At 31.6% G+C, this 111141-nt stretch overlaps 2 protein-coding genes across 2 annotated transcripts; both read right to left on the bottom strand.

The window, feature by feature from the left end:
* Positions 1–475: 475 nt before the first annotated feature.
* LOC136984848 (phosphatidylinositol 3-kinase regulatory subunit alpha-like) lies at positions 476–68932 on the bottom strand. The gene is made up of 23 exons (XM_067281989.1): positions 68850–68932; positions 54004–54651; positions 26748–26825; positions 26486–26533; positions 25356–25456; positions 24672–24806; positions 20493–20573; positions 20366–20408; positions 18714–18830; positions 17379–17471; positions 17190–17300; positions 14772–14849; positions 14434–14562; positions 14149–14356; positions 10302–10402; positions 10035–10233; positions 7365–7463; positions 6306–6486; positions 3885–4135; positions 3609–3785; positions 3048–3131; positions 1541–1708; positions 476–1463 (listed from the first exon to the last, which is right to left on the bottom strand). Exons 2-23 carry the CDS (start codon positions 54335–54337, stop codon positions 1247–1249), a joined length of 3033 nt encoding a protein of 1010 aa, XP_067138090.1. The 5' UTR covers positions 54338–54651; positions 68850–68932; the 3' UTR covers positions 476–1246.
* A 12922-nt stretch (positions 68933–81854) lies between these two features.
* LOC136984851 (protein patched homolog 1-like) lies at positions 81855–98985 on the bottom strand. Its single transcript, XM_067281992.1, is given in 27 exon segments — positions 81855–82398; positions 82484–82588; positions 83444–83606; positions 84061–84333; positions 84421–84520; positions 84604–84746; positions 86092–86229; positions 87759–88211; positions 88484–88629; positions 89000–89312; positions 89399–89589; positions 89657–89797; positions 89800–89831; positions 89931–90175; positions 90256–90351; positions 90435–90593; positions 90665–90805; positions 91200–91347; positions 91460–91581; positions 91664–91756; positions 91842–91965; positions 94129–94226; positions 94344–94413; positions 94492–94588; positions 94591–94680; positions 97394–97586; positions 98577–98985. Coding segments are annotated over 26 exon segments (3981 nt in total). The 5' UTR covers positions 98703–98985; the 3' UTR covers positions 81855–82398; positions 82484–82502.
* Between the last annotated feature and the right edge of the window lie 12156 nt (positions 98986–111141).

The raw sequence follows: 111141 nt of genomic DNA, 5'->3' as shown, positions 1-111141 counted from the left end.
ACCTTAAATGCTCAACCATCAATTCATGGGGTAAGCACGTACACAATGCTGGTTTCTTGTCTGGCCAACATGACTTGTTTCCAATGCTTGCATTGAACAGGTAAAAAGCTGGAAACCAGCACAAGTTCATTGAAAACTTTCACAGCAGATGTCCATTCTTTGCACTTGTTGACACTTGTCAGAGCTGGAAACCAGGGTTCTACTTGAGTACCTATATATTAACCTGTAATTGCTGAAATCCACACAAAATGGAATCTTGGCATTAATCGTGACCTGGCATCAATTCATAACTCTTACTACATAATAATTCATAGTACTTGAACTCTTATGAATGCAATCTGATTATACTTTCATTTCATAAATATTTTAAAAAATAAACATTTTATACATTGTGTTTCAAAATACTTAAAAATTTTCAATTTAAATATTGGTATTTAGAACTACACTTAATGTTAGAATAAAGTATGAGACTAACTTTATCATTTAAATTCAATTATTTATTAAAGTGTCTTTTAAAGACAAACATTCGTATTTATCCCAACACACACTACATTTATGAAAATACTAATTCAACATAAATTTGCTGTTGAACTTTCAATCACAAATCTCAAGTTACCTTTAAAGAAGTGTATAAAAACGACTGCAAAATTGGTGGGATTATTTATTCGTACAATGCTCGAATATAAATATACAGCATTACATGTAACACTCAACACAAATGTAAAACATACAAACTTATAATTATTTACAATTGTCATTTTGAGACTTCATAATAAAATACTTCGGTGAAATATTAGAGGTATCAGAAATCTTGATTTGCTATCTCTATAAATAGATTGCATGATAAATTTAAATTTATCTTGTACTTGAATATTCTTGTCTATTTCCAAATAAACAAAAATCTCAATCTCGTGTCCAAGAAAACAAAGTTTGGAATTAAAAAATCTACAACACACTTATCCCAATGATAAAAATAATGAAATGATTGCATATCATTTGGAAACTTAAAAATTATGATGAAAATCACTAATCACAGTTTTGGCAATGAATATTTCTTCTTTATACCTCTTGGAGGTTTATAAAGTTGCTTGTTACTAGGAACTTTCTTTGTGCAAGTTTTCAACTCTTTGAAAGATCAAAAACATCCACGATGCACTGCACTGTACTAATGAGAGAAATCCGAGATGAAATGAAAAATAATGGTAGCCGAATTTGATCACGTTTGTCGACCCGTCGACGATGATATTCAGTTGTTCGGAAAACATTTCACGTACTGGTCTGGCTGTGGTCCAAATATGGGATATGCTAGTGTGGTCTTCAAAGACTCGTTGTGTTCTTCGAGAGATGTTTGAGCATAGTGAAGTACTAGACTCTTTAGGCTGGAATGGATGAAGTATGGCTCGGCAAAACCGTAACCTCGTTCTGTCTTGTGAATCAGGCAGTGCTTGACAGTTCCGTCTAAGCTAAAGTTGTCAAAACTAATTAATTATCTACTTTGGCATATTCTTATTATTTTTCAACTTTAAAATAATTTACTTACACTATAGATAAAGCATACTGGCCACTCCTACTATGACGTATAAGGAATGTACCATTGGCTTTACCAGCTAAAAGCATTTCTGCCTGTTCTCTGGAAATTTCCTTTAAAAACCACGTACTATCATTCTGATGTGGCAAATTTTCATCATCGTGGACAAATGACGAATCTCTATGATTAGAAATTATTTGTTTATTAAAATATTTTTTAAAATTAGACATTTTTACACTAAAATGTTATAATTACGAAAATTACACAGATTGACAAATTTATCTCATAAACTAAATTATCTCACAAACAAATAAAGAATTTCATCAGCCAAAATTTATGGAACAAATCTGCTCCAGGAAGAAATTAAGGATAAAATAAAAACAAAGATTTATTGTAAAAACCACAAATTACATGTAACTTATAACAGCTGTTATAGTAAATTGTTATTAAAATTAAAATCACTGTGCAGAAAAAACTGTGATAAGTAATTTAACTTTATTATTTTTACTCCCATTAAAATATATATCATATAAAAAATAAATATTAGCACAAATACTTATGTAAAATATAAGAAATACAAAATTTATTTATAGTTCAACATAAGAATCAATTCATACTTTGAAAATAAAGAAGAGACTATATCAATGCACTTTTGTTATTCTCTTCTCACATGCATCCATACTTTAAAATAATGTTGTAGTAACAAAGTACATTACATGTGCTTGCAATATACACACACTGTTTAAAATATACTAGATCTTAGCTACTCTAGAGTGCACATAAAAAGTCATATCTTATTTGTAAAGACCAAAAATGTTTGCTTTCAATAAATTTGAAGAGGAGGAATGAAGAATTCAAACAGTGATAAAAGAAATTAGAAAAAATAACTCTGTAGTATATATTCAAAATTTTATGTAAATTTTAAATGAATAGTTATTAAAAGTTTAAATCTTTTTAAGGGTAATTTATGATCACACATACATGCACATTTTAAAAGTTTTCACAAACATTTATATTTTATTGGTCTCCTTAATTAACAGTGCAAAGAATTGAGAGCTATAACCCACACACAAATAGAAGGAAAAGAAGAAGAAATGTCTAACTAACAGAAAAATGGAATTATGCCATGAATAATATACCAAGTGTTGCACAACAAATCATTTTAACAATCCTTCCTTATCTCCCCTCTGCTCTTGTAAAGTAAAAATTAGCCCAAGGCTGAGTTTCATAGAGAATAGCAAATCTAAAAATAACAAAGTTAAAAAAAACACTGCCAACAAACTGTATCCAATTTTTCTCTTTTCTTTACAGTAAATTTTGATATATAAATTAACATTCTAAATGATAGAGAAGAGTTTTGTTATTTGAACTTAATAAAAGATAATTTTACTATAATGATAATCTTATAAATACCAAAGATATATAGTAAAGTGACAGAAAAAAAATTTTACGGCATAATTTTTAATGAATGCCGAAATGACATTTCACTGTATATAATTTTTTTAATTTTTATGTTTACCTGGTAATATCTTTTGCTTCTGCTGATGAATCTTGTAGTAATTTATTAATCTTTTCTTTCTTCACTCCTTTCCCTAAAAGCCAGCTATAATAAAAAAAAATTCATTCAGAATAACTATATTTTTATTCAAAATAAATACAATGCTGTTTAAAGGGTGGCAAGTTAAATTATTTAGTAGCTATTAAACATACTTTCCATGTATTTACAAGATAAAATTTTAAAACACTGTTTTAGCTAAAGTCAATAATTACAAATCAGATTATATACTGTATAACTAATGTACATAATTTTTTCACATTAAAAAAATCTTTTAAACAAAGTTTAAATATTATGATAGTATTAAAATAAATTAAACAAAAAAATAAAAATAAAAAACATTAAAACAATTTGAATGTTCATTTAACAAAAATGAATTCATTTTACAAAAATAACTTATTACTTGAACTTTTTAATTATTAAATGCTGTAACTTATATAATGTAAATGATATTTAAATTTTATTATATAACTTTACTATAAATTTAATATTTTACAGAAAATGATTTTTGTTATATATTTTTACCTCTGATACTGTTCTCGTTGTTTATATAATTGCAAAATCTCTGGTTTCAAAGAATTCATTTCTCTGTCAAGTGAGCGATTGTATGCAGTCTGATACTTCAACTCATTTTCTAACTGGGTCTTGTTTTCTTGAACAGTACTCAGACGACTTTTTAACAATTCAAAGTTTTCCATTAATCTGAAATTTATAAATTATATTTATGTTTTACTTAAAATATTAAATGAATTTTTACTTCTCATCAATATTTTTATAAGATATAATTTTGAATAAGCTTACGGCTTAATTTCATGAGGTAGAGCATCCTTTTGGAATTGAAGATGGAGTTCAATCTGTCCTTCAAATAACAGAACTGTTTCATTAAAGGCATCTAATGCCTGACGTTTTAATTGAATCTCTTGAAGGGTTTTATTGAAATCTTCATAGAATTGATCATATTGCTTGGTCATCTGGAGATATTCTCTATTAATATCCATTAATTTTTGGCCAACTATTTCTACATCGGCAGTGCTTTCTTCCTCATCTTCAGCCTAAAAATAAAAATTCATATTTCAGCAAACTAAGGAAAATAATTTAAAAATACAATATTTTTCAAAATTTTACTTTAAAATAACCAACATTTGCTTTATGTTGTTAAAACTCCACATTCAAATAAGAAATTAGTATAAGCTCAACTTATATATTAAGACTACTGTTGATTACTCATAAAATTTACTCATGAGAAAAGGATACATTTATCCAATTCATAATTACTAGTTCATTTTTCTATTAATAATTATAAAATTACAAATTCATTCTCTTTTACATTAAATTCAGTAAAGCAACCAGGTTTCCAAAATACACAAGACTTCACTTATTGTAATCAGATTTCATTTTATCAGCATCACTATTTTTGGATTCATGGGCATTTTTATACTGTCTTCTCATGCCTACCAACTTCAGTATGTGGTTAATAACAAACAAATCATCAGTTATTCTTATCAGTCTTAACCAGTGCTTTAAATATTAAATGTTTATTGTTTTAATCATTATTTTTTCACAATACAGTAATTTAGATTGCTGGCCCTAAACCCTAACAAGTAAATACAATAGATGAATTACATATTAACAACATTCAAAGATATGCATTTTTTTTTTTTTTAATTGCTTTAATATGCCTTTTTAATGTCAGAATAAATAAAAACAAAACTTCACTAATTCTAATTTTATTCACTTATCTTGCTTAATGTTATCAGTTGGTCATTGTCATCAATTTAGACATTCCCAAAGTGATCGCAATAAATTCTGTTATAAGTAATTTTTACTATATTTTTTATTTAATTTTTAAAAATTAATCTAATAAGTCAATGTTAATGTTAAATAACTGGAAACTTTAGCAATTGGTATTTATTATTGTGGATTCAGCCAAGCCACAATGTGGGTAATTGGATAGTGAAGAATGAGGTCAAGCATATTCAAGACACTGCCCATGATAAATTCCTGAAGTTTTTTGACACCCAGGTCCTCAGAGTGATAGGCTGATGCCTTAACTGCCACAGCCATCAATATTCCATACTTATAATATTCCCTTGAACCTCTTTTAACATCTATTTAAGAAATAATATATGCAAGTAACAAATATGCAGTTGAATAGATGGTACTTTGTACCATACACGATCAATTCCAATTCACACATTAGAACTTATTCACCTTTCACATTTTGTTTGAAATAAAATTCATGCAAACTGATATCACAGAATCAATTAAGAATACAAATATTTTAAACATGTTACGTTTTTAACTTAAAAGAATGAACTTGCAACAAGTAACTAATTAACAATTTGCAAAAGTCTACATAGCTGTTTAATTTCCTGATAAATTTTGAATTTCAATCTTTATTACTTTTTTTGATATAATTTAAATTAAAAATGCTTATATTAGAAAATTACTCGAAAATACAACTATAATATATACATAATATACATATTTAATTTATTGTTTATGTTATAATATGGTATAAGAAACTGATTAATATTAATTAACAGTCATATCTATATCACTGGCTAAAGATACATACAAGATTACAGTACTATTTTTTTAAACACATTCATGAATTGGATTTCTCCTGTAATTTTATTGATAATTCTAAACTTGTTGAAATAATCTGAAAATTTTTTATTCATTGGTTTTTATTATTATTAATATTTATTTCAGTTACTTTAGAGTTCATTTAATAGATTGAGTAATCCAAGAATAAACAATCCTTTTTTTCGTTTTCAAATCAGATAAGACATAGGTCTGACAAGGAAAGCTCAAAGACAGTAATGTTATTGTTATCACAATTAAAATTTTTGCATTATAACCAAAGCATTGAAAGTGGCTTGGCCATTCAGCAAAGTTGGCTGGCCAAAGTGTTAGTTTACCACTATGAAAGCTGGGATTGAATTCAGCTATTCAAACAAATTAGTCTATTGGTGGACCACCCATTTGAATCCTGAAGAACCAACAATTAATTTAAAACATTAGATAATTCCTACTAAGATCAAATCTAAGATTATTTAAACTGCAAAACAAACAGAACAACTTTTCTTTTTGCTATTAAAGTTATAATTTATCAAAAATATCCTGAAACATTTTGTTTTCAAGAGCAATTAAATGTCTAACAATCTTTTTTTCACAAAGATATTCTGTTTTGAATAGAGCAATATAAATTTCTCTTACCTGACTTAATCTTGATATTGGATACAACAATTTGACATCAAGTGTCCTGTTGTATTGAGCTAGTGATACATTTCTATAATAATTTATTAGTTCTACAACAGAATTGAATTTTAATGGTTCAGAAAAACCATATTTTCCATTTCGGTGGCAAATTTTTATTAATTTATTGCTGCCTCCTTTCCTACAAAAATTAAAACAATTATCAGCTTTTATGTTTATTTACTAAAAGCACTAAAAGAACTAAAACAATTAGAGATGGGCAAATGCTACCTGCAAAATACTGAAATCCTTGAATACTAGAAAATATTCAAGAGTCGAGATCTTGAATATAACATCAATAAAGAATAAATTTGAATACTATTAATACTTCCAATATTACACCATACGTACAGCTAGTAGTCTTTGGTGCATTGAATAACTACAATCCTTGAGTTTGTTTACTGTTTACAGTCTTGTCTTGACTTCTTGTTAATGCATTGAAACTTACATTGTTTGTCATAATTTTCACTAAGTTTTATCTGTTTTATTTCATATCTATTAGTTTACAGTTAAACTAAATCAAAACTCACAGTAAAAGTATATTAGTGCTATTACTGAGTAAGTTATACTTATAACTCAATGTCAGACATCAACCACAAACAACTACAGGAGCCTGACAGCTGGTTTTTGAATTAATTTATTTAATATATTAAATATATTATTTAACTTAATATATTTAATACATTAAAATAAAGAAGTTAAATAATAAAATTTAATTAATAACTTGAAACCGTGTCGCGCTTGATTCTTGTTGACTACAAACACAATATAGTGCTTTCGACGATCACTTGGCTTTTCCTGTTATTTAGTTGACTAAATAACAGGAAAAGCCAAGTGATCGTCGAAAGCACTATATTGTGTTTGTAGTCAACAAAAATTTAATTAATAATTTATAAAAGTTATATTTAAGATAATTAAGTTGCTAAGTATTCAAGGTATTTGAATAGTCGAGATCAAGCTTAATATTCAAATTTGAAAAAAACATTTTGCCCATCTTTTTTATTAAAGATTTACACATACCTAAGAGTCAGAGTGTATTCACCAGAACCTTTATTTGAAGCATCTCTTACTAAGAAAGTTCCATCTAGAGTATCTTTTAATTTTTCATTCACTTCTTCCCTAAAATTTAAAATTTCTATTATGAAAATTCATTTATTTATTAGATATTTTTATTAGATATATTTATTTATTAGATAAATATTTTTAAACAACCAAAAATATTTAAAAATTTCAGTAATTACTTAATAAAAGCATTTGCATACAAAATAATGAATTTTTATAAATAGTAAAAATACAGATTACAATCAGAAATTTTATTCTGTATCTTTACTTATTTATAAACAATTTTCCTCCTCATAAATTGAAAATATTACATTGCATCCATTACTAACTTCTTCAATTTGTTTTTCTCCCCCCATTTGTTTACTGAAGAGGTTGATGATTTTATCTCAATAAAATTTATTTAAAAAAAAAAATCAAATAAAAATATAAAATAAGTCTAATATGCATGATATGCAGCTACATTTAATGCCTACAGTGTAACATTGTACAGTACAGAATGAGGAAGCCTATCACACTGAACATAAGTTGAAAGAGGCAACAACAAACTGCAATTTATATCATAATAGTTAACATAGACCTTGGTTTAGCACAATCAGAAAAATATAACATGAAATTTTGTCACACTTTTCTCACTGTACCATGTAAATCAAGGGTTATACATGTGTATATATAAAGATGCAAAGATACTAACTTAACAGTTTTTAGTTACGCAATAAGAAATTCAGTAAACAAAGCAATATTTAACAATTACTCTTTTTTATTTATTTTTTGATACACTAAAATTAACTTCTTAAAAGTCCAGCAACAAATGAAAAAACACAAATAATAAAATTTCCTTTAATAAATTAACAAAAATTTTGAGGTTAAGTGCATTACAATATATCAAAGTAATGCATGATAAAAAAAAACAGAATTTTTGCAGTATTTAATGAGATAAATAAAGCAATTTATATTCAAAATTAGCATAAATCCTATTAGAGCTCACTTTAACAGTTTGTGATTATCCTGGCTAACAATACAGAAAATTGATAAAAATTTTGCATGCTGCAAACAAGATCATCAATGAGGATTTGAAGGATTAACATTCATTCCTACAAAAGAGCAGCTTTTGATTTCAACATGATGTAGGAAGATGTACCAAGACAAGCAGTTTATGATGTTCCTAGAATATCACAGATATTCAATGAGATTCAGAACAAGTCATTTCATTTTTTAGGGCTTAAACCAGTAGAAAAAGTCTATAGATACAAATATGATACGAGGACGTATTTCTGCAAGAATAAACAAAAATAGGTTCCAGAGAACATAGTGCTTACTTTTGTTACTGTATTTCTTAGTAAGTTTGAAGATGTGTATGGCAATTGGTAGTGTTACCAACCATCAATATCATGTCACTATTTCCAAAAATATTTTTCTTAACCTATCCAATGTTCAATTTTTCCTCCGTTGCATGTCGTGACATATTGAATTTTTGTCAATGTTAAGCCTAACGAACATTACACATTTTTGAAAAAATAATCGCGGCTATTGTATCGTCCAAAATCATTTTTATTATTTTGCACAAACAAAATAAATATATTAATAAATGTAAAAACAAAAAAAATTATATTTCAGAAGTTAGTTTTAATATAAAAACTAGCGACATCTAGTTTCAAAAATGTTCCAATGCTGAAACAAGATATCTCCAGTCAACTTTTCGAGGTCAGCATGTCACAACCTCAGATATGTCTGGAATAACATGGGACAGGTTAAATATTTATGAAATGATTTTAGTTCCATGTTGTGTCCATACCAATGTGTGTTGGGGATCTCAGGACACTCATTGATAAAGACTGTGGCAGTTGATTGACTAAGTGTAGTTTCAATGTTTTCAAAACCAATTCAACTGAGCCCTTTTCTGAAAAACATCAAAGAGAAACAAAGGCATCTTAAAAGCTATTCTGAATAAAAGTAATCTTTATGATGCCTTCTAAACATTGCTTTCCAGATCTGTGGTTGCATCAAGACCTGAATTAACCACTATATCACACAAGTTCAATAGTTTTTATATTTAGGAGCAGGTAATGTTCAATGTAATATAACCCTTGAATATCTAGGAACAAGTCTTCTAGAAAAGTTTTGGTTTGTTTAAAAATAATTCCAAAACAGCTTATAATACTATGATTAACATTTAGCCATCTTTGACTACTACTTCTTATCGCTATCCACCTAATTTCTTCACACCATGTCTAAAGATCTGTTATCTCAAATTTTGCATTACAAAACTCTAAGCTGTTTTTATGCTCAACCAGTTTCATGCAGATCAAGTGTTTCATACAATTTTGTTAGCTGATTTAAACTCAACATGCATTTATTATTAAATATTTTAGTTTCGTATATTTGTTTCACTTAGATAAACAGATAGTTAATAAATGCAAACAATCAGTATAATTTTTGAAATAACCAATATAATAATTATTAGTTACTGTATACTTTTTACTGATAAAATCGGAACAATAAATGAACAGATTCATTCAACCTTTTCATGTATTTAATAAATTTTATATATATAGAGTGAAAAACAAATATAGGTGATAATTTATACTTGTAAAATTAATAAAAAAATTAGTTTTATACAAAAATTCATACCTTGTAATATCTCCCCAATACCATTCAGCATCTTGCAATGATCTAGGATTATCCGTTACCCTATTTATTATATTATTACCCGTATCAACACTATCGATATTATTAACACTTCCACTATGAAAATTATTTCCTGCACTTGGACTGCTCAGGGTATCAAGTTGGGGATTTGTTATACGAGATGGTCGACGAGGTGGAAGAGCTTTAATAAAATTGTTATTGTCAATTTAAATCATTTTAGTAATAATTGATTTCAAATTTATTATTTACCTGGTGCTGTATCAAATTCTGGAATGCTTTCTCCCCAATCAACTTTCAATAATAAAAGCTCTATAACTCTGATATGGGCTTCAGTATTATGTACAATTTGACTGTAAAATATTTAAATTTTTGTTGTTTTTTATTATTAATTTTTTTTATTGACAAGTTGGATTAAAAAAAATAACTATGATTTTGTTTTACTTTGTTTTCTGCATAGTTATAAAATATTTATAAACAAATTTTTTATTATATATTACTACTAAAATCTAGATTAAAACACACAGAAAAATCAAAGTAAAATTCATATATTACTTGCATTCTTATATTTTGATTTTTCTTAAATAAATTACATATTAGGGACTGTCCATAAATGGCATTCACACTCGAAGGGAGGGAGGGGATTATGATAACTCAAACAAGGGAGAGAGGAAGGTCAAACTTCAGTTTATTTCATTAAATTTTATACAGTTTTTGCATTTTATTATATTTATTTCAAAATTTCTTGTATGTTTTGTTTCTAGTTATGGTATCTATCATTCATAAGGTGAAAAAGGTTTTAAAAGAGGCAGTTTTGTTGGACCTCCAAAGAAGGGAGGGGGTTTCAGAAACTTGGATAAACTTAGACAAGAGAGGGAGGGAAAATAAAAGTTTCAATAAAAATTCAGACATAATTTATGGACAGTCCCTATATATATGAAGTTTCAAAATTGAATAAAGCAAATAAAACTTATTTCATAATGATGCTTTTCTCATATTTACAATAAAATGAAACAGATCAAAAAAGACCTTAATCAAATTCATCTAAGTGTGTTTTTTTTATTTATATAGACACTACAACATATATGCATGTTGTCATTTCTAAGAAAGTAAAAGAATGACCTAAATATTTGTATATCTTTCATTTTTCAAAACTATTGTTTGCTTCATGCAAGCAAATTTTTATTTTTTATTTTTGTTGTATCAATTTATTGCCAAAATTATATTTTGTTAAAGGCTATGAGACATTGAAAATGGTCACATAGTCTTTAACAGAATTTACTTTAATTATGCTATCTAAATTAAATTATAAAATTAAAATCCAAAAATTTCATTTCTTCAAATTTCTTAATTACTTTACATTTTCATATCATATTTATTTGAAAAATTCTAATTATGATTCATAAATGTTATATTTTGGCAATGCAGTATCTAAAAACTTTTAGTCACTGGAAATCTTTGAATTCATCTATGCATAAAATTCAGATATAAAAATATAACATGGAAAGATATTGTTCATACAATACAAAAATTAATTACAATAACAAAATGATTATATACACTATATATATTAATATAAGGTAAAATGAATATCTATTAAGTTTTCAATCTTAAATTATTATTATATGCAGTATATTAAACAATGCAAATGAATATATATTTTAAAATAAGAATAAATTTTTAAGTTTAAAATTACTCATATTTAAGTTTTCATAATATAGGAAATCTTCATTAATTTAAACTCATAGTTTGAAGTCCCATTAGTTCATAACTGTACTTTTGTCCCAGCCAGGTATATAGAGATTTACATGTTCAGAAATTTGGTAAGTTTGAAATATGGCTACTTCAAAATTCAAAGTGAAAATTCTGCCCAAACTGTAATATACGTACATTAATTTAATTCATTTAGATCAAAGTGATTCCATGCTATAAGAGAACAATAGACCAAGGACAACTCTAATCTGGTCAACATGACTTTGCTTTTCCAGTAACACATTTTCGGCTGTCACCTTACATATGGACTACCTTTTTTTTCCTCTTTTTTCATAAAATACACCTGGGTTTCAACATTGCAAGATTGGGTACAAGTAGCAGATTGAGGTATTTGTAGGACTAAGCTTTTGGGACTCTCTAAAAATAATTTAGGCTACATATCGAGGAATTCTGCTTTAATTTTATAAAAACCTATCCAGCAATCTGTGAAATTCTCGCTGGACATGTGCTGTTTACTTGCAGTTTATTTACATTATTATTATTATTTTGTTTGGTTATGTGAGATATACTTGGTTATCAGTGTGTATCAGTGTTTGTCTTGGTACTGATTTGTCTATAGAAGAGTTTTTCATTGTTTGTGAATAATTTATTTTGTTGTTTTCGTAGTGAACATCTTTTGTATCATTTGAGTCTACTTGCTTTAGCTGTGAATTTTTGTTTTTAGTGTATCAATGTATGTCTGTAATGTGGGTGTTGTGATGTTCATGTTTATTGTGTGTTTTGGTTTTTCTTGAAAATGTTTTTGAGTTGTTTCTTTAAGTTGAGTGTTATGTTGTTTTTAGTGTATTGTGTCAGCCTGCCTATTTGCTGTCTAATGTCATTTATTTGTGTTTCTATTCTTCTCTGCCATGCAGGCTTGTGATAGAATTGTTTTGTGTGTATCTGTCTGCAATTGTATTTTCAGTCCATGGTGTGTCACTACTGTGACTGCCCGAGCATAAACTAATGTATGAATGTCTGAGAGTATATAAATTGAATGAACGTAGTGTGCTAGTAAGTGAATGTTTACATAATTTAGTGTGTTTCCTACTACCTTTGATGTGTTGATTTTTGGTATTCATGGTGTTTGTGTTGGATCTGTACCTGTATATTTAGTGAGTGTTTCCCGAACAAAAAGTGAGAGAGTATTAACTAAATTTGTGTCTATGTTATCAGTGGTGAATGAGGAAGTGTCTGTAGTATCATTAGTGGTAGTTGTTGTGTGTGTGCTATAATCAGTGCTTGTTGCTGGATTATCCTGACAGGTTACATGATCTTCATTAATGTTAAACGTTTCTGTCTGTTGATGTATTTGATCAGCAACCTGTTGTTTGATAAGTTCAAGTGTTCTTTGTGGGATAAGGTTGTTGTGTATAATTGTTCGTTTTTGAACAACAACCCTTTGTTTGGTGGCAGTGAGATGAGGATACTGTTGTGTGAATCTATGGTGTAGTTGTTGTCTGTATGCTGTCATGTTTGTTTTGAGTTTTGTGATGGTGTAGTAAGTACAGATAATAAACTTGTTCATTTCTATTATCCATTTCATCCATTGGCATGGTTTTCCTGCCTTTGTGGTCTGTGGATGCATTGCCACAAAAACACCAAGGCTGGGTTGGTTCCTCACATCTGTTGAGGGCATTGCAGTAGCCATGCTTGGGCTGGTGCTGCTTTCACTACCGGTAACCAAGGAAGGCTGTGGCCTATTTTTTGAATGTGAGCCTCTGACTAACCCATGAATGCAGACTTTGTCAACCTGGGCAATGTCTGAGCTGGTATCATACTTAGATCTAGTTACTACCATGATAAATATCTCCACAGAATGTGAGTGTGGTCACTCTTAGTTTCATTTCTCCCCATAGACCTTACTGGCATGGGTTTCCCTACCAGGAGCTTGTACTCCAACCTGCATTGCCACAAGGATCAATAAAATTACTGGGCTCTCCCACCACAACCAGATGGTGACCACCAGGAAAGTTATTATTATTATTAATTGAAACTAGCATACTGTATAAGTAGCTGTATTCTGTTTGCTTAAAAAATTACTTTAGTTACGTGTCATTTGGTATATTAAACAGAAATCTGTAAATTTCGGATAATTTGAAATTTGAAGTTGTGAATAGTTTGTCCCCTGAATTTTGAACTTATGAGAATTTCCTGTACTTATTATATAAAAAATTTTGTTATTAATATAATGTGAGGTTTCAATAAGGTTAAAACCATTTTTTTTTAAATACTAGTTATATTTAAAATAATAAAATTAAAATAAAAGCAATAAGATAACCTATGCCATCTTATGACAAACTAAATTGAACTCTACAGAATTAAATCATCAAATATATAATCTTACATTATTCTTTCCCAAGGAGGTCTCAGAAGAATATGGCAAAGTACACGTATTAGAACAGTTGGAGGTTCACGGAAATCATGTCTGTGTTGTATCTGACAAACATGACAAAAATGAACCATTAATGTTTGTAATGTGAGTTTATGATGATTTGGTAATTGTTGGACTAGTTGTTGAAGGCATGAGGAACAATGTTCATCATTTGTTATTTCTGAAAATAATCATTTTATAAATTTTCTTTCTAAGTAAGAAATCCTTTTTGTAAAACATTTTTTAATTAATACTCACTTGATGCTTCAATAAATTTATCATAATGCTGTACAGGAATCACAGGATTTGGTAATTCTCTCAAAAATTTCTTTAAGGCACTTGCAATACAGTTTAATTCATATTTCTCAAGATCAACATTTACAAAATCTAATTATAAAATATATTGTTTTAAAACATATTTATATAAGACAGTGTAAATAGTTAATCAAATTTTGAATCATTTTAAATTTCCATTAACTAAAATAAATTAATAATCTGATAAATACATTGCTTCATTTATTCAATTACTTAAAAATTTTCAATTTTAATTTATTTGAATAACCACATTTCCTAAATATATGTTTAATTGGATTTACCTTCACTGAATTTCTGTCTCAACTCATTAACACTTTCAGTAGATGCTGAAGTACCATACACTGTGTATATATTAATATCTGTCAAACAAATGAAAATTTGCATTAAAAATTTATAATAATTTTAAATTATTTAATTAAAAATTAATTCATATTTCTAATTAATGAAAAAAATCCTTATTAATATACAAAGATTTTAAAATTTTTAGTTATAAATACACATTGATAAATAATAAAATTAAAAGCACAGTATCATTTTGTTAATTGCTTGATAACTGATATAACATGTTTCATATTTAATATTTGAATAATAAAACCATAATCAAAATCTGACAAACAGATTCTGTTAATTATAATACAATTTTTTTAATTCCATATAAACTCATAATGATATCCCAAATATTACAGAAAGCTTTATAAGATGAAACATTTGCTGAGGTTAAGTTCAAATCATTACATCTCAGAAATTTTAACATCAATCAAATAAAAAGCAACAATATTTTGAACATCTGAAATTGAGGAATTCAAACTTTTAAAATATAGTGAGAACACGAAAATTTAAAAACTTTTAAAACATTAAAAGAGCTGGAAAATGTGAAAGAGTTGTGAAACTTAAAAAAGAATTTAGTCTAGCTATTTAGAAATTTTGTTAAAAACAAAGTTAGTCTAGGTAAAATCAAAATCATATTAAAAAAACATACAAAAAATATATAAAAGTTACATTTAAATTTTTCATGTCTTTCTGTATGTGGTATTGAGAGAGGAGTCCAGATCCGAGTCAGAATAGAAGTCTTGTGTTTTTTGTTTAAGTTACTATTAGCAGCAATAATAAGTTCTTCCACAGTTCTCAAAAGAATATTATCTTAGATTCCCATTTGGCTTTTGTGTCATTATTTAAAATTATTTCTTCCATCAAAGTTATACCTATTTTTTTCTGACAGTTTCCTGATATTTTTTCTCAACCTGTCATTGGAAATTAAAACCATACTTCCTTTACATAACAGTGTTATTAGTTCCATTCAAATATATTGGAATACACAACTCTACACTTTTGAGCATTTCTTTTTCATTTTTAACTAGATCATAAAAAGTAGAGCATAATAGTAACTAGTGTCATCTGATTTCTTTAGTGTATAATCTTAGCAGCTTTACAACATCGAGACCTGTATGTCAGCCTGGCAAACCTATTTTAACAGAATTTCCTGTTAATGTTTAGAATTGTCCTAAATCCTCCTTGTAGAATTATTTGAAAAGTCTTACAGGAAAGTTGAAAACAGTTGTTATTTCTCTTAAATGACTAATCTTTATTACAATTGTCCTTTAAAGAGAAATATATAAAAACTATGCATAAAGAATGTTAAGGCTGAAATTTTCTATTTAAACAGATAACTGGACAAAAAATGAATTCATGATGATACAGAAGCCAATTTCCTTTATAGTTACAAGATAATCTTAATTCTAACCAAATAAAGGCATTTTTTAAAAATTATTTAAGGGCATTATTTAAAAAAAAAAATGAACAATCTGTTTTTCTACTTCAATTTTTAATATGAAGCTTGCTGTATTATTTTACTATATTACAAAATACAATCAACATGTCCCAATCTCATGTCCTTTATATCTTCTGTTCATTCAATGTTATTGGAATATAATTTATAATTAACGACAATGATGTAATTTTGTAAAAAAAATTAAGACAACCTTAAATAATAAAATAATGTTTTAAAGTAAAAATATACTATAATGTTAAACACCCATCTATTCCAAGAACACATCTCCAAGTTTATATTCATTCTATAAAAATAGTAGTCTTAAATCATTCAAGGTCTTCAGGGATACATCTCCACATTCTGTGAAAGATGCATTCCTGAAAATATCGAGTTTATGTAACTAACTACACAAGCTTTGTGTGGCTATAAATAATTTTATTAATAATAAATAATTGTTATATCATGTAGTCATCATAAAATGTAACTACATGGTATAGAAATCATTTGTTATAAAGATTAATTTGAGTTAAGTGATATAAAAATATGAGAAAAAAAATAAAGGTAACTTAGAAACAATCCAAATCATGACAAATATTTCATCATTTTTGGAGAAAGTCGTACTCCAGATTTTCCAGTACCTCTTTCCTATACACTAATCAATTTTTATTTATTTCTTTTTTAAACTGATAGATTAGTTTGGAAACATTTTTCTATTTCCATAATTTTAAAACAATATTAAAGATGTAACATTAAAATTTAATGTTATGTCTTTAAATAATTAAAATTATATTTTTCTAAAGTCATTTATAAATTTTAAGTGATTTTAAATTTACAATGTATTTATGTAATCATAACTTAACTCTAATTATGTTTATCAACAATATAAAAATACATTAACAATATATTTCATTAATTCTTAAAAAATATTTACTAGGTATAAAAGTACTTCTTCTTTCTATTTCTTCAATACATTTCAATACAAGTGGTGGTGCAGATTGCTGACTCTGATTAAACTGACCAGACAACTCTTTTCCAAATATACCTAAAGAAGATTTAAGATCTCAATAAAACATTCACCTTCAGTTTATTCAAGAGAAAAAAAATAATTCTTATAACTTACTTGATATAAGTCCTAGCCTATTATTAATTTTATCTGTACAACAAGGTGGCAGACCTGTGGCAGCACAAGTACGATGACATATTAAACCACAATCTGAAAATGCATATGAACAGCATGATTTCAAAGTGTTAACATAAAAATAAAATGTATGCAATGTATCCAATAAAAAAAAATGTTTTAGAAAATAATACTTTGCATGCATCTATTAACATGCAGAGAAGATTATATATTTGCTGAAAGTCTGAAACATTGCTATCACTGTAAAAACTGATGTCTTTCATTCAGTTAACAAAGATTCCTTCCAGTTTTACAACTATAAAATTCTTTATCTTGTATCTGAAAACTTAATCTTAACTGATTTATATTATTCCTACATAAGTCTCTATGAAATTTATTATTTTTACAAATATATTTTTAAATACTTGTAAAAATAAAATTGTAAAATATTTGCTGTATTCATTTATATCTGTCTTTACAAATAGTAGTCTTTTCTTGAATATCTTTTTCCAATATGAATATTGAATATCTTTAATAATAATAAATTTGTACTTATTCTAGAACTTAGATGCATCCTAGTAATATCCTACCAATTTTTCGATTGTTTACTGACTTTTCTTAGAATAATATATTAAGCACTGAGTAATTGAAGGGAGGCATAATTAATATTATGTCTCCCTTCAATTACTCAATGCCAAAGATAGCTAAGATATCACTCTGATGATCTAGGAAGCCAGGGATCAAATCTGGATGAGCAAACCAAAGATATTTTTCTTAGCAGTCTATCTTGAATATGTCAGGCCTCAACCCTCACCAGCTGGCTGTCCCCATTGTGGCCTAGCTAAATCTGTGATAAGCATGGGAAAAAAACCCTTTTACTTAAAAAAACTGCTGTTTATCAATAGTCAAACCTATAAAAATTTAATTCAAAGTAATCTAAAATTCTATTTTTCCAACATTATTAAAACAAAATCATTGATCATTATAAATTCAAGAAGTATAATATTGATTATTCATAACTGTAACACAGTTGATTTTAAGAAATATTTCTACTCAACTATTTATTTCTTGACATTAATATTCATTGCATTTATTACATTTCAAACAAATTTTTCAATTTTAAATTTGTTTCTAAAAATTTCCAATAATACAGTATATGAGAATCATGCAAATGAATATGTAATATTTTCCAATCTCTCCAAATCATTCATTGATATTCATAGTATTAGTTTGATATTCATGTCTTAGGTATAAGATTGTATTTAAATAACTATCTTGGCATGAATTAGAAGATTTTAAATTACATTTCATTTAAACCCATTAAAACTGATGTATTACCTTGACAAAGTAAGCCTTGATGAACTAAACCTCTCAGAAATAAATGGCACTTATCACATTGTAAGAGAGAAGAAAAACTATGTTCAAGCAACCTGTGCTGGTTTCCAGTAGAAAATACTAAAAATGAAACATTTTATTAAAAATTAAATATTAATTTTAACAGAGATGTTTACTTATTAACTTTAAAATTATATTTAAAATATTCAATAATAATTAGCATAAAATATTCTAGTTTCTTTTCTATTAAAATAAGTTCTTAAAATAAAAATATTTATCTCAATAAAAACTGCCTTTTAAAAATACAGCAAATTTTAAATTGTTCTAAAAACTTATAATTATTATTTGAAACCAAATTATTTTAAGTTTTATTATGTAAAAATATGTAGTTAAAATATTTATTTATTCATTTTATTTCTAAATACATAAAATTGTCATAAACTAAAAAATAAGTTTCATAAAATTCTTGCAACTCTGCCAGATATCTGATATTTCTGCATTTTAATAATGCAGACTTATAAATGTTTAAACTTTCTTTCAATAACACCTTAAGAACATACATATTATTTATCATAACATACTACAAATATATATATACACTAACAGATGAGCCTGGCATTGCTCAGGCAAAAAGTAACAACAGCAAAGATTAAGATTATTAGATTATAGCCAATCTCACCAATTTTCACTGGGTGCAAGAATTAGGTCCCCCCGTTCTGAAACTAATTAGAGAATTTTTAGATGGGTCTAAATCTAAAAATATGTTTGATTCCTACAAAAATGCAAAAAAAAAAACCACATAGTACAATAGAGGCCGAGTTCTTCAAGGTAATCCTTAACCCTCTCCCCTGCAGAAGGGAGGGAATTCCGAAAAATCCCTTCTTAGTGTACATTCTCACGACTTATCCTGTGTACCAAATTTCAACATACAACACTTAACTATTTGGGTTTGCACTTATTATCAACCCATGTCAATTATATTATACAATATATATATATAATTTCATAAAATAATTAGTGATTAACTGAAAATCAAAGTTGTTTAAAAATATTCATATAATTATTAATGCTAAAAAGTTTGCTTATTTTATTTATATTTAAATAAAGAATATTTTCTACGCTATACCGATGAATTTTTTATATCTTAATTAAATCACTAATCTTGTTAAATAAAGAACAAAAAAAGAAAAGGAAATTTGTTATAATTTTATATACTAGTCATGACAGACAGTCTGAATAATATCTTACACAGGCATAACACAAAAGATGATTCAATCTTTTATGTTGAAAATTATTATGTTAAAGAGAAAAAACAATTATAAAAGAAATTAAACTAACTACAGAAAAAACAAAACCTATTAAAGCTATCCCCATATTCTTATCTATTACACAACATTACTAAATTATTATTTACAAATTGTGATTTAATGTTGATACAGTAATGTTTTTTTTTGTTTGTTTTACAGGAAATTTAATGTTAGAAGTAAACAATAAATACATTAAAAGTATTAACTACATTACTATATTTATCAATAAGTTATAATTTAACTTTAAATTAATGTAAATCCAGCTAAACTAACATGAAAATTAAAAACCTTAAAATAAACTTATGTCAAAAAGTAAACAATGTATTTATATACTGTACACAATTTTACCTTCTTCTCCTCCACCATTTATATTCTTTCCTTCTAATGATATCTATATGCAAAATAAATTTCTTTAATATTAAAATAAGATATTTAGTAAATTGCAAATGTAAACTTATAATGTGCAATTACTTACAATATTACTACTCCTCTGACACAATTCATCTATACATACTAGAATAGCTTTCTGAGAAAAGTCATCTTTAATGCCCATACTCTGGATTAAAAAAAAAAAAAGACCATATAAGAAATTATATATATTAATATTTACTATGTTAATACTTCAGTATATTTTGATATAAATTTATTCAATTGCAAAATGGTGAAATAAAACTAAAAAAATTTTTAACAGTAGTATTTTTACTGTTTTTTTTTTGTTTGTTTGTTTTTCACATCGTTGGATTGTTACAATTTTAAAAAGATTAATAATATTATTTCCATAAAGAACTGCAATTCATTATTTCTCAGAACAGATTGGAAAAAAACTAATTTCATTTAGAAATATACAAATATTGTACACTCCACTAGGGAAAACAACAAACAAAAAGCCAAAATCTTTCTTATAAAACAAATTTCAATTTTGTTACAAATATCAATGCTTCAAGTAATGCTATTACATTAACAAAAATATTTTAAACAGCAATATAATTATTGTTATATACAATATTATATGTTTATATTATTCAATCATCAAAACTTGTAAAACTATGATAATGATTCAAATATAATATTACAGTAATCATATTTTTGCATCAATTGTGTGCATAATAATTTTTCAACACAGCAAATGCTGAAGCTTTTATTCTATTGCAAATTATACTAGGTTAAACTATTATACATGTAAATTAGTAAGCTTTTATTTTTTATTTCATAAATGTTTCTGTATTTATGCTTAATATTTAACATAAGCATAAGCAGTTAAGCAACCATCTCAAGATAAATTTAATAATTTTAAAATATTCTTGCAGCATCTCTCTCAGTCATGTTTATTCTCATTGTAGGAAAGCATTACCAACTTTCATTTCTTAGTTTATTATTAAACTCTGAGATCATCATCAGTCTTTGACCAGCAGCGATGCCACAAGACAAGAAATTTTCCCAATTGCAGATAATTTAACTGCTGTGAAGGAAAATGTGGATATTGAGGAATTGGCAGTTATTTGCAGATATGTAGTTATAAAATAAATGAAAAATATTTTGAAACTTTTACTACAAATATACAATAGAGGTATATTCATTACCATTGAACTAAGTATTGTGGAGGTCTACTGGTAGCACTGTTGTCTGGAGTTCTCACTTGTAACCCATGTCCACATGCTTCTCTTTGTCTCATTTATACTAATTACTTTGCAAACATGAGAGAGAGAATCAAAATTTTTTATGTTGTTTTTATGATTTATGGTCTCATGCTATTTATTGTTAATATAATGTTTATTTTCCTTATTTATAAGAAAAATATGTGATAAATATGTTAGTGTAGAAAATACTTAATAATTAGTGGAGTTTACTATTTTATGCAAATTTTCGCTTACGAGGGATTTTGGAACATTTTGATTGCATATGGTTGTGACCTACTGTATATGAATTTTAACTTTACTTTAAACCAACTTAAATTTCATATGGCTTAACATTCTATGTTTAGTTCTAACTATGTAATTAGTTAAGCCCAATAATCCTATAAGAAAAACAAGATTCAAAAGAAAATTTTTAGATATGAATAGTATGATTGAAAATAATCTATTAAGTAAATTATTTTCAATTATATTATCCACATCTGATTTTTTATATGATGATTTTTGTTTTGAAAGGGACAAACTTGAATTATTTTGTTCTGTATGTTAAATTCTAATTTTAAGCTACATTTCATAATACTTATATGAAAAGTATGGAGATGATAAGCTAAATATTTTTCATACTGAGGTTCAAAATTATTTAATTATCAAAACAAGTTTTCCAAAACCTTTTAAGTTATTTAACAATTCGAGCTTACATTTTTCTATTAAGTTACTTTAATAAGTATCAAATGCTTTGTTTTTCTTTCGATAGTTTCTATCTAGTTCTTTGAGTAATGTGCCTACGTAACCATACAATTATTTTGGTAATGTTGCAATCTTTTAAACATGTATTTTTAAATAGGAATAAATTTATTATTTACCTTAAATCTGTTTATGTATTGTATTTTTGTGCAATAATTATTTATTAGTACATATATAAAATAGCATATGTTAGCATGATTTACAAATGATTTCATACAGCCAGAAAAAGAATTAGAAATACAGTTTATGTTGTCTACACAATAGGGTAATCCAACTAGCAGTCCATGGATCTTGTCTGGCCTGATCTTGACTAATAATTGACTTGCATCATTGTTATTTGATAGCTGCAGGATTTTCATCAGCATTCTTAAACATGTGATTTGCTTTGCTTCTCTTTCATACACTTAATAGCAGTAATAAAAATGAATATGTACATAATTTAGCACTTTTTAAAGCATTTTAATCAAATGTTCTGAAACTCTCGTTGTTGGTAAAATACTTTAAACTAGTATTTATATTCAGTTCATCAATAATTTACTTCATTAAAAATGTTGAGTGATGTAATGAATCATTGCTAGTTTGTATAGATATATTATTGGAGGATACAATTATGTTGAAAATTTATAATAATTTCCTTCACATCTAACTATAATATTTTTTAATTAATTAAAAATCAAAAATTATCTTTTTTTCCACCAACTCATAAAAAATTACTTTTCAGCTCATTGATTTAAGCTAAAAACTACATTCATATTTTAAATATAATCCATTTAAATTGCTTTAATTTAATAATAATTCCTGAATACAGACACACACTGACACATTTAATTTTTGTTTTGTTTTGGTTTTGGTTGACACTGGTTGCCAGACCAGAGTCAAAGTATATTGACTCTGATCTGGCATAGTACACGGGAATCAATGTCAACCGAGTACAACTCACTAAACCCAACATAATAATAATAATAATAATAATAATTTAGCATTATTGTAAATATATTATAAATACATTTATCGTAAATCATATGCAAAGGATAAATACATCCTTTTCTTAGTAATCAATGACTCAATCTTATCAACAAGATCATTTAAAAATACTGAAGTTTCAAGGAGACTGGAAATTTATTCATGATTAAATGTTTTTCAAGACCTCATTTTCAATTATATTAATGATGATCTAAAGATGATATGTCTCAAAAAACAACCATGGATAAATTTCTAGACTCCTTAAATTTAAATTTTGTTCATATTCAAAGGAAATTCAATATGCTATAAATAAAATTTTTAAAAATCACAAGGAAAAAACAATCTGTTCCAACTTTAGAGCTGATTAACACATTCAAACAACACAACACAAAAGGAATTATCTATTCTCACTTTCATTATACAACTGTAAGTTATCTATCATATGCATTTTGCCAAAGTAATGACACTTTGGCCAATATTGGTGATATGCATGTGACAGGTAACTTACAGTTGCATAATGAAAGTGAGAATAAATAATTCCTTTCTTGCTGTAAGTGTTGTTCAAACGTGTTAATCAGCTATAAAGTCGGAACAAATTGATTGATTTTCCTTGTTTTTTTTTAATTTTTTAATTTAAATTTCTGGCCCATTGGATATTTTAAATTTTAATTAATTTTATTAAAAATTTTACTTAAATAATTTTCAAAAATATTTAAAACAAAACTGATTGCTTTAAAATGAATCAAAGCACCAGTATATTAAGACTATACAGCCAGCAACGATTTCACCCATTATAGGTATGCCTGATTGCAATGGTGTGGGCTACTGCAAATAAGGAATATGAAGCAATTTCTAATTCATACTACCCATGATAATATCTGGATCAGATATAAGTTCTGGTCAACCATAAAAGTTAAATGACACCTTACTGTGCAAGATCTTTCCAGCTTTTAAAACAAATAAGGCAACAATTACAAAGCATACTTAATTTCTGATTAGTTAGCAGTTAAGTATTTAATATTTTCTCCTTTAATAAACAAAACATTTTTATACCTATTTATATTTTTAAAATGGCAAACAAATAAATGTATAAAACTTTTAAAAATTTCAAATTCTATAAATATTGAAGTTTATATTTTTCAAATTTGCAACAGGCATACAATAATCATAACATAAACGACAACGTATTTTATACGGAATATTTTTTTTCTTATTAATGTAGTCGTTTTGTTGTCGTTCACGTTTGTCCTAATCTTATCAGTCAAAAGGAAAATTACTAGTAAATTCAGCTTTAAAACAAAATTTTTTTTATTTACCATCAGTTTATCCCTATCTAGAGTCATCAATTCAGAACCTTTAATATCTGTACATTTGAAGAGATCAGCATAACGATAGAAATTCAGTGCAGCCATCCATTCCACAACATTTACAGAAGACCACTGTGAAATTGGCTATAGAAAGAAAAAATAACTAGTTATTTACAAAAAAATATACTTAAAAAATTTATTAAAACTATTAATTACTTAATAATAAACCAGTATAATCATTTATAATATTTTATGATTAACATCAAACTTCAAAACAATAAAAAAAAATTACATATAAATCTTGAAATTAAAACTTGTTTAAATTTAATGTAAACTAAATTTTAAGAATTTTCAATTTAAATATAATTTTATTTGAAACCACTGAAATTACACACTTATTAAATTCAGTAATAAAAAAAATATCAATAAATATTCATTAAATTATTATTATATATTTAAAATTTAGATCTATCGGCATATTAATTGATACAAGGGTATTATTATAAAATTTCCGCAACAGAAAAAGTCAATAACTGTCAACCTGTATCTAGTAATACTAAATTCAATTAACCATATCAGTCAATATAAGACAAGGGCATTCGATAATATACATCTAAAATTATTCGACGATATGTTTGTTTATATTTGTATATATCTAAACAGTTTAAAATATTGGTTATCGCAATTACTCACCACATCTCTGTCCACAGTAACAGGTGGAAGATTAGATACCGGCTGACATAGTTGAGTTGGAGCAAAGGGAATGCAAACTCTATGGAAGCAATTGTGGCACTCTGAATTAAAAAAATGGAAAAAAACTGATGATGAAAAGGGAATTACATAGGAGGAAATATTACTAAAACATCGGTGATGTAAGTGATCGGCAGTGAAAGCGTCTCTCGTAACATTTAACACAGCAGCGCTAACTCCACAAGCGGGGCAGCATCCGTCAACTGCCTTTTCGTTATATAGTCCTTGAAAGTGCATTACAGTCTCTCATATTACAATTTAAAATAACGGCAATAAACATTTGCATTTAGACAGTTTTCGATCGAGAGTTGTAACGAGAGCGACGCCGAGCCACCGAACTAACAAGGCTTCACCCTGCCATCGCAGATGATGAGCGATTACTCGGCATGTCACGCTTCCACTCAGTATGAAGCTATACCTATTTTACGACTCACCATTGGGTAGACTACGGAGAGAGTCGTCCAATCACCGACGGCAACACAGTTGCTAGGAGGAAACAGCTACTTAGACATTACCACTTACACGCATCACGAAACGCTAAAACATCTGAGACGTCAAATTCGAACGTATTAAAATTCTATATACATCGCAAACGCGTTTCTCAACATAAAAAGCAAAAAATAACATACGACTACAAACGATAAATACTAAAACAGCAGTCTTTTTAACCTCGAGGGAAAGAGATCTTTCCGTATTTTATTTTTTATTTTTTAATCTACTGTGTGAACCGAATATTAAAAAACACTTTTATTTTTTTAAAATCGAAATGAGATATAAAAATAAATTAAATTGATTAATGATAATAGTAAACTAAACCGAAAATTACTAAAAAGAATATCCGTAGTTAGAAGAGAGAGAAATTGTAGTCGTTATTTATTTATTTTTACTGTAAGGAGTACAAGCATAGCTGAGTCGTCCCTCCTTTTACAGTTCTTTCCGTATAAATGTCATTTTTATTTTTATTTTTTTCGATATAACGCGATTACGGCGATTTTTCGCCATTAGAAGTATTGATCTTTAGTAACCGAATGCGTTAAAATAAATACAAAAATCGCTTCGAAAATATCACTCACCTTCACATTTAGCACCAACTTGACCTCTTCCCCATATATAATCTTTACCTAAATATCGAAAGAAGAAAAATAATAATAATTTAAGATTATTATTCGAACATTTTTTATGTGGCGACGAATATAATCTTGCATTCGAAGCAGAGACAATAAACTGATAAAATATTGTAATACGAATATATTAGATGTTTAAGCGAATTTTACAATTCTAAATACATTAAAGTAGAAATTTGCTAAAGTTTAACAGCTACTTAAACATACTTACAATTCCTACAAAAGATGGGTGTGAGGAAGTACGTGTTCACCAACTGATGCTGATGATAAGGATGGTTCATGCCAGAAGCTGAGAAAGAAATAATCGATTTAAGACCATTGTCGATCTATTATAAGAATACAGTTGTAAACTAAAACGTTGATTTAAGCAGAAATTCATTTTGAAAATAAGATTATGTTTGAGAAGTTTACAGGTGATAATTGCCTCCTTCAAGTCAAACATCTCTAGAAGAAAAAAGAACACCTGTCACTCGTCAATGTAGTATCAATAGTGGTAGAGAGCACTGCCCTTTTAACAAAGTATATCTTATCGAAAGTGAATGCACCGTATAAAAAGCGAAACAAACCAACAGTTTTAGTTCAGAAAATGTAAAGAATGAAACTGTGAAATCTTTCTTCTATTCTTATTCCTAACCTTGAAAAATACGCTTAAAATTTATAAGTTTTCCCCATTAGTGAACTTCCTTAATAACTGAGGTCGTCGTTAATGAAATGCAGGCTATCATATATACATTTGAAAATAAAGAAACTAGTTATATTTCGACCTTGTTCGGCAATTTATATATTACATACATTTTACTTTCGTAATATATGATAAGGATAATTTGATTCATTCAACTTGCCGGTAAAGATAAAATATTTAAACATTACTTATCACTATACTCAATATATAGAAGAAAAATTTTATAAGGGTCGAGGGCAAGCATACCTTTAAAACTTAGCCAAATAAATCCGTATCTAAAATATTTTATTTCAGATTAAAAAATTTAAATAGCGCTTCAAATCACTGTCCCGAAATTTTATTAACACAATTAATTTAATAGTTATTTTGAACGTATTTTCCAGATTTATTCATCGAATAATAAATAAATATGGAAAACATTTTTAAAGCATTTAAAATAATAATGTATGTTGATATTTTATAAAAATTCTCTTGAGAAATGTTTTTATAGAAATTCACCGTCTGTTATGTATGAAACGTTTAAATTTAAATTCTTATATACAGTAATATATATAAGAATATAAAAAATACGTATATATTTTTTCCCAAACACTATTATTTCCTAATAATTATAACTAAATATTTTAATGGAATAACATTGATCAGTAATTTCTACCATTTTAATTCACTATAACGGGAAATTCCGCCACATTTTTGCCTTTCGTTTCTTTACCATATTTAAAAAGGAAAAAAAAAACGAAATTTTCGTATCAACAGATCATCTTTTTATTATACTACTGATTAATAAAATGCTTATAAATCATTTATTTTTCATATAACCGATACTTTCAACTAATATTTATCACTCATTCTCATTTGCCACTAGACAAAAACAATAGTTACACACGTATTCAAACCAGAAGTTTTAAATGAGAGATCGCAAAATTTATAAATTAAACAACAAACAAATTATTTTAACACTATAGGCAAATAATTTATTTATTATCAGTGGCGTGCCGTGACATTTGATGACAGGGAAGTTGTTTCTGTAAGAAGCCGACTTCCAGGGGCAATCAGTTAATTGCGCGTCAGTGGTGGTTTAGGGCAGGGATGGGCAACCTGCGGCCCGCGACGCATAAAATGTGAATAAATATATCAATTTTCCAGCTTAAGGAAGTATGCAGCAAAAATTCAAACGTTATTTTTACAACTTATGTATGTGAATACTTTTTCCCGCAATGAATTTAGTAAAAATTAAAACAAGAAACTGGCTAACAGCCACATCGAAACTAATTTAAAACTAGCAGTGACTAATATTTAACCAAATATTTCCAATATATTACGTTTACATCAGTTCCAGAAGCTAAATTAAGTATACCTATGCTAATTTATAATTATATATGATGAAATAATTCTGATTTACCAACATTTTTTTCTCTTTCTCTTGTATGCGGCCCGCATCAGTTCAAAAGTCTTAAAATGCGGCCCTTACATAGAAAAAGGTTGCCCATCCCTGGTGTAGGGTCAATTCGTATTCATTTGTTCGATAAGCCAGTAAAAACTGTAGACTTCTCTAAATGTATTTTTAATATCACAATTACATTCTGAATCGCTAGCCACGATATAAAGGCTAAAATTACAAATAGATTATAAAAACTTACTCGGCGAAATAAAATGTGCGGTGGATATACATACCTGGTACAATATATTGTTCAATTGTATTAATATACTTTTAAAGAAAAATTATAATTAAATGTAGCTTTATAAAGAAACGTACATAAAATTAACGTAAAATATTCTTTACTTTTTAAATTTTAAAACAATCCACTTAGTCAAATAGCTCGATACGAATGGCTAATAATGGAATCAGAGACGGTCCAGGTAGGTATGCAGTGAGTGCATGCCAAAAACCGAGGGTGCCGGTACCGGTCAATGTCAAATGCCTCTTGTCGCATCACTAGTGTACCTCAAAGAACGCGACATGGTTGTTGTAAATTTTAAACATTTCTCACCATAGTTGTAAAAATCTAGATATGTTAAACTTAATATTGAGTAGATTGTCCGTCATTTGTTTTCTAACTAATTCGTTTTAGGACCAGTGTCCACGAAAATTTACAACTTTTTAGTCATTCTCATTGAACTGGAAAAATTTCTGTCTTTACTATCTAATATTACGAAGAAATCAGTCCCCACTGTACTCGGCTAGAGATTGGTTCGGTTAAGCTCTTGTTTAAGTAAAATTCCGGCTCTTTCGGCAGGGTTTTATTTATGTCCCCAATTCCTTAATCTCTTAATTATTTAATTACTTCTTAAGTAGAAATAAGCTGAAACCGGTTACTTTGTACCTGAATATTTGTAGTCTTGGGAAAAAAATGGAAAAACAAATTTTTATGACAACGGATATATAAATCGTAAATTTAAGGAAAATAAATTCTGGAGCTTTTTTGTACCTTGTGCGTCTCATTCATTAAATTTGGTTGTAAATGATGCTGCCAAAGTAACAGTTAATTTTTTTAACATTATACAAGAATTGTACACGTTTTTTCTGCATCCCCTTACAGATGAGACATACTAAATCATAATATCACTGGTTTAACATTGAAATCCGTAAGTAATATAAGATGGGAGAGCGGAATAAAAATATCAAATATTTTAATGGATTTTAACTTTTGTCAACTATACAGAACTATCATAAAAACATAACCCAACCGATAGGAATTTACTGGTAAGTTATAAATGTACAGTACTTATGATTCACATAATCGGGCGTGGGCAGCTAACAGCCCAGAACCGGTCCGGGATAAAATCATTGGAAGCGTTATACGTGTGTAGCTTCCACCACCTAAACCGTGTGACGTTGGTGCTCTGTAAAGCGCATGCGCCAATGCCTATAATCTGGCTGCTTGGAAGCTGACCCGGTTTCGACAATACAGCGTTCCATTTCGCCAGTGATATTCGAATACACGATAGAAATCTTATCGTTTATTTCACATGTAGTATAGAAATTTGTAATAAGATACATAATGCAATTATAATAAAATATTAATTTTAATTAATTCAAACTACGTTAAAATACGAAAATTTATATTTTAGAAAATACAAGGGAACCGGCGCTTCTACCGCTTCCAATGACGGCACGCCACTGTTTATTACATTCTATGAATTGAAAGTCGAAATGCCGAATCTCAATTCCCATCGATATCCACGTATGAATGAAATTACCTCGCGCCATCTAGTAACTACTGTAGTAATTATTCAATAAAAATTTTAAATTCGTTTATTATTTGTTAATTATTAATCATCGACATTGTTCTCTAAATACACAAAAACATTGTAAACATTTTAACACTTCTCGATCTTTTCAAATTAATTCGATATTATTATTTATTACTATTAGCAAATACCGACAGACAAACTCGCAGGAAATCCGGCTGGCAAAAACATTTCATACGGTCCATAAATGCAATTTGTTAAAAGTTACATATAACAAATGAACGGAAATAAAAACAATATTATGACGAAAAGTGGAGATATTTTAGTTTCTTCTGTGTACTTTTAACCGCGTAAATATTGTCAGCCATTTTTAATTAAAAAACATCCTTTAATATGCCCATCTTAATTACTGAACTGTTTTCATTAAAATAAATAAATGTATAAAAATTCATTGTAAATGTAAAATACGGTATTTATTCTTTACTTAAAAAGTTCAATATTTTTATTTAAACGCAGACACTTTTGGAGACAGCGGAGTAGTCTCAAAGAAAGTCCATCAATTTTTAAAAATTTTTTTGTTTGTTTTTTAAGTACATTTCCGGTGTTTACCGTGTCTTTTGACTTGTCTTATCACTTTTAAATTTCTTAAAAAAATTACCCATTTGGAATTTCGATTTTTTTACCTTCAATTGTGTTAAAATAATCTATGGACAATGTAATTTTACACAAGTAATCTACTTGGTCTAAATTAGTTTTTGAGCTGTTAAAAGAAGTAAATAAAATAATTAAACAAAAAATATTCATCAAGAAAACATAAATAATCTCTATTAAATTTGCATTTAAGTTTATATATATATATATTCGGACGGTATCTTACGATTAAACGATTTCTTCAAATGATGTAGTTAGAAGGATGATCACACATTTACGTATTTTAAATAATTTATATTTAAAAAAAATAATCTACATTTCATATATGTAGATACCTAATCGCTTACTGTTTATTTATTTATCAAAATATCAAAAGAATTTATATTTGTTGTTCGCGATCTCGGGTTGCCGACCTACACACATCTAGTAAATATTGATAATCGACAATACTACAATTTTTACAATAAATGGATGTGTAAATAAGATTACGAAATTAGACGAGTAAAATATTTTGACAGCTGTAAGAACTTTCCTTTACCAAATACAATACGAATTATTAAATTCGTATATATCCTCGATATAAATAATAAAAAAAATCTTATAATTATATCGGCCACGCTGCCTGGTAACGTGGCTCTAACACAACTGGACAGGCAAGCCAATGATACAGTTCATTTTAATGAAACGGAGTATGTCATTGGCTCTCTTGTCCAGCTGTATTAAAAAGCCGTTTTACTAGACGACGCACCCATTATTAATTAAAAAAGGAAAAATGTTTAGAGTTAGATGAGATTAACCCAGCGAATAGAGATATTCGAGAAGAACGAGTAAATATAAGAATAGAGTAGGGAAAGTCAATAGTCATTACATAATTTCTATTTAAATAAATTCTGGCATGAAGGATCTTAAGACAACGTTTCTAATTGCTTATTGTACTTACGTAACCTTCAAACATTCTTTCTCTCAGAGTTTTCCTAATTTAGCTCAAATGTACTTGTATATTGTATTGTAATATTTTATATAATATCGCATATATTAATTATATGTATATTTTTAAAATTAAAAAGTATTTTTAAGAGTAGAGTAATTAATAATAACAACAATAAAATATATAATTTATATGCTAGTATTTTCTTTTATAAAATATAATATTTAAAATGAAAAAAAAAATTACCACCATGTTTTCAATAGGAACCATAAATAATTCAATATTAGGCTTAAAACAATTAAATTTTATGTACGAGTATTACATGTTTTCAGATGATATTGTAATCTGCGTATTGTATACCTGAAAGATAGAATGCATACTTCCTGCAGTTATACAGCATAATTAAACTGTCATTAGAAAAAAAAAAATCATCGTTACATTTGTATTTAATTAGATCATTTTCAACTTAAACTATTTTTACCCAAAATTATTAATAACCTGCTCCTCCTTATAAAGAATTAATTATATATAGGCCTATGAGTCAATAATACCTTAGCGAGTTGAATTTCCTAAAGCGTTTGAATAAAATATTATTATTTATAGAATGAAAATCAACTAGACCAGAGAATCTTGTAAACTAGCTGATTATTATTATTTATGGCTGCATTTGTTAAGCTTATTTATTCAAAGTCTTTTCACTTTGCTTTAAACATTTATAACATAAGTGCAGCTACATAGCTATTGGCACATTATGTACAGTATAATACTCGCTCCTTTGTATTCCAAAGCCATGACTGTAACAATGGTTTTATCAGTAAATAAAACAGCTAGATACACGGATGATGATTTGAATAGAGAATGAAAGCCAGAGTTAACCATTTATTACATAGCGAATATCATATCATTTTCGAGTTCAACCATTATAAAAAAAGAAAAACAAACTGACAAGCGAGTTGAAAGATGGCGTGTATGTTCGAGCAAGTTATTAACACACATCTAAAACGAATTTAGATAAAGTTTATCTAGTTTTCTTTTTTTCTTGGCAACTCAAACTTTCCACAAATGTCAGATCTATTGACTATTTTGAAATGACCACATGTGCGCATACATATGTACAGAAATATAAACACAATTAAAGCAATTTTATTTTTTTTAAAAAAATAACAATGGTTTTTTCCTATATTGAATTTCGTAAAGTTGAATTATCATCGATTACCGTTTTCTTTGTCATGCTTATCTGATTTTCGTCAATAAAAACTTACGATTCACGATCTGCCGTTTCATTATTATACGGACTTCCTTTTTATAAACATTTTTTATACAACTTTATTTTATATTTATTTTTCATACGTTAATTCCTTCTGTTTAAAAACTTTTCAAATTAATTCTTCACTGTGTAAAAAGTATATCTTATATTTCAACTGTTACAAAGAATTATATTTATTCCAAATATAGAATATCATTCACATTTTTATTTATATAGAATTACCCTTTTAAAGTACAAGGATTTCATTCATATGTTAAATTTAGACCTACATCAAGACACAGTACTTACTTTTCAGTATTCTTCAATTATAATTGAATTATTCTTTACTCTCAATCACAAAAAAGCAGTATATTTAATTAAGAAAACGAGATAATATTTATCATCTTAAACCTTACTGACTTTTTAACATCGATCCAAACTTCGATCCTAATTCAAATAAACTTATCGAAATCAGCGAAAAAAATTTTGCAAAAAAACTTTCGACATCAATGAATCTTTCTTCAAATATTAAATATTTTCCGTATTTCATAATAATTCAGTTACGTAAAATAGAAAATCTGTATTGATATACTCTGATAAATAAAGACAATTTAAAAAGTCGGGTGCATTTTTATTTGCGCTATTAAAAAAAATCCAGCAACGAGTTGCTTAACTTTCCCGGCAACATTTAAAACTGGCGCCATCTGTTATAACATTTTATTATTAAAAACTTTTTATATTTTAATTATTATAAAATGACGAATAGCTTAATTTTGAGGGTAGGGATGGGTTTTTGTAAAAAAAAAATTGTAAATGCTAATAACGAGTAAAATCGTCATTAAGTCCGACCCTACTTGAGATACGACACACGACCACCCTTTATCCCCTTTCCTCGTCGACCTTTAACCACCAAAATTTAATGGCATCAATCCCCCTAATACATAAACCACAAACCTACAAAATTTCAGACATTTTTGACAAAAAGCATAGGAGTTATTAAGTTTCAAACAGGATGAACAAAATCGTGCCCTACACATACACATCCATACATTTCTCAACGTTTCGAAGTCCCGAGTCCAGAAATGTAAAAATCTTGGAAGTCATGTTTTGACCGATCGCCATACTTTCCCTCTGTTACAAATAATAGAGCCAAAAAAGTAAAATAGTTCTAAATGTTTATAAGTTAAAATAAACCGACAACAATGATTATTTTCAAAAATATTGATAAATTTTCGAGTATTTCTGATTCGTGTGTTTTAAACAAATCCAGTAACGTTAATGTACAGTCTCTCTCTCAAACGTCCCTAGTTTTATGAATTAATTTCGGGAAAAGACACTCGATTATAGTACTGTAGATAACGGTAATAGAAAGTGCATCAGTACATTTCCACATAGTTCCAAACACATGCTAACACCACTCAATGATCAATAACATGGTTTAATCAGAATTGTGGTGACTTCATAGAGAAAGAAGCGAAATTTGATGTCTCGAAAACACGGAAGTTTGTATGAAGATTGAAAAAACACTTAATTTTCGCCAAAAGATCGTTTGGCGTTATCAGGCTACTATTGAGTTACATTAATAATTAATTAGTAACTACCAGATGAGCAAAAAATTGCTCGGGCAAAAAAAAAACAACAGCAGCGAAGATTAAGATTATTAGATTACTTCGTACTTCTAACCCTTCTATTATATTATAGTATTTCATTTATATTTACAAAGGTTATCGTATGTAAGAGTATTATGATACCAAGTGCCCAATCTAACACATCTTAAAAATTCTTTAAATTTGTACAATAGAAAAATAAAGAATTTTTAAAATGTGTCAGGTTGGTCACTCCGTGAGATAAACCCTTACGTAAGATAATCTTTTAGTTATATAAATCAAATACTATAATATAACAAACATTAAAACAAAAATCATATAAAGAGTTTGGTTATTTCAGCCTACCATTGTCACCTTTATCGCGATACTCAGATGGTACGAATGGCACAATTTCATTTGTCAAGTCGACACCAATTGAAAATACGATATTTTAATTTTTTTAAGATATCGTATTTTTTCCTATTGTTAACTCAAAGAAATTGTACCATTCACAACCGAATATCAAACGGTAATCTGCCAACGAATGAAATTTCGCAAAAAAAGAACCAAATATTTAAACTCGGCACCCTCGAGAACCACTTAAATCATATGTTGTGCTCGCCGGTAATCTTGTACTACGCAATTTTCCTATTCGAATGCCACCATATCGCTGGTCCGATAGAAAAAAGGGAGAGTTGCAGAAGGAAGTTAAAGTACTTCGACCAAAAGTAGTCGTTGATCATACTCTCTTCGGGAGAATGATCAACGACTACTAATTAATACTGGTCTACTATAAATATTTGAAAAGCAATCCGTGTTGGATAGGTTGTGATGGTCCCGCATGTGAACGAAGTTGCTAATCTTAATGTCCGAAATACTTCATATATAACTTGTTTAAATAAAAAAAAATCTTGTAAAAATGCTAGAATAATTCCTTTTGTGTGATAATAGTGTTTAAATTTTGGCAACAGCTTGTATAAACTACGTGAAAAGTATGTTCCCGTAAATATTGCGTTTATAGAAAAATTATTGGGCTGCAATTTGAAAAACTTGTAGACCTATAAATTCCTTCCTTAATCTTAGAACAAAGGTTAGACAGGGGAAAGTTGAGATAGATGCGGAAAGCTTACGGACAGGAAGCCCAGATTAACTATATACGAACTTTCGGTTTGGAACAGAAGTCACGTTACTTCGATTGAAAATTTTCTCCTGAAAGGTGTTAGATGAACGGCATGACTCTCTTGCTAACAGGAAAAGTATGATGTACAGAGCAAGACCACCCAAAGAATTGAGAAAATTGTGAAGTAAAATTGCAGCCAGGCATTGTGACGATGTCACAATAAATAATCGCTCGTTAAAATTAGTTTGGTTTATTGGTTACGCGAGCGATCTGCATCCAGGGAAGACTTTTATGGAAAGCTGGACCCTATTTAGGTGTTACTAATGTGAAGAAAACCCGGAAAAAGCCATGCCAGAACCCACGACTGACTACCAGTGTTCGATGGTTTTATCCACTCGGGTACTGGAGGGCACTTATTAGAATTAAGAAAGTACCGTTCGGAAATTAAAAAAAAAAACCCCGAGTCGTTAGACGTGAAAAATTAAATATTTATATAGTTACTATAGACTTTTCACAAAGTAACACTTTCGATTTCACGCATGCAAGTGATATATGCTCCCTGTTTCACAATGACACAGCGCGTCTATTTCGCGCTATATCATTGTTGCAGTAATTAAGTGAATGTATTCTTTTTAAAATTATATCGTTTTTTATACGAATTATATTTAGTTTATTATTTTGTTAATTTTTTCCAATAGATGGCGCTACGTCTAAATCAGTAAATCCAAGGTCTGTCAGGACACGATACCGTGATGCATCGCGGCAGTCGCCATGTTGAGTCTTTTTCGGTGTGTAAGGTGTTTCTACAGCAAAGCTGATTGTTTGTTTCTTTCGATCGCAATTAGTTAAATATGTTTATAGACCTTGAACAAATCGAATGTAGACAGAAATTAATTGATTTACAAAAATCCAATGGATATTTTGGGGTGGAATGTACGCAGCGTCCGCTCAAGCATTTATGTCGCCCCGGACAAAAAGACGAATTGCCGCCCTTTAAATATATACTTTTTAAAAATATATATACCGTATATCTCGGCAAATAAGACGATAGTTGAATTTTAAAAAGGCCCCTAAAATCCCAGAATCATAAAAAGGCCCCCCAAAGGATTTTAACAAATGATATTTTTACGTTTAAGGACAAATAAATTAAAAAGGAAAGCCGATGTTTGGAGTTGTAGTTTAAATTATTTTTTATAATCGTAAAGGTTTTTCACAATGCAATTCATTAAAATCTCAATTTACATGGAAACTTTTTTTTATAAACATCCCCAGAAAAATTTGTATAAAAAAAAGAACTACACAAAATCAAATGAAATTATTTAAAAACAAAAAATAGCAACAACATAACATCAAATTAATTTTTATCTTAATAACTCTGGATAATTCGAAAAACGATAAAGAATAGCAATCTAATATAAAAATATGAATAATATTTTTCTTAATATATTATAAAATAAAATTAAGTGTCGTTTATCATTAAAAAAAATAAAACCAAATACTTAAAAATACCGTAATACCAAAAATGAAATAAATAGTTTATTTTTGTAATCGTAAAAAAAAAAATTTAAACCTGCGATCCTCGTTTAAAGTTTGCAGTTCTTGGAGATTTATCAAATTAGAATAATGCCAAACACAAGATTTACTAAAAGCGCACAATAAAAATTCAAAAATGAAACATTAGATAGCAATGTTATCTATTGATTATTTCTAAAAATTCTTCTTCTGTGTACGCCATATCAGATTCCTGACGTCGGCGACATCTGGCGTAGATTAGTAAGTAGTTAGTAAATATGCCGAGGTGTTTCTAGGGAAAGTTACAGCCAGAGTGGTTTTCCGATGCCTTCTCTGGGGAGCGATGTTACGCGAGGGAAAGTGCCTTTCGGGAAGTATTATAAGGGAAACTGACCCCTATTCAGGTGGAGAAAACACGGAAAACTCCACGTGGCCAGCCTGTCCGAGCGCGGCGCGGCCGAACCCGCGACCAAACTCCCAGTGTTTAGCGACAGAACCGCTTGGCCACTGGTGGGTTTCTAAAAATTAAGAAATGAAATTCTTATTAAATTTCAAAAAATCATTCGCTTCACTAACTTAAAACTTTAGTATGCTACTTCTATCTAATCTTCAAGGCATAAATATATGATAAAGAAAATAAATATTAATTATAATGATAAATGTCGATAAGAATATCGAAAATCTGAAAAATTATATATAGTTATCTGACGTAAATATTAGAATTAGACTAAACTTCATTCATTTCTACATAAATATATTTATAACCTAAAATTTCAAAGTTAAAAAATATGAATTCTTCATTAAAATTATAATTATCTTGCTATAATCCCAATGAATGAATGCTTTTTCCTACGATATATAAACCTAATTTCTTTCACTTTATTCATGGAACATTAAATTACGGGAAATCGACTTTTCTTCAATTTTTTAATATATAAATATGAATTTCTTTGTTCCAGTAAATTGTCGTCACACATCTAAGTTAAGGCCGGATGGCCGAGCGGTCTAGGTGGCAGCCTACCGCTCTGGGGTCCGGGGATCGAATCCAGAGGGGTCGATAAATCCCCAGGAACGTTTCGGGGGTGGTCCGTCCGGATATGTCGGGCCCCGTCCCTCACCATCCGGCCGCCCCATTGTGGGCCTGGCAGAACCCATAATGGGATTGCGAAAAGAGGCCCTCTTAGTGTCCACAGGGCGAAAAGTTATAAAAAAAAACACATCTAAGTTTACAATCTTACGATCAGATAGGACAGTTATTCACTTTTTAAATTAAGAAAAACTATTGAGTATTACAATAGTTACTATTTTTAAACATTATCTACTGTTCAGAATAATAAAAATATTTCATTAATTCAATATACGCTTTCTGCAGACCATGTCACAGAAGTTACTCATGCCTGTAAGTATCTGAAAAATAAATATGTGGAGAATAAGACTGCCTCGCTAAAGTCAACAAGTAGATTTGCGAAGTCCGATTTATTAAATTCTTGAAAATATTTTAACAATATACTATTGACTTTGTCTATACACGAACTAACTTAGCTCAATAACCTTCGTAGTAAATCCATTTCCCGCCCCCCGATGAATTTATTAAGTTCAGCATAATGGAAGTTCGATTTGTTAATAGTGTGGTAGTAATAATGAACAGTTGAATTCGGCACCAATACTCAAGAAAACGTAAAATGACAACAGTCCAAATTACATTATTTTTCTCTAAACTAGTATGAAATAACACTTATTTCTTATTACTGTACTTATTTCAGTTGCCAGAAAGCAGTTTTTCAGTTGTATAAGCAATAAGTAAAATAAAGCATCTAAAGCTAAAACTTTTTCCGCTGCTCACAACCCTTGAATTATTTAAAACGCACACATCTTCATAAAAAATTCCCTTTCCTTTCTTTTTTATTTTAAAAGATATTGTCGTTTTCCTCAAGTATTTTAGTCTGATTTAGGCCAGGAACACACATGCGTAAAATTCAGCGTAAAATCTAGTATAAAACAGAAAACGTAAAAATTTTTCTGAAATTTTGGCTGAAACAGAACTGAAAATAGAGTAGAGCGTGTCTCTACTTTTTACGCCGTAAAATTTTTACGCCAAAATTCCTCCAATAAAGAGAAGTATTTTCTGTGACGTCAAAGTAGACACTTGCTTTTTATTCTAATAATGGCGGCAACGAGGGTTAACCCTACAATTGTGACGGTCTCGAAAAAACAAAAAATAAATGAAATACAGGGGTTTATCGAATTTGTTCGACCACATCAGTGTCATGCATAAAGACACTGTATTTAAACAATGTTTATGGATGGTTGTAAGTGCAAAATTTCAAACAACAGGTAGGTCTTGTAAAATCGATATATAGGCCTAGTATTTAGATCACACGTTCTTTACTTGAATTCGGAATATAAGTCTATTAATTTAAATTTTCTATATTATAGCAGAGGAAGTGGAGAAAAAAATGGAAGGTACAAAGGGATAGATAGCCTATATGATAGGAAAAAGTTAATGAAAATTAGCACTGTTGGTGGCAGTGGTGTTTCTTATTCGGCCAGAATTTTTACGTATGTGTGTTCTGGCATAAAAGCGTAAAACAGAAATTAAACTGAAAGCTGATTTCTGATTCAGTTTTCTGCCACACAATTTTACGCGTATATGTTCTTGGCCTTAGACACAGCTTAAGCGATTAAATCAAAGAAAAATGTGCATCATATTACGATAAAGGGTGAATGAACACGTCAAAGCAATTAACATTCTCACAGCTGGGATTGTAATTCTCAAGAAGGATCTTTATTTTCCTGTCTCGTCATTATGACTTTTTCCTCCTCTTATTTTTTCCACTAATGTATGCAGTCATTTGCGACGCTGCTTCCAACTGCACTAAGTAATACAGAACAAAGTTCGAAATTTCATATGAATATGGTTTTTTGGGTCGTAAAATCTTTCCGTTTAATATTGATCAAACTGAAAAATCTATCTTCAACATATTTCCACATATGAATGTAATCATCTAAAACAGTGAAGAACAATGACTAAGTTCCGTTGACTCATTGTTTTCTGCCAACTAATGTTTTCGAAACTTGTCGACTTTCTAGGTTTGAGTCGCAAGTTTTTCGTCTTAGGAAGCGCATTTTCGGATTTGCTATGAATTTTAAGTTGTATATAGTGTTTCCGTACTTCATTCATGCGTATCGAATTACGAATTCGGCCGGTTCGAAATCTAGCATAGTCTTATTTGATTTTACAAAAATTTCTACAATTATTCTGTTTTTTTTCACATAGAAATAGATTTATTTAATTTCATTTCTAACTCGAGTTACTACTCAACCCAAGATTAGATGACCCGTTTCAATTTCTCAAGCAAATCAAGTCCGTAATATCCGCTGCAAACACACTTGATCGCAACGGATCATACGAACGATGGATATTCCAAATAGCATCCAGGAAAATTACTGAAATCCAAACTGAATTCAGACCTGAAAGAATATCTCACAGTAGAGCTAGATCACATTTCAAGACATGAAGTAAAAGATTAAAATAAAACCCTCCTCCCCTGAATTAAAAAAAAAAAAATTCTACATTAACAACATACAAGCAATTGTACACTTGTTATAAGTAGAAGTTTTATTCTTCACAAATATATTTAAGTTTAATGATAATAAAATTGAAATAATGCTCACATTCATAATAAGCATACATATTTATAATCATTATATTTTGTCTTTGATCATCCGGGGAAAAAAATGTAAATAGATAAAATGGAAGTCTTTTAAAAGTGTAGCTTGAAGCGGCTGTTTCATCTAGATCCGCCCTGCTCACAGCGATAGACAGATAGCTTACCCCAAGGCTATCCAGTTGATAGAATAAGTTTATTTTTTCCGCTACGAAAAAAGTTGGCAAACCCTGATCGACGATGTCGTTTGAATGTACTGACCGAGTCCAACTCTACAAGGTAGTTATGTGTTAAATGAGACGACTCACAAACTTGAAAACATGATAAAGTTTATTCAACACTTAACACTGAAGACAAGTCACATACAGTACATGTCCGCGCAATTAAAATCACAAATCATCACTTGCGACTCTTAAGGAATGCGCCCTCAACTCTGAGGGTGGAGGAATGCCAGGATGGGTCTAACAACAAACCAGATCACTCTTTTCTACACTTAACTGGATAAGCTTGGTTTCTAATTCCGAATCACTAATTCTAAAATCCCGTTCTATTTCAAGAACTTTTCTGTCCACAATAAAAGGAATTATTCGAATCGAGTGTGTCTTCCGTTCTCCATTTGAAACCTTCATTTTGACGACTTAAAAATTATTTTCTTTCAGCACAGGATTGCGTTACCAACATCCGATCCTGACAAATAACAAACCACTTTAAAAAAATGAATTCAATATACAATATGACAATTCAAATACAACGTAACTATACTAAGATGGAGAAAACGTTATATTCCATTAAATTTTGCGATGATGAACACTATTGTACAAAACCGTTTACAAATGTGCTACTTCTACACGAGAAACTAGTTTTTTTTATCGAGTTAAACAAAAATTATATAGTGTTGCACTTTAAAGGTGTTGAGTAATAAAGAAACAAAACGGAAAATTTTGCAATTTGTCATAAGCTTATCAAAATTAAAACAGCAGGAAAATCCGAGATCGTCTTATCAGCCAAGGAAATTAACATCCGTATTAGTAATAGTGGCTCGAAGCAGATGGTTTCTTCGAAAGATGACACAGGAATAATAAGCATATTTCAAATTAGTTACAGAATGTTACTTGTAAAATCTAATTTGAATAATACATATAAAAATAAATTACCAATTGAGTGTAAAATAAAACCATAAAACTTATTATTTTCTCCCAGGACAAACGAATAGAGTTCTGAGCGCAACTGATTCGGTTATAGGCTATTGTCCCATCTCTCAAAGAAATTATTTCTTGATGATATGCCATTACTTAAAGAAAACTTAATTTTTCTACATTATCGAATATTTAAAATATCCCACGAGTTTTCGGAGTTTCTCCTCCTTAAAGAACTAATCTCACTTTCTCGTCTCACACTTTTCCAGCTCGCTATTCTATCTGGAATCTGCTTCATCTGCCTGTATTATCCTGCTCTTCTGCAGTCTTTTTTTTATAATTCTATGACTCATTCAATAACTAGAAGCTACTACATTCCGAATCTTAGTATTTTATAACCATGCAAAATAAATGTAGACTAAAAAAAACTTCGAAACGTGATGCAGTTTTAATCGCAATTATTCAAATAATTTTCATTTAAAAACATCTTGCTTTCAAACAAACCAAAGTGATTGAAACTATGAAAACTGGCATGCAATAACTGAAATCAGTTGCAATTATAATAATCAGTTTCTAGCCCGATAATTCGGCATTGGTTGGTGTCTTTAATTATAATAATCATTAACAACTAATTTGCCATTCGTCCATTCGATCGAAAAACTTTTTATTCGTTTCTGATGACATTTAACATCTTTCTGAAGATTTGCATTTTTTTCCCTTTAAATCTCGTCTTTTTTTGTATTCGTTTCTCAAAATCCAAAAACTGAAGTTTAACATTTTATAAGCATTGAGGAAGCTAAAATACCTTCACAATTCTCTGCCAAAGTACAACGATAACTCGGATCTCGATTACGATGAAACGATCTTTTTCCTCGGTTGCAGCCGCATTAAAATTTAATTAAAACAAATACAGTAACGGAGCTATTTATCAGGCTTTCAGAAATCCAGAATTACCAGAAAACCGACTATTTTTGAATTTAACGGGTTGTAGCACATTTATAATTCGCCGCGCAGCCACTTTGTTTTGGTTTCAGTAAGGTACGCGTAGCATGCCGCTAGTACTATCCTGTTCTTTACTTTTCTTCGTATAATTTTCTTCCTATATTACACTATACATGGCATTCTTTATTTTAAGAGGTTTAGTAACGGTTAAATAAACCCGGTTTAGAAGTGTATTAATTTATATCAGGTAAATACAATTTCGTCCTTTACTTTCCATTTATAGTTTAAGTGTATATTTATAAATCCAGAGTGCCTCCAGAAAATCGGCTTGATAAATGAATCTTCTAGCTTCGGAGAGAAATTTGAATAGATTAATGGAATAAGACCGTGGTTCTCAATGTTTTTGAAGTCGGGAACACTAAACTTTCACATTATTTTTCCGCGGAACATTTAAAATACATCAGCTTTAAAGCAGGGGTGGCAAACCTTTTTGAAATCGAGCGCACTCAATCTAGTATTGACGTCATTAGCGTTTGCTGATTACATTCCCATATAAAAATTATTTTACATTGTATTGATTTTTAACTGTATATTTGATTCGCGGAACACTTGAAGTGTCTTCACGGAGCACCCGTGTTCCGCGGACCATGGATTTAAAAATCACGGGAATAAGGCAATGCAATATATGGGCAATCTGCCAAAGGGAATGCTTCCGGAAAGACTTTCTATAGAACCAACCCTTTTTAGGTGTTACACATGTAAAAACCTAAAAAACTATGCGGCCAGCCCGTTCGTGAGGCACGAACTCGCGATCAACCACCAGTGTTCAGTGGTTTTTATCCACTTGGCCACTGGTGGACTCCATCTGTGAGGGAAAGAAAATGAAATCCTACTTTGAAATGTCCAGTTTATGAAAATCAAAGTTGAATTAAAATAATTACAGCGCAGACACTAATTCTTTCTGGTTCAGAAATTACTTTTACCTATAATAGATAGGTAAATAGGGTAAATAATTAAAAATGTAGCCTACGGTATTTTAATATTTATCTTCACAACTAAATACGTATATACAGGGTGGACCAAAAAGAATATACGTATTTCAAACTGATATATTTAATAAACTGTAAGACATACAACTATGGAACTTGGGACACACATTTATGAAACTCTCTAGTTTAGATTACAGGTGTTCAATATGTCCTCCACCAGCGACACGAACAATATCACACCGATACTCAAATTCCTGCCATACTCGACTAAGCATGTCCGGTGTCACTGATGTAATGGCAGTACGGATCCGGTTCTTCAACTCATCGAGGTTCTGTGGTAGTAGAGGAACATAGACGGTGTCCTTGATGAAACCCCACAGGAAGAAATCACACGGCGTCAAATCCGGTGACCGTGGAGGCCAGCTGAAAAGTGCTAAATCATCAGCTCCTTGACGTCCAATCCAACGGTTCGGAAGAGTTTCATTCAGAAACTGACGAACTTGACGATTCCAGTGAGGGGGTGCCCAGTCTTGTTGAAAAATGAGGTTGTCCTTGTTCAGCCTCGGAAACAACCAGTTTTGCAACATATGAAGATACTGTGGACCGTTAACCGTGTTTCCATCAAAGAATTACAACAACTGTGAATACGTCATTGTAACCAAGCACAACTGACATCTGGGGGACATGGACACAAACTAGACAATGCACTCGTTCCTCCGATACCCGCAGCACACCGCTACTATCGATAGTTTACTAAATATATCAGTTTGAAATACGTATATTCTTTTTGGTCCACCCTGTATATAAAAATTTTGCAGTACTACATCCATAAAAATTAATCATACACGTGAAATTATTAGCTGCTTTTTTGATACTATTAATACTATCTCGCAGTCTAGTTCATTAACAACAACTTTCTTTTCAATAATTACATCACATTTTAAATAATCATAATCTCTCTCTTCCTTTTCAAAAGAAACAGATCAGGTTCAAATTTTACCCTATTTTATTAGTTATCTCACAGTAAGAAATATGTATAATACGTTATTATTATTTGGATTAGCTTTAATGTTTTTTTCTTAGTGTTAAGATCTTTATTATTAGATCAACAAAATTTTTCTTCTATTCAATTATCTAGTCACGACAATACTGATTGAAAAAGTAATTGCAAGACACGCATTTTGCATTAGCAAAGAGAATTATATCATCATTTTATCGTCATCTTGGATTATCTTTTGAGATTTTTTTTAAAGATAAACTATATTCACGTGTCAGAAAGTTTAATAATTTCTTGATATTTTCCCTTTGTTATCAACTTATTTCATTTTTTGAAACTTACTTTGGTGCCACTTTCAATTCTTTTCAAATTAGCAAGTTTTCTGCTTTTAAATGAACAATTACATTATTTTCTACGTGAGTCAACATGCAGCAATTAATTTTCGATTTATATTTGGTAACAAATATTGTAAAATATAAATCAAAACCTAAAATTTAAAATGTTGTATTAAAAACTATACGCAAATAAAATGAACTAAACTATTAGACCAAACTATTAGCGATTAAATCAATCAGGAAAAATGCTTGAAACTTAATAGTGAAGTATGATATTGTCAACGACATTATTCCATATCATAGCGTGCTTTGTCATTCACTTTTTATTAAAGTCTAATCAAACTATTTGGCTAGTCTATAATTTAACCGAACCCATTTAAAAAATGTGATGATACTTGTTGAAAATGAAACTGCTAATACGGAACAAGTGCGACTGGTTACCACATAAAAAGCTGTCAAGCAATCACAGTTTGTATAATTATTACATCATTTAATTTCCTTTATGTATATTTTTAGCGTTCAACTATCTTCATTTTTGATTTGGATTAATCTCGGAATCAAGCTGTATTAATACATTGGCCTGACATTAATCAAAAAAGAAGTTTGATCAACAAAACCGGACGATTATTTTAAAAATGATTAGTTAATGTTAAAAAAACTCTAAAAGGACATTTATTGATAATTATCAGACATCTTCAACGTATTCGATTTGATATCGATCTGAAGCACATTTTAAACTAATTTCATTTTTACTTTCCTGGCTATTACAGAATAGGGAAAAGAATAGTGATCGGTCAAGTTTTTGCATTTCTCGACGTTTTGATAGTCAAGGACCCCAAAAAATATGAGTTGGGTGTGGGGAGGTCGGCGTCTACTTTGCATTATATCTCAGGAATAGATGAACCAAAAATTGTGAAACTTGGCAGGATTATTTCTATACACGGGGAATTGGTACTATTAAATTTTGGCGGTTAAAAGCCAAGAGTAGGGAGATAGGGGGGATCGTGCTATATCTAGAACGGGGTCAGAGATTTAATGAAAATTTTACTCATTGGCATTTACATTTTTTTTAAAACTCGTCTCTACTTTTAAATACAGACATTTATCAAAATTCAACAAAATACCGATATACTAAGCATAAATTGCTATAAGATGAATGAACCTCGCTAGTAATTTATGCTAGGTATGTCGACGATATTTTTATTTTGTGGCTCAAGAAACCGGACCTCAATCTTTTTCTAGACAAATTCAACGCCAATCCATATGGTCTCCTCCTAAAATTAGAAGAGGAGAGTGACAATTTAGTACATTTATATAAGGATAAAATGGGAAGAGGCCAGAATTATTAGACCTACTAGGAACCCTATTATTATTAAGTTCTTAGAACTGTTAGAAAATTTTAAAGCCAACCAAAAACTATTTTGTATCAATCGTAGAGATGTTGACACATTGCCTACGGTGTGGAAATCCACTCATGAAATGTAATTTCGGATTTGGTCATCTTATAAAAATTAAAACAAAAACAACTAACACTTTTATACCATTTCCTTTAATTGTATGTTTAATTAATTTGTTAATTTTAATTTCTATGCGAGCGCTCTCTTTACAACTCTTTAATTTTTAAATTATTTCCGTTGCATTCGATATGTTTATGTTCGTTCGTTTTATTTTAAATTTATGTACTTCACTGAGGACGGCCTATGAGGAAGGTCGAAAACATTTTGATTCACTCAATTTACTGCTGGAGTTACCAAGGTGCTCTATTTATTCTGTTACTTATTCTCCGGTTAGATCTTATTTACGGTCTACTTGCATATTCTAATTTTTCTATAATTGTATCTTCCTGATTACGTGAAAAGATTCTAGCATTCGTATTCGTTTAATCACGAAAAAATTGACGTTATATAAATTAAAAATCTAGATACTAATAGACAAATTATGTGATTTTATATGTTTATATTTTGAAGTTGATTTATTGCCAATTGGTCAATTTATATTTAGATAGAACAGCTTCCGTTTAAAACGCGATTTGCTTATAAAAAGAATAATGTTTCAAGTATCTGCCTGTCAAAAGTGATGAAGAAGGTCATCATTCTAGCGTTAGAACACATTAACCCGCTTTTTTTAAATATCAACGTTTACATTTAAATCGGGGAATACTATCACTTCATTTAGATGATTAATTAAATTATTATATGTTACGGTAAATTAAACCATACCTTACACATTTAATACTTTCTTTATATAATTTTAACAGCTTTAAAGAAAATATTACAAAGATAAAATTTATAATAAAATTATAACAATTGTTTTTGATACTTCTGAAGAACTAAAAAAAGCAATCTTTTCTGGATTTCAGTAAAAAATATCTTGATTTTCCTAGAAACAAATGTAAATTTTTTTTATGAAAACTATTTTGCTGTCTTTTTAATCTAAGATACCCTACTTTAGATTTTAATACAAACTGATTTTTATATCATACATTTAAAATTTGTCTTTAAATGTTAAATACTGTTAATTATTAACTGTTGCATGCATTCTTTCTAAATATATATCTGATTTTGAAATGAAAACCAATTGCAGAAACACAGTATTTAGCAATATAGATATATTTTAATGGTGAAGTAATTTGAACAACTTCAGTCTAATTTCATACATACTAGTAGGTACTGTTAATTGTAAACACTTTGTGATTAGCCTGATAACAATAACTCAGTGAACATTATGTGGTGAAGTGTAATCAAATCAGAATTAGTGGAAATTCTAGCTTTATTGAATCAGATAATTTAAAAACATGTTAAACAATAAAAAATGTTTTAAAAACTTAATCAGTGTTTAATTTAGTTACTAATTATAATTACTTAAATTCATCCCCAGCATTATTGCTAGTTATTTTTAGTATTTCATTAATAAAATGCTCATTCATAATGTTTTCAAAACACATCTATACTGTATGCCACAATGAAGTATTTGCAGAGTTCCATCTGAGCATTTGTTGGAAAATTCAGATTGTCTTCATGTTTGATTTTCTTTAATTTCATCAAATATTTCCCCCAGTACCTTCTTCAATAACAATTTTACATATTCCTGGTAATAAAATTGTAGCACACTGGAATTTCCTTGTCAACTGACAATTAGTGTTTAAATTTTTCTTTTGACACATCATCTGTGGGATTCTCTTCAACAGAGAGTTCACTTTCAGATATGTCTGTGCTTATTTTAAAAAAAATTTCAAGTTTGTATTCCATTTAACTAACCAGTTGTTAAAAATATCAAGTCACCCAGGCATTTGTATTTGAACAGTAATTCAGTAGTAAATGTTTCATCCCTTAACATATAGTAATATTTGAAAAAGTAAAAATTCTACATAAGTCTGTTTATAGCCTTTCATATTAGCAAAGCAAAGAATTGTGACACACTCCTTCAATGATTTAAATCCTCTAACAGTTTTCTGTTTAGACATAAATATAATCAGAAATTGTACAAAAATAAAATGCTATTTCTTCTGCATTATAGACATTATTATGTAATTATTCAACAATAATGAATAATTTTGGCAATTCTAGCTTTATCTTCAATTCAGCTGATGCAAAATCAGACTTTTTCTCATCATCTGTACAAATATTCTCCACTAGTTTTCTCAACCAGTTTAACCTATTGGTTGTAGTAAAATCTCTCTTTCCCATATTTAATTATCCTGCTTTATGATGCATTAATAGCCTATTAACAGGTATATTTTTTTCACAAATATGACTAAACCAAAGCTTCAAAGCCAACTCAATTTCACTACCTTTTTTGGTTCAAAATCTTTTATTAAATACATTCCAATTTCAATATGATTTTCAAAATCTTTCACAAAATGTAAGTTTTTAACTGTGTAAAGCATTGCATTGATTTGTATTTGGTAACTTAGCAAAAGTTTCAAGTTTATCTTTGAGGGACAACTCTGTTTCTTGTTTGATTCTTCATTATGCTAAGAGTAGCAGAGTACTATACTTGAACAATATTGAAGACCTGAGTCTTCAACAACAATAAACAGGTAGTCTATAAATAAAGTAATAAGTACCAAGAAAAGAAATATAAACTACAGTATTATATCTGTACACAAGTCTTGTCTTTCATATATCTAACTCTGTTCTCGAGATTAAGGCCAGACAATAGACGGACAGATAATAGTGGGAATTTATGGGTCTATAATTTTTTCAAATTGCAGCCCAATACATTTTATTTTATCGGCTGTTATTAATCATCTAAGTGAATTCAAACTTGTAATTAGTAACATAATGACAATTATAAATGAGTTTCTAATAAATATTACAAAATTAACATTTGTTGTTAATTTATATGTTTTAGGAGAAATTATCGAGGCGACATTCAGTTTCCTATTATTCCAGTTTATCCCTGTTCATTAGTGTATCATATGTTGATTCAGATAATATTAGATATACAGTAAGTGCTACTTATTGTACATGACTTGTAGTTAATCACCATTACTGAAAATGCCAAATCATCCGTAAATTAAAAATATTCACAAATTTCAAAAATGATATATATATGACTTAAAATATACTAAAAGTTATAACAGAGAAATGGTAGTTATATGCATAGTTTGAGTATTTACTATTATTTTAAAACTACTGATAAAATACTTGTCTAAATGAGATAATTAATTACATCAATAAGAAAAACAAATATCCAAAAATTGTTCAGAATATTTTTAACTTTCCACACAATTTTTGGAAAATTAGGAATAAATTATGTTTTATATTTCTTGATACTAGAAAATTTTAAACATCTGGAATACAAAATTTGTATTCTTATTTGTATTAAAATAAGCTATATTGCCAATCTTTCAAATGTTATCTAGTTCACAAAATATTAACCGTTGTAAAATATTAATTTGATAGAGAAGAGTAAATCAAAGCAATCTTGTGGTTTGTTAAATTTGACCCAGGTGCAAATGGTCATAAAACCATTTACAGCAGCATGAAAACAGCTACAATTAAACAAGTAAATATGCAGAATAATGATCACCCACATTTGGGCAGTGCAAATGTAAAAGAAAGCCTTGCACATCTTTCTGATTGGTCAGAAGTTGGCTCCCAAAAAACATTTAAATTTGAGGAGAGATTGGAGAAAGTGTGGAGAGTAAGGCTTGAAGCTGATAGCACTTAATCTCAGATATTCAGCAAGCCAAGTGAGGACAGGAAGAGAAGTTACACTCCTCAGGTGCATTCTTTTATTTCTCTGCGTAATTATGCAGAGAAATGAAAGAATGTGCGAGCAGCATGTTTAAAAATTCCTGCAGAACCTGTTCCTATATTCTGGCCAGAATGTGCACTGTCGGACAGCAAAAACAACCACTTGTAGTAGTAGTTTATGATGGAAAGCAACATGGCATCCTCCATGGTTTAGACGGTTTCGTTTCAGGGTCCAGTATGTGATTTTATGAAGAAAAATTTAGAAGTTGTAAAAGTGAAAGTTAGTGCACACAGTGATGTAAATGTCTTCTTGAATTTTTTCAAATGATAGCCAGCATTCTAATTTTTTCATGCTACTTTGAATGCTCTGTCAGCAAGATAATCCATTTTATGGTTAAATTTTACAATTGGGACACTTCTTTTGTCTCCAAAAAAATGCATATTTTAAAATTGTACATCTCTCCATGATACTATCAATAGTATGGGTGCCACCATCTTTTTTTTCACTGCCATTCCTAAATGCTTACAAACAGCACACTCCAGCAGCAGTGGAGATGCAGAGCAACTGCTATTATCAAATGCACCCTTCCAGAAAGAATACTGAGGTACAGATGAGGTCTGAGATCAGATGAAAAGTGTAGACAGAGCCTATCCATAGTCCAGAAATTACTGAGGAGACATTCGATCTCCTATTATTCCAGTTTATCCTTATTCATTAGTGTATCATTCAGTACAGTATGGTGCTGTGATAAACTGAACATTTTCTGTAAATAAACTGTATATACTGAATTGAGTGTGGGAGTGTATTTCCTATGAATCTATAGTATATTTTGAACATCTCAGACCCTGCTTATTCAAGAAATCTGATTAAGAAGACAGAGAACAGAGAGAAACTTTCACTACTCTATTTTGCAAAGTTGAAAACAAACATAGTCTTTAACATTTATATTTTTCTATCTTTGATAATTTAACAACTGGTCATAATACATATTAGATTTATACAAACTGTTGTATAAAGGAATTTGGTACAATTTGCTTCACTTGATAATTCATAAACAGAACTGAACAGAAATAAAAATTTTTACATTCATATTTTCTGCTACAAAATTGTGGCATTAAAAATTTTTTTGAATGGAGTAAAAACTATTAGATCTGATAGAATAAGACAATGCAATTCTAGGGCAATCTGGAGAGCATTATTATACTTCTCAGGATGACTTTCTATGAGAAACTAATCCCACTTTTTCTATTAGACATGTGAAGAAAACCTAAAAAACCTCCACAAGACCAGCTTGTTGGTGAGGCACAAACCCATGTGACAACTACCAGCATTTAATGGTTTTTATTCATTCGGTCACCTGTAGTGATGTGTGATTAATCAATCAATTAACACTTGATTAACATTAATTCTTTTTGATCAGTTAACAATAGATTAAATTTCACTCTTTGAAAATTGATTGATTATAGTTTGACAATCAGTCGATCTGTTGAAATCAAATTTTACAATTTTCAAATCATAAATTTAAACAGATCATTTTAAAAATTCTTTCAATGCAAATTTTTTACTTTCAATGCACTTCACAGCATGGCTGCAGTGTTTTATGTTGCAGGTTGTAGCTTAACATTACAATGAGGCAGATAAAAATATTTGTTTTTCTTCCGTACTGTTGAGAATGGAATGTAAGCACTCATAAATTTTTTTCTACTCCAGAGTTATTACTTTGTGAATTGTTTTAATGTTTTTCACCTTATCTTGAACTTTTTAAATTTACATTGTAACAATAGTGCAACCTGTACTTATGTCGTTGGCATCAAATTAAAGTTTAAAAAGTATTTCTTAACAAACAATAATGTACAGGGTGTCCAGAAAGGGTGAGTGCAGTTTAAAAGTAAAATAAATTAAAAATAAAAAATGTTCAAAGAAAGTTTTATTTTTAATCTATGGTTATTGGAAAATTATTTACTAAAAATTGTTATCTAAATGGCGTCCATTATGCTCCTGGCACTCTTCTAATCTTGAGTGAAGATTTCTCAGTACACGTTGACACAAAGCCTGCAATACCAATGCCATTTCTGCTGTGATATTCTGCTTTGAATTAATGTCCTCGGCTTATTTTCATACAGCCTCTTTTTAAGAAACTCACATAAGAAATAGTCCAGAGGACTAAGGTCTGGACTGCGTGGTGGCCAGTTAACATCACCTCTTTGCAAAAATCAGCTTATTGGGGAATAACTCCTTTATGGCTTCAACTGAATCATTTGATGTGTGACAAGTGGCACCATCTTGTTGAAACCATGTTCTTGTATTGAAGCCATGAAACTATTGTAAGGATGGAGCTAAAAAATTTGAAATCATCTCATGGTATCTCTCTGATTTCACAAAGAGGTGATGTTAACTGGCCACCATGCAGTCCAGACCTTAGTCCTCTGGACTATTTCTTGTGGGTTTCTTAAAGAGAGGGTGTACGAAAATAAGCAAAGGACATTAACTCAATTAAAGCAGAATATCACAGCAGAAATGGCATCGGTATCTCAGACTGTGTGTCAGTGTGTATTGAGAAATCTTCACTCAAGATTAGAAGAGTGCCAGGAGCGTAACAGACGCCATTTAGATAACAATTTTTAGTAAATAATTTTCCAATAACCGATAACCATAGATTGAAAATAAAAACAAAAAACTTTCTTTGAACATTTTTTATTTTTAATTTATTTTACTTTTAAATTGCACTCACCCTTTCTGGACACCCTGTAGTAAACATCTTCAAAAAGTAACAATACATGTGTTTAATGGACAGAAATCACAACAAATAAGTCAATTAATAAAAAATAATTGATTACTTTTACATATTCAATTAAATCGATATTAATAAAAAAACTTATCACACATCACTACCGATAGACATTTTTAAATATTTTATAATTTCTCAACAAGAGATAAATAAAGTAAAAGATCAAATAAAATTTAATGCTAATCTTTTATTTAATATTAAATGAAATAATACTAAATGAAATAATTAATTTTTTATTTAATTATCTGATAAAGTTGTTACTACTGTTCAAGAAATACAGTAATTTAATAAAATACTTCAACATAAAACAATAATATTTACTGTACAAAATTACTGATCTACTTTAAATTCAGAAGACAAATATTTCACAACAGATTTGAAATTATAATGATATTCTGAAATTTTATAAGAATTTACAACTTTGTGCTAAAAATTTATTATTATATTCATTGTGATATTAATTAAATTAATTTAAACATTTAAATGTACTTACCAGGTGATCCATCATATCCTGAATCATTGCACTCTTCAATGGCTTTTCTTAATGCTAATGGACCAGGCCTTGGTACAGGCCGTTGAGGAACTGGTGTAGTAGGGAGAACTGATTCTCTCTTCCAAAATCTTACAAATGTTCCTGGAAAATAACCAATTTCTCCTGTTCTTTGATTTCTTCCAAGAACCCATCCTTGAGGATTTTCCTCAGTGCCTTCAAGGATAAACTGGAATGGTTTTCTAACTTCTAGAACATCTCCATGTTCTAAAGACAATTCCGTATCACCAGTCTTATCATATTTATATTGAGACCAATAATAAACAATTTCTGCCATACTATATTACAGAAGTACATTAATAATTGGCAAGGTAATAAACAATGATGATAACTTTAAAATATTTTATCCTACATCCTTCAACTAATTTTTAATTTTTGCACAAGCATAATCCAATACTGGTAAGATTTGATGTAAAAATATGGAATGTATTTTCAAATTACAAAAACTGGCTGAAAATTTCTCTTATCATTGTCATTTAAATAGTCTTCATTCATAATGTATTTTAAACAAAACCATTAAAGCTCTTTAAATGAAGATATACATTTTCCTTTTCTGATATTTTTGAATTCTTGAGTCATAAACCAATTCATCTGAAAAAAAAAATTATATTATTATGTTTATTATTCAGAGAAAATTTCTAATAATTAATAACAAATCATAATAATTTACTTCAAACTTTCAAATATTAATATAAATATAAAAATATTACTTCTAATTTTATTCATAAATTTTACTGAAAAATTTTTAATGCATATGATGTGTGTCAATTTTTGTAGATCTGCAATAAAGGCTATAATAACAGAAGCATTAACTAAGTTGAAAACTGCAAGCCGTAGAAGAGATAAATGGTTCCAAACCCATCTTCTGTGGACCACAAGGTGTTCCACAGAACACAAATGGAGAACAAGTGTTCTGCCAAAACATTTTCTAAAGTTTCTGTTGCAAATTTTTTCTAATATACTACAGCATATTACTTTATTCATAGACAATTCATGTTTACTATTTTATTCAATACAATAAAGTTTATTAGCTTATTGCTTTATTGTTTCATGAGAACAATAAACATGAAATTGCTTACTGATTTTTGAATGTATTGATGGTAATGCTCTGCATAACAAAAAGTATATGAATTGTGTTCCATGACCTGAAAGGTTGAGAACCACTGGAGTAGGCAATATAGTGTATACCAAAATTGCTTTTGTGAAACTGAATTTTGAGACTAGTCTGAGGAAGGGAAATTTTAAGAAATATTTCTTACATTACATATAGAACAAATATTTTGAACAGAGTCAACATCGGCTATATATCAGAACAATCAGAAAATTGTCATCGCAAAAAAGTAATAAAACTGTATTCTGAGTTTGTGTAAACCTCAAAAAAATTGCAAAACTGTCAATTGAAATAAATGAAGAAAAATAAACCATCTCTCTGAGTTTCAACTCAGATCATTCATGAAGTAGACTTTAAAGCACAGCAAAAATTTACAGTGACAATGAACCATCTGAGTGCACTGTTTAGATTGCTCAGGATGCCCACCCAGATCACACAGAAAGAGAGTGTCTAAACTGAGCTTCATTCAGTTAATGGTTTGCATGGTACTGAAGCAATTAGGCATCAGTACATGAGTGGAAAATGGGTGCTACAAATCCTGAATGAACATATCCTGAAATTTGGTTTTACAAGCTCTGTGTAACCAAATTTCCAAATGCACATCACAACTAAATTAGTACCAAAACTGCCCCTCTTTTTCAATTGATTTGTGATCTGGGATGAGAAGTACCGTATTTTACAGACTATAAGATGCTAGGGACTATAAGACGCACCTGAATTTTGGAGGCAATTTTTCGAAGACAAAAAGTGTGTCTTATAGTCCGTAAAATATGGTATATTTACTATGACAATTCAATTATTCAACAAGCCTATATGATGCATTACAAATGATCCCCCCACAAAAGAGCTTTGACAGCAAGCTGATGCTGCTGTGTATATGGTCTGGAATTGTCAAGATATTATTTACCATCATTACATGCTGTTGGGCAAAGCAATTGACAGTGATAACTACAGAGATATGCTCAATAACCTGACTGCAAGGATTGTCAAAACTCACCCATTGTGAGCCAACCAGAAGGGAATTTTGTTCCATCAAGATAATGTTACACCTCATACCAGTAAAACAATGAATACCATCTGTATCAGTTGGGTTGGGAACTCAATCACCACTATATTTGCCAGACCTTGTCCCATCAAATACTGCTTGGACTAAAAAAGAAAGAAACAAAAGGTGGACAACAACTCTGCTTCCAAGAAACAATCTTTCTTCGAAGTCCAAAAACCTGATCAAACACTTATCCTGGTGATAACTAACAATGGAGAATACTATCAAAATTGAGCTGCAATTTGAAAAAATTGTAGACTTATAAATTCCTATCACTGTCCATCTGTCTTTCCCTAATTTCAAAAATGGAGTTAGATAGATGAAAGCAGAGACCAGATATGAAAAGATTAGGGCAGGCACCCTGATTAACTATATACAAACTTCCAATGTAAACTGGAAGTCACATTACTTCAATTCAAAAATTTTCCCCTAAAAGGAGTTAGATAGATGACCTGCACAATTCGATTGTTAATGGAAAAGTTTGTAGTACAGGGGCAAGGCACTACTAATTTGAGATGGGAAGTGTATATTTTAAATTAAAAAATTATTAAAAATTGCAGCCTGGCATTGTGACAATGTCACAATAAAAAATTGATCATTAATTTTTCTATTAGCTTTAAATAAAAATCACCTTTTTTCACCCTAATTTTCAGCAAAGACTTTCTGATTTTCCTGATATTTACATATACAATATCGTATTTCACATTTCTAAGACTGCTTTTTTTTTTAATCTATTTTTGCTTGTCTGAAATAGACATTGGAAAAAATCATTGGGGCTTTACATTTCCAGTCCAAAATAATCAAAAGTCATTGCAAATGTACTATATAATATATTATGCACAAATGTTTATTTTTGATTATACCACTCCGTGGTCACACTAATTCAAATAAGTTTTTCTGGTAACAGGTATTTTTTTATTTCAGTGTTTCTTAACACTTAATATACACATTTCAAGATGACACTATGGTACAGCATTAAAAGAAAGTTTTTATTGTTTATGCAGATCATAGAAATAGAATTGCTAGATGTTATCTGTTTCACAGCATTTTTATTGTTTAGTAACTTGTTACTTAACAAATAAAATTGATTCCTTAAAATATAGTTTTAAATAAATCAATTTTATTTTATTTTCCAGCTGTTTCACTAAATAATTGCTCAATCTCAATAATGGTCAAGTACTAATCAATTCAACAAGCAAGATCATTGTGTAATATTACAAAAGTGAAAAATGAGTTTAAAAATGAGAAAAATGATCTACATATTACAATTATTATTATTATTATTATTAATTATAACTCTTCCGTGGTCACCACCTGGTCATGGTGGGAGAGCCCAGTAATTTTACTGATCCATAGGGCAATGCAGGCTGGAGCATAAGTTCCTGGTAGGGACACCCATGCCAGTAAGATCTATCAAGAGAAATGAAGCTAAGAGTGACCACACCCACATTTTGTGGAGATATTTATTATGGTAATAACCAGATCAAAGTGTGATACCGGCTTGGACGTCGCCCAGGTTAACAAGGTCTGTGTTTGTGGGTTAGGCAGAGGCTCACGTTCAAAAAATAGGCCACAGTCTCCCTTGGTTACCGGTGGCAAAAGCAGCACCGGCCCAAGCATGGCTACTGCAATGCCCTCAACAGATGTGAGGAACCAACCCAGCCTTGGTGTTTCTGTGGCAATGCATCCACAGACCACAAAGACTGGAAAACCACGCCAATGGATGAAATGGACAGTAGAAATGAACGAGTTTATCATCCGTACTTACTACACCATCACAAAACTCGAAACAAACATGACAGCATACAGACAACAACTACACCATAGATTCACACAACAATATCCTCACTTTACTGTCACCAAACAAAGGGTTGTTGATCAAAAAAGAACAATTATGTAATATTACAAATTTTAATAATACAATAATTAAACTAAAAAGTAAGGCGATCACAAGAACAGATGACTTCAACGTCCGTTACACACATGTCCGGTCTAAAAAGTGGTGACCTTTCTCTCCTCTCTCCCCTTTCCAAGCTTTTCCTTCCCCTTTGTGACCCCTCAGTTCTCCGAATTCTTGACCATTGCAGATGTGGAGTTAATGGGGAGGGGTGCTAATAAATAGCAGATTTTAAACTCTGCTTACAAATTATACACAACAACCTTATCCCACAAACAACACTTGAACTTATCAAACAACAGGTTGCTGATCAAATACATCAACAGACAGAAACATCTAACATTAATGAAGATCATGTAACCTGTCAGGATAATCCAGCAACAAGCATTGATAATAACACACATACAACAATTACCACTAATGATACTACAGACACTTCCTTATCCATCACTGATAACATAGACATGGATTTAGTTAATACGCTCTCACTTATATTTCAGGAAACACTCACTAAATATACAGGCACAGATCCCACACAACGACCACGAATACCAAAAATCAACACGTGAAAAGAAGTAGGAAAAACACTAAATTATCTAAACACCCACTTACTACCACACTAGTGGTAGTAAGTGGGTGTTTACAGTGACACACCATAGACTGAAAATACAATCACAGACAGATACACACAAAGCACAGTTCTATCACAAGCCTGCCTGGCAGAGAAGAATAGAAACACAAATAAATGACATTAGACAGCAATTAGGCAGGCTGACACAATACACTAAAAACAACATAACACCCAAATTAAGGAAACAGCTCAAAAACATTCTCAAGAAAATAAAAACACACAAAACATGAACATCACAACACACGCATTACAGAATACATTGATACACTAAAACAAAAACTTGCTGCCAAAGCACGTAGACTCAAACGATACAAAACATGTACACTACAAAAACAACAAAATAAATTATTTACAAACAATGAAAAACTCTTTTACAGACAAATTAATAACAAAGCAACACTGATACACAGCACAGTGGCACACCAACAGAAGAAACTCACAACATATTGGTCTTCTCTTTGGTCCAGTGCTGTCATGAACAATGCTGATGCAGGCTGGATCAAGGAGGAGAACAGAAACTTGCACAACATACCAACTATGCCCTGTGCTGAAATAAACATACATGATTTCCAATACACTGTTAACAGAACACACAACTGGAAGACACCTGGTGTAGACAACATTCACAATTTCTGGTACAAAAAGTTTACATCACTGCACCAGGAACTAGCTAAACACCTAACACACATCATCATCAATCCACAAGACATGCCAAATTTTCTTACTCAGGGCATCACCTACATGAAACCTAAAAACAACAATACCACAGACCCACACAATACAGACCAATTACATGTCTTCCAACACTCTACAAATTATTGACATCCTGTATTGCAAACAAAATATACAAACATATTGAAGAACACAACATTCTAACAGAACAACAAAAAGGTTGCCGTAGAAATCACAGGGGATGCAAGGAACAGTTACTCATAGATTCAGTCATTCCACGGCAAGCACACAAACAACACAGAAACATACACATGGCATATATAGACTACAGAAAAGCATTCGACAGTGTTCCACACAGTTGGCTGCTACATATTCTACACATGTACAAAATACATCCATCACTCATTGCATTCTTTCAAAACACTATGCAGCACTGGAGAACAACACTACATCTCAGGGTTAGTAACACTTCCATACAAACAAACCAAATTTTTATTAGGCGAGGAATTTTTCAAGGAGATTCCTTGAGTCCTCTCTGGTTCTGCTTAGCCCTGAACTCCATTATCCAACATGTTAAACAACACGCAATATGGTTACAATATCAGACATGAAAAAACAACACAGTTTACACTGTCACATCTCATGTACATGGATGACATAAAACTTTATGCATCCACACAAAAACAACTTCATCAACTCCTACAAATCACACATTCATACACCAAGGACATACAAATGGAATTTGGCCTAGATAAATGCAAAACACTTCACATAGAAAAAGGAATCCTGAAGAAAGAAGATTTTGCGCTTGGAAATGGAGACGTTATTGAATCCATGGAAGAGGGCGAGTTCTACAAGTATTCAGGATTCCAACAGGCCAAACTAACAGAACATACACAAATAAAGCAAAGATTAATTAAAGAATACCAAAGTAGGTTAAATGCTATTCTCAGAACACAGTTAAATGCAAAACATACAGTCAAAGCAATAAACACATATGTCATTCCAGTACTTACATATTCTTTTGGAGTTATACATTGGACTCACACAGATCTTGAGCAACTCCAAAGGAAAACAAGAACTACACTTACTAAGCATAAACAACATCATCCTAAATCCGCCACAGAAAGATTAACCCTTCCACGTAAAGATGGCGGACGTGGCCTGATTGACATAGTTAACCTTCACTACAAACAAATACAGTCACTGCGAGAGTTTTTCTACAAAAAACAGAAACATCACAATTACATAAAGCAGTAACTCTAGCAGACTCAAATAACACACCATTAAACTTACACTCACATCATATGGACACAACACAACATATAAAAAGCATAGACACCATTAAGCAATCGTGGGCTCGAAAGGCACTCCATGGCAGGCATCCTTATGATCTGGCCCAGGATTTTGTTGACAAAACTGCATCAAACAGCTGGTTAGCTCGGGGATGCCTCTTTGGGGAGACGGAAGGATTCATGATCGCCATACAGGATCAGGTCATAAATACTAAAAACTACAGAAAACACATACTCAAAGATGCAACACTCACAAAATGACACATGCAGAAAATGTCACGTCATGCCAGAAACTATACAACACATCACTTCTGGTTGCAAGCTCTTGACACAGACAGTTATTCACATAGACATAATCAAGTAGCAAATATAATACATCAAGAGCTTGGAAAGAAACAAATTAGTAGACATTCACGAACCGTACTACAAATACATTCCACAGACAGTATTGGAAAACAACACGCACAAAATGTACTACGACAGAGCCATAATCACAGATAAAACAATTTACCACAACAGACCAGACATCACACTCATTGACAAACACAATAAAATCACATACATTATAGACATATCCATTCCAAACACTCACAATATACAAAACGCATGCACTGAAAAAATTAGCAAGTACACAGAACTCGCCCAGGAAATAAGGCATCTGTGGAGGATGGATAGGGTGCTTATTGTACCTGTTGTTCTCTCCTCTACAGGTGTCATACCACACACACTACACAAAAGCCTGGGCACATTACAATTGAATAGAAACACATACATCACACTACAGAAGGCCACTATATTGAATACATGTCATATTGTGAGAAAATTCCTAAATACAGATCACACACACTGATACACTTCTTTAATTTCTGTTTTGGTTACTATGCCTTGACTTTGGTCCAGCATAGTACACAGCCACTGGTGTTAACCGAGTATATCTCACTTAACCCAACATAATAATGATGTATAATTTACAATGGAAATCTCTGAAAATTTCTAGGTACAGTACATGCCTTTTTCTTTTTTTGCACCTTTGGAAATAATCTGATGTATAATTTACAATTATTTGTTTCAAAAAAAAAAAAAAAAATTACATTATGCAATATGATTGACAAAAATTTGGTTATATTCCTTCCATATTTCTTTTTTATATTTGCATCTAACAAAAACTATTATAATTTATATTTCATCAGAATATAGAACAAGATTATGTTTATTTTCTTCAAACATTTAATTCTTTTTTCAAAAGGTTAACTTCTTGTCTTTTGGTGACAGTATTCTGACAGTTTGCCGCATCCATTAAATGGTGTTTATTATGTAAATATGAAAAAAGGTTTTAGCAAATGACCAAATAGATTTTATTAGCCACATCATATTGTACATTTTTTTTTTTCTTAATTGATCTTCTTAAAATGTTAACCATCATTGTCCCAAAGATATATAGAAACAACGTGAAAGCATTGTAAAATAATCAACTTGGTTAAATAAGTTAAAAATTAAATGCAAAACTTTAAATTTGATGATTCAATAAATGTATTTTCCTTCTTGCGAAAAATTGAATTGTTTCCTAAAACTTATTCAAGACATTCTGATAGTTCAAACATTGAATAATATGGACTTTTTCCAGGTTCCTTGAAATTTAAATTAACAAAGAAGTTCTTTGTAGCATAAATTTAGCCACAAAACTGCTATACATTTAAAACTCATTTAATAAAAGAAAAGTTAAATTATCACTTCTAACACAAAAAAACTCTAGAAGAATCTGAAAAACAAATATTTGCACATTTGCTGGTAATAACAATGGAAAATTTCATAAACTATATTGATTGTCATGAAATTTTTATCAATATATGCTGTTATCTTTTAAAATTCTTTTTCCTACTATATAGTTTAACAACAATGTAGATTTCATCTGCAAAAAGTGAACAAAATGCTAAAACATATATAATATTAAGTCACACCTTTCATACTATTTCTAGCAAAAACTGTTAATAAAACTTAATTACAATATCTTCAAGTCTGAATACCGGTAAAAACATTTTTACATTAAGTTGCCTGTTTCAGGTTTTAAGATTCAGAAATAGAATGTCTAAAACAATGAAAATGTTATTTTCATTTAAGTTTTATTAAACAGTTTCTACTGGAAATACAGTAAAAGACATGACCTTGCAAGTTCCAGCTCATGACAATTATAATAAACATATATTGCATTTAAGTATGAAGCAATTTTAATTTTAAAACAATTTAATTAGCTATTATATCAATTTTTCAACAAAATTAAAAATGAGTAAATGTAATAAAGTTCATACCAGAAAACTTGCAAAATATAAAAAAGGAGTTTGACAACATGAGCTGATTTCACCAACTCAGATCATGCATTATCTGGACCCAAGTTTAAAGTGTAATGTTAGCTCATTATCAGTATTTAAATTAATCTTTAAGTGGTGTAGTAAATTCTTATGACATAACTAATGTTATGTGAATCATTTTGACCCAATTCAAAAAGTACTGTTGTAGCTATCTGAGATACAATAATGATTTAATATAGTTTTTTTTTACATTAACTTTATTCAGATAAAAGTACATTTTAGTAAATTTTACACTAGATTGTTTCAGGGAAAAAATTACAAACTTTCTCAAATCTTTTAGTATGTCTACTAAGTAAAAAACATAAGAAATATAGAATTGATTTATTTGAAATAAATGGAAATGGCAGTATTAAGTTAATTTATATAAAATAAAAAGTAAACATGACACAATTTTACAACAAAAATCTAAAATTATCATTTTCAAATTTTGTTGTGATTGCTGCAATAAAATGGAAAGTACTTTGAAAAACACAATAAAAGATACAACAACAGAAATAATAAACAAGAATATTTCAAGATAGTGTCTTATCAAAACATCTCTCAACTGATATGGTACAGCTCAATTACAAAATGAACATCAAAATGACTCATTTAAACAGCACAAAATCTGGTACGCTAGGAACTTGTATTAAGATATTAGGAAGCTATTAGTAACTACAGACATGTTAGAAAAAACTTAAAGCAGAATGTAGGTCCAAGTGCCATTTTAACTCATACCATATAGTGAAAGGTTAAGTGCTAACTGGAAATATCTCTTACACTATAGAATTTTCATACTGTAAAATTACATAATGAGAATAAAACATTCACAGTCCAAGTTTATTGGGAATGACGAAAGTGTGACCCTTAATAGAACAGTTTAAAAATTATCCATGTTTGTACAATGTTAATCTTCAAGAGTATCAAGACAAGACTAAGATAAATGCCATATATACAGCTATCACCATTTCTTTGAAAACAACAGGTAAGGTTGTATGACTTATTACAGATTTTGTGTTGCATATAAAAGAGTTTTTGGAATTCCCCAACTAGTTTAGATGATATAAGCTGATTTTCTGTCTTCCACTTCTTCAGGAATGAAAGTGAAGTCAGCAGGGTGCTAGTGAAGCTATTCTTGCCAACTACTTTTAAGATCATTGTATATCAGGGGTGGTCAATGTTTTGCATACCATGCGCCAATTTTTTGACAGACGAGTTCAGATGCGCCATATAACTCGAACACTTTTTATACCGTCTTACGTTCATTGTTAGGGGTTGATAAATAGAGATAAGAATAAATCTGCTTCACTTAACGGAGAAAAAGGAATAACTTAATCACTCAGTTAAATTAATTAATTTATGCCAGTTTATTGAAGCACCAATTCACAATAGTCAGCAATGATCTTCTGTACGATAGGGTAATCGCTTCATGATGGGTGCTACAGCTGCCAGGACACCACCAGGGCTCACTCAGAACTAGTGTTGTCAGATATTTTTAGTCGGACTATGAACTCCAAAGTTGAGTTTAATTAAACACTTGGTTTTATTTCCATCTTTATTGTGGCATTTGTGCAATTGTGGCATTTGTGGCATTTTAAAGGCTGCCTACTGCTATTGCTGACCTCTATGCTTCTAGCTAGGGATTGGTCTTAAGCTCTCTCTCTCTCCTTGGCAACCAAGATGCTCTGTTCCTTGAAGTCTGTTGGAGTCCAATACCTGAACTCTAGAAGATAACAAAAGAAGTGGATAGACTGGATGTGAGGATCCAAAGACATCCCATGTTCTGGAACTGGAGTTGCCAGTGTCAGATGTTTTATGCAGTAAAATTCTTCCAACTCCAGTGACTCCAACCTTGAATTTTACTATTAGTAAAATGTGAAGTATTAAATACTACTTAAAATAAGTGTTTTTCGAGAAATTTCTTAGAAAAAACCACTTCAATAAATTTAGCTATCAAAAAGATATTCATCTATAAATACTATTGAACAGAGCCATCACTGACAAAATAGTCAAACTTCATGCCTGTAATTAAATGCATCTAATGCACTCTCAAAATCAAATAAGACTTTTTGAAGAGAAGCAAATCAGTTTAAACAACTTCTAGAAAAAGTTGCAAGAGTAGCTGGAGTAAGGGAAACTAGTTTATAGGCCAATTTATTATGTCATTCAACAAATTGTCTTTTTATTTTTTTTATTGTATTTAATTTTTTCATTGAAATGAGTAAATTTAAATCAATTCTTTATAATTAACTAATAAAAGTAGAATTCTTTTGGCTGATTAAGATGTATGTTTCTTTATGTACTCAAAAGATTTTCCATGATAAATTCATTATATCCATTTTTTGATTCTCACCAAAAAACCTTAGAACAACTTTTTAGTGAGAAATTTTAGATAAAAAATATTCAGATACCCAGTGGAATCTTTCTTATAAAAGGAATCAGTGTTGCATTTTAAAAAAGGGAAAGATGAGATTCAGAGTCACACATTTCAAATTTGCTGGAGTTGGACTATTTGTTCACCAACACCACGTTGCTCACATCTCTTCTGCTCCATCATTATTGTGAGTATGGCTTGTGATTGGGAGCAGATCTAAGTGTTCTACTTCAGTCTTGAGTATGTTGTCTCCATCAAATGCTAACTCGAGTGTCTACAAGTACCCAAAGAAACTAAGACTTTCTTGATGCAAAACTATGGGTAACCATTATTCTTGACAGCCCCTAACATCTGATTACAAACTTCCTGATTTGTCAGATCAGATTCAGAATTTTCTCCTAGAAGAGATTGAAAAATTTGAGTGTAGACAACTCTCCAAGGTTTGTTCCCTGTAATTTTTTCTGGGAGTTGTTTAAACTGATTTGCTTCTCTTCAAAAAAAAGTCTTATTTAACCTAGAGAGTGCATTAAATGCATTTAATCACAGGCAGGAAATCAGTGACTATTTTGTCAGTGATGACTCTCTGCTCAATTTGTTGGAGGTTTGTAGTAGTGAGTGATCCCAGACAAGAAACACAAGAATACTCCTTAAAAGACTAGACTAAACCCAGGTTTCGCAACTTGATCCTGGGTGCTGCTTAGAGCATTTGGCCATTTCAATCAGTGCTCAGTTCTGGGAAATTAATAATGCCTTTTCTGGGACTCACTGTAATTTCTTCTAAGATTCACTGTTTGATTTTGTTGACACTTGGAAAAAGGTCTAATTTAGCCATAGTGTCTTTAATAAAATTTGAATTTGATTCTTAGTAGATGTACCTGATTCTCCATCAGCAGTTTTAAGGCCTAGTTATAAGCTTCCTGCCGGCAGCTTCTTGTTTGGCAGCAAGCTTGCTATTTCTAGCTCACAGAGAGCTATGATAGAAAAACAATGATGACTTATCCTTAGAATGAGTTCTGCAAATGGAGCTCTTAAGGTTAAGTTGTCATTATAATTAAATTTTATCCAAATAAATCTTCAACCCTGCAAGGTGGCTTTTGTGGTACTGAGTTGCTGTAATGTATAGTAACAGAGAATAGACATTGACATAGAACACAGAGTACATTGACATAGCCGTAATACAGAAACACTGGACGTTCAGGAGTCAGCTTACGGACTTGCCCAATTTAAGCAACGAGTTTTTAAGATAAGTGATAATAGGGTAGGCCTAACATGAAACAAATGACAAACAACTCTTAACATTTTCTGCCTATTTTTATACAGACCATCAAGATCAGACATATTTAAAAATTGGAAAACCTTCCAACATAATATTCAAATTGCAAAATTCAAAATGGTTAATACAATCCACAAATGTCACAAATAAAAATATAATATAGGATAAAATATCACAAATATCAAATTAAGTAGGTTTTAATTATGGTTATTAAAACCATAATTATGACAACAGCATATTAAACTAATAAAAATTATCAAGAAATTTGCATTCATTAAAATCATAAGAATCATTAAGAAGTTTGAATAGTGATTTCAAACTTCCTCACTTGCAAATAGTGTCAAAGCTACTTTCCACTTGTTGAAATTACTTACTTTCATTTAAAGAATTGCTTAAGTCCTTAAGTCAGACATGAAATCTGGTAAATGAATCAGTTTGGCATCTAGGTCTATCTGATGAATAAATATATAGTAATTAACATATGAGAGATTAATATATGCAGAAATAGACATTAGTTACTATTTCCAAGGAAGTTCTTATATTTAATTTCTATGCACATATTAAATTAATTATACACATCATCTATTAACTCTAATTTTCATTAAGTATTTACTCTTATACAAACTGCAATTATACAAATACCCACTCTAAAAACCATTTAATGCAATAATATTTCTTCATTTTAATGTTTTTGATCATCTTCAATAATCTTTGTTCTTTTTAGAATGTCATTTTTTCCCAAACGCCTAACAGTTTTTAGAATGTATTTGAATTTAAGGAATGCACTTGAAAGCTTATCATTAATAACTAAATAATTCAATAAACACACAAAATAAATACTTAATGAAAATTTTTATTTAAGGACACACACATCTAAAAATTCTTATACACAATTATCTGTAACCCTTTAGTTATAATAAATTTGTTCTGTTTAAATTTGTTTTAACTGAAGAAGCAGCAATTAAAATATTAAGAACGAAAATATTAGCATTTGGGTACAATCACACCTCCAAACAAGACAGTCAGGACCTTACGACAGCCGTAGACATACCCACAATAGCAAAAATGTCAAAAGGAACAGTACCTCTCTACATGTGACCCTCGGCGAGATACAGCCCATTTCTGGGTCAAATGCAATCGGGAGTCACATCACTCAGCTAAGATAAGCACATTTAACTATTTAGCCCAGGCAACTATGCCGACTTCGAATAGCCCACTCGACCATTCAAGAAATATCGGATGTTATAGTTATAAGGGGGTGCCAAATCGCTCACACTAACACCTGCAACTACACACGAAACACCAGTCGAGACTGGCCATCACTCGATCCAACCGGCACAGAGCACAGAAATAGATAGTAGTACCAGACACAGTAAAAACCGATTTTCGGAGGCAAAGGGCAGCGGGTACAGGTACGGTTCCTTGGGTTTTTCGCTCTAACAGGGATCTACAATTCCGGGCTGCAGGAAACCCTGGTTCAAAGTTCACATCTTACCAGAATTTGAAATAATCATCAATATCGGCTTCACATCAATAATTCCAAAATAAATTTTATTACAAAGTCCACATTGATAACTGAATACATTCACTTCATTTTACTATTTATAAATAACCATTTAACCTAAACAAAAAACAATAATACAATTTATTAAACACGAGTCAATAGGATTACTCATTCTTGTTTCCAAACGTCATATCTGAATGACACTGCTTCATCTTTACAGGAAATAACATTAGTTTTTATTTTGTAATTAACGTGTATATAAATCGTTACATTAAACATAAATGTATTATCTGACTGAAATTTATAACACGTTATCTTTGCATTCTTATCAAAAACACTCCAAAGCTTAAATCGCTTTAATTCCCATTAAAACGTTTAAAATATTAAATAACAAATTAAATAATCATTTAACTACTTCCCAGACGATATGAAAGCTTCAAATAATCAAAATAAAAGCAGAAAAATGCAAATTTTCACGACTAATTTGATCATTTTAATTGAAATAACACAGGAAAACACAAACCTGAAAATCTCAGAGATCCGTTAGGCCTAACTTCCTGTGTTATCTTTTACGGATTATATCGTTATGACAACACTCGACTAATTTATAATATAATTTTATAATTTAAAATATATAATTACCGGCGTTAGACGGATATATTACTTTTAAAATGTCATTCTTCTCTTTCTACCACTCGTAATCCTTCTTCGAGAGTTGCATTTAATCTCGAGGACGATGGGTAAGGGAACACGTGACTTTTTTGCATTTCCTAGAAAATATATATTTTTTTATTCTTATAAATTAATTGCTTAATATTTTACAAAGAAAACTTATTAGATTAAAAGATCTATCGTTGCAAATATTATTATTACATTTTTCCCCCAAATGAAAATTCAATTTGCTTAAGTTTAGTTGTATTTTTATATAAGATAATATATAAAACTGTTTATTTATTTTTGTTTTAATTCACAAAATGGTGCTATTTGTGATTCTGAATATAACGTTGTAACCTTAATTAACCAGCGTAATATTTATTAGATCGAACGTTTCCGGTCCATCTGCGGCCATTTTTAGGATCTCAGAAAAAGTTTCTGCACTCTCCTTCTAAATGCTACATTTAATTATAAATAATACATTTACTGAATAACTAGGATCACATTCGTTGTTTTCAACGAATATGACTCTAGTTATTTAATAGTGATGAGCGATCCATTGATTTTTTTTTTAATGTCGGGGTGATCGTGATCACGCTTTCACTGTCCTCAGCGAGGTTACGGCCGACGTTTTCATCGCCAAAACGTGTACGTCGGACGTTCAGCGCCGACATCTTACAAGCCCTGAAGTTTGACAATGGCGTTTGAAACGTCGAGCATGATTCCACTGACGTACCAAACCCCATTGTCAAACTTCTAGGCTTACAGGATGGCGATACCGAACACGTTTCGGCGATGAAAACGTCGGCCGCAACTTCGCTAATAGGAATTAAAGTTTCATCTATGACAGAGGTTGTGGTCGAGTCGAAACTTCAAACTTGTACGGTAAGCAGAAGTATACGTCTGACGTCTGAACTCCAAGCAATGTAACAATTTTAATCCAAAACATAGAAAAACGCAGACGTTTAAGTTGAACTTCTCGCTATGCTCGATGTTCCAAACGTCATTGTCAAACTTCTGGGCTTGTAAGATGGCGGCGCTAGACGTTCCCGTTTTACAGATGAAAACTTCCGCCGCAAACTCTCTATTAACAGTAAATAAAATCTTTAAGGTTGGTTTTTATTGATAAAGAAACATTCTTGTTAAGTTCGATATTCAATTTAACAAAATAGTAACACGTGTGTTTATGTTACGTAGTGTTGATGTACAGTCCACAGCTCTGTCACACGTGTCAGGTGTGTTGTGTAACTATAGACTTGAGAATGCGGGGAGAGATCTTCCTGCCTAGAGAGGGAAAAACTGTGCTTTCCCTTTGGTGTGGCCGGGCAGTGCTGACCGGAGTGTGTAGCAGTGCTGACCGGAGTGTGTAGCTGTGCTGACCAGAGTGTGTAGCTGTGTGGCTGGCAAAGAACCAATGTTGTGCCTTTATTAATTAATTGTCGGGTGCCTGAGTGTTACTCGTTTGTGGAGTGCCAGAGTGTTACTCACTAGTGTTGAAAATAAATTACAAATAGTTTTGTTGTTGTGTTATAAATAATTTGTGTACTGTGTTTAGAACGTGTAAACAGCAACATGTTAAAACATTTTACAATTCTAAAAATAAATGGCTGAAGGATCCGCTCTATTTCCAAACTCCATACAAGCTGTTGACGGCCCTCGACGGTATTTATGTAACTATATGAATTTTTGTAATCGTAGTTGCAAAAGTCGCCGATTACGGAATATTGAAATATTATGTCACTGGCTGTTACCGGCGCCTTTTCAGTATCGGCGATTACTTCACCGGTAGTTAAACATCGCTTATCACTATTATTTAGCATTATAAATGTTTTCATCTTTTATTTGAAAAGCTAATATTTTGTGTCAGATCCAAATTTTTGCTCTCTACCTTGAAGTCAACAGAGTGGGCAAAGTAGATGTACACTTAAGAGTATGAAAAACACAATTCTTGTATTGTTTATTTATATTGTTTGTCTTCTTATTGACTGATTGAAATTTACCACAATCTGTGCCAAAATGTGCTTGAGTATAATGAGTAAACTACAAGAATATATAAATAAAGAAGGCCGGCAATTTGAACACGAACGAGATTATACCTAAGTTCAGTGTGCCATTGTGGCATTCTTTTGAATTAATAAAATTATTCTAATAATCATAACTTTCATGTCTAACAAAAACAGGTGTAAACCTATTTTTGCCCATTTCTATAGTTTATTTTATGAATGAATTTTTTAAAGAATATGTCTTTTTTGGTACAATGAAAATATTTAAGAATTCATTCAAATTGGAATTACTTTTGGAAAGTTTAGAACTTATTCTAATTTAACAACTAAAGATAACACTGTTCAAATCTTATTCTAGTCTTTCTTGCAACGATTTTCTTAATTATAGCCCAATTAAGAAATAATTACAGTAGTGAACCGAAAATCGGAATTAATTGGGGACTGGGGTTGTTCAGATTAGAGATTTGTTCCGATTACGGTTTATGTACAAAAAAATATATTAACCTGTCCGATGTTCAAATTTTTCTCCGTTGCGTGTCGCTTCGTGTTGAATTTTCGTCGATTTTAAGCCTAACGAAAATTTTTATAATAATAATCTAGGCTATCGTATCGTTAAAAATTATTTCTGCACTTTGTACAAACAAAATAAATATATTGAAGAATATAAAAACATGAAAATTATACTTTAGAAGTAAATTTAGTATCAAAAACGTTCGATTCAGCACGACACAGTCCGACTGAAAATCGTGCCGATTACCGGCGATTCCGATTACCGGGTTCCGATTTACGAGTCTCTACTGTATAATAAATAATGCAATCTCGATTATACTTGAGTTTAATGGGCTGCTATTTGAAAAAATTGTAGACCTATTTTCTATGTCATCCGTGTGTCAGTCTGTCCTTCCTTAACCTCGAGAACGGAGTTAGATGAAAGTCAAGACCGGATAGGAAAGTTTAGGGGCAGGAAGCTTCAATTAACTATATATGAACTTCTGGTCAGCACTGGAAGTCACGTTATTTAAAAATTTTCCGTAAAAAGAATTACATATATTGGCTTGACTTTTGCTAGCAAGAAAGTATGATATACAGGGGCAAGACACTACTAAATTGAGATGGAGAGCATGTATTTTCACAAAAAATAATTGCTGGTTTATTAAAAATCTTTCAATAAAGCGGGAAAACTCCCATTTAAAAAAACACAAATTTTCCTAGTTAAAATTATCAATGTAATCCGTGTTTATTAAGCAATTCGGTCATAGAAAAATGCATTTTGAATGTCCATCCAAGATTCTTAAAACATTCCTCTTTTGTTTCCTTTAGCTAGAAAAACTTGTTTGCTTTTTAAAAAGCATTAAATGAAAGATTCCCGCTTGGTTGAAAGATTTTTAATAAATAAACTCAAGTGTAATTGACATTGTAATATCAATTCAAATCTTATTTTATATAACTATCTAAATTTGTATAGTTTCCGTAAATACACAAGAAATAAAGTTTCAAAACTATCTGAATTTAATGGAAATGATATAGATCAAAACTAATTTAACACTTTAATTAATCTTTTCAAGAATCCATTGCAATTTTACGCTCATTCATAGAGTTGCTGACAATATTCTTTTAAATTTATTGTGTGATACAGTACCTTTCTCTTGTTGACTTTAATGTCCTCTGTATTCTCAAACCGTCTTTTTAGTGTCGATTTGATTTACAGAATAAGAAATGTCTGCCTGAGATAAATCATAGAATTAAAGGGAATGATTTCATACAACAGCCCAGCATTTTCTCTAAAACTTCTTAATCGCTTATTGTGAAATGAAGATGAATAATGTCACTCAACAGGAACCAGCTTCGAATTTTAAAAACTGAATATTCTGGTGAATTCATTTATCAAAAATAATAAAACTAAAATTAATAATAACCCTTTTTTTACGTGTATGATTTTAAAATATTTTTCAATTCATTAGCCAGTAAGAACGTTTTATGTATAGATGATGTTACAGGAATAATGAATGAATTAACTTTTTTTTTTCTTGCGTAGGCTATAAGAAAATCATAAATTATTTTTAAAAATAGATACTATATATTTACTTAAGAAATTCATGTATAACGTGTGATTTTTATGCAAGTATTTATGTGTAATTAAACGGAAATATATTAGTTTTGAGGGTTGAGGGGCAGTAGCAGTTAACGGTTAATGTGAGCCTAGGTATACAAAATGGCGGCGCTTCCGGTAACCTCGATGGCAAGTGTTTTTAGAAAAGAAATGTAGATGGCGCGGATAGTAATGATACCTTCGTATGCAAATATCCATCAAAAAATTCCGTTCAGGAAACATGAGGAATAATGTGAATTTCGAATTTTAGTTACGATGTAGACGGATTATGCACGTTGCTAATTTTTTAAAAGTGTCTGTGTTTTTTTCAAAGTTTGTACAATTTACTCGAAGTCTAAAGTTATTGAGGAGGAAAGTTTGTCAATGGTAATTAACATGTTAAACGTGTCCTTAATGTGTTTAATGCGTGTTAAATGTCATAAAAGTGTATTAAAGGTGTGTTAACATTGTGTAAGTGAGGTAAAAATTTTGTAAAGGGTTTATATGTCGTTCAAATTTGCGTTTAAAGTGTGCAAATGTGAGTTAAATGTGTTTAAACACGGTTTAAATGTGCGTTTATAGTGTGCAAATGTGTGTTAAACGTGTTAAATTTGTCATAACCAAGGAAATGTAATAGTGATTTCCGACCCGAAAGACGACGTGAACGACACATGGAAGGCTAGGTGGCCGTGGATCGCAGGTGCCAACCTGTATGGAGACGCTGCTTATCGTAGATGAAAAGGCGAGAGATGTGAATCGTAAGACTGCAGTTCTTAAGAGGAGTAAAATTTATGTACAATACAGGCAAATTTTGTTCGAACCACTGATGTATAGAATCTCGTAATTCACTTCGTCCATGCTTCGATTGAATTTATAGGTAGTATGATGACTTTTTTATTTTTCGTTTCTGGTCCAAGAGTAGGAAAAGTAACCAAAAGCAGGGGAAAAAGTAAGTAGCAAATTTACGTTTTAAAAATGTTTTAGTTTTAAAAAAGATTAAATATAGGCGCGTTTTTGTTATTGTCGACGGTCGCCATTTTGTATACCTAGGCTCACATTAACCATTTTTTTTTTTTTTTTGTAAATACTCGTAGAGTCGTCAAATTCTAGCTTCCATGTCATTGTGGGAAGCCGGCCTTGCAGCGGTGGGGGGCCTAGCGGCGAGAGACGACGGGGTAAGGGATCCCGAAAGACTCGTCTTGGTCTCGAACGCCGATGGAGTTGCAAAACTCGGGCCGAAGGTTTCAGAGGTGTCAGAGTATCAGAGGCTTTGGGTCTGCGTGTCGAGCCTCATGGCAGCCAGTCATCTGAGTGCAGTGGGCTTGCCCGCGGCCTCCCGATGGAGTTTCTATACTGTCTCCCTATCTGTAACCTATCTCCGTTGGGCGGATGGCAAATAAAGCTGTGAATTGGCTCATAACACAAAAGACTTGCATCGAGACAGAAGGGAGACTGGTGCGGTTGAGGCACAGGCTCATTCCTAATGGTATTGACAATAAGAGGGCCAAAACGAGCCCTCAGTAAGTACAGAGCCGGGCGATGAACGCTGTAGCCGCTACTAACAGGATTCCCCATGGAGGACTCGTCTTCATGGAGGACTTGTCTGACGAAAGTTGGTAGTCCTGCCGATGGAAGTTTCGGCACTCGTCGGTCGGCATCACTCGATAGATGCGCTGCTGTAACGTGGTAGGGACCCTCCACCTCGGTGGAACGGACCCGAGTCCCCCTACTCGCGACGGTCAATTCGTCTGCTTGTAGCGAGATGATCGTCGTTTTTATCCAACGAGATGGCCTCTGACTAACCACAGAGGTCGCCGGGCTTCTGGATTTAATTCCCGCGTCGGCGAGGAAACTGGATACAATCCAGAATCTGAGACACACAAAGCGAACTCTCGCATTGAACCCAGTGGCGTGGGCTGGTGTCGTAATGGAGGCGGTCGAATGCAGTCGATAACATCTCTGCCCGTGGTAACGCAAACCACGTAAATCCCATCTGTCCGACAAAAGAAGAATCGGCTTCCCAGGTGCTGCACACACCCTGGGCGCTGATCTGGGGACCACGGCCTGCATGCCTAAGCCAGTGGGGCGAGGAGTCGTACTTCCGTAGCCAAAGCCTTGCTGGTGGTCAGGGGGATGTATGCACCTACAGTAGGTTCGTAGGGTCCTGCTAGCCGATGTCTATCCTGACGGGCAGTTGGCAGAGCTGCTCTTCGGGCATAGGGCCAACTTCCTTATGCCCTGGGAGGAGCGGTGCTTAAAGGCCTGACGATGCGTTGGATGGCCGTATATGGTCCCGGAGGACTGGAAACGGGAAGAAGGTTTCCTAGTAGGGTGGATGGGGCAGCCCAAGCCAAGCAACCAGCCGGGCTGGGATGACCTTGGGCAGGCGGCCATTAATGGGTAGCTGTCCCGACAGCGGGCCAAGGCAGTGACGGCCCGGCAATAAGATGGCCAAAATGGAACCATCAGTAAGTCCGAAGCCAGAGCAGGCTCTTAAACGCATTCTCTGAAGTCTGAACAGATTCTGGGCACCCGTGAAAGGTTGGGACCACCCCGATCCCTCCTTTTATAATTTTTCTTTTATGATGACAACTAGAACAATTGTGTGCGATGGTTAGTAGTGCGAGTGCATGTGAAGCTACAAAACCTGTTGTTTCGGTCGTCAGCGCTGAAGGCGAAGTTGGAGGAGTTGATGGAGAGCGAGTGGAGGCTAGTGGTGGTTTGGTCACCGCCACAGAGCCAATGGGTAGGCAGTTGCGGAAACGCAAAACTGCCAATGATCCCCCTCAAAAGCCCGAGCGGGATGGGCTGGCAGACGCTGCCAAAGTGTCCATTCCTCTTGTCGGCAGCGGGTCGAATTCGGACTCGTCTTGCGACGATGAGAGGGAAGTCTTTAACATGGCCGGATCTTCTAGCAAAGAATCCGAGTGGAGGCCCGCGCCTAGCAACGCCAAGACCAGGCGTGAACAAAGACGGGCGAAGGCAGCCAAAGCCAAAGCGGCAGAGTCGGAGGGTGAAAAACCCAAAGACAAAACCGCGAAGGCTGCAGTGGCCATAGCAGAGGGAAAACCCGCTGCTAAAAGCAAAGGTGGACAAAAGAAGAAGAAAAGTCCTACCGTGGCGGCTCCCGAGAAAACAAGTTCGGGGGCTGAAGCCAAAACACCGTCATCGGCGCCTGTGGAACAACCACCACAGGAGAGACTTGAGACGGTTGCGGATCGGCGAGCGGCGTTAGATGGAGTGCACGATGAGCTGACAAAGCTCTTGGCAAAACAAAACAGTTGCTGTCAGAAAGCCACGTGTGCTACTATCTACAGCCTTTTCAGCAGAGTCGCCGCTATCCTTGGAGCCCAGGAACAAGAAATTGCTTCTCTCCGGGCTGAAAACATGACTTTGAAAGAAGTCATCGGTGGCCGTAAACCACCAGTTACGCTTCCAGAGCATAAGAAAGACGGCAAGGCAGCCAAAGCGGGTTGTGCGTCCTACGCGACTGTCGCTGCCCGGCCAGCCCCTGAGCATATTCAAGACGGGGCACGGGCTCCTGCCAAGCCACGTCGGGTTCCAGCCACGAAGCACACGCTCCTGGTTTACCTGACGGACAAAACAATGAGCAGTGACCAAACAAGGTCTCTGCTAAAAACGAACATTAATCCGGCCAAACTGGGGGTCAGCATTAAAAATGTTCACAGAATTCGCAATTGGGGCGTCCTGCTTGAGGTAGCAAAGCAACAGGATGTCTCAACGATTGTAAAGGAAGTGACGGAAGGCCTGTCTGCGCTACGAGAGGCGGTCAACTGCCGACTGCCCCAAAAGCGCAGACCGAGGGTCATACTTTTCGATGTCAGCCCGGACATCAAGTTAGAGTCCTTAGTGGAGACCATTAGAGTCCAGAATAACATAGAGGTGCAGACTGGTGACCTACAACCTCAGTTCCCTATGAAGGGAAAGGGTGGCCTCGTCAATTGGGTTCTGGAAGCCACTCCAGAGGTCTACCACGCTCTCCTGAAGAAGGAGAAGCTGCACGTTGGATGGACTCACAAACGGGTGAGAGGATACACGGCCATCACCCGGTGCTACAAGTGTTACAGCTTCAACCACGTAGCTAAGAGCTGTTCGGCGGCAGCTTCAGTCTTGTAGCAGGTGTGCCGAGGGCCACTCTTACAAACAGTGTAAGGCTACCACGCCTAAATGTTCAAATTGCACAAAGGCAAATCAAAAGTTTGGCCTGTGGCTGGATGCTGGCCACTCAGCAATGAGTGCCAGCTGCCCGTGTTATACAAGAGAGCTCGCAAGAGTTCAGGCCCGAACTGACTTCGGTCAGCAAAGGAATAACTATTAAATCTGCACGTTCGATACCTCTTCTATTTCAAACTGGAGGGATCACGAGCGTGGCTGTAAAATAATTCAGTTTAACGCTGAAAAGTGCCGTGCTGCGACCGCCCAATTACGGGTGGAAGTGGTCGAAGCGGGAGATTGACATTTTCCTGCTCCAAGAGCCGTACTTGGTACAAGGAAAGGTCAGTGGCCTATCACTTCAATGGAGCGTCTTCGCCCACGAGGGTGACGACTGTCGGGCCGCAGTAGTTCTTACACGGAGGAACGTCGAAGCTTTTGCTATCCACGTCTCGCGACTCGTGGTGTCCGTAGAGATACGGTCACCCACCTGCACTTGGATCGCGGTCTCCAGTTATCAGCCCTCTGTCATTAAATCTAGGAGCCCTTCTGAGTGAACTCGAAGGGGTCATCCCGCTCCGCAGCAGGGTAGTCTTGGCCGGTGATTTTAACGCCAAACACTTGCTGTGGGGCTCCCAGTGGATGATCCTGACGAGAACACGATGAAAGATACGGTGGAGGGGTGGGGGATGCATGTCCTGAACGATTCGTTCGGGATTGCTACTTACTCCTCTCCTACGGGTGAGAGCTGGAATCGACCTTACCATCGTTAGTGGTGCAATGCTGAGACTGACTTTGCAATGGGAAACAATCGATGCAGAAAGCTGTAGTGACCATCGCTTCATCTCTTTTGAGGTGGGGTGCGGCTTGCCCCAGTGGCCGAGCAGGCGCTACAAGCTAACTGAAGGAAACCGCCATCGATTTAGCAAATGCCTCACAGAAAAGACGGCCGACATCGTCCTGCAAGTCCCAGCAATAGGGAGTGTTGAGGATCTGAAGGGAGTTGTGGCAAACCTCATCGAAGCGATCAGAGAAGCGGGAGACCGCACACTCGCGCAACGGTGGCCCAACGAACACCGGTCAGTTCCCTGGTAGACCCAGGAACTGAGTGACTTACGGAAGCGCATGAGGGCGCTCCGCCGACGCTTCCAACGTTGTAGGGACAGTGACCTTTAGGCTACCAGGAAACTGGAGTTCCAGAGGGCCAATGCCGAGTACAAGTACAAGTTAAACGATGCTAAGAAGACCTCATGGCTCAGTTTCTGTCAGGAAATCAGTGACGAAAATCTGTTCTGTCTACCCTACAAGCTAGTGATGGGCAAACTCAAGCGTAGTATGGTCTTGGGGTCCATTAAAAAACCTGATGGCACCTTAACCTCCACTCTGGAGGAGTCGTTAGAGGTACTGCTCCGCTTGCACTTTCCGTGCGATGAGCGGTCTGAGGACACTGAAGAACAGCGGCGGCTTCGCAGCGATGCGGAGTTGCCTGTTTTTGAGGCCGTGTCGACAGAGCCGGTGACTGACTCTGAGGTCGCCCATACCATCAGCAATGTAAGGAAGAAGAAAGCACCTGGCGATGACGGAATCACAGCCAAGATGCTACAAGTTCTGCAACATGAACGTCCTAACCTGCTCCGTGATCTGTAGCAGAAGTGTCTGCTCCTGGGTCACTTCCCAGTGCAGTGGAAGCGGGCACGTCTTGTGTTTATTCACAAGAGTAGGCGCCCAAAGAACGATCCAAAAGCGTATAGGCCTATAAGCCTTTTACCAGTCCTAGGGAAGGTTCTTGATAGAATCCTTAGTGACAGGGTGTTCTACCACCTCAAGCGGAAAGGGCTGTTGCACCCACAACAATATGGGTTCTGGCCGGACTTGTCAACCTGCAGAGCATTACATCGGGCGGTCAACCTGGTCTACCAGAACCTCCAGCGGGGCCTCCACACGTCACTCGTTTCGATGGACGTTGCGTGGGCTTTTGACAATGTCTGGTGGCCATCCATCGTGGGTGAAATGCGGAAGGCGAACCTGCCGACCAACCTTGTATCACTTTCCAGGAGTTTCCTGAGCGTCGCACAGTAGTTTACCATACACCCAGTATGAGTTACGAGAAGGTACTGGAGAGGAGGGGTTGCCCCCAAGGATCCTGTATCGGACCATTACTCTGGAACGTTCTAGCGGACACGGCGCTGCGACTAGTCCTTCTGGACGAAGTCCAGCTGCAGACTTATGCTGACGATCTATTGCTAGTAGTTGCCGGTTACAGCTGTAGTGAGATGGAGACTCGCGGCAACGAAGCAATAGAACAACTCGTTCGCTGGGGAAAACTGCACAAGCTATCCTTCAGCCCCGAGAAATCGGAGGCCCTGACGGTGGTCCGGACTGGTGTGTTGGCTTGCCGACCGATATACCGGATTCGGGGCAACTCCATCCGAAGGGCGAACGAGCTAAAGTACCTCGGTGTTATCATCGACCAGACACTGTGTTGAACGCCACATCTGAGGAGTGTTCGGGAAAGAACAAACCTCATGATAGCTGCACTATCAAGACTAGCTAGGCAGGACTACGGCCTTAGCGGGCACGCGCTTCAATCCATCTATAAGATGAGTGTAGAACGTGTCGTCTGCTACGCCTGTGGTATTTGGTGGAAGGATTCTGCCAACGTCAAGCAGAGCAGGACACTGCTCACAATTCAGAGACCCGCTGCCCTGCGGATCACTAGAGCGTACAGAACTGTGTCTACGGAGGCGGCCCTGGTCTTGGCCGGGCTGCTCCCGTTGCCGCTGGTCGTCAGCCAAGAGGCGGCCTTCTACAGGACAACTGTGGAGGGCATAGAGGCAAAGCATTGTAATCAGATGTACCCAGCCAGACCAAGACGTTTGGTAGACGTTTTGAAAGTCCATCCGGCCCAAAGGATCGGACTAGACTGGGATGTTGGTGAACCGACAGGAATCGGTGTTGAAATATACACTGATGGCTCTAAAGACGGCAGCTTAGTAGGTGCCGCGTTTTGTGTCTATTCCGGTGGGGTACATGTGTACTCTCAGTTGGTCAGATTGAATGAGGAGGCAGTCCGTGTTTCGAGCAGAACTGGTGGCCCTGGCGGGAGCGTCCCAGTGGATCCTATTACATCCGGGTCCAGAGCCTGTCACGGTTTACTCTGACAGCCAATCGTCGCTTCAGGCACTGAGCGACGGGTACCATAGGGACGAGCTGGTACAAGAGATCAGAGGTAGGGTACTGAGGGCGAGGCACGAGCGACACGTTGCCCTGAGGTGGGTCCGAGGCCACATCGGGATCCCGGGTAACGAATGTGCCGACCAACTGGCCAAGGCGGGGGCTTGGGGCCCATTTGTAATGAGGACGGTAAAACCCTCGGCAACATACATAAAAGGTACTCTACTGCAGTGATCAATGAAAAGTTGGCAAGAGAGCTGGACTCTAAATACGGTGGGTAGGTCGACCCACGCCTTCGTGCCTGACGTTGGCCTTACCCCAGTGAGTTGTTGTAGGTTACTTACGCAGATACTGACTGGACACGGGAGGTTTCCCCACTTCACGTCCATTTTTGGACAAGGAGATGGTTGCTGCTCCTGTGGGTGTCCTCACGGTGATGCGAAACACTACATACTTGACTGTCCTCTTACAGAGGATTTCCGCCGAGGGGCTGGCCAAGTCGACTGATCCAAGCCGCCTGAACAAGTACTTCAAATGCTAGCAGCAAGTAAAGGAAACGTAATGAAACTAAAGGAATTGATGGTCAAAGTTACAGATCTATTTGATCTATGAGCTCAGTAGACGCACTGAGCAGGGTGCCTCCTCTTGTAGGGAGGAGTACCCTATTTTAATGCTTGGATGTAATACTTAAGTGCTAAAGACAGAGCAAAATTCTAAATGCGGCATAAGCTGCATAAATACAAAAGTTATGCCAAGTTAGTAAGTTGGGGCTAAGAGGACGGATGGCAGCCCAGGAGATGTCCTCGGCACCCCAACTAAAAACAAAAGAGTCAGTGACTACCTTTGGGTAAGAGACCAAGGCCCATGATTAAGGCATAGTCTCTAGAACCCTGCAGTGCCTTGTGGTGGAGCAGGGGAAAAAGAGTTTCCATGTCATTCTGTATGTTTTGAGGGTTGAGGGGCAGTAGCAGCTCCGAATTTTTTCAGCACGGGTCGCGCGAAAAAATCCGGGAAATTTTAAAAACTAAGAGAGTTTTTCCGGGAGAGTTGGCAATCTTAACTGTACCGTCCATGATAAGGAATTGGAATGCATTGTACCGTCCATGATAATGGAATTGGAATGAATTGTATTTGATTGAAGCCCAAAGACAAGAATATTCGGTCTTTGGGCTTCAATCAAATACAATTCCAATATAATCATTTTTCAAATTATGATTATATTTTAATTTGGTCGTCGATGATTGCGAATTATACACAGTAAGTCAGTTTGTAACAAATGTATATGAAACAAAACATGAGTTAAAATGATTAAATCAGGAGTGTTTATTTAAAAAAGAAAAATATCTTTGTTAATTATCATTTTGTTTGTGTTTTTATGTACATCTATAGTCTAATAACATCCACAGACCACAATTGATTTGTGTTTTGTCCATTTCACGAAATAATTAATATTCTTACTTTTTAAGCCCATTTACAATAAAAACAACAATAAACTTTACAAAAAAAAATGATTCTATATATTTATTTTATATATATTTTATATTTTACATCTTTGGATAAGAAATTTCCAACAAATATCTTACAAAAATAAATAAATATTTATCTATTAAGTAAACAACTCATTTACATTACATACTGGAAAGGTAAAAAAAAAATTTGATTACAACAATTTTTGTACTAGTTAAGAAAATTAACTGTCCACCTGGTCATATTTTATCTATAACAATATCAAAAAGTGTAATTTTGAACACATTTCAACTCCTGAGCTTGCAGAAATAAAAGTTGAAAAATTTTTGAGCAAAAATTAATTTAATTGTTCTCTTTCTTTTGAGCAAAAATTTTGTTGAATGGTTCCTGTTTATTTTGAAAAAGAAGCAAAGACTAGCATCAGGCATGACTTCCAGTTCATTTTGTGTTGTATACTTCTTGTGATGTTAGTTGACTTAGTTTTCAATTAAGCAGAATATATCCAATTAATAAAGATGTATTTCACATTACTTTTCGTTATATATTTGTACAATATTTTACATCATTTACATTCTGTGCAGCATAAGTTAATGTAAAACTTCAATACAATATACCCTGGTATTGACAATTTCTGAAATTAAAATCATATATTTAATTTTTTATAAATAAATTTTAACTTAAGATTGTATGAAAAAGTAAATTAAATAATAACTTACTTGACTTAGAATTTTAAATTTAAATTGAAGTTTCATCACTTTTAGAAGTAGTATTTTCATCTCTCCATCTTGTATGTTTTAAAGTGAGTTGTCTTTCTGTTGAACCTGTTTTAAAAATTTTATAACTATCAAATTTGAATAATTGTATTCACTTTCAATAAAAATTTGTATGAGAGAGATTTATATAAATTGTTACATAATTTAATATATTATTTATATTCTTTGTTAGTACAGTATGGTCTTGTTTTATGTGTAACTTATAAACACAAATTCGTGTTGTCGTGCATGGAAAATCATTAGGTTAACCACTATGATTACCGGTAAATCCGATACTTAAGTTGGCAAACTTTGCTTCTATGGCTTCTGACATTCCGAAAATGGAAAATTACTGAATTTTTTGATAAAATAAAGTGCAACATGGTTCTACACTATGCTGTATTGTCTTCAAGTTGAAGATTAAGCAATTAAGACAACACAATCTAGAATTACTGTGGTGAATATCCTGGTTTAGATGTTTTTGTCTTGTAGTGTACTCCATATGGTATAATAAAATTTTGCTCTGTATATTCAGAAACATTGAACTAAAATGTTATTCATTATAGTAAACATGCAAGTAAGATATTTTAAACATGTTTTTACAGTTTTCTGCTAATTGTAAAGTCTCCCCTAATGTCTAGGCAATTATCTGGGACTACATGGGATAGAGTGCAAATTTATGAGAAATTTTGTCTTTGTGACATCTGCTGACAATCTCTGCATAAAATAAGACTATATTGTATCGATGTTTTCATATTTAACTGCATTTTTGATTAAATTAAATACCAAACAGAACTTTGCCAGATTTAAAATTAATATTCAAATCTGGCCAAGTTAAGATATATTCTAGTCATTAATCAATAATATTTTTAAACTCTCTTTTCTCCAAATTCATCTGAAATGTTATACTAAGAACATACTAACCTGGAAGAGGAGTATGCACTTCTACTTTAACTTTAGCAGTTGCTGTAACTCGAGTTGTTGTTACTGCTGTATTCTTTGAATTACTTGAATTTGTTGTAGATTTACTTTGATTTAATATTGATTCTTGTGGTTCGGCTTCTCTTTTTTCATTAATTGCATTTTCCTGTATTAAAAATGAGAAATTTTAATTTTATTTTACAAAATTAGTTATATTTGCATTTGCTACTTTCCATATTATTACATGGCTAAACATTAGATATATTAATCCCAAAAAGATAGTTTTTACTTCTAAGCACTGCATATACTTCAAGATTTCACTATGACTATAGCAGAAAAATTAAAACATTTAGATGTATTTTAATCAATATAAAAATTGGAAATCAAGCTATTTCTTTCATATTTGTAAATTAAAAATTAATTTAGATTCTTACTACTGTACTATTTTTAAAGATAAGACATTTTATATGATGAATAAGCCACTTATTAGATTCTACAGAATGAAACTATTGTTGTACTTTAATAAATAATTTTAACTTTAATTAAAAGAAAATGTTATTTCTATGTTTATTCAAAAATTTCAATTAATTTCACTAAGATTTTTTAAAAATGAAACTTACATCATCAATATTCTTAGAAGAATTTGAGCATGAATTTGGAGTTACAGACTGATTTGTAATTGTTGTAGTTTCTACAATTACTTCTGGTTCAACTACAATTTCGTGGGATGATTGAAATGAAGGTGGTTCTTCAGTAATTGTTGTTAATGATATTTCTGAATTCATTCCAGGATAACAACGTTTGCTGAAATAGCGCCCTCCTTGGATTCTATGGTGTGGTGGTGGTTCTGGTGATGGAGTAGGAATTCGATCTGAATTATCATGAGGTACAACCTATTTTAAAATAATTTAAAAAATAAGAAAATCAAATGTTTAAATTATTATTACTATTGATAAATATTTTCAAAAAATGATTTTTACCTCTCCTGGAGGTCCAGCAATAGAAAGTATCACAGGTAAGAACATCAAACCACTGAATAACCCAATAACAACTAATGCTAACAGCACATAAAAGAAATACCTGAAATATCAAAACAAATATAAGATCTATAATATATAATGCTTTTATTCTACCTAGTGAATAATTTTATTTTAAAACATTACCTTATTATAAAATCAAATTCTGAAAAAGCAAGCATAATAACTCCCAAAAGTGTAGACATTGCACCATGAACAACGGGTGCAAACATATGTCCTAATGCCATAGCAATCCGTTTATTTCTACTTCCAACACTAGTTAGAAATCCCTAAAAGAAATATGGTTAAATAAATGAGTATATTTAAGAATAAATTAGTGTAATGAAAAGTTATGTATTTAAAATATGTTTTAATGCATATATTAAAACAATCTATGTATACATATACTTATTTATCAATATATGATGATAAAAATTATACAGGGATGATCGTATATTGTTAAATATATTAATCTCTAAATAATGTATTATTCATGATTTAAAAATTACTTATGTTTAGATCAAACATTAGTGGAACAGCATTTAGAAGTAACAATTTTTAAGTTTTAAAATGCCTAAAAACTGATCCTATGCTGCACTTGATTATGGTGATTTTTAGCATTATCATTATTTATTGAATAAAACTAAGTTTATATAAAGAATATAAAATATCATTAAAACATATTTTTATTTAAAAAAAATATTACAGTCAAAGGTTATGTATTTTTAGATTAAATGTGAGTAATAGGCTTGGATGCATTTCCTATTAAACCAATTAGGTCCAAGCCATTAAGAGTTTGGAGGAACAAAAATTCAAAATAATAATAATTTTATGTAGAAATAATCCATAAAGGAATTAATACAAATTACAAGCTTAAATGGGAACAAAATAATACATATCAGATGAGAAATATTAATATATGAATATATTTTGCATTGAACTGAGTTTTTAATAGCAAAGCTCTTTGCACTTTTCATTCTGATACCTGCAATGCAAAATACAGAAATTGCCTGTCATCCAAAAAAGCTATATTAAAATTATTATTTCAGATATGTGCTATTGTATTATCTTCACCACTCGCATTGTAATTGTAGCATAATTTTAGTTTGATTCGACTTGTATAAAAATATTCGATTAAACTTGTAGAACAGAAATTATGTTTTATTGTATAAGTATCTTAAACAATAAATTTGTTTTTCACAATTTCAATGTTAAAAATTCTGTAAAAATATAAGTATTGCAGAATTAAAATTAAAAATAGAATATTCAGTGCAAAAGTGACCATATTAATTTGAAGAGTGACTGCATGTTGTGAGCCTAGGGGCACCATATTTTTAAATATACCACTGGTAATGATTGGATTTAATATTGCTCGTACCACGTTTTGAAATATTTTATCTTCATCATTTAGTGATTTAAAGGTTTAAATTTTACAATATATTATTTAAAAAAAATTGAACATTTCAAGTGTAGATCACCAAATGCTTTAACTTGTTATAGTTGTTTTCAAATATTTTTAATAATTTTTATGAAATGTATAATTTCGAACTAGGCGAACTTTGATTTATCCTAAAATATATATATATTAAAAGTTGTATTATTTTTATTATACATCTATAAACTAGATTAATTTACCATGGTAAAGTGAGTTGTAAATTCCACTCCAATGCCAACAGCTACTATCAGAATTACAGCTGGAATAGCACTTAAGCGAATACCAAGAATCCCCATCAAACCAAACAAATGTATAACCATTAATGCCAAAACAATTACCTATAAAAATAAATTTTAAAAATTAAAATAAACATATTTTGAAAGAAAATTAATATAAATACTTTAATATATTAATGCAAAACCTCTTACACGTAAAATTTTTATGATAAAGATTTTGAAATAAAACATTAGTTTAAATATACAGAATTCTATAATTATGCATCAAGTTGCACAGAATAGTCATTTTGACATAATACAATAATAATTTCATTTTTCATTCTATGGATCACTATTTTACTTTGAAAGACAAATATTCTCTGAAATGATCACACAAAACTACCTTAATTTCTTGCATATAACCCCCAAAGTTTTCTGTAACACCTAGCTGGAACCTGCTTTTAAATTGACTTTAAAACATAGATAACCTAAGGATATAGATAGAAAATTATAGTAGATAGCACATTATATGCTGCCAATGTGAAATATAGAATTACTTAGTTTTCATTCACTCATATTCTCTTCTTCAATTTACTTATTTTCACATACTTTGTAGAAAGTATGCTTTATATATATACAATTTTTTAGATCATTATTATTTAAAGAAATAATAGTAATCCAAAGATATGTTTTTCATTTCAATATGGGCATATTATAATTACTAATTGTTAAGTAGGTTTTTAAACTACTTTACCATTGTTAATGATAATGACTTTTAACAAAAAGATGCATTTGATTTATAAATACATTACAATCTTCCCATTTAAATTAACAGAAACAATATCTTTGCTATATAGATTTAAACACTATAAAGTTTTTGCATTACAAATTACATCTGCAAAGTAGAGAAACTGTCAAGTTAAAGTCCAAGAAATATAATTTGAATACTGAAGAAATGCTTTTAAATCTACAAATTTAAATATTTGCAATATCTGCTTTTATATTATAAAATGGAACATTTATGGATGACATAAATAATTAATGAGAAAGATTATTTTCAGTACATTAATTTAATAATGTAATTTTTTAAAGTGATTGGTTATATTAACGACCTATTTTTTTTATTCCGTTTCTTTTCAATTCTTTGAAATAAATTAACTTGCTATTAAAATTACTCAAAAGAATAAAATACATATCTGACATTGTAAAAGATAACCTTTGAAACAGAAAGTGATGCTTATATCAATACAATATACTGTATTATAAATTCATTTTATATAATATATAAAATGAATTTTAATATGCATACATTTTGTATGAATATTAAAATATCTTGAATTTGAAAATTTAAATGAAAATTTTTATAAAAGGAAGCATTTTTGTCTTATCAAATCATTAAATATTATTTTAATTGATCTACTTGATGTATTTTGTATTTTGAGATTTAAGTTGGATGTATATTGAGTATCATTTGCTTCTTTAGCTTTTCAAGATTAATTATTAATTAATATAATGTAATATATATTACTACTTAATGCTTAAGTAATAATAATTCAATTGAAATTTCAAGTTAAATTTGCTATTTATTTATACCATAAAAATATAAGTAAAAATATTAAAATAAATTATTAGTTTTTAAGATTTGAACTTACCATAATAAATGCAGCCCATGGATTAAGTAATACTAAGCTAACAGCTAGGAAGATAGCAACAAATACACAAAGAAGGGACATGGTAAGATGAAAACGTAAGCCTATGTATTGTTCCCAGTAAGTAAAAGGTATTCCAGTTGGAAAATTTGGAAGTCCATTTTTTTCAAACTTAGTGCAGATAGCTCGAATTGCTTGAATTGTACTCGTAATTACACTAGTTGTTTTCATATTTGTAAGATAGAATGGGAGTTGCGTATAAACTAATGGCTGAGATTTAGGAATCTTCAAATCTACATCTTGAGCTACATGAATCCATTGTCTTGGCTCGGGTTTAAAATTGGCTTGAGATGCCGAATATGCTAGAACGTCATTGGATACCCATGCAGTAAGATAATTATAGAATGCTTTAGGGTTGATAATTCCTTCAGAATCCACCAACCTAACAGTTGTTACCTGCAAATAAAATGTTACTGTCATCTATTTGTGATTGATATTATTAAAACATTGTAATTCATTTTTCATTATTTAAGATAATTATTTTTTCTTTGTCAATCTGAAGTAAAATATTCAAGATCTCTTTGTCAGGCAATGAGAAATAATTTATATTTTAATTACACTCAAAACAAATAATAATAAATAACAAATCTCATTTTCAAAATTTTTTCTTAATATTTTTATAGATATTAAAATAAAATGAATAATTTTCTGAAGTTTATTTAACTTACCAATGATTTATCTATGGGATTATCTACACGTCCAGTTTGTACTAATAATTTATATGCTAAAATTCCTTCATCGGAAGCATTGGGATACCATTTTTCTTGTGTTATACATCCTCTCTTCCAATCTCTATCAAAAACTTTTTGAAGACCTAAACAATAAATTTATTATTTTTTAATAATTTAATTCAAAATTTCAAAAGCAAAGTGCAGAAAATTTTTGAAATCATATTTTTTTAATTAATAAGATAAATAAAACAATAGACAGAGAAGAAAAATATTTAAAAAAACCTAATATAATTGAAAGTGATATAAAATCATAAGAAGTTATTAATATCAAATTAATATATGATGGATTTTGCAATTTATCAAATTATACCAGGTGTTTCAGAACCATTAATTATACATTAGATTAAGTTAGTAAATGTTAATTAAATTACACTGAATTATATTAAATTAAATTACATTACAATTATAATACATTAAATTAGCTAGATTAAATTAAATGATAATTAGAATTACCAGATAACCAGTCTCGGAATATTGCTAGCCAAAAATCAGGAAGACCTCCATCATCATTTTTAATTATTTTGTCTATTCTTGTAAATGCTTCATGGTATTCATATAACAATTTTTGATTGGTTGGATATTCAAAATTTCCTTGAGTTATAGCAAACATATTGAAAAATCCAAAATATTTACTTTGAGCACTTAGAAATTTGTATTCGTTTGTATTTCGTGGTACAATATCAGTTAAATCTAAACCATCATCAACAGATAACATTCCCCAAATACTTGCTATTACTGCAATCAAAAACAGGACTATAGTCAAAACCTATAAAAAAGAGAAATGAGAGAGTGTTATATTTTCATTCTAAATACAGTACATTAAAGAAATATAAATTTTATAAAATTAAATACCTTTGTTGATGTCTTTTGTAAAAATGGTGCATAGATATGAGTTGCAAACCATGCTAAAGACCAAGAATCCTGCTGAGCATGAAAACAAAGATAACTGACGCGTTCTTTTAAAGATTGTTTTAATTTTACAGCAATAAGTTCTTTTGTAGACGTAGAATTTGTTGTTGATAGATTTTCAATTGATGAAGCTACTTTATAGAAAGAATAAATAAATATTTGGTAATAATTTTAAATAAAATAATTTAAAAATTAACTAACCAGAATTTTCTGTCCAGCAAGTGATGGGTTGTTTAGGCATGGGAGGAGCCAGAACAGTTATAGCGTGACTAAGATCAGGTGGAAGCGCATGTGTAACAATTTGATGTATTTGAGTATTATTATAAATTAAATCTTTTTTTGATCAGAAGCTTTTATCGGAGAAATTTGATTGTGTCTAAAAAATAAAAAATTACAAACTAAATATTGTCTGTTCTACTATTAGTATAAAATTGATCTTAAGTTTAGATATTAAACTGCAAAAAAGAAAAATTACCCATTGAAGCAGCAAAAGATGTCTATTTTATTATTCCTTCTTCTTCTCAAATCCAAGCTAACTATTGCTGGAAATATCAATAGCATTGCTGCAACATTGAAAATGACTAGGATGGCAGCTTGCAGTGCAAATGCTCTTAGAGCTGGTATTGGAATGATTGCTGCTGCAAAGAATGCACACATGTTACTAAATGATGTTAATAACACACTGACTCCTGTTTGTTTTAAACACTGTCCAGTTTGTTCCTAATTAACATAATATATTGATTAGTAAAACTAAATATATTTCTTTATTGGCATGAATTAAATAATTTTATGTTACATACTTCTGCTGATACATGAACATTGGCATTCTCTCCATAAGTATGAGCCAGTAAGAACATATCATCAACTCCTAATCCTAATGCGAGGAAAGGAACAATCTGGAATTAAAAATAGTTATACTTGTAGAATAATATTTAAATGTCAAATAAAAATTAATTAATTTATTTATTTAATTTTTTACCTGTGTGGTAGATGCATTAAAAGAGATACCAATAATTGCACAAAAACCCAATCCTGCAGCTACTGTTATAGCTACAAGTAAAACTCCAGCAATACCGATCCCACTCTGCGATTTTACTGCATCTGTCCATCGAAGTAATGAAACACAAGCATATACCAGCTAAAAAAAATAACTAAATTAAATTTTAATTGAACATTTTACGACAAAATTAATATAATAATTTCAATTACCATTAAAATATATCCAAGCGCAAGTCTCGTAACACTAACTTCCGAGAAGTCTTGCATGATATCAGTAAGAGATGTTGATGAGAATGCATTTATATTATGATTTTTTGTATTATTAGCATTCGTAGCTTGTTTTAGCACTGCCTGTTAATTAAAAAAATTGAAATCAAAATTTAAAATTGAACCAATTTTTTAAAAAAATGCTAAAGATTAGTTACAAACTGTAGTTATTTCAAGAAAATTTTTAAATCTTTCTGCACTTTTCAATTACATATGTTCTTTATCATACCTGTATGTTAAACACATTTCTTGAATAGTGAAGAAGGTTTGGCATGCAAAACAGGGAAAATTTGGCAAGGCAGGGCCTAGGAGAGAGACAAGGAAATTTGAAAAGTTAGTTATGTTAAAAGTGATTGCCCAGTTATAAAAGTGGAAAAGATGAATGAGTATAAAATAATTTAAACACTAATAAAATTTTTTAATTTTTATATCTTCAAGATAGTTATTTTTGTATTGTAGTAAATGAATGTAATATTACCTCTGTGAATTTCCTTTGCCATGTTTCTAAAACCATTTTAGCTTTGTCTGGAGTCCAATCTATATTATGTACTTTATAGGTATCTTGCCAGAATTCATACATTTCTTTTTCAGCCATTAGTTGAACCACAGTTTGCAATGCTTCTGCCCTATTAAACAATATTAATAAATCATTTTTAGCACTTCATAATCACCGTATTTTGGATGTTTGTTAATTTTTTTTTAAATTAATACTTCAATAATTCTTTTAAGTAAACTTACTTTATTATGTGACCTGTTCTATTTCTTGTTATGCCACCAACAATAAGATTTTCAGGCCACTGCATATATCTAGTAGCAAAACCATAACAGCCACCTGTTAATTCTCCTCCTATATCTGGTATCTATAAAAATAAAATTATAAAATTATTGATTTGTACATATTTATATAAATGTTAAAGTTAATAAAATCAATCAAATAAGGACCTGTTGAGAATGTTTATTAGGTGATGTTTCTGGGCATTGTTCATCAGTTGGATCCAAACAAGGTTTCTCTTGATATGCTGTTGTTATTCCTGCCTGAAAAATTGTTTTAAATTTAAAAATATCATATATTTAAACTAATAAACTAAATTTATTTATTTTGATATATTAATATACTCACTCTAATCATGAAATCTTCTAGAGTATCAAATGGAAACACAGAAACATATTTTCCAAAATTTTTCATAGCTTCTACAAGTAATTGAGGATTAAGATTTGTCCACTGTACATTTATTCCTAAGCCTCTAAAATATAAAAAAAATTTTCTTGAATTTTGAAATTGATATACAATTATCTAGATCATTTATATTTTGATAATTATAATAATTTTAAGAAGGCAGACCTTCAAATTTAGCCATCAAGTCACTTGATAGATCAGTCATTCTAAAGTATAGAGCGTATTGTCCGTTTACTATCGAAGAAAGTTATATTGAAAAAAAAAATGGGAGGAGGAAAATGAAGATAAAGCAAGTAGAATGTCTCCAGGCAAAGACAGCTTTCAATGATATGGAAATGACTTATTTAAGAAGTTCCGATCTCTAATTTGCGGTGGCAAAGAGTTTTTACGTCGCATTACCATATTAAGTTTATAAACGGGTAGGTTAAATATTATTTTCATTTTTTAAATATGCTAAAACCAGAATAAAGTATTATGCATTCCAGTCCATTTAATAGATATAAGTAATTTAAATAATATATGTGTGACTAAATGCATTGCTTAGTTATAAGTCAAATTCTCTTGGTGGAACTTTTAAGTATAGATGTCAAGCATTTAATTAACTGACAAATAGCATTCTATAAAATATATGAAATTATGTAACTCTATAAAAATTCTTTATTGATGAACAGATACAGAATTTGTTTTTTTCCCCCATGAATTTTTGTTTCAAATTTTAATTTTTTTTTTGAATAAATATGCCTCAAAGCTAGATTTACATGAATTATTTTGCAAGAAAACTTATTAATAATGGCACCTTAACTGGAGCCTTATAAATTTTAAATATTAAAGTCATTTTTCACGAATAGACTATAATGGCAGACCTATTTCAAATAGCTAATTTACTTGATTGCGGTAATGCATAATTATCTCTTCGTGTTTTTAACAGCTGGGATAGTAATGGAGTGAGTACTGGGAGTCGATAATGAATGACAGTCATTAAGAATTAAATTTAACTTCAAAACGGCTTGGTAAGAGGCAAGTTTAATAAAAATAAAAGTGTAATATTTCAATCTAATAGCAAATTTAGAAGAGTGATGAGGAGGTTAATTTTTTTTTTCTTGCGGCAAGTTAGACGTGCAAAAAATGCATTAAATAAATCTGGACGGATATTAAACTTTTACGTTTGTCAGAGAATCACGTAACGATTTCACTTAACGCACCGTTAATTTTACCCTCACTTCGTTTAGATATCGAAGGCATCCATTTTTGAAGAGATATGATTAAACCATCAATTAAAGAGGCAGAGAATGTTTGTTTTAGAGGCCCGGTGATTAGAACTTAACCTGGACCGGGGCTACATGATGTGTCCACACTGTCCCACAGATAAGGGGGCGGGTCCATAGATCGCCAGACCTCCCAGGGCGAGACCCTCCCCGACATGAAAAAGGCCGCTTTGGCCTTGATACACGAATGCCTCCGAGCTACATCGGGATTGCTAATCTTTCCATCCTCTCTCTCTATACAGCACACCCTGACTTTTTCTAACTATGAAATTCTGTATCAAATTATTTCGACGAAATATAAGTTGGTATGCGGTCTTCCGAAGCTTAACTGGTTGATGGCAAAGGGAATTCTAAGATTGTTACCTTAATAGTAGGTCAACACTTTTCACATTGCTTCAGTTGGCCTTTTCTCTTCGGAAACGTGACGTTTGACCAGTCGCGAAGCTTACTATGACTATTATTCCCTCTGGCTTTATCTATTTTCGTTCATCGATTAAGCGAGATAATTTTCTTTCTCCACAGAAATCATTAGAATTGTCTCATAAATTACTTGCGCGACAAGATGACAAGAGTTACTCGATATTTTATCTTCGGAGCTTACTATATTGTTTACAAAATTCACGTTGCAACTAGTTCGAAGGTTCGAATAATTGAAAGGTGATTAGCAAAGTATATAACGTTGCTTTGAAATGCCTTTAGTGGCAAAAAGAAACGAATTGAAAAGAATTTGCAGCTCGAAACTTGATCTTAAAGAATCTAGTTTCCCTGTAGCAATCTCGAATGATATAACATTTACACAAAGTCCCTAATATTCTGGCCTCACGCCGTTAGACATTTGCTACAGTCTTGCCCGGAGCGTTACGGTGTTCCTAATCTGTATTTCTTCACTTAAGAGGTCTAGACCAATTATCAAACTGCACATAAATAAAGTGGCGTATGCTTATGAATGAAAATGTTTTACTCACGGTATTGTAACTGGAAATTCCGGTCCGAGTAGTTTAGCTCCTTCCCAAAAACAGTCGAGGGGTGTAATAATCGCACAAGGAAACAAGTTCTCCAAAATCTAAAAATATTCCACAGATAGCATCAATAATACATAATTAAAACAAAGCAATAAAAATAAAATAATGATTGATATAATCAGATAAATAATTCGATATAAATTGATAAACAAAATTACCGAGTCTATATAATGTGCGTCAAAACTTGGTACACTCGGGGAATAACATAAATCTTTTAATCTCCAGGTCCTTTGAAAAGGATAAATTTTTTTTTTTATTAAATATTCTTTTCATTTTCAAATTGTATTGCTTACTTATTATACTTACACATCAAACATGTCAACCACGACTTGAGTCGCTTCTTTTACCGTCCGAAGATGGGTAAGCAAGGTTTCTTGATTTAAAACATTGACTCCCTGATGACGGGAGTCTGTATTATTATCTGGTTTGTACTACCGAAACCTTGACCTACCGTGTTTCTAATGTAAGCCAATTCTCTCTCTAATCGGCCTCCTTCTGCAAAAAAAAAAAAAAAAATGGATACCATAATATAAATAATCTAAGATCTTAAAAAATCCTAATTTATAATGAAGCAAGTAACTAATTGATGTTATTAATTAATTAATAAAAGTTAATTAAGCAAATAATACAAAATGCTCGGAGACATTTTTAAGCAGGCTTAACTGCAACAGAAATCAGATTTAAATTTATAATGTCATTTATATTGTCATTAAATTTACATTAGCATTGTTATTTTTTAATTGAATTTATATGTTATTTTACAACTTGCCTACAGCTTATCATAAATCTACAAATCTAATTATCATCTAAATCATCACACTTACACGGTGATTGACTTAAAGTTGATAATTTAGATTTTACTGGCTTGCTTTATATAATCAGCTATGTTTATAGCAAAGGAATTATCATTTACTGTAAATATTGCTGAATATGTAGCTAGAGATACAATAACAGATACATTAATTATATATAATCTCTACATTGTAAATCACGTTTTTTTTAAAAAAAAATTAAGTTAAATTTTAAGTTTATTTACTTATATATATTTTTACCTTATCAGCAGAGCCGGATTTAGACTTACTGTGGCCCTAAGCTATGACATATGAAGCCCTTCCTCCTCCTCCAAATAGTAATAAATTTAAAAAGTGTAAGGCCTTGTGATATTTACATTTATATTATAGTAAATCGGCTTAAAGAATTAAATTTCCATAATTATTAAACGAAAATAATTCAGCAGATGTTTTCAAAGATAAAGTTTAGTAACTCGGATGAAAATTAAAAACCAGTAAAATTAGAATAGAAACGGCACTTAAGAAGCATTAATATTTATCAAAGCTACGTAAAAGATTCTAAAAAAAGATGGAAAATTCAGAAACAGCGATCATTTTACTCGAACCCACTAAACAGTGCTACTACGCTTCGCTATTAAAATTTATTATCGCTGAGTGTCGCGTGTCGCCTGTCAACTTGCATCCTTAAAAACTTTCAGGATTCGCTTACAAATAACCTCTCCTTATTACCGGATTTAAGAATGTTTAGCGACAGACAGCACGTGTTATCAATTTACTCATAAAAACCGCAATCACGTGACGCACCATAAATATCCTCGGTTAAAAAGTAAACCAAGCTAAGTATCCGGGCGAATCCTTTCTCCCGCGTACTGTACTTCTACCAATTTACGTCCTAAGAAAAGTAAAGACAGAGCGAATTAGTCGTAGATAGTAGGTAGAGTTGGTGTGACAGATAACGAAGACCACACACGATGGGCATGTCAAGGTCGCGCATTATCCACTAGATCTGTGGACAACGGTCTTATGCAGGGGTGCGCGAGTTTCCCCCCCTCTTGTGGTTAACTTCCTTTCTGTTCGACATTCTGGCGTCGAGTAGTGTGTATCTTCGGAGAACAACAAAATTGAAGGAGAATTCACAGAACATAGAAGTCGTAGTATTAATAAAAGGCTTCAAAATTATATACAGTATATATAAAGTATTATTGTATTTAACCGAATGGCCTTAGTTTTTTTCTGTTAGATTCCCTTTTCTTAAACCCGTCTAAATGCTTTTATTATCGTCTATTTTAGTAGAAAATTAAAGAGTAACTGTGTAAAAGCAAAGAATGTAGCAGATTCCAACGCGGCCGCTTCTGGTGTAGTCAGATGGGGTAGGTCTAATCACGTGACAGTGGGGGAGAGATCCCAGGAAATAGAGATGTCAGACACACCTCCACCATGCCATCGATAGCTCAGGCCACACCTGTGCTTTCTACAGCAGCTGCTAGAGGAAACGAACTGCCCTTTTTTAAATTAGAACCTCTTTCCCCAGTTTTCAGTTTCCTTGACCTTCTTTCACGGTTTCTTCCTTGTTTTTAATGCTTACAAATATAGAAGCCCCAAACTAATTAACACTTTAAAGAAAATTCGGCGATTGATTAATATGTATGTAGGACGTATACGTATAAATCTGAAATTTTTTATAGAAGAAATTGAAAAAAATGCAGAGAATAAAACTGGTCAAAAGATAGCCAGAAGGTAATCCGGATTGACTTCGTTCTTTTCAACATGACCAAAGAAAATTTCCAGATGAGAAGATTTACTGCTTCGCCTCTTATCTCTTCTTGACGCAATATATCCTGCATGTCGCTCCGAAGAAATAAATGGCGAAGAACGATTACCACTCGGAATATATTGCTTCCACATTCCAATTAATTTCGAAACTATCGCCGCTTAAGAGATATGATGCAATTTTACTTTAGGCAGATTCATTCCATTACATCTTTCATTTTATATTGCTCATCTTTAATTGCTTTACATTAAAATTCCTTTTGAAGAAGAACCATTCTTCCGTGGAGTTAATGTTCTTTAAACCGACACCGGAAACAATTAGCGGATGGGACTCTTCCCGTTTGTAACTTTACAAAAACACGATGGAAGATCTGTACTTCATCAACCGTGTGGGTTTTCTAGAATCTCCATTTCGTACGCTTCTTTTAATAGTCCCAAACAAAAGTTCCCCCCCCCTTGTTTCCTTGGATATTACTAGAATTCCTTAATGCACTTAGACGAGATGTCAAACGCTTAAATGGCGAAATAAAAAACACACGACCATTTGTACCGCACCCATATAGAAAATAAGACGTGATAATTTCCTCTAATGGTTCTTTCAAGAACAAAAGGTGTGTATTTGTATTATTAAAGAAACATCGACTTACCTTCTACCCACAATTTCTCGACATTAGACTGCAAAGTGGCAGATTTAAGTCCGACACAAAAAGTAGAAAGCACAAGAAGTCCAACAAAAACTACTTTTCCCGCATTCCTCTGAATGAAGCATCCTAATTGGAATAGATAGCACTGCAACTTTGCCCTCAGCCACAGTGCAGCTCTGTTTCCAGTTGCTTTTCCCTAAAAGAAAAAAAAAGCACATTATTTTTTCATCTGGATATATTTTTATTTAATTCAACCGTATTCATTAGTAATAGGATGAGCGTTGTTAAAATATGTGTATAAATTTCAAAATTTCAGTAAAAAACGTGACAACGTGAAAATGTTGAATTTTTTAAAATTTTATTTACTCTAACTGAATAAGATTTAGTATTAAGTAACGTTAAGGTATACACGCTCCCTTTGCTCCATCAAATATTTGTTTTGGCTCATTACAATTATTGGCAGGAGGAGCACGTTACTGGTTTGAATAGTAATTGAATAGAAGGCATCGATCAAAGAAGGATAAAGAAGTGACAACCTAAAAAAAGAGGAGGAAAAAGGCAAGATTGTCCCATTTGCCGGTTGCAATTCGAAACACGAGCACGAAGAAACTCCAACACACCACCTGCCGTTGAGAAATTTACAGCTAGAGGGCCCACGATGTGTGGCCATTTCCTAGAAGGGATACGCTCGACCGGTAGGCCGTATCCGAGGGAGCATCCGGAAACTGTTAAACACGGCCGAGATCGAAGTGGATTTCAATGATTTAGCTTAACTTCTGGTTTGGTGTGATAAGTACCGGTTTCGTATCCTTCTATTGGAATGATGGACGAAACGGCGTGACCATTTTATAAAGAGATAGGCTTATTACCACCGGAAACCTGTTTGATGAACAAAAGTTTCAAATCACTTCCTGATCTTTAGCGTATCTCATTAAAGGAGAAACCAAAAACCAGTTACATTCCCTTAACTACCTTGCTCGAATTTCTTTACCTTTTTTTTTCCTCCCCTTTTCTTAAAATTCACGGTTAAGTTAACAGAACTTTAACCTCGATTTTACGTTTTTTTTTTCTGTAGAACGGAATTTAATTTAATCTTTTAACTGCGCCTGTGTATATACGTACACAAGCGCAGCCTCTTAACAGTACTTTGAGGATTATATCCTGTTACGAAAGAGAAGGCACTCACCTTATTAATCTGCGCTAAAGCCGTTGCAGCATCCGTCCAACTAGTCCTGGTGACGAGATCCACGTGCAGTCTTTCCTTCTTGATATAAAAAGGAGTAACACCGTTACTGTTACCAGTTGAAATCATTTTAATCCCATAGTAGTACGAGAGCAGAGACACGCTGCCGTATGCAGTATCCTGGGAACATTCATTGTGTGTGTATGTGTATGTTTATGTGCGTATGCGTGTCCGCGTGTGTCTATGTGTGTGTGTGTGTGGGCCACCCACTTTCAGGACCAACTGTAGAAGCGCAGGGGGGACGCATTTGCATTCGGTGCTCCTCCCATCCACGTGATTGATGTCATGTTCCCATTGGACGATTCTCTCACACGTTCCGAAGCCGGCGGGCCGTACATTAGTTGCTAGGCAACGGATCACCGACGTCGTCCGGACCACACACGTTGCCCAGCCACCAAAGAGGAAAAATGGGCCAAAATAATCGCGCGACATTTTTTTTTCCTTTCTAAAGTCCCATAGGAGCCTAGTGGCCCTTTTAAAATCGTTTTAAGACATTTTTCATTGGTGGGACTACCAATGACGTCATTTATTATTATTAATATTATTATTATTATAATTTTTTAAACTAGACATTTTAGTTTTATATTAATTGTTATAATAGTGGAAAGTGAAGCTATAATTATAACGAAGGAATTAAATTAAATTCACTTTTTATTTAATATCGAATCTTTTTAATTAAACATTATATTTTAACACACGAGTTAATTATTTTTTTTTTAAATAATTGTAGAAATTAATTATCAAACGTAATTACTTCTAAATTATGTCATTAATTTTATATCCGCATTCAGAAAATTTCTTATTGATAATTTTTTATTTATTTATCAATAAACATCATTAACACTCTTAAAGCATTGCAAACTTCACATAAATTATTCCTTATTTGCCATTATAGTTTACATCCGATAAATCTTTAATATTTAAGAAAGAGAGAATAGAAATGTTTAACGAAAATCTCTCTCTGTCGCTCGGCCCCTTTATGATAATACATTTTATTTTAGTGGGGTGCAATGAAATTTAATTGCCCTCACACCGGTCTCACGTACGGACATATAAAAGGTGCTTGGTGTACAATATTGTTTATTGGACGTAAGTTATTTTTCGAATTTAAAGCGGGATAAGGGAAACGGATGACATCTTGTGTGGCCCTTTCCCTCATTCCCCGGTAGTTGCTTTTGTTAGAGGGTTTGAGGGTTCCCCTCTCCGCGACATCCACGCCTAGTTGTTGTTTATAGAGTCTCGGGACGGGAGAAACACGATATTTGTCTTTAATAACACGCAGCTGTTCTCCTAATTATATAGGGCCTATAGGTAACAATCGTGTGACTACTCCCAAATAGTGAAGCGTAATTAAAGCCCTCTATTTGGCCTTCCATGTAGCATTCTGACAATTGAAACAGACAACCGACTGTTACTTCTCTTCACATTTAAATATATTGTCTACATTCTTTAAATGGTATTTAAAGGAAAAAAAAATTAAGGGGTTTTCAAACTGATGAAGACTCTTCGACTAACGAATTCCCAAATCTTTTAATTATTTTCTTGCGCTTTTTTTCGTCGAGAACTTCGGAAAATATCGCTTTTAAACACGCTTCTATCGTTTTATCTATGAGATGAACGTTTACAAGCAAATTTTATATATAAAAAAAAAGTCCTCAAAACATTTACAAAACTTCATATTTTAATATAAATTCAAATGAATTTAACAGTAGAAAGTTGATCTCTTTAATAACGTTTCAACAATAGTTTTAATTTATGTTAAATAATTCTTAATTGTGATAGAATATAGCAAGTTGTTTATAGCACAATCGGTTATCGGGCCGTTTGGATAGGGCCCACAACACGGGAGGCCCCAAAATTTAGTGCTTTACGTAAAAACTTGATAGGAAAGTGAAGTTTCTTTTGATAAAATATTGATTTTTTCCATACTTTTTAAGGGTTTTTTTTTAGAGGGATGAAACACGAAATTTCTAACTGGAAAGACGCCCTACACTTCTAATTCTTATTTAGATAATATTCATTTATTTAACATTACTAAATTAAACATTATGTACTCTATAATTAAACTGCATTTTAATAATCGTAATTGTTTTAATTGATAATCTTCATTTATTTAACGTTTTCTACATAATAATGTTTTATATTTTACGAAATAATTAATATTCGATATGAAAATACGATACTAAAATCTTATATACTGAAATAATCTGAAAGGGAGGAACATTTTAACGTTCATCATCATAAAAATTTTAAGATGTCGATCAAAAAATGTCTGGTCTTTCAGATTTCAAAGTCTTTTTTAAGAAGAAACGTCAGGAAAATGTATTAGTTAATGGATAAAGCTATGAATTCGTAGCATTAAAATCGCCGTATAAAAGTTTATTATGTGAATTATTTAAAGTTTTTATCCTCTAAACAGAAAAAAATAATCTTTTTAAAACTCTCCTCTTACTCTTAATAGTTTTATTTTATTTTATTTTATTTTTTAAACTTTTAATTTATTTAAAATTTATACAGTATTTTTAAGTGTTTAACTTTTGATCCTTAAAATTTAGTGATTAGGAAAACTCCCGAAACTTTATCGAAATAACTACCCACTAATTATAGCCTAATTGAAAATTTTGATGTTATTAATTGGGATTTTTATATGAAAAAAAAGACAAATAATATATTTGCGAACCAAGTTATCGTGGAGGGCTACGTGGGTGGGCTTCATTCGTCAACTAGCCATCAGCACCCTGCAGCTAACTGTAGAGAGGGATTGGACAATTGAGGGCTAATTGTTAACCTTTATCTGACCTTGTTCCTGACTTTTTTAACTGACATAAACCAGAGTTAGCATGGAAATTATAACGCGCATCCCGAGACATGTACCTTTTTTCCCCCGAATCTTATCCCCGTGTTTATGATTGTAAATAAGATTGAAGTATTAATAAAGTACGAATCTTTGTTTGGATCTTCTACTGTAGACCTTACATAATGTTAGAATGTAGAAAAACGTGGCTATATCACTTAGTGCTAAAGCTTGTAACTATTGAGAGTCTGATAAGACGTTAGGCCATTGTTTGCGTGAGAAACCAACTAGATCTACCCCTTTAGATTGAGAATCGAACCCTCTTTCTCGTGTTTTTTTTATTTTTTGTAATCTTTTAATGAAGAATGGTTATTGTTAAAGTGTTAAAATTTGACTTGTATTTAAATACGAAGAGTAGAAAGTCTTTTTATACGATGCTTTGTTTTTCTGTCAGGCAAAAACTTGAGCACATTGGCAACAAACACTTTGGGAGGAGTACAAACCTGCTATAAAGAAAGAATCATTAGAGTTATGAGGCTACAAAATTTAATTTTAATCTTCTATTTGATAGGGAGTGGCACCGCTCCACTCCTTTGATTCTTGTGATGTCCAGGGGGCATAAAGGAGATAAGACCGGCGGCACAAGAAACATTTTAATGAGAAAGGCCCAAAGTATGTGTTTACACCTGGCCCACAGATAGATGGGGAGGGAGATGAAATCAAATCCTTTGTCAGAGGACACGCAAGGGCTCCTTTTCACAATCCGTCACTAATTCGATTGGAAATGGTCCCCGAGGGCACCCTCGTCTTATTTTTGTCACGGTCCTGCCTTTTCCTCTTCTTTCAACCGGTTTAAATTTTAAATTTTTAAATAATTATCGCATAACTTTTTTTCTAGTCTTTTCATCTCATGTAGATATGCCTTTTTTCCCTGTTTTTTCCCTTCTATTATCAACTAAAGGTTTTAAATCTCAGAGCGAAGTAACATAATTTATTCCTCTATAAATCTAGATCTCAATTGGCTATCGCTGAAATAAATAAATCGGGTTAAGAATTATTATCAAAAATAAATATTGAACTTTAAGTGACCGAATTCTCCCGAAGATTACTTTAAAAATTTAATAATAATTTCACGCACTTCTCCTCTGTTCTTTAAGACTCTCTTCAATCCAGAATAAATAATTTCTCAATTAAATTATAAATTTAGACCCTGGAAATGATTAAAAACCTTGTAAAAAGGGATGAATATGATCAGTCATGCGAATGATAGAGAAAAAACGATGACGGTGCCTTGAACTTATAGAGTTGTTATTGAAGGATTGTATACATTATATTAGTTGTAGAGCAGATAAGGTAAGTTGTTGATGAAGAAAGTCAGACAATGCTTAACTTTACTGCTTACCTTCTCCATTTACTTGGGTGGTCGACCTAACAAGCAGAGGCGGCTTCTTTGATCTCCGGTATGTTCTAATGGAGATATTAGCCAGGGATAGGCCTTCCACGTGATCTCCAGGTGTCGGTAGCTACAGGACATTTTCTCCTCCACTTGTACAAAATTGCTGCCATTTGTGCTTGAATTGCTCTCCTTCGATAATTATACAATCGATTCAGATATATTTTTCCAAGTTGTACATATGTAAAACATTCATAACCTAAATATTGTATTGTAAGAATGGAACTGGACGGTGGTTGAGGTATATTTAGCCCTCCAATCGATCGGTATCTGGCAAGATTTTACTTAGGTCTATTGTATAAAATATTGTTAAAAATTATATAAGTAAATGAAGAGAAAAGATTTATGAAAGGAATTTTACAATGTGCTCGAACATAAATAAATTGTGAGAAGTGTTTGGTAAATAGTTGTTAATTATATAAAGTCTAGGTCTAAGTGTAATCTTTGCAAACTGTAGTTGCATGAGAGAGATCCGTCATATAAATCGGCATCTTCTTCGGCGATCATCTTTCCCACAGAAGAGGCAAGACGACTCTAGAAATGTCATAAATAAAACATTCATTTTTCAATTACATAAATCTTTTTAAAATAAAATATTGGAGAAGACGAGTTTAGTATTTTTTAAATATTAATTTTTATTTTCTCTTTCATATCGCATTATGGCGCTTAATGCTTGCGTTTTCAATAGTTTAGATCTGTGAATATATTTATTGAAATTAATTTAAAAGTTAAAATAAAACTTTTCTTTGTTAAGATATTGCCTGGTCATTTCTATCTCCAGAATAAATATTGCTTAATTAACCGGTAAGCAAAAAGAATTTGGATCTGCAAAGTTTCAATTTTTTAAATCAAAATCATATTCATTAATAACAATTTTGTATTGTTTTATCACAATATAACATATTATTATACGTATATACTAGAGTGACCGTATTGTTTATGGCCCAAACCCGAAAAGTTTTTAAAAGTGAGTGAAAAATGGATTTAAAAATGGCTAAACTTAAAATTTAAAAAAATAATAATCTATGTATATTAGCCTATAAATTGGTTATATTGTATTAAAAGACACTAAAAAATAGAATAAGATTTTAAACGAGTTAAAAACAAGGTAGCAAAGAGCATCAGGAATAGATTTGTGCATAAATTTTGCCTTTTTTTTTATAAATTAAATCTGAAAAGACTTATACGTGTATAAACACGTATAAGTATACACACGTAAAAATGTATTTTAGAATGAAAAGTAATGTTTGTTTTTGTTATATTTTATTCATTTATTTTTTTAATTTTGGTTAAACAGAACAGGTGTACTCTCTGCTCCCCCCGAATATGCCAACTTGTACCCCATACAGATTCTCAAATATGTGACGTAAATGGTGCATTATGCGAATTATAAGTTGTAATAACAACTTACGTGTTACGAAAACTTGTAATTCGGAAAGATTTCTAAATAAGAGCACCTATAAACTCTTATCCACTGTATCTTAAACGAACAATCGAATGAATCCAATAAAGATAAACGTAGATCGTTCGTTGTAAAAGTTGTATTTTACCTTAATCCAACGTCACAATTGTTTTTTTTTATTGTTAAAATGTAAAATTTTAATCTTAATTGCATAAAAAACAAATAATTTTGGTATTAAAATGCTCTTTCTGATAAGCAAATAAAACTTTTTACTCGTGTTTAAACGAAGCTTGCTAGAAATTGGGACCTTTTTTTTAAATACTATGTATTTATAATATAAAAATATTAAATTAGTAAAGCTTTTAGATCCACTTACACACGGACATAATCCGCAGGCCCGAGATTTTATAAGAATGAAAAATGTCCAGATTTGAACTTTATAACTTAAAGTAACACCTCGGTAATAAAATGACCATAAAAGAAAATCTTAAAGTAATTTAAAATAAGAAAAAAAAATTTTTATAGGGCCTCTCGTACTTGGATAATGTTAACGCACCCAAACCTCCCAGATAAGAGAATGTGCTGATAAGAGGTCTTCCCCGAAATTGTTTTGCGGGGGTGGGTTATTATGGGTCTAAAATTCACCTGGCGCAGGTAATGGCTCGATAAGATCTCTCTATTCGACAATAAAAAAAGATCTTTATGGAAAGCCAGTGATGCAGCTGGTGTGAAAATGAACATTTGTCAGATATCTGCGAAGTAATTACTTCAAATTTCAACTTTCATAAAATAATAATAAACTATATTATTTATTGCCTTAAATTAAAGATATTGATGGATACGAAAAAAAAAGATCTTACACATTGTTTCAAATATCTTCCTTTATTTAACGACTTGTTGAAAGATTATACTTAACCGCATACAAGATTTTCTTATATAGACTATAGATAAGTTTATTTATTAAATTATATACACATAGAGACTGGAATAATATCGATATCAGACAGTTCTTCCTAGAACTGATTTATCCTTGATAATTTATGAACAAGTCCAGTCCATAGCCTTTATACTATGTAAGAACAATACAGAACTGCACCAATAAACTATATTATTAATCATATAAATGATAATATATATTCAGTATAACATTAAAGTTCCGTCTATAATAATGCTTTCCCTCACCCCATTTATTCGTTTCGTGTTTGTTAGATATAAAAATATAAAACCAACTTTTTTTTTTATACAGCGATTCAATTGGTGCGTAGAATATAAAATCCCCGACTTAAGGCTACAATAAAGGAATATTAAACTGTTGATGTGTATTTAGTCACACTCGTTCTAGTCATTAACTTATTGTAAATTGATGAACCGCAAAATTTACTAATTATATATACGTATGCAGGGGGGGGGGGTATTTACATGATATTTTCTCCAGACAAAAGACTCTTTCAAGCGGATCTAGCTTTTATTATTCATTAATTAAAGATAAATAACACGTTTTCTTAGTGTAATGTCGTTCCTAAACTTTCGTTTTCTTCACCAAAACTTTCGGATCGTAACCCGAGAGAGAGAGAAGGGGGAAAAAAGAAGAAAATCTCTTAAAATTAACGAGCTTTACTTCTCCCCACGGAGTATTAGAAAAGAGTCATTATCGTTAAGTTTACAGGGAGAGGAAAACGTTCCGATATCTTCCGTCGACCAATGAAAGCACTTAATCTTCCTTTAACTATCTTAAGATCCAATAGTATCGGCAGCACTTCTCCACTTGGGTGGTCTTGGCAGTGGGTCATTCGGGGTCACCGATTGTTGTTGGTTCTGTCCTTAACTGCATGTTGTCTGGCTAATATACAAACACTTTAGACCTTCTAAAACTCTTCTTCTGTTAGTGGGTGGTCTTTTTACTCCTTCTGACCTCTGCAATAGCGGGCCTTAAATAAATTAGAAGGCTTTTCTAATCCAATTTGCCTCGTAGGTACGAAAATTTATTCATGGGCCTTCTGCGCTATCGAGTTTCGTTATGTCGTAGAATCGCTTCTTCGTAATCATTTAGCTCTCGGAGAATGCCCAATTAGAAATCCTCTTCGCCATTTTAGAAACGTCGGCCAAGTGTTTACAAATAAGGAATAATTACGCGTTATTCTTTGTATTATTGGTGTTTTTCATATTTTACTCTATGGACAATGCCACAAGCGTTATTTTTAAACGATTCTATATTTTTACAAAATTAAAATAAACAATTCAATTAATAACATTAACACTTGAATATCGTAAAAACTCGTAAAAATGGCTGGTTTCATAGAGATGAAATAAATTAATTTAATGTCCACATCGATAGGAGGGAGACGAAAATGAATGTTTTTTTTTAAAAAATGTAAATTTTCCATTTTTCCAAGTAAAACATAAATATCCAACTTAAAAATAACTCATCTTCCGTACACTTCGGTATTAGAGGAATAGGTAAACATTTGAAAAGTAAAAATAAACAATTAACGAAATGGAGAATTTTAGAGGAAAAAAAGTTGCCATTTCCGATGGGAATTAAGCGAAATTGTGGATTTCGAAGATTGAAATGGCGTAATGTGTGGTATAGAGAGAGTGATTTACGAAGCGATGCACGGATAGAGAAGAAACGAAAGATTTGGAGAGGATTTGAACTTGTGACGTGGAAGGATGGAAGCGAGACGACTGCAGGCAATTCCCCGCAGGTCGCGTCTGTCAAAAAATTTCACTTTGTGGTCGAGAATGTTGGGCAGACGTTTTATCGTGCACGTTAGACAGTCTGAGATAACGTTGCAGCGTGTGTGGTCCGACGACTCGACTGTAAACAGAATATACCAGACCTCACCGGTCGCCCTTATATAGCCAAACCTCGTATTTATAAAGCCTGTCCGCGTTCGACTTATCACCTCCTTCCCAAATTTAGTTCTTATACACTATATGTAACATCAATATCGTAACAATCGTATCTTCGCTTTATTCAGTTCGATTTTATATTTATAAAATCACGCATTTAAATTTCATTACGAATTTTTGGTATCTTTACATTGATATTTTTTTTTGTGTTAAAATTTTTTTTAACAACAAACGTAACTAGTGCCATCTGTAAAGTTAAAAAGTTACTAAACTTTTAACGTTTAACTCTAAAAACCGATTTGTCATACGTGATCGAAAAAAATTACTTTGTCGGTTAAAATTTATTTGAATATTTTCGTGTTTTTTTTATTGACGAATTTTAAAAAATCCATTAAAATATACTGTATTTTATCGATGTAATCTTATCTTTCTGAAGTGAACATCTACTTGACCTTTGACATCAGAAGAGGCGGCGAAATAACTTTTTTACAAGAGTTAATTCTATTTTTAAAAGATCAATTTTGTAATAAAAATTATCTACACGAGTTACTACTTCCATTTAAATCGGAGAAATTGCGATAAATTTCTATGAGCTGTTTATCGAGGAACACCTAAAATTTAATTCGGACGATGTAACACGAAGATCTGTATTATTATTATTATGGCATCGTCTCGTGCCGGAAACCATTACATCAAAAAACTTTTCCAAAATGTTTGAGATGGAGATTCGAGTTTCGATTGGTCGGTGCACATTTTTACGCCATTCTTTAGAATTTTTCATTGTAAAACTGACGTAAAAATGTGTACTATTCCAACCTATCGAAGACCTGTAGACTCTCGGTACAGAGACATTTTAAAAACCCATCGGGGGGAAAAGCATCGAATGTAATCGCTAAGTACCGCTACTGATTCAATGGGATCCCTCTGAGAGGGCGTCAGAAACACACAACTTGTGTTGCGTCAGTGTTCAAGATGTCTTCTAAATATCGATTTCCAGATGAAGTCTGAAATAACCTGCAGTGCCGTTTAGGTTCGGGTTGACTTTGTATTTAGCGCAAAACGATCCTCTCCCCTCTACACCACGTGGCTCGAATGTCCTGGAACGGATCTTGTTTTCAGATTCCAAAGGCGGTCTTCCAATCGTTATTAACCTCTTGGGATGCCGTGTGTCGTATATGACACACAATTTTCCTTCCAAAGAATTAGAAGCAGCTCTTGTTTTTTGCTTCCTAAACAATTATATTAATTATTAATTTCATCAGTAGAGTTTATTGAAGCTTATTAGACTACATGCGTTCCACTGTGATAGAAAGAAAGGAAAATATGAGTGATTGTCTGAGCACATTTTTTGGAAGTGATCACAAGTATGACTGTTTCATGTAAGTATTCATTTTTCTCTATTACTATTGATTATAATTTTACAATTTAAACGTGATTTTGTTCAGGAGACTTCTAAGATTATATAAGAGTATTTTCTAAAAACTATATTAATAACAGTATTTCATGAGATGAGCTAACTTTCGAATGTGTCGTATATGACACGTTGGTTCTTAACGTTACAATAATTACATTACAGCCTATGAACTGTTTTCATATTGACAAGTTATTTACTTTTATAGTTATTTTGTCATTTAGTCAGCAATATGTATTCTATTATTTATTTTCATTTTTTATTAAATTAATTCATTAATAAAAATAATTATTTATTTTTATTAATAAATTAATTTTTGTGATTTGTGGTATAGTTATTTATCTGGTCTGCAGGATTTTGTTTGTTAAGAATTTATAAATTATTAATATCATAAATCATATATTAAAACTAAATCATTGACATTTATTATAAATCTTTCAGTGTCAACAGATGAAATAAGGAAGGAACATCATAGGACACTTCATATTGATAGAAATTTGTGTGGACTGGAAGGCTGGTCCAGTGATGAAGACAGTGACCAAACATTTAAATCAGTCAGAACATTTATCAACCAAACTGTCCTGAAGAATGTACAGTCATTAGATGATACATTTGACGATGATGAAAATGATTCTTCAGCTATGTAAATAGAGGAAGATTTCTTGACATCAGTGCAGTAACAGACTCCACCATGGCACCATACAAATAGATTTAAGCCCTTGCTACCAGCTCCTGCATTTCAGAAAGAACCCTGAAAGGGTAAGGAGTGTGAGTCTGAAGAATATTTCTTGAATTATATTCCTGAGAATCTCTTTGATGTCAGTGCTTGATGATGGCATGCACAAATCAAATATCGTTGATTCACCTGGAAAAACTTTTGAACTTTACTGCTGATGAAATGAAAACAATTTTTGGATATCCTACAGAAGAGATAGCAGAGCAATAAAAAAAAGAAAGAAAAACACATATCAATATTTGAAATTTAAAGTAAAAATGTCAAAATGGCTATTACATTCAGATAATACAGAAAATAAGAAAATGAACACTGAAAATGGCGAACAAAAGGAAAATAATAAGAAATACTCTAACTTCACATCCCAGAAAAATACAATGCCAAAGTGGAGCAAAACACATGCCAGAAATCATTGCAAATGACAAAAATCACTGCTGCCAAATGCACTGATATAAAAGTGTATGAGCTACAATGTACTGTATCAAATGCAAAATCCATCTGTGCCTTGTGGCAAATAAAAATTGATTTAAAGAATGTCATATGTAAATATAAAATGTCAATTATTATACAAAAACAGTGAAATAAACGATTTTTACACGATCAGAACAGTTCGCATTTTGTACAGGTACCCATTGTGTCATATATGACACACACCATTTTTTAATGACCGAAAACAAAAAAATTGAAAAATATGATAATTTACTAACAAGTGACACCCAAAGGTCTATAATATAACAAAACTTCAATTAAAAAAAAGTTTTTTCTAGTAGTGGATCTCAAGAGGTTAAGAAATTCTTAAGGAAAAAATAAAGCAACCACATAAAACTGTTTTATGCAAATTCAGTTTGGACTTGAACTATGCCTTTCATCTAAATGAACACAAAAATCGGCATGACTTTCTTTCAACACCCAAATTGACAGGAGTAGAATTGCTTTCCATGATTACTTTCTGATTAAAGAATATTCTTTCTTTACTTGTCTTAGCATTACTTTCTGATTAAAGAAAAGAATATTCTCCAAGTATACACATCTTTATAAATTCTTCCATAAAATATTGTAAATTTCTTGGAAAAACAAATTGTTTATGAAGAATATTATTAAAAATCAATTTTATGATTGGTTGAATAACATTTAAGCGAAATTTTGAATTAATACCAATGGTTTGACAGTTGCATAGTTTGCATGCTTAATTTTTTTTATTTTAATACATCATTTCCTGTAATGTCTAACTGAAAAATTAAAAAAAAATAAATACAATACAAAAAGTGCCATTTAAATATATAAATAAAACAGTTTGCATCTTACAATTTAAGTCAGTCTATTAAATATAGAAAGTCACAACTTTAATGTAGATAATGAAAGTTAACTAATCCGGAAAATATCTTCGTTTATAAAATCATAAATGCCGCTCGATTAATTAAGCAGAAGTTATAGCTAATTATTTAATTTTCACATCGTCAGTTGTGACTTTCTTTTACACTTAAAAAAAAATTAGAATTGTGCCTCCATGCTGACAACCTTGTATTATAATGGGGGACTAGAGAATAAATTTCCTTCCACCTTCCAAACTTTTATCTGGTCAATTATAAAACATGGAGACTAAATATTGAAAAGTTTAATTTATTTGTATTTATATATGGAAGTAAAGTTTGGTATTAAAATTTTTTGTTTTAAAAAAGTTAAACACCGATAATTTAATAATAAAACTACATGGGACTTTCCTTAAACTTTTTAGTAGATACAGTACTTCTTATACAATAGCAATATAAATATATCATATTAAATGAAAATTGGAAATATCAGAAACAAAAGGTTGCAAATTTTTTTTTGGTAATTAATTTCTTTTAAGGAACCAATATGGT

Source organism: Centruroides vittatus, unplaced genomic scaffold (assembly GCF_030686945.1).
Source record: "Centruroides vittatus isolate TY-2023 unplaced genomic scaffold, ASM3068694v2 contig_934, whole genome shotgun sequence".
Taxonomy (NCBI): Eukaryota; Metazoa; Arthropoda; class Arachnida; order Scorpiones; family Buthidae; genus Centruroides; species Centruroides vittatus.
The sequence above is the reverse complement of the archived record's forward strand: the minus strand, read 5'-3'. Positions and strand labels throughout refer to the sequence as shown.

What these genes read in the sequence shown, in the direction of transcription:
- LOC136984848 (XM_067281989.1), bottom strand. Translation starts at nt 54,337, where the DNA reads ATGGCAGAAATTGTTTATTATTGGTCTCAATATAAATATGATAAGACT. An exon ending in AGTTGGTGCTAAATGTGAAG is followed by an intron (nt 25,457 to 26,485) that starts GTGAGTGATATT and finishes TTTTTAATTCAG; the next exon opens with AGTGCCACAATTGCTTCCAT. An exon ending in CCTCCTTGGGAAAGAATAAT is followed by an intron (nt 10,403 to 14,148) that starts GTAAGATTATAT and finishes AATATTTTACAG; the next exon opens with TCAAATTGTACATAATACTG.